The sequence below is a fragment of the Vipera ursinii genome (genome assembly GCF_947247035.1).
Source record: "Vipera ursinii genome assembly, chromosome: 2".
NCBI lineage: Eukaryota > Metazoa > Chordata > Lepidosauria > Squamata > Viperidae > Vipera > Vipera ursinii.
In genome coordinates, this window is record NC_139513.1 from 190,896,942 (window position 1) to 191,014,277 (window position 117,336).

The window sequence follows — 117,336 nt, forward strand, 5'->3', positions numbered from 1 at the left end:
TATGTAACATTAGTATTGCTTGTAGTCATTTTATATGAGCTAGAGGGCGATAGAGTTAATAGTTTATTGTTTTTAGCATATGGATGTTTATGATTGTTCTTTGTTTTTATACCTTGTACTTAGCTCTGGGAAGTGGGTGGGGGGAGGGGGAATGGGGGGGAGGGATAGGGAGGGTTAGGTAGGGGTGGGGGGAGGGGGGATTGTTAAAGATAAAATGTACTGTAAAACTTTTCAATAAAAAAATAGCTCAGGTTTGGTGTGGGTCGGAATGAATAAAGTATTATTTTTTTCTCGATTGGGCAAGAGATAATAATTTGAGAGCCAAGTGAAGGACCCCTTTGTGTTGAATCACCCACCTCCCCAGCTCACGCCCGGTTAATTTATTTATTTATTTTATTTTAATTCCATTTATATCCTGCCCTTCTCCGAAGACTCAGGGCGGCTTACAAGCTTAGCAGTAGCCTTCATTCTATGTATATGCCTGCTTATTAGGGCTTTCACACACACCCCAAGCGGCATTATTACAAAGTCAGCTTAATTGCCCCCAACAATCTGGGTCCTCATTTTACCTACCTCGGAAGGATGGAAGGCTGAGTCAACCTTGAGCCTGGTGGGATGTGAACCTGCACTAATTGCAGGCAGCTGGTGTTACTTAAGGAGGCATTAGATGCAAGCGGGCCGCCAGAAAAGTAACGCGCGTCCGGGCGGGAGTACTAGCGAGCAGCACAGAGAGAGGCTCTTTCTTCTCCTCCCTCCGGACACACGCACTTGTCGCCCTGACCACCTCTGGCCAGCGGAGGGAATCGGCGCCCGCTAGGTCGTACTTCCCAACCCTCCCACCGCCAGGAGACAATCGCGCCGCGAGGCCCCCGACTCGGTCCCCCTGGATCAGTCGCGCTACGGCCTTTCCCTTCGGACCTCCGGCACGGCCAACCAACTCCGAGGGAAGCGGCTCTCCGGCGGCAAGCAAACCCTTCCGCTATCTCTTGCTCCTTGGCTCCGCCCTGCCGCAGCAGGCCCAGAGGAGGGACAAAGGAAGCGGCCCGCCGTCAGCCTTTCCTCCCGCGCGCTCTTTCACCGCTGCGGAGGTATTCCGAGGAGCTGGCCGGCTTCTCGAGTCTCACGCCTGGCTCCCAACTTCCAGGGTCTGGGACAGGGGTAGGCAACCTCGGCTCTTTTATGACTCATGGACTTCAACTCCCAGAATTCCTGAGCCAGCTTGGCTGGCTCAGGAATTCTGGGAGTTGAAGTCCATGAGTCATAAAAGAGCCGAGGTTGCCTACCCCTGGTCTGGGAGAATCATAGAATCAAAGGGCTGGAAGGTACCTTGGAGGTCTTTCTAGCCCAACCCGCTGCCAAGGCAGGAGATTGATTGCATCCTGTATAAATGGCTGTCTAAAGTTTTCTTGTGAAGACTCTTCGATCGTATTAGTCAGCCTGTGGCTCCTTAGCCAGCGGCTTCGAAGCCTGTTTCAGCTGTAGTGGTGGTCGGACGTGCCGAGGGCGGCCTGGATTGGGTTGCAACTGAGAAATGGAGGCGCTTCTCCTCCTTCTAGCCCCGTCTTTTTCTCCCAACAATCCGCCTGTCGTTCTCAGAAGCTTTGAGCGCTCAGTTTAATTCCCTACCCATTCAAATCCTGGCAAGCCGGTTATGGTTTCTCTTACTTGAATATGGACTTTCATCTCTTTATTAAAATTACTTTTTTAAAAGCATTATTTGTTTTACAGAATTTTCGTAGAGGAAAACGCTCCTGCGAACCCGAGGGAAGCTTATTGAGCTCGAAATTTAAAGCCCGCACCGCAAATAAACCTCATCTTAGCTATCGAAAATGCGTATTTTCCACTTTTTTTTTAAAAAAAAAATAATCACCCGATATTATAAAAATAATGTTTTAAAGTTTATTCAGAAGAGAGGAGTTTTATGTATGAGCGATTTATTCATAGTTTACAGTGCAGTTCGTTCTTTCCTGACTTGGAAATAAAACCCGTTGTGTTCTGTTGCTCATTTCGAAGTTTTATATGATTATATTCTTTATAAGATTATAGTCTTTCTTTGTAATACAAAGAATGTATGTATGACCGTAATGCAAACTACTGGATCCTTCTATGCAAACAAACTCTTTGAATTAACTGTTGCCAGATGAAAAGTGATTTGAAAAAAGTAAAAAACTGACTAAACATGCATTTTGTGGCTTGTAAAACAAAATGCATGCACAGAATAAGATTAGCAGCATGTTCAGTTTTATAACATTACATTTTGTATAGTTCACATAGGCAGTATAGGAAGTAAATACCATCTTACTAACGTGTGTTTACTTAAAAATTCCCATCCATATTTTGTAGTAAAGTGGAAAAAAGATCACAAAAATAGTGTTTTTTCTGGTGCTTTTCCATTTTTTTAAAGGCATTGTGGGGGTGAGAAACAGTAGAATTTTTTTTCTGAGGGTCTTTTCTTTCAGATTATTCAAGCCTGAATAAACTAAGGCTGCCTCATATGAAATAACGATTCTTCTGTGATAAGAGCACAATAGTAACTAGTTCAGGGATTATCAAAAAGCAGCAGGAGAAACACATCAAAGGAACTTTGAGAGTTTCTTCATTCTTTTTTTTTTCTTGAGGAATCTAGGTTTAGTAGAAAAATAAACTGAGGATTCCTTCACTAATTAAATGAAGTCCATCTCCTACATTTCCTGTGCCCTCTCTTCTGCCAAATAAGGCCATATCAAACACATTCTTGTAAAACCAGTTTAATGTACATTTTCAAAAAATCCTTACACACAGAATGCCAACTTAGAAACAGCCCAAGGTTTTCCAGATAACAAAGCTGACTCTTACATCTTTTACTAATTCACAAGAAAAATAGGGACTTTGGGGAAGAGAAATAGGCAGGCTAATCAGCTAGCTTTCATTATGATTTCTACCTCTGAAGGTAGCAATTTTAAATTTACTTGTGGAGAGAGGCAACTCAAGTGAACTCAAAGCTTCCCAAACTTTTTCCTTTATTGCCCCAAAGCACTTACCGTGTTTCTCTGAAAATAAGACCCGGTCTTATTTTAATTTTATTTTGCCTCCAAAAGAGGCACCAGATCTTACTTTGGGTGTGGGGGAATTCTTCTCCACTCACCTCCAGCACCAACAACCCTGCCCAATCGGCCCACTTCTGTGGCTGAGGGAGCAGCTTCATTCTGCAGCTGAGAATGGAACTCCGGCCTGCATTTTGCTCTCAGAGGCCTTTCTGGAAAGCCTCTGCAGCCGATAACCAAGCTGGGTTCTTGGCTACAGAGGCCTTGCAGAACCAAGCTATGGATTGAACCCATAGCTCAGTTCTCAGCTGCGGTGGCCTGGAAAGGCCTCTGACTGCAAAATGCAGGCCCGGGGAAGCTGCAGAAGAAGTGAGCTGACGAGGAAAGGACTGGCTGCAAGGTAGGTGGGTGTGGTGCATGTTGGGCAGCTCCACATTCCCACCCCAGCTTGATTTTTTATGTGTGCGCCTCGCCCCAAAACTAGTGTTTATTTTCAGGGTAGGCCTTTTGGGAAAACATGGTATCAAAAAGTCTTATCACACATTGAAGACTAGTTTTAAGTCCCTTCCTTCAGCACCCTACTGCTAAATGGTCATAAATCAAGGTCTACCTATATTATAAAATCAATGTCATTTCAACAAAGTAACACTGGTAATTTCATCATTTTTCATCTTAATAGGAATACTTTGGGAGATTTTCAAATATATTTTAGTACATGTGGCATTTAAATGTCAACTTAAATGTCTCTTGTAGTGGGTAGTGTTTTGTTGTTACTTAAAAGAAAAAACACTTCTATATAATTTGGGATAATTTACCCAGGTTGGGTATGCACACAGAGGATCACACAAGGTACCAAATAGCAGAACTGATCAACAATATTTCCACTGCTGCTTTATATTTGTCTAAAGAATGAGCCAGGCTTCCTGGTGTGTAGCTTGTTGCCAAATGTCCAATGCACAATATTAAAAAAATATTCACACCGGAGAAAAGGAAAGGTTTTTTAAAACTGGTGTGTTGTTCTGTGTCTGAGTATGAAAAATAACTGGGCAAGATATTCAGAGAGTATTTATATTGAGTACATATTTGGAGTCTGCAGTATTTATAAAAATGTGGGGGACTTGGTTGTCTTAAAAGGATTGTTTCCAATACATAACTTGTAAACATGTAGAAATTGCTCATCTGCAGATATTAAAATAAGAGTCATGCTTTTGTTAAACACCGATCCTCTCAGAAGATAAGTCAAATTTAAAAAAGAAAAATTCCAGCTACATTCTTTTTCTGTTACTGTAAATATTTTTTAAAAACCATTTTAAAAGGAAAGACTGAAGGATTTGACTTCAGTCAAATGATGACAAAAATGGTTACCAGCTTGCACGTCTATTCATCCTTACCTGGGAATATGCTCGACTGAACTGACTTAATGCTTTTAGTCTTTCAGAAAACAGAATCTTTAATATTCTACATTAAAATGCTCAATTTAAAAGTATTAAATTCATTGTGATCTGGGGGTTCTACTGAAAAATAAAGGGTGTCCATCAATTCTCATAAAGATAGCAATCCTAAACGCAGTACTCTTGTTTTCAAGCAAAACTATATTAGGATTGGCTTCTAATTTTTTATTCTCATTAGCACATTCAACAGTTGGGGAATTGCAGCTGTGAAAACCCACCAGAGACCCAAGGCCACAATGAATATATTTTCCAAAGTGTTCAAGTCACACATTCAGCTGCCAGTCATTAATAATTTCATCCAGGGAAAAAAAGCAGAGGCTCTATATCACAGGTGTCAAACTCACCGTGTCACAACTTTTTTCGCATTGCTGGAGCTGGGTGGGTGTGGCCTCCGCATGATGCAACTGGCCCATGGGCTGTCAGTTTGACACCCCTGTCCTATATGAACAAGCAGTGAATTAGACTATATATTCTGGCTACATTCTAGGGTAGGTCAACTTTTTTTAAAAAAAAATCAGACTTTTATGGGCTTGGCGTAGGGTCTCGTTTCTGTTAACATGTTTTTTCTTTCTGAAAACAGAAATTTTAACAGTTTAACAATTTAGCAGTAGCCTATCTTCAGAGAAATTAGACTGCACCAAATATATGAATACACTGTAAATTATTTAAAGTATATTATTCTCATTTTATATATGGCCTCAAATCCAACTGTTGCTAATAATTTTATATTTTCATCTTATTGAATGGCAAATACAACCAATGTATTAATTAATTTCTTCACTTCTCCTAATTTCTTAAAATGAGTGAGAAATGAGTCCACCAAAGCCAGCGTCAATGCAGCAGTAGCCATGAACAATACAAAGTCTTATTTACTAAAAAAAAAACATGGAATCTCAATTGGGCAGAGTACTCTGAATGAGACCAGATCAGGGCTGAATACAGAGAAACAATTACGGCTGGTGACCTGAACTCTGTATTTCTCTTAGTGCATGTGAATCAGCCTTTTTCACAACTGAATCACATATCTGGCTCATATTTATGATCACCAAAATTCCTTTTATACGCTCTATTGCCTCTCCAGGTTTCCTCCATCCTATACTTGTGCCTTATATTTTTCCTACTCTAATGTAGAACTTTGTATTTCTCATTAAATTCCATGTTGTTCATTTAGTTCGTGTTCTAACACCTTGTTGAATTTTTTTTCATTCAAAATATTATCAACCATACCCAGCTTTCTGCCACCTGCAAACTGAGTAAAGTAGCCCATCAATTTCCTCATCAAAATGTTGAACTGTGGAGGCCCAGCACAGAGCTTGTTGGCATCCTACTTAATAATACCTCTAAGCTGAAATGGAGCCAATAATCACTCCTCAGTGCAATCATTCAGCCAACTATGAATACATGTAATTCTTGTATCAAATAGCATTACATTTACTTTGAAACAGAATATAAAACTTGTGGCAGTTTATTATGCTTCACATATACAGTATGTGAAGAAATATACCTAAGTGGGTTAATAACTAATTACATTAAAGGGAAAAAAGTATAAATGAGGTTGAATTATTCAACCTTTCTCCATGGTATGTATATTTATTCTGGGATATTTGCAGACATACATATGATCTCTCTCCTCCACGTTTTTTCATATTCTTCCGAACACAGCAAAAGAGGAACAAGAATATGATAGTATTTCTCCATAATTCTGAATAGAAAAACCCCAACAGATGGAAATAGAATAACCAGAGCAAAGCTCATCTTCCTAGCAATTATAGAAAATAGTAAGTTAATTTTAATATTTTTTCCACAATGGAATGAAAGTATTTTTAATAATTAAATACCAATTAAATTTGTTTTAATAATTCTCAGAGATAATTTTATCCCATTTCTGATTTTCAGAACATAGCCATAAAGTTATAAGTAAATTGAAGGGCTATTAACAACAGTCTTAATCACTTTGAACTTTCCTGTTTATGAATAATTGAATTATTCACCTCTACTATTAATCTCCAACTCTCAAAAAGATTTTTATTTAGCACAGAAGTCATCTTCTAATAAATATATATTATGACAGATGTTGGAATGCTGCTGAAAAATAGCAATTTTCTCTTGCAGTCAACCCACATTCTGCTTATACAGTATTCCATTATATCATAAGCTCCATTTTCCTTCCCCATTGTCTGCTTTGTTCATGGAGTGGGGAAACACATGCCAAAATTAAACATAAGCATAAACAAATATAGGGTCTACCTGGTGAACTCCCTAGGCACCAGCTCCCACCCTAGAGTTGCCCACTTCTTTATTACTGCTTCTACCCATTCACTTGCACTCTTTTTAGACCGAATTGCTCTCAGGTCAAGAGGGCAGCAGAATGGGAAAAGTAACAAGGGGCTGCAGCAGAGCCCCTTGTTCCGGAAGTTGACAAGGGGATTCCCTGGATAACTATGGGCCTTGGAAAGTGGGCAACAATGCCAATCTTGAGTACATGTACACGTCTTTTTGACTTTGCTAAAAAGCATGGTGAGGTCCATATGACATTGACAACTTGGAGAACTTTGGATTTTGGATGTTGTGGATGAATGCTTAGCTGCAGTTTTCAGTTTGGGTCTTTTCCCCCCTCCTTGCACAGTGTTTGCAACTGAACACAGTGATTAATTAACTAAGCAAAAAGACAACTTGAAGTGTTCAAATTATCTTTCCAAGATTCCTTTCTGACAATGACTTAATAATAGTATATATATTTATATCTTGAAATCAGGTCAACAAAGCTGATTGCACAAAGGATGGGTATATCAGATTCCTAAAATTAACAAAGGTAGGGAAAGCATGCAGACCGTGGCTTCTAGAATTCTTTCCAATCCAGAAACTCTGCCTCACTGGGAAGGGAAAGAGGGGTCTTAGAATGGAGGAGATAACTACATTTCAAACAACTAGCTAACTACCTCTTCAAAAATAAGGGTTTTTTTTTTCTTTTTCTTTCACAGCCCAACGAGATTTGCACACTTTTGATCAATATTTCTATTCTCCCCCAAACACCAAATTTGCTTCCAAGAGTTATCCTGTTGAGGGAAGCCCAAGACTCTTCGCAGAATTTCTGTCACGCATTTGTTTGGGTTGGAAAGAATAATCCAGTGCAACATGTTTGTTCCTTATAGTTAAGGAACAATTTATCTCCAAGGATGCAGGTTGAACTAGGAATTTGTGACCTTTCCTGCCAATGAAGGCAGACTGAGAACAATAATCCATTTTTTGGTTTCCTGTCTTTTCATTTCTTTTAAAAAAAAGAGCTTTTTCTGCTTTTTGCACCCATTGTGGTTATTATTTCTGGTTATCAGGAGCCATAATATCTTGTAGTTTTGTTTATTAATTTCTAAGTCTTTTTAGACTTAAAAGACTTCAGAAGAAAGTATAAAAACTTAACACAGAATGTAGAAATGTAATACATTTAAAATTATTCTCCTGCAGTAGTCCAGAAATAACACTCACTTTTTAATTGCAAATTTTATAATCACTGCATTCTTGCACATTAATAACCAGCAAGGGAAGGAAAAAAGAAGTAACATGAAAACTGGTACAATAAATGCACAGTGGTCTGTAAAAACAATTTTGTAAATAAAGCAAGGGAAAGATTAACTGACCATCAAAATAATATTGGGTCTATTAATGATGCTATTATGCAACGAGAGTTAAGATGTCTGTGTAATAATTCCTAAGACAATATTGCACTGCTTACAAGATATAGTTCTATCAAAAGTGAAAAAAGAAATAGTTTGTATTTAAAGGGGAAAAATTAATATGTAATATTTCAAACACAATGATTGTTTGATCCATTATTTCCAAACACAGAATGTAGCTGGAACATTTTCATTTAATTTAATTAAGTCAAATTTCATTCTATGAGAGTTGAGAACTTTTAGTCACCGATGGTATATTTTTCAGCAGATAAATATTTTTGATATGTATAAATTTGTCACAGATTTCACTAAAAATACTATAGTCTTATGTGGATAAATATAAGTAACATCAGTTTCCATCTTACAATTCAATTCAAGACTCAACAGTACTAAAATTTATTTCAAATTCTATAAACCTGTAATACTGTCTCAAACCGCACATGTCCTTGGTCTAAAAACTTATTTTAAAATACTGATTTTGAGAAAAGAAAGAGGAGAAAAGAGCCTGGATATGAACATGTGAAAAATGATTATGAAGAACATTAAAATGTATGCCAGAACCCAGGACAGGTGAATTTCGGTGCCCTCGTATCTGGAATTCAACTTGGATATGTTCATTGCAATTGGCCCACAAAGATTCCAATAATGTTTTAAATTTATCCCTGCAACTAGATGGGCCAGAACATGTAGAATATGGATTTCATAGTGGAATGCAACACAATTTGGGCTGGGCAGATTCTCAGACTCACCTGCACCACACTTGCAGTAAGCACTGCATCAATCTTCTCACTGGAACTGCAATATGCAACATGCATTAAATTATCTTTCGTAGTAATTGAATTGTTATATCCTTAAAGATATGGTAAAGTGCCAATAGGAAAACTTGGTCAACAAAGGCTATTCCAACCAGCCTTTTAAATTTTAGTATTTTTAAAAAGGAATCATACCACCACCGACAATAATAATAAAGATGTGTTATCTGTATTCATCAAGAATTTTGATTCCAATATACATAAATAATATTCACATATTTTATATATCCTGCCCAAAAAAATTATGGCCAAGTGTTTTTCTTTAACAGAAGTGAGGAGCTCGCTGAAAGATCCATTTTTAAGTTTTGAAAAAGCTATTTTATCCCAAAATGTTGTCTGTGATATCTAGTAGTGACAAAAATGTATTGCAAAATAAATTTTACTTTCAAATTCCACTTGATCTGTTCTCTGTTGTCTTGTTTCCAGATACTTGAAGATCAAAAGACCAGATTTCAGATTTTCAGACAGATAGGTGTGAAGGTTGAAAAGATCCTCTGCCGACTCCAGCTTTTACAAAAGATCCCTAAAGAAGCACCATTATACCCAGGTAAGTCTTAATCAAAGGAATTAAAATTGGTAAAGACTGTCTCTTTACAGGATTACTCTACACTTTTTGAATATTGTACAAATAAAGAGTGAGATCCTTGTGAAACTCCAGGATTCATAGACAAATGTTAGTTATTGCAACTTAGTTGAAAGAAATCGTGGCCAAATGATAAATATCATTGGGCAATTTTGTCATGATGGTGTTTAAAACAACTCTGCACTGAATGAAGATATCCTAAAGTGACAGACTGAAAGAAGTTGCTGATCCTTTCCCTAACCCATTTACTCATGAACAACAAGAACAAATGGCTGATCCACAGTATTATTGATAATAAAAAGAGGCAAGGGTCTCAGAGGCACTGGGAATGGTTGCCAGTCTGAACAGACTGATGAAGATGTTTAGATATTTCAAAAGAGCAGTCAAAGAACTTGAAATCTGGGTGCTATTAGTGCAGTTTTGTCGCCTTGCATTGTTTTGCTCATGCCACCAAGTGGGGGGGGGGGGGGAGAAAAGCAAATGACAAACTATCAGGAATCCACATTATTTGGGCAGGACAATGTTTACTACAATGGTCAATCTCAATAGTTGCAGCTTGTTCCTGTGGCTGGGATATTAACCCAGCCTTTGAATCCTTCAAACATCATGCGCCACCTTCTTTGTTGCAAATATACAAGGTCTTTTTCTGCCATATACTGCACAAATTATTTTGGTCATATAAAATGGAATTTTTGAATTATCTACATGCTTAAGAGTGCAGTACTTCTCTCGTCATTCTGAAGGTCTTATTTAAACACACATAAATCTTCTCTCAAGCCTGAAATCTGAAGTGGTCCATGTAAACAAAACACAGCTCATGTAGATTGTTCTGTCCTTTTCCTGGAATAGTTTTTATCGATATGCATTATTTCCTGAAAGTGTCGTATTGGCTAGATGTAAAACTGGCAAGGGGTGAGCTTCTGTGTTAAAAACCCAGTGATCCAAAGGTAAGAGATCATCATTGGAGAAGAGCAGATATAAATACCTACAAAGAAAGAGAAACAAGATCTGTCACTATACATAATAGACAAAAGATACCACTGAGACTACATCGAACACTCCATGACTAGAAGTCTGCTTGTGCAACAGGGCTATTTTCTGTTTGCCTTCACTATCTCCTCCCATCAGCCATCTGAGAAGAGAGGAGACATGTGTACAAGAGGGCAAATCAAGAAAATTCTGTTGTTGGCATCAGTACAGAGATTCCACTGTTGACTATTCAAATACATTAACTACAGAGTATAAAATAATGCATATCATCTGATTAGATACAGGTATTATACAAGGGCAATTCGGAAATAAACCTCCATTTGGTTATCAATGACAAGACACTCGCAGATACAGAACTTTTATTATACACGTTAGAAAACTACATTACTTTTCGACATAATCACCATTCAAATTGAGGCACTTGTCATAACGTCTTACAAGGTTTGAAATTCCTTAGTAGTAGTCGCTCGGTGCCAAATCTGAGTGTGTGTGTGTGTGTGTGTGTGTGTGTTTGTGATCAAAAACATCCCTATGGAACTGCTTCAAAAGTTCCTGGGTGCGCCTAGCAGTGTGCGGGCGAGCATTATCGTGAACCAACACCACACTGGAAGTTAGCATGCCCTGACGCTTGTTATGGATGGCTTGTCATGAGTTTTCATAATGTTTCACAGTAGACTTCTGAATTGATGGTCAAACCAACGCTCCATGAACTTCACTAGCTGTACTCCTTTGGCATCTTCACATTTGGCAGGATTTTCTATGGCATCACTTCCAGTGTGATGTTGGTTCAGGATAATGAAATACAATAATATAATAAAAATACAATCCAGTATTTTTCCATGATCCTTTTTCTCCATATTTTTTCCATTTCCCCTTCATTACACCATTATAATTTTTGGTACTGTTAATGTATACAGAGTCAGATATAAGCATCTTTATCATATTTTACTAATATCATACAAATAATATCAACTCATAAATCAATATCAACTCATTAATCAATATCCTGTTTTTTGTGCTTCTTGTTAGTTTAATTTCTCATCAGTATTTGAAATATCTTTATCATTTATGATTTTCTCAATATTAATTACATTTATATATAGCTGAAAGTTTTATTCAAATCAATCCTCCTATCTTCATATTTCCCATATCAAAAAAGAGGAAAAAACTGCTATCTTAATTCTAAATCATATATTTCATTATAACAGTCTAATTACATCTAAAAGTCTTCAATTCTTTTAATCTTATTCAAAGAACTATTTAAACATATAATGCTCCCTCTAAAAGGTCAAATCTTTTGTTTTTTAAATCTAGCTCTTGTTTTCTTTCTTTGCCAAGTCACTTTCCAAGCCAGGGAAATTAGATTGCCCAGGAATTTTCTTTCTATTTTTGTAAAAATTGCTTGGCAATTTAGGTAGGGTTTTTTTTGAAGGGGGGGGGGAATTCTGCCCATTAATATTCCTTAAAGAACTCCCAGTTCCTTTCTCCCTCCATTTCTCTTTTCATTTCCTGTTTCCCAAGTTGTGACATTTCCCTTAACAGCTCAATATTCTTTTTAAAAATCTTTTTCCTTGCCGTCAGATATATTTTGCAGACCTAAGGAGTAAAAGATCTTTTGCAATTTCATTGTTATAGCTAAGTCTTGCAGTATTTTGTTGTATATAGTCATTTATATTTCCATTTTTTTCTCTCTTGCATCTCTAAATCCATTTCCTCTGTTTTCCGATTTCTGGATTATTTGTTCATACTTTGTAGTCGTTATCTGGGAGCTTTCTAGTTGTAGATTTAATTTGGAGATTTGCTCATTTATATTGTTTATATTGTTTTTAGTCTAATTATAATTTCTTCTTATGTCCTCTTTGCATTCAACAATTGTTTGGTGAATTAGTTGTAGCATAGAATATATTTCTTTCTGAAAGGTGTTTGTTTTTTCTTGAGGCATCATTACTGAAGATTAGTTTTCTGGTCTTTATATGTATCTTTTATAATCCAATAGATTCCAAAGTATAGGTTCAGTTCTGAAAACAATATTTTATAGTAATCCCTTGTCTCAAGTATCCCAAAAATTGTCAATCAGGCAAGGTTGTAATCCACAATGTTTGAAGTGTTCAAAGTGTTCAACCTCTCTGAAAACAGCTTAAAAGTCTCTCTCAGCCAGTCATAGTCCAAAGTCATTTTTTTCTTTCTCTTCCACTAGCTCCTGAATTTAAAAGTTCAAGCTCAGTCGATATTTATAATCCAAGAAGGTCAGGATGATAAGTATGGCAAAATATTTTCCTTTATTACCAGCTGTTCTCCCAAGGTAGGAATCACCAAGCAAAGCAAATATAGTGCTACACACAAATCCACCAATAGATGTCATTCAAAATCCATTTTCCACTCTTAAAACAAATGATTGATTTCTCATATTTTGCCTCAATGGTGTTTTTTTCAAAGATAAAAACTTAACAGTTATCTCAGTTCTCAAATTTGTCAAAACTGTAGCTTCCACTTCAATACTGTATGTTTCTGTCCCTCATAAAATTAAAATGCCGCTTCCATTTACATTCAGAGGTTTTTAGCTTCTCAGGAGCCTTTCCCAGGAAATTCAATTGTAAAATAGCAAAGAAAAGATCAATGTTCTCACCCAGTTCTAAATATGCTGTTTACGATGTATTAAGTAGTGCTTTTTTTCTTTGTTGGTTGTCAGCAACTAATGGCCAGCCACAGGAATGTAGCCAGTCTTTCCCCTGCCAGTTTGGAGGGCTTTCCTTGGACCGAACAGAAAAACTGCCATCTCTGTGGCACCCCTCCTCTTCATCGCCTCTTCAGGGCAATTTTTGGCCCTTTTTAGGGCCTCCAGGGAGGTGAAATCAGATGCGGAAGGCAGAGCTCTGCTTTCCTGTGTCCCATTCCGCCGTGATACAAACCAGACTTGGTTTTCTAATGTGTGTAATAAAAGTTCTGTATCTGCGAGTGTCTGTTATTGATAACCAGAGGTTTATTTCCGAATTGCCTTCATAATTAAAACACATTCACTTCCCCTTTGAATAGGATGCATAACTACTCATGCACCAATTCCTACTAATGAAGATTTAAAGCATTTGTAATAGTACACTAAGTTCTAAACAATCATGACCCACACTACCAAAAAGGATCTTCAGTTATAATGAACATCTACAATCTGTCACTGAGATCCCATTCTTGTGTCAAATTTCGTAAACTCTGTTGGTGGAGCCAAGCTTTTTCTTCAATTCTCTCATTCTGCAACATACTAAAATCCAAATAATGTGTCAAGAATTCCTAAATTCTTCACACTTGTATAATTTCAACTTCACCTCCTTCTGGCACAACTGAATATCTGTGTTTTCACTATATTCATCCAGGCAATTTCAATGTGTGATATTATAAGATACAGCCGATACATTTGATACCATCTCATTCTCACCCTAAAAGAGCTGATGGCATTCTCATAGAAATTACACAGGATAAAGGGCATCCTTGTGTAACTGTTGCAGAATATATTATATTCCTTTTATTTGGGAGAGAGAAAAAATAAAAGATAAAAAGAAGACTGTAGTTATGTGCACTGGCAGCCTGGTGGGATAAAATCTCCAAGGGTGGTAATATCCAACAGTTTAATGCAACCATTTTCCTAGCAGGTGATTATTATGTATTTTATAAATATAAAAATCTGTTTCTATAATATTTATATTAATATATAAGTGCTGGATGTTTCTTCTAAGAACCTCAATCTCCAAGGTTGCTGAAACAAATATCAAAGAGAAAAATCTACTTACTTTAGAGTTTCAGCAAGAAAGAAGCTTTGTTGTACATCATCATATGTAGGAGCTGAGGAGTAGACATCCTTGACCCCAGAAAATCCACCACTCACTCGGCAGTACTTATCAATGGCCTTAAGTAGAACAAACAGAATGAATACTTTATTAGCCAGCAATTCAAAATTGGATGTAGTATTATTGCCAAAATGTCCATAGGTATTCCTTGACTGTTTAATGAAGTTCAAAGTTACAATGGCCTTGGAAAGGGTGACTTACAACCCATCCTTGAAGTTATGGCCATTGCACCCCCACAACCAGCTTGCATTTACAATGGTTGAAATATGATCCCAGCTAAAAGTAGTCAGTTGGGAAAGCCAGCTTTGCTTAACAATCTTGTGATTCACTCAACAACCATGCAATTCACTTAATGTTGGTGGTAAACAGTGCTTTTTTTGTCATAGAACGAACCAGAACAGAGCTCCGACACCTTTTTTTGACAGATTTACAAGTTTTAAAAGTAACTTTTTATGTTTGGTCCATGTGGACTTGAATCGCCCTGTCGAGCGTAGCAGGTTGGCAGCAAAATCATTAAAAAGGTGCATGCGGGCTGCTTGTGTGTCGAGTCCGATGCATGCGTACTTCATCCACACTCGTTGTGATGGCACTGCTCGGCTTGTGGTACTGCTCGGCTTGTGATTGGTTGTGTTGGTTGTGCACTGTTTACTGTGGGCGGTGACCATTATGTTTTGTTACACAACTGACATGTATGGGTGTGTGTATAGGGACTGATTACGTGCAAAAGGTAAATAATTTCTTTATTTTAAAAAAAATTGGTGAATTGAAAATCTTTTAATTTTTAGTGTAAAAATGTGACCCCAAATTTAAAAATGAAAAAAAAAATACTAATTATTGCTAAGAACTGAATATATAATATTTGAAAAAAAAGATTAACAAGATGTGAGTTCTGGCACCTTTTTCTTACAAAAAAAGCACTGGTGGTAAAAATGATCATAAAATTGGATTCAGTCACATGATAACTTGTTTAACTATTGTATCGCTTAAGCAACCAAAATTCATAAGTTGAGGACTACCTGTGTCTCTAAAGCAATAGCATCCTGGAACACAAGTATCAAATTTTGTACAGGGCTGTTTTTTTTATTTTTAAGCAATATGGAAACAATGCATTGTCTACCCTAAGAAATGAAAAAAAATGTTGCTCTTAGAATTATTTTATCAGCATTTCAATTATGTTTGCATTTGATTGCTTCCACAGTACTGTTGAAAGATTTGTTATGTGAAGTATGTCTAAAAGGGGAATGATAGTGCTCTGTCTACTTTATGCCACTATTTGAGATAAAAATAAAAAAGATTCATTATATAGCAAACCTCACGAGCCAACAGCAAAACTGCCAATAACATTTAGCAATGAATCTCTCTGACTGGTTAGGGAAAACTGGAAGCTTGATTTATAGGTTACATGCAAATCAGCTTGACTTTGGGGATTTGGCCCATATCAAAATTCCTACTTTATGGTGCCTCAGGAAAGCTGAGAAACACATAAGTGGTAATTCTCTACCTAATCTTAAATTTTAATTTCAACTGAATGGCATGACTGTATGTATTGTGTTAATGACAACAATAAAGGAAAAATTAACAATCTCTGACTACATAGAAATAAATCTCTTAAAGTATTACAACTGTGCCTTAAATTTCTGCAATTAATTGTGTGAAAAATAACTATAAAGTAGTCTTGTAATTTCTCTACAAAAAGCATTCAAAAACAATAACAAAAAATGGCTTTTTTCCAGAATGCAGATACTTGTTGCATCAACTGTCCTTCTCCCTTGTTCTTGCTCAGCAAGAATATAAGTATCCAAAAGTAAGATATGAGAAAAAATATTAAGAGCAGCATAGCTTAAGAATAAATGGAAACAGAATGACCCATAGCTGGAAAGATGAAATAGATAACTATTCCTTTATAAAATGAGATCAGCAAAATTAATATTTCTATTTTGCTATATTTGTATGTTTGATTCTTTATATTGCTCAACTAATAACTCTAGAAAGAAATTAAATAAAATAGTTTTGACAATTTGTCCAGCAACAGAATAACTCTCTGAAAGCAGAATAGAACTGAGATTAAATTTGTTATGTAGGGAGAATCATGAAGATTATAAAAATCTGAACATGGCCAAATCCAGCTATGTGCTATAGAGGGGGAAAAAATCCCCCAACCATGCCCATGGAAGATAAATAATTCCCTGGAATGTTGACTACTGTTCCATTCTCAGTCTCCTCCCTCTTTTTTCTTTGGTGTGGTCCAGAGCAGAGCTATTGTAAAAGAGGTTGGAATTGGAAAAAAAAATCCAGGTGTTTCGATTCCCACCATGGACAAATGGCTACAAAAGCTGATGGAATAACAGAGATGGCTAAACTGACTGTTTTGATAAAAGAAAAGAATATAAGTACTTTTATTTCTATTTGGAGACCGCTTCTGGGTTTTGTGCTTGAGGTGGAAAAATGATTTTGGATTTTGCTGATTAGATTGATTTGTTGATATAGAAATGGCTAGTTCATACTATTATAGAAATGTAAAAAGTTGAGATTCGATGATAATGCCTTATTCTACTGTAACAGAGGGAGTTGGAAGTCAACACTTTCCCCCCCACCTTTTCCACACTTCTCCTTTTCCCCTTCCCCTTGTTCCTTACTATTTGCTTTTGTATTTTACTATTTTATGTTAAAAGTGAATTAAAAAAAGAAAAAGAAAAAAATCCAGGTGTTGTGCCCTGCACGCTTCTTTTCTTAATTATTTCATATTTTTCAAAATTTCTTGAAGCATTTCCTTTCTAAAGATTCAAAACAGCCCTTTTATAAACAGAGATGCTTCTTCAATAATAAGGAGAGGTCCATGGCAACTTGAAGACATGTGGATTTCAACTCTCAGAATTTCCCAGCCACCATGCTCTGCACACAGGTCATCTCAATATTCCTTTCTACAGAAAGTTGCAAAATACACGCAAACCCTTTTTCTACAAAGCAGCCTCTATTTGGCACACTACTTCTTATTGTGAGGGAAATTTGATCCTGGCTGTCCTTCTTGGAACAGCCTTGAAGGAGACTCTTTTCTTGTGGTGCAGCTGCCAAACTATATATCCTGAACAAGCCTCCATGAAAAAAAAATATAATTTTTAATTAGATTTTCATTTCAATGCTCATTTTACAACTGAAGGCATTATTGTAAGGCAAACTTTAAATCCTTTCTTAAAATATCTAAATGTAAGATGAAAACATTCTGTAGGCAATATTAGAAACTGGAAATTAGAAGTCTTTTCCCCGTATTCTGTCATCAGAATTTATTAAGCCATTTTTCCTTAGGTCTCCACAAGCAAAGAAGGAACAATCTAGGAAAAAAACTGTCTAATATGAACAATATGAAGGTTGGCAGGTAAACTCTGTGAGGTTTTTTTTTAAAGAAGTCTAGTTAATAATTACCTGTGCTGCCTCCCAGCCCCACTGTCTGTACTTAGGATCATGTGTGAATCGCCACATATACCAGTATGTCTCAATCACCTCCGGTCTTAATATATAGTATTTTTCATTTTGCCGCACTGCTACTGCTTCTACACCTCCATCAAATTTGAAAGCTTCAGGCCCGAGTTTTAAAGCTGCAAAAGAAAATAAAGAAAATTAATCCAGCATTCTATTATATAACTTCTAAGTTCAACAATGCTACTCTAAAAGAAACATTAACATATGTTTTTAATGATCCCAGAAATAGTTGTGACGGTTCTTATGAATCTGGTTGGGTCTGTGAAAACTTGATAAAAATCTAAATTCATTTCCGAATTTTGAGTGTATGCATGGTTGTAGTATATTTAAGAAGTATTTAACTTATAAGATTCATACCTTAAGGAACAACAAGTGAATAGAGAACTCGCTGCTATTTTATATTCATATATTGCCTGTTTTCTGGCCCCAACGTTGAAAAAAAATGGCACTGTGTATAAAAAAGTGACTATGTCTATAGAACTCCTATGGAGGAATGAGGAACACATTGCTTATTCCCAAAATATATCAGTTTCACTATATGGCTCCTTTCAATCTTTGAAATTTGGGCCTACTGAGTGGAGCCCTAACTATCCCCTTCTTCTCTCCTAAAAAAGCAAAAATCTTACCTTACTTGTCTGGGTTGGAGAGGCCAACCTCACTTTTCTCACCTTCTCTACACAGAATTTAACTGCTAAAGGAGATACTGCAACTTCTCCTATTTGAAATTTTGGGAAGTACAGGTTCCACTGGCTCTCTTTAGTAGCATATTTTCCTGGCAATTATCAGGATTCAACTCTCACAAAGAGGTGTCACAGTATCAAAGCTAGAAATGATCTTTTCATCTTTGAAAGAGCTGGGGGGTGGGAGTGGGAATGAGGGCAAGGGGCAGAGAGCCAACTAGATCCTTACTGTCATATTGTTGGGGCCATGTTTACTATCTCATCCTAAAGTCAAGCTTTTGCTCCTGGTGAGGTTGTGGATATAACAGCACATCCTAGGGGGCCTGTTTTTTAATGATAGTTACTGACACAGACAAGATAGTCACAGTGAACCTGTTGGAAGAAAATACCCATGTGCCACCTTGGTCACCCCTCCCTCCCCAATCATTCCACAGGCAAAACCACCTCAATTAATACAGCTACACACCTTACGAGCAAAGCCCACTATTAGTATAAATATCACTACTCTCAGCATTCTGATTTCCTATCTTACCTTTTGATTACCCTACTGCACATTATACTGTCAAAATAAACTCTGCCTCTGCTCCATGCAACTTGCCCTGTGTGTTCTTTAACATGACCCAGTATGGATTTGAACCCAGAACTTTCTTCAAAGAAAATTTTCCCATTCCTTTTGAACTATAGGCTTTTCTGCCTACCCAAGTAACTTTTATAGGAAACAGAACACCTATACAAAATAATAATGTAACTGTCGTGCTTTTTTGATACAAGATGTAAGACACAACTTACAACTTTTTTTTACTGTTACCTAAATTGACAAATTCATTCTATTTTCAGATGGAGCAGAAAAGTTCTATTAAGTCTTTCATGGATAATTAAAGTTCATCTACCTATATTTATGTAAGATTTTTGTGCAAATAAATTTGTTAAATGTATATCAAACTATTTTTTTGAAAAATATTGTATGTAACCCAATGCAAATAAAAATATTGTCAGCAAATTTATCTTATTTTATCTTACCTTCAGAAAATCTATCATGCAACACACACACACCCCCCAAAAAGGGGTGTGTGTGATGGTGTCTCTAGTGTTTAAAGAGATTGCTTGGCCACAGAGTATGAGTTTGCTACTAAGTTATGTAAAATGTTATTTCATTGCAAAGCCTGTATGTTAAGACTATTGCAGTAAGCATATAGATCAGGGCTTTTCAACCAGTGGTACGGGTACCACCTGTGGTACATTGGCACCTGGCAGGTGGTACGCGACCATCCTAGAAAAGTGGTAGCGGGGGAGGGGAATGAGCTGAACCGGTGGCAGCACTGCACAAGCCTGAGCAAGAGATGGCTGGAGTTGCAGGTCTGCCAGGGCTCAGCGAAAGCGCCAGGATCATCATTTCTTTGGGGCTGTCAGGGCTCAGTGGAAGTACCAGGACCAGTGCCAGGCTCCAGCTGGAGCTTGGTGCTGATCCTGGCGGATTTGAGCCCAGAAGAAGCACCAATCAGCTGGAATGTTGCAGCATCTCCAGGGTCTTGTGATTTACATTCAGATGCTTGGCAACTGATTCATATTTATGATGGTCACAGTGTCCCAGGGTCATGTGAAGTGACCCAACAGAGGGGGAAAATAAAAACCAAGCACACCCCACCCCACCCCTGCTGCCAATCCTCAATAGAAATGCTCGCAACAATGAAAACCTTGGATAGGAGGAAGAGCGCCGCCGGGTGGGCAGGTGTCTTGGGGGGCACTTTTTTCAGTGCCATTGTAACTTTGAACAGTCACTAAGTGAACTGTTGTAAGTCAAGGACTACCTATACTTCATCACTTTTTTCCTTTTTTTTTTTTTTTGGTCATCAAGCTTTTGACACCTTGCTAGGCAACTGGTAGTACTCGGATGTTGCCATATCCTAAAAGTGGTACAATGGGTGAAAAGGTTGAAAAGCCCTGATATAGATTACTAAGATTTACACTCTGCTTTTCTGAAGCTGTGGGAAACTGGCAGAAGAGGAATTCAGTAAATGCAAGAAGAGGCAGTGTGACCCAAGGAAATGATCTGAAACTAACAGGAAGAAATTTCCTACTATTCTGACTTCTCCTATTACAGGAAATTATTGCTGGCTATTCTCACAGCATCAGTTAAGCTTTCTCACAGTTAGTTGAAAGGAGAAATGGTGCATGTTTTATGAGGGGTTGTGGGAGATGACAGTATATTCAATACATCCAGCAGCATGTTCCTTGTTTAAACAAAAATACCTGATTGAGGAGCTAAAACCTCCACTTCAAAGAACTGCTTCAATTGTACCTTATTGCAACTGCAAAGGCAAGTCTCAAGAAAACACATTCAAAACCTAAGATAGGCAAGGATACTTACTTGTTCTGTCATAGGATTCATGGCATGTATGTGCAATTTCTGCTCCAAGTTGTAGGTAATGTCCAGCCTTCTCATCTCGGGAACCATCAGCTCCAAGGGCAAACATTCCCCCAGCAAAGCATGTGAGATGGCCCATCTTTCTCTCAAGGTGCCCATTTTTCCATTCCCCAATAAAAGTTAGGCCCCCATTAGACTTTCTGACAAGATGCTTCTCTATGGCCTGCAGTGGAAATACACGTTTAATTACCATGACAGGTCAAAACATCTTTTCATTCTCTTGTTAATATTCCTCCTCCGAGACACCAGATCTCATGAAGTTACAGAACAGGGCAAGAACTATATAGTTACTCTATTTCCCCTCTCTCCATTGAAAGAGAAATGGGAAAAGAAAGAGAAACTAATACACTTTCACAGCAGAATTAAGCACTGAGTTCCTTTTATACTTTCTACATGGATGACCACTACTTAGGAAGTGTTACCCTCATTCCTCCACTCCTCACTATGCTTCTTCTATTAATGACATTTTTTGAAGCAAGTGTGTGGGCCCTGTATGTTTAAGGTCAATTGGAACAATTTGGAAACAATTTTTCTTCATGTCAGTTAGTAACTAAGACATGGCAACAAACTGAACAATTCAACTTAGATCGGGCAGTTCATACCTTGGCCTAATTTTCCTATTTCTCTGAATATCTGTTTTACTAAAGACAGTCTTTTGGATTCTCATGCAATTAAAATGAATTGTTGAGCAGTTATGGAGCTTAAAGTTAGAACTTCAGTTGCATTATAGCACTTTATTATGCTCTAGCACAGGAGTAGGCAACCTTGGCTCTTTTATGACTCGTGGACTTCAACTCCTAGAATTCCTGAGCTAGCCATGCTGAGGGGAAAGGGAGAGGTTTCCAAGCTGAGCCATGCTGGCTCAGGAATTCTGGGTGTTGAAGTCCACGAGTCATAAAAGAGCCAAGGTTGCCTATCCCTGCTCTAGCATTATAGCATGGCCAGATAAAAATATGAAGTTGTTTCCATTTTTTCCTCAAATTTCTGCAAAGGCATGTGTTTTTGCAACAATTTAGTAAGACATTGTTAATAACTGCACAAATTACTATCAAACTGTCCTTTCTTCCTTGGCTATGACAAAACATTCCATAAAATATATTAGTTCCCTGAGCAAGTGAGAAGGGAAAGAAAACAAGAGTTTTGTGATTTACACAAATAAACAAACTCAAAAAGTACCTCCCCTTGACTTCATTAACTGAAAAGGTCAAGGGTAGACATCAATTGGGGGGGGGGAGGTGTTTGCTGTTTGTTGGAAGGTAAGAACCTCCATGACATCTCTGCTAGCCAAGCCAGACATCAATCTCAACCATTCCTGATCCACCAGCAACCTCAAAATAAAGATACAAAGCAGCCACTTAAAATTTTCCAGCAGTACTGACACTTGGGCTGCAATTGATTAAGCATGTCCCTTCAGAAAATCCTAGGCAAAACACTCATGAAACAAAATCCCCTCAAGATAAGAGAAATCTTTTATCACAATATTACTCCTCAGGCACTAGACTCCTCATCCAAAACTCCCAATGCCAAACCCCTCATAAAATTCCACACTTAAGAAAAGATTTATACATATAAAATGTACACATAGGAGAAAAACTTTCCTCTCTAGAGCACGAACATCTCATTTTGCACATCTAATGCACAAAGTCATTATTACTATAAATATTACTACTGTGTTCTGATCTTTCGGCCACCTTCATCAGCTGAATTGTGCATTTACTTTGCTATCAAATAAACTCTACCTCCACTTCAAGCAGGCATCCTGTGCTCATTTACCTGGCCATGGAACAGAGCATATTTTCTTCTAACACGTTCATCTCAGCAACATGGTAATCATCTAAATAATTCTTTTAATTTGGATGGGGAACTGTCATTTCTTCATTTTCTCCCTAAAGATTAGGGATATGGGTGCAAATGTAGACCAACTGCCTTCTTGGAAGATAAAGGAGGTACAAACCCAATGTTCTCAATTATGGAAGATACGGAATTCTCAGAATGGATTCATATATGAGGGCCGTAAATAGAACTAAAAAGTTTCTCAGAAGGTAAAAGAAAATCAGAGAGCAAGCAATTTTTATAGGCAATCTTTCCTTTGCCTGAGCCTCCCCCCATCAAACCCAGAGCAGAGAGACTGGAGAGGAAGAGATTTCAAGAAAGTTTGGTCTTCTACACATCAAAAGCAATGAAATCACAATAGCTGTGGGAAAAGATCAGGCAAAAGAGAGACTGGGCCCAGAGTTATTCTTTGTATTCTCAAGCATTATATGTGACGGATATGTACACATGCAATGAGTTCTAGGAATTTTAGCATGAGTCCAGTAAGAATGTTCAGGTAAAACTACAAAGAAGGGAAAGCAATGACGCTTTTATTGTTGGAGTAAATTAAAGACTGTGAGGCCAGGCAGAAATCTAGAGAACTTTCAGGAACAAGAGCTACAGTAATGATGGAAATCTTCCATTACCTGGACATCTGTTGGATGGATAGCCAAGATTTATTTATTTATTTATTTAATTATATTTATATACCGCCCTATTCCCTGAGGACTCAGGGCGGTTTACAGGGAATTAAAAATCCAAAATACAAAAATTAAGAACCAAATTAAAAAAAATTAAATTAACCCTGTAGTCAGTTAAAAAAGAACCCCAAATTAAAATTTCCTCCTCAGTCTGGGCCCGAGAGCTCGAAGAGCCAGGTCTTCAGGCCCCGGCGGAATGATCGGAGGTCGGGGGCAGTCCTCAGCTCCACCGGCAGCTGGTTCCAGAGGGCAGGCGCTCCCACCGAGAAGGCCCTATCCCTGGGTGTCACCCGCCGGCAATCTCTCACCGGCGGAACCCTGAGCAGACCCTCCCTGTGGGAGCGCACTGGGCGAAGGGCGTTTGATGCCGGCAGCAGGTGTTCCCTCAAATAACCCGGACCCAGGCCATGTAGGGCTTTATAGGTGATAACCAGCACCTTGAATTTCACCCGGAGGGCAACCGGAAGCCAATGCAGCTCGCGGAGTAGAGGTGTTACATGGGAGTATCGGGAAACCCCCATTACAACTCGCGCGGCCGCATTCTGCACCAGTTGAAGCCTCCGAGTGGTCTTCAAGGGCAGCCCCATGTAGAGAGCGTTACAGTAGTCCAAACGGGAGGTCACAAGCGCATGAGTGACTGTGCGTAGGGCGTCTCGGTCCAAATAGGGACGCAACTGGCGCACCAGGCGAACCTGTGCAAAAGCCCCCCTGGTCACGGCTCCTATATGATCTTCAAAATTGAGCCGTGAATCCAGGAGGACGCCCAAGTTGCGAGCCCTATCAACGGGGGGCAACACCTCACCCCCCATCGTTAGAGGTGGAATAACATGGTTAACCCGAGACGCCAATATGCACAGCCACTCAGTCTTGGCGGGATTGAGACGAAGCCTGTTTCTCCCCATCCAGACCTGAACCGCCTCCAGGCACCGGGACATCACGGAGAGGGCATCACTGGGTTGGTTCGGGGTGGAAAGAAAAAGTTGGGTATCATCAGCGTACTGGTGATACCCCACCCCAAAACCACGAATGATCTCACCCAGCGGCTTCATGTAGATGTTGAACAGGAGAGGCGAGAGAACCGACCCCTGAGGAACTCCACAAACGAGAGACCTCGGGGCGGATCTCTGCCCTCCTGTCAACACCGACTGCGAGCGGCCCCGGAGGTAGGAGAACCACCGTAAAACGGTGCCTCCCACTCCCAACCCCCTGAGACGTCGCAGCAGGATACCATGGTCGATGGTATCAAAAGCCGCTGAGAGATCTAATAGGACCAGGACAGAGGAGCAGCCCCTGTCCCTAGCCCTCCAGAGATCATTCACCAGTGCGACCAATGCCGTCTCCGTGCTGTGTCCGGGCCTGAAGCCCGATTGGTACGGGTCCAGATAAGATAGTAAGGTCCCAAACATTCCTCAGTGATCTTACTGCCTGCCTGTTTTATAATGCAGAAGATGAAAGAAAAAAGCCCAAAAGAATGGCTCTCCAGAGCTGATCTTAACAGAGAAGAGTGAGCTGGTTGAATAGTTAAATGTAGTGAGAACCATGGGAAGAAATAATCACATTATATTGGAGTTCAAGATACTGCAAAAAGGTTTTTGACTAAGAGTTAAAACTGATAAGTAGGGAAAACAATGATCAAGGAGGTATATCAGCTAAAGCTCTCACACCCTCTATCAATAAAGAAAAACAAATTTGCTCAGTGATATACACAAACCATGCTCCGATTTTAATATCTTGCTTTCAGAAAGAAAAATTATTTTTAGAGGATAAATAATGTTGTTACTTTAAGAATATATTACAAAAAAGAAAAAAATAAATATGAGTGTAAGGATGATAGAAACAACTATATGGGAGTCAACTAAACCTTATATAAGTCCAGACTGTGGGGTTGTTAACTTAACTGGGTTTTAGATTTACTCTTGGGGCTTGAATTTAATTTAATTGTTTTATTTATTTTTAATTTTTTGTATTCATGGTTTTAACTGCCCTGTAAACCGCCCTGAGTCCTACAGGAATAGGGCGGTATACAAATCCAATAAAATAAATAAAAAAATAGTAGATTAAAATCACAATTAAAAAACCAAACCAGATCAATAAGCATTGGAAGTAATAAATAAATTGAAACAACATTTAGATTTATTGGAAACAGAAGAACTGCAAAAGAAGACAAAGTGTATAAAACAAAATTATTTTGAAAATGAAAGTACACCAGAGAAGTATATCAAATTAGGAAAGAGAAATAAAAAAGGGTGATAACAGCAATAAACATAATAAACTATTAGATATAAGGTCAGAAATAACAGAAGAACTTGCAAATTTTAAGAACAAAAGTAATTTAGAAGTATATATACTGAAAACTCAGATCTTAAAACTTTACTTAAAAATGAGAAATTTTAAGCAAATTACTAACAATTCAAGATATGAAAAAACAATAAAAAATTAAAATTAATAAAGCTCTGTGTGATAAAAAGCAAAAAAACTAGCAGAACCACTGCTAATATTTACTGCAAACAGTAAATATTAAATTTAAATAAATAAACCTTCCTTGAGAGGATGCAATCAACACATATTTTAAAGGAAATACAGTAAACTATGACTAGAAATAAAACACAATATTAACAGGTGAAAAAGTTTTAAACTTTCCTATGTTATCAATTAAAAATGAATATATTACTTAGGGTACACTTATTAAAATGGCAGCAATTCAAACCTCAGATTTAAAAAAATTGCAGGATTGGCAATTAATATATTTGTATTAATTATTTAAAAACCAACAGTAAAATTCAAAATTATCCAAGCCATAAAAGAAACGTGAATTAGCATTTTCCAATCTCAAATTACATTATAGAGCAAGCTATCCATCACAGCCAGCCAGAATGGGGCAATATTTCCAATAACACAATAAGTAGTACAGAAAAAGTAGGTTTAGCCAAGGAAGAGGCTTCACAGATACTTGTGGTATAAGGGAACAAAAGAAGACAAGAATCTGAAGTTATAAGAGAAAGTCTGTTAAAAATTTTGAATTCCCAAAAAGCCTAACAATTTCATCCCAAACGTCATCAAAATCAAATGATTTCTATTTCAAAGATAGTTACAGCAAGAAAGATCTGGTTATGTATGCCAATATGATATATCTGGACACAAAAAACAAACTAAAGACAAAATAATTTTTAATGAAAGAAGAAATCTACCACAGTTAATGCATTTGCAAATAACTGGAAAAATAAAAAGTAAAAATTGGTACAAAATGTTCTACAGATGGTTTTTAACTAATTAACAATTGCCAAAATGAATACATCATATAATAATTAAAATTGGGAATACTACAACAAGCAAGGATTTTTTTTATCATATGTGGTTTTTACATAAAAAAAATAATCAAAAAGTACTGGAGAGAACTATACCAAACTACCAAAATATGCCAAAAATTCAGAAAATAAATCATGAGTTAAAATCACAAATATTCTCATTAGATATAAATCTAAAGAAATTTTTGCATCATGATTTATTAATATTCATAGTAACAATGGCAAGAATCAATCTAGCACAACACTGAAAAAGAGAAAGCTTGCTGTCAATACAACTTTGGAAGGCTAAAATCGAAGCATATGCAGCAATGGAAAAAGTACTGATATAAATTCACAGCTGAAATGTAACCAAATTCAATCAGGAATGCTTGAATAGCAAGACAAGCTAAGACACTTAGATTATGGATTTTGAAGAAAACCCATGTATCAAGAAAAGTTAAAAACTTGAGGAAGTCACAAAAATAATTAAAATGATCCAAACAGAAATGAGTAATAATGTCTAAAGTATAAAAATATCTAAGTTGCAATTAGTGGCTGGCTGGCTGGGGGAAAGAGGGGTTACCAGAATGTCTGTTTATAATTTTTGTTTTTCTAATTTTCTAACTTTTCTCAAAACTCTTTAAATGTGTGTGTGTATAAATATCTATATCTATCTATCTATATCTATCTATATCTATCTATCTATCTATCTATCTATCTATCTATCTATCTATCTATCTATCTATCTATCTATCTATCTATTCTTATTTTCTTTGCATGTTTCATTTAACAAATAAGACCTAAAACAATTAAAATGTCAGTATATTTTAGATTTGAACATGAATTTGGGCAAACTCTCGCAAACAGCGGAGGACAGGGGAGCCTTAAATGCTATGGTCCATTAAGTTGCGAAGTCAGACACGACTTTGTAACTGAACAACAAAAAGTATTTTAGATGACATCTCTTTCAACAAGAAATAATATTCTAGAAATGATCTTATTTCAACAGGAAATATTTTAGAAATGACCTTATCGCATATATGTTGTTGAAGATGCAGTAAAATTAATGTTTAAATTAAATATATTGCTTCATCTCAGTAAGAAGCAAAATATGTGTCAACTCAAATTTAAGATTTAATATTTTTAGATGTTTTCATCAATTATATGGGAATTGGCTTCTGGACAAAGAAAATGGAGTTAGGTTAGTAACACAGTTGTTAAATGAATCTGGCTTCCCAATTGATTTTGCTTGTCCTACGGGAAAAGGGTGGTATATAAATCTAATAAAATCTAAATCTAAAATCTAAATGGTCACAAATGGTGATCACATGAACCTGGGACACTGTAACCGTCATAAATCTGAGTCAGTTGCCAAGTGTCTGAATTTTGATCACATGACCATGAGGATGCTGCAACATTCATAAGTGGGAAAAATGGTCATAAGTCACTTTTTCAATGCCGTTGTAACTTTGAACAGTCACTAAATGAGCTGTTGTAAGTTGAGGACTACCAATATTCAGTTATTTGCAGAAATGATTAATATAGGATAGGCAACCATTAATGATTTTAATGATTCATGGCCTCAATTTATTGATAAATGGGCAGGTGCATGCATGTAAAGTTGCACTTGCATGAGTGGAATGTGCTTGCTTGCAAAGCTCCATTCACATGAATGGAGCTTCATGCACGAGTGCTCTCCAACTCATGCAAGTACGCTTTGCGCTGGAGCACAAATGCCCTCTTCTCAAGTGCCCTCTGCTCGCATGAGCGGAGCTTCGTACACAACTGCAAGCATCCTTCACTCATGCAGGAAGCTCCATTCGCGCAAGTGGAGGGAGTGTGCACACGCTACTCACACAAATGGAGCTGTGTATGCGTGCATACACCTGCTACTTATATGCCTCCCCCAGCGCCAGGTCACCATGCTGGAAAGATTGGGTACCACTGGTTTAGACTTCAGGCAGTCCTCAACTCACAACTGTTCATTTAGTGACCATTTGAAGTTACAGTGGCACTGAAAAAGTTGCAGCATCCTCATGGTCCTGTGATCAAAATTCAGGTGTTTGCTGTACCCCAAAAATAAGCCAGGGGGTGGGTGGGCGTGGCTAGCACAAGTGGCAGCGAGCGAAGGTCATAAAAAGGGGCAAAAGTCACTTAACAACTGTCTCAGTTTACAACAGAAATTCGAGTTCAGTTGTGGTTGTAAGTTGAGTGTTTATTTATATTTAGTTCTTCTGCTCATGATGTATTCAATCCCCAAACAACATTTTCAAGTAAGAGAACCAGATGAGCTAAGTTAAGGATACATTTTTGTTTTCATTCTGATTCTTGAAAAAATACAATCAGTAATTGCTTGAGGAAAAGGGGGAATCAATGCACTATAATCACCTCAATAGCATCATCATACATTTTCCTTGCTTCTGTGTCCATCTTATCTGACATCAACCAAGCTTTCAACAAGTATTCATAAAAACTGTCTCCCAAACCACCCATGGATGTGTGATCTGCAAGAGAAAGAGACAGGGAGCATATAAAATATAAAACTGTGAGTATGAAAGATTACTGAGATTTGCAATTACAAAATCCACACGCCTGGATTAAAAACGCTAATGTTTTAGAAATATTTTCACACTTCATCTAGCAATATAAGAAATGATGCTCTCCTTATGTTATAACTAGACAAACTGTGATACCTGGGCTATTGTTTCAGAGATATTTCCTTACCAGGTTTGTTAATGTCTCCAACAATGGCAGAGCTTCTAATATACTTTAAAAGTTCTTAAAAATTCAGGAAGCTATATTTGCTTTGAAATAGCCCATGTTGAACTGTACAGCACAATCAAACATCACAATAAATGCCTTGTATTTTGTCATAAAAATGCTTTATGGTATTTTTTTGTCATAAAATGTTTTATAAAATTTGCCAAATTTCAATTCCATAGGAATCATGGGCCCTAGAGATTTTGGATGCATTCAGTAAGTTAGCCCATTTGAGGTACCCGTATATACTTGAGTATAAGCCGACTCGATTATAAGCCGAGACCCCTAATTTTACCCCCAAAAATTGGAAAAAGTTGGTGACTCGAGTATAAGCCGAGGCTGGGAAATGCAGCAGCTCACGGTAAATTTCAAAAATAAAAATACAGGTAGATAACAATAAAATTGCTTTAATTGAGGCATGTGGAAAAGAGGGTCAACAAAAACAATATATTATCAGTATATTCAACAAAAACAATATATTATCAGTATATTCAACAAAAACAATATATAATATTAAAGTATTAACAATAACTTTAAATGTACAAAAACCTTAACTCAATAAGCAACCAAGCTAAAACACAAGCATCAAAATCCTTCAAAACTGGATTCCTCCTCCTCATCTGTATCTGCAAACAGAGCTGCAGCTGTAGCTGGTGTGAGGTTATCATCATACACATTGTCACAGAGTTCGCTGTCATCACTATCACAGTTGTCCTCCTCATGCAAAGCAGTGTCTTCACTGCCATCCATAGCATTACTTATGCCACATTTCCTGAAGGCGTGCTTCACCATGTCCTCTGGAATCTCTTCCCATGCATCACGAACCCACTTTGCTATCAGTTCTATGTCAGGCTTCATCATATTTCCACCTTTTGTTAGTCGGGCTTGACCAGATGACATCCATTCGCACCACATCTTTCGCACACGGTCTTTGAAAGGTTTATTTAAACACACATCTAAGGGCTGTAATACAGATGTAAGCCCACCTGGAATAACGGCTAAAGTAACTTGAGAAGACTTTGCCAATGTTTTTATGTCATCAGATGTGTGGGCTCTGAACATATCCCAAACTAGCAATGATGGTTTTTTCTTTAAGGCTGCTCCTGGTCGTCCATTCCAAACTTCTTCCAGCCACTTTTTTGTTCCATCTTCATCCATCCAGCCTTTAACATGTGGGCGCACTGTAATTCGTGGTGGGAATTTGACCTTTTTAGGCAAGGTCTTTCTTTTAAAAATAATGACAGGCCGCAGCTTAGTTCCATTAGCCAAACATGACAGAACAACTGTAAAATGGTTTTTCTCATTACCTGTGGTTCTGAGTAAAACAGTTTTGTCTCCCAAACTTGCCACGGTTCTGTTGCTTGGAAGATTAAAGGTCATAGGTGTTTCATCCATATTCCCAATATCTCCCAGGTCATAGTTATGGATCTTTCTTTGTTTTATGATGAATGAATGGAATGACATCACTTTTTCATCAAGGTCTTTTGGCAACTTCTGTGAAATCTTTGTTCTTTGCCGCAAACATAGGCCATACCTATTCATGAAGCCACTACACCATCCTGCTGACGCAACAAAATTTTCAATGCCTGGTACTTTTAATTTGTCATCTTTAGCCATTTGAAGGGCACGTAAGCGAATTCCCATGCGTGTTACGCAGTAACCATTTTGACGACACTCCATAACCCATTCATGCAATTCAGTCTCTAGAGCCACATATGGAGTTGTTAAACCACGTCGAGCTTTTTTTGCCTTTGGAATCTTTTCCAACTCAGCTTTCATTTTCCGCCACTCCCTCACTTGTTTTTCATCAACACCAAATTCCCTACTTGCAATACTGTTATTGCTTTTTTCTGCTCTTGACACAACCTTTAGTTTGAAAGCAGCTTCGTATGACCTGCGTCTTTGTTTTGGTGCAGGAGTACTAGAAGTACTGGGCTCCATTGGTGCAGGAGTACTAGAAGTACTGGGCTCCATTGGTGCAGGAGTACTAGAAGTACTGGGTTCCATTTCTAACAGGAATGGGGAGGTCTGCTAGGAAGGCGGCAGTCAAGCGTTGTTTCCCTCCTCGTGGGTGTGTGTGTGTGTGGGGGTGGCAGTCAAGCGTTGTTTCCCTCCTCAGTCAAGCTTGTTTCCCTCCTCGTGCGTGTGTGTATGTGGGGGGAGGGGCTTGTTTCCCTCCTCAGTCAAGCTTGTTTCCCTCCTCCTGCGTGTGTGTGTGGGGGGGGGGAGGGGCTTGTTTCCCTCCTCAGTCAAGCTTGTTTCCCTCCTCGTGCATGTGTGTGTGTAGGGGGGGAGGGGCTTGTTTCCCTCCTCAGTCAAGCTTGTTTCCCTCCGTCTCTGTGTGTGTGTGTGTGTGTGTGGCAGTAAAGCCTTGTTTCCACGTGGGCCCCGGCGACTCCGCTCCCTCCCCTCCCCTCCGGGCCGGGCTTCTCTCCGCCCGTCCGCCCGCTGGCTGGCTGGGCTGCTGCGCCACCGCTGGTCCCGGGCGAGGCAGCGGGCAAGCGAGAGATGGGGGGAGAAGCGCCGGCCGGTGAGTTGGGGGCGGAACGGGCGAGGCAGCGGGCAAGCGAGAGATGGGGGGGAAGCGCCGGCGGGTGAGTTGGGGGCGGAACGGGCGAGGCAGCGGGCAAGCGAGAGATGGGGGGAGAAGCGCCGGCGGGTGAGTTGGGGGCGGAACGGGCGAGGCAGCGGGCAAGCGAGAGATGGGGGGAGAAGCGCCGGCGGGTGAGTTGGGGGCGGAACGGGCGAGGCAGCGGGCAAGCGAGAGATGGGGGGAGAAGCGCCGGCCGGTGAGTTGGGGGCGGAACGGGCGAGGCAGCGGGCAAGCGAGAGATGGGGGGAGAAGCGCCGGCGGGTGAGTTGGGGGCGGAACGGGCGAGGCAGCGGGCAAGCGAGAGATGGGGGGAGAAGCGCCGGCGGGTGAGTTGGGGGCGGAACGGGCGAGGCAGCGGGCAAGCGAGAGATGGGGGGAGAAGCGCCGGCGGGTGAGTTGGGGGCGGAACGGGCGAGGCAGCGGGCAAGCGAGAGATGGGGAGAGAAGCGCCGGCCAGTGAGTTGGGGGCGGAACGGGCGAGGCAGCGGGCAAGCGAGAGATGGGGGGGGAAGCGCCGGCGGGTGAGTTGGGGGCGGAACGGGCGAGGCAGCGGGCAAGCGAGAGATGGGGGAGAAGCGCCGGCGGGTGAGTTGGGGGCGGAACGGGCGAGGCAGCGGGCAAGCGAGAGATTGGGGGAGAAGCGCCGGCGGGTGAGTTGGGGGCGGAACGGGCGAGGCAGCGGGCAAGCGAGAGATGGGGGGAGAAGCGCCGGCCGGTGAGTTGGGGGCGGAACGGGCGAGGCAGCGGGCAAGCGAGAGATGGGGGGAGAAGCGCCGGCGGGTGAGTTGGGGGCGGAACGGGCGAGGCAGCGGGCAAGCGAGAGATGGGGGGAGAAGCGCCGGCCGGTGAGTTGGGGGCGGAACGGGCGAGGCAGCGGGCAAGCGAGAGATGGGGGGAGAAGCGCCGGCCGGTGAGTTGGGGGCGGAACGGGCGAGGCAGCGGGCAAGCGAGAGATGGGGGGAGAAGCGCCGGCGGGTGAGTTGGGGGCGGAACGGGCGAGGCAGCGGGCAAGCGAGAGATGGGGGGGAAGCGCCGGCGGGTGAGTTGGGGGCGGAACGGGCGAGGCAGCGGGCAAGCGAGAGATGGGGGGAGAAGCGCCGGCGGGTGAGTTGGGGGCGGAACGGGCGAGGCAGCGGGCAAGCGAGAGATGGGGGGAGAAGCGCCGGCGGGTGAGTTGGGGGCGGAATGGGCGAGGCAGCGGGCAAGCGAGAGATGGGGGGAGAAGCGCCGGCGGGTGAGTTGGGGGCGGAACGGGCGAGGCAGCGGGCAAGCGAGAGATGGGGGGAGAAGCGCCGGCGGGTGAGTTGGGGGCGGAACGGGCGAGGCAGCGGGCAAGCGAGAGATGGGGGGAGAAGCGCCGGCGGGTGAGTTGGGGGCGGAACGGGCGAGGCAGCGGGCAAGCGAGAGATGGGGGGAGAAGCGCCGGCCGGTGAGTTGGGGGCGGAACGGGCGAGGCAGCGGGCAAGCGAGAGATGGGGGGAGAAGCGCCGGCCGGTGAGTTGGGGGCGGAACGGGCGAGGCAGCGGGCAAGCGAGAGATGGGGGGGAAGCGCCGGCGGGTGAGTTGGGGGCGGAACGGGCGAGGCAGCGGGCAAGCGAGAGATGGGGGGAGAAGCGCCGGCGGGTGAGTTGGGGGCGGAACGGGCGAGGCAGCGGGCAAGCGAGAGATGGGGGGAGAAGCGCCGGCGGGTGAGTTGGGGGCGGAACGGGCGAGGCAGCGGGCAAGCGAGAGATGGGGGAGAAGCGCCGGCGGGTGAGTTGGGGGCGGAACGGGCGAGGCAGCGGGCAAGCAAGAGATGGGGGAGAAGCGCCGGCGGGTGAGTTGGGGGCGGAACGGGCGAGGCAGCAGGCAAGCGAGAGATGGGGGGAGAAGCGCCGGCGGGTGAGTTGGGGGCGGAACGGGCGAGGCAGCGGGCAAGCGAGAGATGGGGGGGGAAGCGCCGGCGGCGGTGAGTTGGGGGCGCAACGGGCGAGGCAGCGGGTGAGCGAGAGATGGGGGGGAAAGCAGCGGCGGCGGTGAGTTCGCGCCCTCCCGCCCTGCCTGCCCCCTGGCCGGTGCCTTCGCCCCGCAAGCCCCCCCGACTTGCCCGGAGGAAGCGGCGGCGGCGCGGTGCTGCGGGCCGGGAGGGGGGCGCGGCGGGGGCTGCCCCTCCTGCCGAGGAGCCGAGCCCGGCGGCGTGTGTGTGTGTGTGTGTGTGAGACCCGCAGGAATGGCTAGTTGCGTTTCTCTGTGTGTCAAGCCCCGTGGGCTCGACACACAGGAAGGGGGGGAATGTCGGAATGCCGCTTCCCTACCAGCCATTCCCGTGGGTCTGACACACACACGCACGCACGAGGGGGAGAAACAACGCTGGACTGCCGCCAGCTCTGCAAGGCTCTGCCGCTCCCTTCTCTCAGCAGCCTGTTCCGAACGAAGGGACAGTTCTTTTTTTTTTGTTGACTGGAGTATAAGCCGAAGTGGAGTTTTTCAGCCCAAAAAGTGGGCTGAAAAATTCGGCTTATACTCAAGTATATACGGTACTTTGGTTCAAAATGTTTTATCCAATGATGCATATTTTGCCCAGTTAAAGTTATAGACATAAGGGTTTTAGTAATAGATTTACCTGGAATCTATTTTCATAAATGTTATAGTAATTCTCAGGTTTTCAATAATTTGATCAGAAACTACATAGTCAGGACTCTGTAACTGGATAAAATTCAACTTACATAGAGAATAACTTTTTATAAGCCACCATTCTGAGCAAAATCTTAAGTCAAATCATCAAATAGTTGATCTGAGTTAAAGGTGCTTTAGTTGGAGCTAACCAAGCACTCTGAGCTAGAGCAACAGGCCCAAAGTCACTCAGGAAGTTTCCGTGGACTTGAATGTAAGTTTTTTCTAATTGTATTCCAACACTTTAATCATTACCCCATGCTGGTTGTCAGTTGAAAATTGTAAAATTACAACACTACATTAGTAAAAAGATGTGCTCCACTGGTATCTGAATGGTGCAACAAAAATGAAATAAAACATTTCATTAAAACAATTTAGAGAGCATCAAATAATGGAAAATAAGTTTACTGCAAATTGAATAATGTTTGAAATACTGTTTTCCTCAATTATCAATATAGGACAATGGTATTTATTTTTCAAAGAGCGTATTTTTGATCCCAAATCCTTAAAATGTATGTCATAGAAGAAAATGTGTGTGTGTTTGCATATAAAATCTGGTCTAACAGGCACATATATTTCATCCCCACAGCATTATTGTACAGTATTTCCACAAGTATTTTGTTTCTACCATCGTTTCCTATAACAATTATGAAAAGTATTGATTTGCTTGATGAGTCTTGTTAGAACAATACAATTATAAAATTGAGATGAAAGTGATCTCATGGTCATTTAGTACAATTCCCCTAAACCAGGGGTGTCAAACTGCTGGCCTACAGGCCAGATACATCAGGCCAAAACTGCACCCACCCCATTGCCGACAATGCAAAAAAAGTTGTGATACATCACAACACGTCACGTGATATTGGAAGTTTGACACCCCTGCTCTAAACTGTCCCCAACAGGTGATGATTCAAAGTCCATTTGAAAACATCCAGTGGGAACTCCACTTTCTAGAGATACTACCGTACTTGACTCTATAGTTCTTACTGGCAAGAAATTCCTCTGGATACTCGGCCTATTTTTTAATATCAATTTATCTCTTCTTATTCCCCTTAGTTAGATGATCCAGCTAACTACTACCTATTTATTAAATCAGATCTGCAAAATATATGCTAATCAGGAGAAACTAATTGACTGGCTTGAATCTGAAGACCTTGTGATGGACGAAAAGGCTGGGTTTAGAACAAGACAATAAAATTAGACCATGCTTTGGTGCTGTAATGTCTAATAGAAAAAGATAGGCATAACAACACTTTAGCAACTAGCTAAACTCTAATGATTAAAACAGCAGTAATCCCTTTTCAGGATCACTTGGCTTTTGCAGAATAACTTCTGCCACAGCTACACAATCCTAAAAACCATAATTTGAACAAGATTGCTCACTCTTTTTTGGAGGCAAATTATGATTACAAGCATCCACAGGATGTTCAGTTCAGGAATCCATCTCAAATCATAATTATCATAGCAATGAAGTAAGAAACTAGAGCTTTGAAAATGTTGACCTTTGAGCCTACATCCATAAAGATTATTCAGTAACTAATCATGACGTTGAGTTTTGGAAGAAGTTTCAAGTGAATTCATTGACAAATACATACGTACATTCATACAAGAAACAAATTCAATTTGCAATTTATATGAATGAAATACTTACGCTGCCCCCAGCGCCCAGTTCTTGGATTCAAGTAGTTTGGATAAAGTCCATTAGGGCGGTCCATTTTCTGAAGCAGTTTACGAATATGCATAACCTTAATGAGGAAAAAAAAGGTAACCACAGTTTCCTCTCAACATTCCTCTGATTTTTTTAAAATCAGATTTCTTTTATAAATTACCTCCTTATTGTATTTTAAAGAATTAGGAATGTTAGTTGAACTAATAACCTGTTTAAATAATTACATTTAAAAATATTGAGAAAAGAGGTAAGTAGACGTTTTACATCCACGTAAACACAGATACACATACATTTTTCCAATTTATCTCTATCTTCACAAGTCTCGAACTGTATAAATATATCAGAAAGAGGCACAAAACCTACCTTTTCATAGTAGACAGGGTTGCCAGTCAAATAGCTGAGGTGTACAAATTCCATGTGGAGCGTACCGAATTCTGAGAGAATGCTGCTGCCAGCAGAAGCCCAGCCCCAATTGCGACCTACACCACTAATCAGAAAACGATAGGAAAAGGCTAAGAAAATGTATTTACAAGAAACAAAAAAGCAAGGAAAGAAAACTAACACTTAACAAATAAAAATAAAATTGTAGTACACCTTAGGTTTGTGTGGTTAACATAGAGTAAGCACAATTTGGAGCAGTCAAATAAACCCAAAGCATCACATTATGTACCGTATTTTTCGGACCATAAGACGCACCTGACCATAAGACGCACCCAGTTTTTAGAGCAGGAAAAGAAGAATTTGGATTCTACTTTTACACCCTGGGAGCAGCTTGCCTTTCAGACCTCCGATATATAAAATAAGGGGAAACGTGCTACAAAGGCGCGTCTCGTGGAGTCTTTCCCAAGTGATGCCTGCGCTCCACCACTGCAGAAAAAGAAGCGCTGCGTTTCTCACCAGTGCAGGCAGCCCGGGTCCTGTGAGAGGACGAGTGGGAACGAAGCAGTCCTTGGGTCTGTGCTGCGGAAAAGCCACAAGCGCCAGTGTCGCCTGGGCTCCTGCCTGGCTCACTTGCTTGGGGAAAAGAGGCTGCTTGCTAAATGAGCTGGGCAGCAGCCCAGGATCAGTGTTTCTGAGTGGGATTTCTCAGCTGATCCTGGGCTCAGTTAGCAAGCAGCCTCTTTTCCGCAAGCAAGTGAGCCGGGCAGGAGCCCAGGATCAGCTGAGTCGCACTTAGAAATCCCATTCAGAAATGCTGATCCCGGGCTCCTGCCTGCTGAGACTCCGGATTTGAGCCGCGGACCAGAGAACACCACTAATCAGGTGGGAGGCTGGGAGTCCAGATCCGATGCTGCCAGCCAGCTGGAAGTCCCGGCGGGCGGCCCTGCTGCCGCCGAACAGCCGGGAGCATCGGCAACCTTCTCTCGTGGCTGCCAGTCACCTGAGAGTGCTGGTGCTTTTGAGCAGGAGCAGCTGTCAAGCCCCTGGCTCCCAGCTGACTGGCAGCCCCCAGAGAAGGTTGTCGACGCTCCTGGTTGTTCGGCGGTGTCGGGGCCACCCGCCGGGACTTCCAGCTGGCTGGCGGTGTCGGATCTGGAATCCAAGCCTCCCACCTGATCAGCGGTGTTCTCCTCTTTTCCGTGGATAAAATCTGGTGTCTCAGCCTCCCAGCCGATCGGCGGAGCAACGAGCGGCTGGCAGGGCAGGTAGCCGGGTTGCTGCACAGATCTCCTCCCTCGGTTGATTGTCGAGCCCGGGGCTTTATAGCCACTCCTGCTCGAAAGGCAGGGTTCAGAGGCCAGTGAGGCACTTGCGCGGGGCTCTCCCAGGGCTGGCAGGCGATGGGGGAGGAGCAGAATCTGGGGTACCACACCTTCGGATCATAAGACGCACCCTCATTTTTTCCCCCACACTTTTTTTTTTGGGGGGGGGGGAAAGTGCGTCTTATAGTCCGAAAAATATGGTAAATTCTTTAAACTGCTTAGCTAATCTTCAACAACACAAGGAAAAAATAATCAGAAGTTTTACATTATTCTTCACTGTGCCCACATTCATACCTTTTCAAATTCACCATTGCCCAAGGAATTCCTGTGGGTGTATTGAAGGCAGGGATGAGCTTTCCTGCTAGTTGCACTGCTTTTATCTTGAATAGCTGAAACAGATGGAGAAAGGCAGCTGAACCATGGTTTGCTGTTTAACCTAAACATGTCTACTCAAAAGGAAGCCATGTTCAATGTGGAACACTCTAAGTGTTCCTGAAACACATCTACATAACTATTCTTCCACAGCATTTTCCTTTCCACCACTATGCCAGTAGGAAGGAATAGATTTCAGTGATCTATACATTTTAAAAATAATTTTATTAAACTTAACAAAATGTAAAACAAAGTAAAAATAAAAATAGTAGGAAAGTGAGGTAAGTGGAGAAGTTAGAGAGAGAAATGTGGGGTGAAGGGGAAAAAGGAAGGCAGAAGCATTCACTTCCGGCTCTTTTTAGTGCAGTAAAATAAAAATAACATTACAGGTTTAATATTTTACGTTTGCATACTTAATATATATCAGTGATCTCTACATCTTGTCTGGATTTATTTGACTTAATTATCTATTTAATGGATGGCAAAGGTCTTCTAGATAATTTTCTCAGTTGTTGTTGTTGTTAGTTGCAAAGTCGTGTCCGACCCATCGTGACCCAATGGACAACGTTCCTCCAGGCCTTCCTGTCCTCTACCATCTTCTGGAGTCCATTTAAGCTCAGTACATAAATATATATATTGAACAATAATGGCATTAATATAAACTGGAGAAAAAAATCCTAGGAGGTTCTCTACTTTCTCCATGTAAATCCTGTACAATTCTTCATACAATTGAAGGCTACAGGAGTTAAGATGCTGTTAAAATAATTGCGTAACATAATTAATGCAAAACCGGAACTAGCCTAGTATCATATTTGGATGAACAAGTATTCCTCTTGTGGCACAAAAGACAAAAGGGTTTGGGGGGGGGGGTTGGTTGGTTTTCCTTTTTGTCCAATGAGGGATATACTGTACACTTTCCACTTATCTGCGGCCTAAAAAAAGAGGAGCTCACCTTTAAAAGGAAGCCAAGATCCAGCTAAAAAATAACCAGAAAGATCAATACAATGTTGAAGCATTGAAAAAGGAAAAGGAACCAGTTTTGAAGTCTTCCTGGTGAGTACAATATATGCCATTAAAGCTCGAGAATAGATCTCTGGTTCTTAGATAATTATTAAAAGTGGGGTGTTCATAAATTCTAGGTGATCATTCAAACGGAATGAAGTGAATGCTGAATCAGTTAATGAAAAGCTCAGAGGAGATTATAAAATATTGGTGCTAGTAGTACCTTCTTCATATAAGTGCATAACCTCGTAACACCATTTTTCTTTTTTTGTAAAAAAAAACAACAAAAAGAAAAAAAACCAAAAAGTATTTGGAAATCATTAAAAGGACCTCTAATGTAATAACCAGATTCCTGTAAGTTCCCAAGTGCAGAAATTGACAGTCTGCTGCATTTTAGTCCCCAAACCACATTTTTTAGAGATCATCAAAATTTCATTGGTAAAATCTGATTGAAAACTACCCAAAAGGTATAGAATGATTCTTAATTTTCAAAAATGAAATGAATATGAATAGTTGTGTGTATAAGTGGAAAGTTTACCCCAAACAACACTGAATGTTCTATATTACCCCCTCCAATTTTACTATGATGTAATTATCCTCTGTTCTGCAAGCATTTTTTGATACAGCCATTGTCGTCTCTAAAAGATTATTTGCCTTAATCAGTCTTCCAGAAACTCAAAAGCTCATTCTTTTAACAAAGCTCATTCTCAGCTTTTTTTTATCAAATTAATTTGTGCTCAGTCAATTGTATATTTTTTTTTAAAAAATGTTTGAGGTTGCTCTTTACTCCTACCTTCCTCTTTCTTAAAAATCTTAAAGTTTATAAAGAGGCAAAGGCTGCCGTGTACTTCTACTTGGAAGCTGTTTTCAGAGTTATTTTAAGCTAAAGTCCAATATAAAATGTATTACATAATAAAAATAAACTGATATTTGCAACTTCAAAATAAAAAGAATTATTAATAAACATTGACTGTGATTAATTTTTCATCTCAGCAGTTCTTCTCATATTAGGAATAAAATGAATAATTAGGATTTATATATGGCTATATCATATCAGTACTGATTCTCTGTATATACCTGAATCTGATCCACTTTCTCCAACCAAAAACATGTAACTCAAATTTTAAGTAAAAAAAAATTAAATTCTTCAAACCATCATAATAGATAAGCTAGTTCATAACTATTTTCCCTAGTACTAAATCCAAAGTGAAAGATCAATAAATTCATTAGGGAACCCAAAGGACTTTCCTTTAACTATGGAAAATAAATAAAATTTAAGATTTTCACAGTATACTATTTTTTGAGACCACATCAAGTGTTGTTGTTTTTTCATTTAGACATAAATTGAGGCTCAGCCTTCACTAGTTCTGGTTACCTACCAAACAGCCTGTGAAATGGGAAGAAAACAAGCATTTACTTCCTTAAAAAATTAAGAACAACCCTCAAACTTTTACAGAAATGAACAGTGGCTCCCTTACCTCTTGTCCTGAGAGGTAATAAGCTGCAAGCAAGCCACCAATGAAACGAATGTTGACTTCAAAGACAGATACCTCTGAGTTCTTGAAACAGATAAGAAGATAGATTCTTTAGGTAGAAACTAAATAGTAATACACTGCATTTACATTTCATGTGCATCCTTACAGCAAATAAACAGAGGATTTCTGCTTCTACCTTGGACAAATTGCAATTACTCTTTATAGCAGTTCTTTGGGATAGTAAGCCACTGTTGCTACTAGTAACCGAAAATTAATTATCTTGAGTTTGGATGTAATGCTAAATTGGGATTAATTAAAACTGGATGTGAAAACTTTTAATACAACTTTTAAATGGTTCAAATATAAAGACTGGGGATTAAGAAAACTCTTATGTGATTTCTGTTTTTTAAAAAAATATGATTTCTGAAAAACATGAGCATAGCTGAAACAAAACCAGTACAAGCTAACTAAATTTACATTTTAATACTTGATGTAACTAAAACAATGATACTTAATTATGCAAAATATCACTGGACATTTCAAAAGCAGTCTCATAAAAACGAGCGCAAAAGAAAAAAGTACTAGCACAACTCAAATAAGTGCTTGCAAATCAACAGGAACACCAATTCGCTCTTTAAAAAATTGCAATAAAAAGTGTGCTTGAAGTTTTACAAAGCTTTCATGTCCATTATCACAAATCATTTTTAAACATTGGTAGAATAAAATTTTAAGTTTCTCCAAACAATAATGTTGTGAGATACATTTTCTTACCACACTAAAATCAAGATGATTCTCAATCCATTCCTGTCCTTCTCTGAATTCATCATGAAGACCCATTATATAGAGGGTATCCAAAGCATCTACTATGCTTGCTCCCAGTTGGGAATTGCCTACAATCAAAATCCAGTATTTCCATGATAAATATATCATTTATAGATATCATTTCCAGAGCCATTACCCACTTATCAATTGAAACAATACTTCATAAACATTTAATGCCCTTATTTAGAAATCAAATAAAAGATTAGAATAAGAATACAGAAATAATTAAAACAGCACTTTTATGAAAATAAACATTCACCAATATTTACAATATAGGGCTGGTCTCGAGGTTACCAATTCTGGATTACAAAAGTCTGGATGTTTACCTCAGAGGAAAGAGTCGTTTCTGATAATTATCTGCTGCAACCAGTTGAGTCCAGATTCTTTTTAGGCCAGATATGGTCTGATATTATCAAATAATTACCTAAGGTATTCCTCACTTAACAACCATTCACTCAGCAATGATTCAATGTTGCCACAGCATTGAACAAATGGAATTTACAACATTATTTATTTGTATCCCGAATCAAGGGATTACAGGGTCATAAAAAGAAGAAAAATATTTGTATCCTGCTTTTATTACTTTTACAAATAATACAAGGTAGTGAACATATCCAACACCACCTTTCTCCTATTTTTCCCACAACAACCCTGTGAAGTGAGTTTGGCTGAGAATGTATGACTGACCCAAGGTCATCCAACTGGCTTTCATGGCTACGGTGGCACTTGAATTCATGATCTCCTGCTTTCTAGCCTGGTGCCTTAGCCATTAGACCAAACTAGCTCTCAAACTTGTCCTTGTAGTTACAACCATTACATGATCAAAATTTGGGTGTTTGGCAATCTGCCTGCAAAGTGTGCTTCAACTCCCCCCACTCATCTATCTTGCCCCCATCTCTTTGTCCTTTACTCCACTGCCCTGCCACCCTGCCATCTAAAATACCTAGAGCCTTGCCCCCGAGCTGACCTTAGCCATCTTCTTCCTTCTGCTACCGAGAGGCAAACTGGGCCTGGTCCTCTGTATGGCACTTGCTAGCTGCATGAGCCTGTGAACGGTCAAGCCGTGTGTGCATCAACAGTATAAGGAAGAAGATGGCAAAGCTCAACTGGGACAGCAAAGTGAGAGGTAGGCAAAAAGGCAGAGATAGGGGAGTATAAGTGGAGGCAGGCAAGGTGAGAAAAATGTGAGATGCTTGTCTAATGATGGCACAGTCCTGGCCTAATGAGTGCAACTGGGACTAATGGAACTGCCATTGCTAAGCAATGCAATTATATGAAGTTCCACCTAGCAATCGCTTGACTTAATGATAACCTAATCCCAGTTAGGTTCATTAAGTGAAGACTACCTGCACCTTCCATGGTTTCTATAGCATTTCCTGATAGAAAAGTTAAGGAGTATGACAGATTGCTGATCAGAAAAGCTTGAGCAGTCTTCAAATTCAAATTGTTTAAAAAATTATTATGGCCAAAAGCTACCAAAATGAATAGTGACACGGAAAACTACCTGCTTATGCCCCATAGCCTGTTAGTTAGTTAATTGATTGATTAATAAATAAATAAATATGTATGTATGTATTTGTTTGCCTTCAAATTAAGTGTCGACTCCTGGTGACTGTCTGGATTAGTCCCAGGAGATTTCCTAGAAAGGTTTGTTGAAACTGTTTTGCTGTTGCCTTCTTCCCTGAGCTGAGAAACAGAAGGAATGGCCCAAGGCACTCAGCTGGTTTTGTATCTAAGACTAGAACTCAGTCTCCAGTTCCTAATTTGATGCCTCAATGACTACACCAAACTGCCTCTACTGTTATTCCTCCAGTACTTTCTGTACAGGATCTTAGTTCACATTCAATATGTGTAGAACTGTTTCTATTACAGGCTGAAAATGCAACTGTCAATTGTAGTTTAGTGTCATTTGAGCAATGTCGTTGACAGAGGGATTTAAATCAAAGGACTCAGTTATGAGCATAGTGGTTTGTATAAAGATAAAAATGGTTATGTGTAAGCCATGAAGAATTTTTAGAATATCAAAAATAAACATCTGTTTCAATTGCTTATCAGCTGAAACAATTCTCAAATCTTTGTGGAACCAAAAGCTTTCTTTAGGCCAGATTAACTGAAAACAATTTGAAGAAGTAACAGGAAGTAATATTAACTACATACATAATCAACATTCTAAAAGATTGCGGGACCACCTGCTGCCAATGTCAACCTCCCATCGCCCGGTTCGCTCCCACAGAGTCGGCCTCCTCAGGGTGCCGTCAGCCAGGCAATGCCGGCTGGTGACCCCCAGGGGGAGAGCCTTCTCTGTGGGCGCGCTGACCCTCTGGAATGAACTGACTCCGGAGCTGCGCACGGCCCCTGACCTTCGATCCTTCCGCCGTGACCTGAACACGTGGTTGTTCCAACAAGCGGGCCTGGTCTGATCATGGTTTTTAAATTTGGTTTTTATTGGCTTAAATTGTCCTTTATTTCTTTATTTATTGTTTAATTCTTTTTTAATCTTTGTATTCTATGTTTTTTAATTTTTAATTGTTGTGAGCCGCCCTGAGTCCTTAGGGAGAAGGACGGCATATAAATTTAATAAATAACAACAACAATAATAATAACAACAACAACAACAACAATAATAATAGAGAATGTGAAACCTGGAGATAGAATTTGAAAGTTATATAGAACTCATAGAAAGAAATACCATAACTCTCAGGCCTATTCAGGATTTGCTCCAACCCAGCACTGGAATATAATTCTGAGAATTTACCAAATTTGAACCTGGACCTCAGGCTGTTAAAACAACAACAACCCTACTGAAAATATTTCCTTATTTAACTTGAATTGAATTGAATATTAAGATATTCAAAATTTAAATATGTCTTTTTTATTTACAATCACTGCTGTTTTTTCTATTCATCTTCCTAAACCCTTTAGTTATTCCTTTGTTTTTTCTATTTTTTTGCTTATTATGTATTCTATTTTCTAGAAAATTATTGTTTGGGGCTTTTCACTGTTTCATTTAAGGAATTAGTCCATGCCATTTTGATTTCTCATTTGATGGAATATGGGTACAGTACATATTTTTCATTCCAATATTAAGTAATGCAATTTCTTTAATGTTGCCCTTTTGAACTACAGTTTGTCATATTTTTCCAGTCTATTTTGATAAATGCATTATCAACACTGGCCACCATCCTGTGAAGCTCATAAGACAGGCTTCAAAAGAATTCTGATTATTCATGAACAAGCTGTTTGCTAACATGTTGCCAGTTCTTCCCCAAGCTGCAAGCATTGCAAAGTAAAAAACATTTCACTATTTACTAGTCATGGAGAAAATTCCTTGTGAAACTCATCGATCTTATTATCTACTGCATGTCTTTGAAGACATGAAGGATATGCACTCTAATATAATCCTTCATGCTTCTTTAAACAACATTGAGACATCATACAAGAAATATTTGACATCACATTTGATAGCCTTTGAGGACACTCATTACACTGAAATATTCACCTTACAGTTGCTTCACAAAGATAACCGAATTAAGCAGCAGCCAAATCCCACTGCCACTTTGTAATTCTGCTTCTATATTTCATATGTAATAATCTCATTGAGCTTGTCTTTACAAAAGGCAGGGACAAATATCTATGAAAAAGGATGAAGACTGCAATGCAGCAGACAAAATGGGATAACTGTATCCATGGTAAGAAAAGTGGGCTTATTATGTAACAAACAAGGTTGGGGGTTATAGCCATGGTGAGAAGATAAATGTTACCAGGAAAGAGCTTATCATGTAGCAAGCTTAGGGACCTGGGCTTTCTACTGAAGACCAATAAGAGCCCAACCTCTTCTAAAAGAGGAGAACAACGCCCAGTTACTGTGTGTACCAAAGATGAAGATAAATGATAGAACATCAAAGAGAATGATGCTGCTCTTCATCAGACTGTTCCTTATTTTGATTCCATCTGTGCTAGCTCAGAACCCTGGAGTCTTCCACATCAGGCCAGAAAAAGGAGGTGATTACTGTTTCCTTTTCCCTTCTCAATGGATAAAATCATATCAGGGAGACAACAAGAAACACTGGTTTGACCCTGAGTCATTTACTCAGAACTTCACCTATTCAGCCATGTGTTGCTTGCCTTCGTTCTTTGGGGAAGACGACAATGATGGTGGTGGATTTAGTACAAGAATTGCATCTATCAGACAGGGAAACTGCAATCTCTTTCAGAATGCAAGAGTCCGTCAGATTAATAGCACGGAGGGGCTTCTGTTTCTTGGTGGAGACGCTCCATATCCAATGAAAAGCTTGAGATCTGGACACAATTGGGGCCACTGTGAAGAGATTACTCTCCCGGGATTTATGCTCAGTGATGTGGATATTCTTTATTTAGTATTCAAAAATCTGATTAGAAATTTGTTATACAAAACTGGGATCATCTACTTGATGGCAATGGGCATAGTCGCCATAGGAAGCTACTGGGCAGGAAGCACGGAGAAGAAAAAACAAGACAATATAAAAAATCAGGGCCAAACACAAGATTTTGATGAGATAACAATTGATACCAATATCTGCTTCACATGTACCTGTATGGTAATGGGCACCTTCATGCTTCTTTTTCTCTACTGCTTCTATGATTATATGATGCATGCAATGAATGGCATTTTCTGTATCTATGCATCTTTTAGCCTATACTGGTGTTTGACTCCATTTGTGAACAAACTCCCGTTTGGAGAACATTTAGTCCGTTTTCCGTATTTCCATAAAGATCTAGAAATCAGAGCACTGCTTCTAGCAATGATGTGTTTGTCTGTCAATGCAACCTGGATTATTTTCCGAAATGAAAACTGGTGGAGCTGGGTTTTGCAAGATGTTTTAGGAATTTCAATTGGCATTTACCTTCTGAGAACAGTTCACATGCCTACCTTAAAGAACTGCAGCTTGTTTCTGTTCACTCATTTGTTTTATGATATATTTTGCCTGTTAGTCACACCTTTTCTAACCAAAACAGGTAGAGACATTACAGATATGACGATTTTTGGGTCATCTAACTCAGAAGAGATCCCTTTTCTGTTGAAAGTACCAATATTATCATCAACATCCTTTCTGGATAATGCTTCATTTACTGCTATAGGCCTTGGGGATGTTGTACTTCCTGGTTTCTTGGTAGCCTATTGCCACAGATTTGATGTTCAAGTTGAGTCTCCAGGGATCTATTTCCTAGCTTCTATTCTGGCATACAGCTATGGTCTTTTGGTGACTTTTGTGGTAGCAACATTCCTACAGGCAAGTCAGTCAACTCTTCTATATTTAGTGCCTTGTATACTTATCACTACACTGACTGTTGCTGCTTTTCGCAAAGAAATAGTACTGTTTTGGACAGGTATAGGCTCTGAAAATGAGATTATTCAATCTTCTTCACAAAAAATCAACAAACATTCAATTACACTGAAAAAGTCAGAGGAACAGCTCCATGGACTAAAAGAGGAAAAAGATATTATTACCGTCACATTCGACCTAGAAGAGCTTAATTGTGACAATATATTCACAAAGCAATTATTAGAGCAAAAGAAACACACAGAGAAGATGTACTGCACATTAAGCCATGCATCACTTCTCAATCAACATCTGGAGTACCAAGAGCTGATTGGAGATGCCGAGCAGCAATGTCTGATTGGAAAAAACAATCTCCCACCTATACAAATTTGCAACAATCTGGATGATTCAGATTGATCAAATGCAAGTCCATTAAACTTCCTTTGGGGCAGAAATAATTACATTGTCATTTTTATTGTGAAAATCAGTAATTCTGAATCACTACACATCTACTGAAGCCACTACCAGTATCACTAACATGACCAAGAAACAGAGCCTGAGAGAAATCCATGGCTAAAGGGCCCAGCTACACAGATACCTGGGATAACAACAAGGTTGACTGTTATTATTTGGAGTTATCAGGAACAAAAACAATGTTTGATTCCCCCCCCCCCCGAAGCAACAATTATACTTGGCTTCTGAGTGACATGCCAGGGCCAAACTCCAAGACAAAATGTAAACTGCATTTAACTTATGTTTGAATTTAAAACTGATTGTAGCTAATATTATCCAGTCATATATTTAATAATTTTTGTCTTGTCTCTGGAAGTCAAGATTGCATGTGCATCTAAGCTTTCAATCAGATACTACTGTAAAATCTGTTCTCTATTCATGATGTGGTGATCGCTATACTCTGCATGAGTAGAAACTACACAAAGAGGTGCAAGTTGTATCTTATCTTCAGCTAAAAGATTCCTATTAAGGCTATTTCCACATATAATACTATGGTCAAGTTTTACTCCATCTGTAAATACAGGCAGCAGAGTACCTGTCAGTTTGACACTGAAACATGCTAAGTTACTGTTAATATTAACAGAGGGAAAAGGACACAAAAAATTTGTTAAATTTAGTTACTTAAAGACTGTCACAGTCATCTGACAAGATTTAATTATAGCTTTTAAACCTTCCTGTATTTGAACTGCAGTGTAAATCAGTACACTACTAGTTATTTTACGGAAGAATACATTTTGTAGAATTAAATGGAATTTAAGAATATCTCAATGAAAAATAAAACAGAAACACTTTTGTACCATACATAAGCTAGAATAGAGATTGAGGAATCACCATTCTGCACGCTGGTTGTAACATGCAGTGCCTCTGTACCTAGAACTACCTTTCTAGTGGTTTTTTTTTTAAAAACATTTTCAACATAATGAAGATCCCTTATCTTAATCTCAAATATACTGCATATTTGGACCTGCTTGTAAATATATACAGTACTCTTTCTCTTTATTCTAAATTTAATTCTGTCAATAATTTGTAGAACACTAGGTATTTTTAATGAAAACTGAAAACCAAAAATGTTATCGAAGAATTTATGTTGCTCAACCCACATTGCTGCAGAAATACTTACAAAACTTTACACAGCGCTAACTAACTGTTACAACATGTCATACTATTGACATCTGTTTATAAATGGAGAACTTGGTTCTCCCTTCTCTTGACAACTTTGGTGACACTTTATAATAATTCAGACTTCAACCCAAATAGTTGTTTAATCCTATTATCCTTTTGGCATAGCCTAGCTTTTTATATTTATATATTTATTAAACTTTTTGGTGCCACAAGTTAAAATTCCTGTCTTTACACCAGCTGTCTGAGAAAATAATTTTTTATTTTTCCTTCAGCATCCCAATTATTAATCAGTTTGACAGCTTGTTCTGCTATTTATTCAAATATTTATAAATTATCTCTTCACCCAAAACAGCTGAAAGCAATGAACAAACTCATAACACAATTTAAAATTAAACAGAACAAATAAACTTTAAAGCAACCAGGGCAAAGTCATTTAAAATCCGTCAAAATCAAAATTTACAAAAACGTATGTAAAATAGATTTTACTGCCAATGTAAAAAATACCAAAGATGAGTTAAAACTTATTACTTTAGAAAGGGGATTCCAAAGGCAAGATGCTAGCTTAAATAAAATTTTGCTTATATCTCCATCAATGTAACCTTTTAGCATTCAATCCTTCTAAAGCAGATTTTAAGAAATAACAAGGTTAATGACAAGTTTCACACATCTTGACCTTTAACCAGTTAGCTTGTTTAAACACATATAAACTGGGCCTAAAAGCAAACTCAAAGCCATTTTTTAAAATTCAAGGGTAATTCACAAAGCTGTAAAATTCACAAAACTTGCCTGCATCAAAACCCAATCTAACTATTGCATTTAGTACTAGCAACACTTTTCAAATATTCTCCAAGAGGGCTCTACACTAAGTTGCAATTATCTAGATTGATGGCTGAGGATAAGTAATAATGTGCAGATTCTAACCAAGGCTCATCTTTTCATCTCAGCCACCAAAGTGCTAAAATATCCACAATGGTTCTTGCAAGATTTTTTTCTTCACCTGAATGGAAACCTGATCTAAACATTTGGGTCAAATCCTGAAAATTAAGACATCGCTGACTACAGAGAGCTGTCTGATGATTCTACTAGCTATGCCAAGATAAATAGTTCACAGAAATTAAGTTACAAAGTGTACCTTTCCCTGCAAATATCACTGAGTCAACTTGCTGGCGATAACTTTTCTGCTCTTTCTATTACTCTGGTAAGCAAGATAGCTCTGGAAACTCTCCTTTTTCAAGCATTTTGTGATAAATTGTAGGGAAAAAGTGTTATTGTTTTAAAAATGGTTCCACCTCACCCAACCTTCCAGACTTTTCTAGAAGGACCCATCATCCATATGAGAGGTCACACAAAGCCCATATAATGAGTAAATCAAAAACAAGGCAAACTATCTTTTTGGAGATGTATTTCCAACTATTAGCATCAGGTTGCAACTTTTGTTCTGCTATCACTTAAACTTAGAAAGAAATATTTAACTTCTCAGTTGTACCTCTGCTTTTATCTTGGGTCAACCTTCTTATATCTAAAATTTATTTTAATGACTTCAACAAGTTATATAGATGTCATAAAAACTCTCTCTTAGAACTGCTACTTAAGATGTTCTTAGGGCTTCTGATTAATTTTATATTCAACAACTCTTCTTGAATATTCTAAAATAACACTTTAGCTAAATTTGCATTATTGCATACCCAATTCATGAGGAATTAGTTAAGCTGTAGACAGTTTAAAAGTAGATTTACTTCTGCTCTGTAACTCATCTTGTGTTAAGGTCCTCATCCTCATGCTACCATTTGCTTTAGTCTGTGACTATAAATAGAATTTGATTAATTAAAGTCACATCCACACACTTATATAAATGATTATAGAAATTCACTAATTGAGGGGTCCTTGGTGCACTCTGAGTTTGCTTTCTTGCAGACGTTTCATTACCCTACCAGTAACTAGGTAACATCATCAGTACTAGTGCTAGAAAATCACTAATTTTCTGCTGTACTAATATAAATTTTATAATAAAAGGACATCTTAATATCTTTTGCAGGTAGTCCTTGACTTACAACCACAACTGAACCAACATTTCTGTTGCTAAGTGAGACATTTGTTAAGTGAATTGTGCCCATTCTATCCTATCTTGTCACAGTGGTTAAGTGAATCAGTGCAGCTGTTAAATTACTGATCCAGTTGTTAAGCAAATCTGGCTTTCTCATTGACTATGCTTTGTCAGAAGGTTACATCTTTCTCTTCCTATATTCCCCACAACAACCCTGTGAGGTGAATTGGGCTGAGAGTGACTGGCCTAAGATCACCCAGCTGGCTTTCATGGCTAAGGTGGAACTTGAACTCATGGTCTCCCGCTTTCTAGCCTGGCCCCTTAACTACTAGGCCAAACCGGTTCTTAATGTTATTTCTATTCCGTTTTGTCCCTTCTGCTGGTCCATCACATAGTAAAATACATTATTGATGATACACTAATATTAAGAAGAAAATGTAATGTAGAATTTTCAATATAAATAACCTACCAAATATGTTTGTGGAATGTCCTTTCCTAGCAATAGGTTTCAGTTCATTATGCCCCCATCCATACTGCCGATAATTATCCCAGGCATGTTTCATCATCTACAAAAAAATAAAAAAATAAAATACAAATGTTAGCATGTAGCATGTCGCTATTACGTGTCAATGTTTTAACAAAAAGCATTTTTACACATCCATCTTATATGCACCCATCTTCTATTAATCCTTGAAATCCACTGATTCCTTTCACTTTATATTTTTCTCATTGTTGGCTATGTTTATGTCTGTTTCTTATCTTCGCATGGTATCTAGAGTTGCTTTGGTGATTGTGGTGGCTAATAAATTAATTCAATGAACTAAACCCAAAACACAGCTTAAAAATCTGAAAACAGGAAATGGTAATGTATTTCAAATTTTAATAGTTTAGATCTAATCCAGGTTTTCTGCCTGGAAGGACTCCTAGCTAATAAATGCAGATGCTCCCTACTGAACAGGAACATGGCAATAGTCAACACTATCAATATATTCATAATGATTATAATGTACAGGTGAAACTCAAAAAATTAGAATATCGTGCAAAAGTTCATTTATTTCAATAATGCAACTTAAAAGGGGAAACTAATATATGAGATACTCATTACATGCAAAGCAAGATAGTTCAAGCCGTGATTTGTCATAATTGTGACGATTATGGCGTACAGCTCATGAAAACCCCAAATCCACAATCTCAGAAAATTAGAATATTGTGAAAAGGTGCAATATTCTAGGCTCAAAGTGTCCCACTCTAATCAGCTAATTAAGCCATAACACCTGCAAAGGGTTCCTGAGCCTTTAAATGGTCTCTGTCTGGTTCAGTAGGAATCACAATCATGGGGAAGACTGCTGACCTGACAGTTGTGCAGGAAACCATCATTGACACCTTCCATAAGGAGGAAAAGCCTCAAAAGGTAATTGCAAAAGAAGTTGGACGTTCCCAAAGTGCTGTATCAAAGCACATTAATAGAAAGTTATGTGGAAGGGAAAAGTGTGGAAGAAAAAGGTGCATAAGCAGCAGGGATGACCGCAGCCTGGAGAGGATTGTCAGGAAAAGGCCATTCCAAAGTGTTGGGGACTTTCACAAGGAGTAGACTGAAGCTGGAGTCAGTGCATCAAGAGCCACCACACACAGACGGATCCTGGACATGGGCTTCAAATGTCGTATTCCTCTTGTCAAACCACTCCTGAACAACAAACAACGTCAGAAGCGTCTTACCTGGGCTAAAGAAAAATAGACCTGGTCTGTTGCTCAGTGGTCCAAAGTCCTCTTTTCTGATGAGAGCAACTTTTGCATCTCATTTGGAAACCAAGGACCCAGAGTCTGGAGGAAGAATGGAGAGGCACACACTGCAAGATGCTTGAAGTCCAGTGTGAAGTTTCCACAGTCTGTGTTGATTTGGGGAGCCATGTCATCTGCTGGTGTTGGTCCACCGTGCTTCATTAAGTCCAGGGTCAACGCAGCTGTCTACCAGGAGATGTTGGAGCACTTCATGCTTCCTTCCGCAGACGAGCTTTATGGGGATGTTGACTTCATTTTCCAGCAGGATGTGGCACCTGCCCACACTGCCAAAAGCACTAAAACCTGGTTCAATGACCGTGGGATTACTGTGCTTGATTGGCCAGCAAACTCGCCTGACCTGAACCCCATAGAGAATCTATGGGGCATTGCCAAGAGAAAGATGAGAGACATGAGACCGAACAATGCAGAAGAGCTGAAGGCCGCTACTGAAACATCCTGGTCTTCCATAACACCTCAGCAGTGCCACAGGCTGATAGCTTCCATGCCACGCTGCACTGAGGCAGTAATTGCTGCAAAAGGCAGTAATTGCTCCAAACCAAGTACTGAGTACATATGCACGCTTATACTTTTCAGAGGTCCAATATTGTTCTATGTATTGATTTCATGTAATATTCTAATTTTCTGAGATTGTGGATTTGGGGTTTTCATGAGCTGTACGCCATAATCATCACAATTATGACAAATCACGGCTTGAACTATCTTGCTTTGCATGTAATGAGTCTATCTCACATATTAGTTTCCCCTTTTAAGTTGCATTACTGAAATAAATGAACTTTTGCACGATATTCTATTTTTTTGAGTTTCACCTATATATGTATAACACACATACATGTGTGTGTGTGTGTGTGTGTATACATAGGTATTATTCATAATGTCATCCATATTCACAAAGCTGTATGAGTTGTTTTGTCTCTTGGTTGCATGGCATCATTCCAGAAGTGGTCACAAATTTTTTCAGTGGCCAAATTGTCTTCTAGTATTGCTCCCACTTTTGGAATTGCACTATGTGGCTGCAGGACAAACCATTCCATTTTGGTGACTTAACATGGTTTGCACAGTGCTGCAGAACTTTCTGCAGCACTGTGTAACCTTATGAAGCCAGCAAAATGGAGTGGTTTGTCTTGTGCTCACCATTTTATTCCTGCCCACAAGTAGGTGGGGGAAAAACAGTGGCCATTTCCAGGGCACCACCATGTGGCCTAAGGACGTGTGGTCTGGCCTTTCTTCTACAACATTCAGTCCAGAGATCGTCACAGTGTGGAATGCGTGATGGGTGTGGAGATCAAGGCCAAGAACTGTGAGGTCCTGGTGGGGCGGGATGGGGGGGGAGAGGCAGTGTGAGAAAGAGGCGGGGGAGGGGGGGTTGTAAGGGCGAATAACTATAGGGCTGTTGCAGCAACCATAACTTTGAAACGGGGTAGTATGTACAGGGGGGGGGGCTTGAACTGCCATTAAGTGACCAGTTGTATCTTGAGGACTATCTGTATTCACAATCTCCTCCCTACATTTCTTCAGAATATTCTTCTGAATATTGTACACTTCAAAGTGCACAATGACTGGGCAATATTCTCTCTGATGATTGTAAGAAACTTTGGCATCTATCTTATGAAAGCATATCTTAAGTACAGGTATGATTGATTACATTTAACCTATATAACAGAAGATAATCTATACAAACTGCAGCCAAAAAATGCTGTCAATAAACTGCAGAGAACCTGTTCAGGCAGTCACCAGGAAGTAAGACTAACTTGAAACTACTGCACCACAAATGCCCTACACAAACATTATATTTATTTCAAATCATTGACATTCTGAGTTGCATGTTCACTGCTGAGTCATGTATTAAGTAGGAGGCTATATAAATTAATTAAATAAATAAATTGCAAAACTGGTAGCATTTAGATAGCAAAAATTCCAAAAGCCCTAGCATTTAGCCTCACTTACAGTAAGGTCTCCAAGAGCTTTATAGAAATGCTTCTCACATCAATAAAGATAAGGAGGTAACAACCATTGGCATAACTCATTACCTCTTTAATTTTATCCCTTTTTTCTTGTATATCTGGATCCACTGGATCTCCACTGTTTATTCCTACAAGATTTGGCACAGGGACTGGTGGCAGAGGATTGCTACTTTTTCTTTTCAAATTTTTTACAATGTTGTTTTTCTCAGTCTGAATTTCTGCTTGGATCTCATCTCTTGACTTCTTCAGTTTCTCTTTCGCTTCCTCTAGTGCTTTTTCATGATCTGCACGAATTTTATTTCTCAAACGTTCTTCTTCTTCCCTAAATATAAAAACAATAATAACGCTACTTTTTAAAAATAATTCAAATTTTGTTTTCGTTTTTTTGAAAAATGTTGTGAACAAAACATTATTAAATTCAGAATTTAGTCTTTTATTTAATCCAAGAATCTACTAAATATCCCAAGCATAAATGAAGAGAAGTTGCCAGGTAACTATTAATCTATTGGTATTAGAGGATTTAAAGAAATTACATCAAAAAAATATATGAAAAATTTGCCAGTAAAATTTTTTTTATTTAAAATCTTTTTTAATATAATCCAAGAATTTCATTTCATTTTCATAACTAGCAATAGATTGTGTAAACTACCCTATATGGTGGCATACATCACATTAGATAAAAACACTTGAAAGAACTTCCAATCTTGTGTTTGGTGCCTATGATCTGTTATACATAGGAAGGCAAAGTAAAAATATGAGTCTGATGTAAGATCTGATTCCCCTGTTAACATCATTGTTCTGTTGTTTTTGCTCTTTGTCAGTAATCAGTTCAGTTGGGCAGTTTATCTGTATACAAATACAGGTCTGCTACCTACTACCTGAGTAAGTACAGTTCCATTGTGCGGTACGTACTGTAGCTTATTAATGCATTTGAGTGGTTTGAGCAGTGAGCTGTATAGGTGACAACCAGTGGCGTTCTGTGCTTCTATTTTCGTAGTCTCTCTTTTACTAGGATCTCCCTAGCAAACAGTTGGCTTTGCCGATTTGTTTACAAATCTCATTTTGTACAGTTTAATCTCCTGACACTTGGCTTAATTTCAGCTATCAAACAGGATAGAACGAATTCAGTTGTAATGTACAGTCTGACTACACATGATATATTTGCTAATGTGTTCTGAATGAAATCTATAGGTATGTAGGTATTAATGATGACTGTTAGATTTTCTGTATCATGTGCTTATGTGTGCATTGTGTATGTTTACCGTGGCATCAAGAAAATAGACTTGTAGATAGGTTAAGGTTGAAATTGATGGTAAGATGCAAGTTGTTGATGTAATTATGGAATTTGAAGAGATACTGAATTAAACTAAATACTTTATTTGGCCAAGTGTGATTAGACACACGTGTACATGCAAAGCAAATCAACAACAGCAACAACAATAATAATAATAAAATCTCAAAAACTTATTATCTACAATGTCATGATCAAGTTTCCAAAATCATACATTGAAATCTTTGCCAGAAGCTTGGGTTCGAATGCAGAAAAAATACTGGGAACATCAAATTGACAAAGTTCTTGAAAATGAACAGGTCAAGGTGGGACTTTCGAATCCAAACAAAGAGACATCTGGCCCAAAACATGCCTGACATCAGTATTGTGAAAAAGAATAAAGTCTGGTTCACTGATTTTGCAATACCAGGTGATGCATGAATTGAAGAAAAACAGCTAGAAAAAATAACAAAATACTGCAATCGATTATGGTGTAAGAAATCGAGCCCTTGGAGCAATACCCAAAGGGTTACCTAGATACATGGAAAATTTGAACTTATCAGACCTGAATATTCTGACTTTGCAAAAAAACACCTTACTCAGAACTGCGTATATACTCAGACACTACCTTAACAACTCTTAGGTCCTTGGTTAGGGCTTAAACTGTTAAGTTTTTACCAGTCCCAGACTGTGAATTGAATTGAAGATTAAATCTTAATTATTATTTTTAATAATAATAATCAGGGCTTTTTTTCTCATAGAACGCTCAAAACGGAGTTCCGGCACCTTTTTTGGATTGAACCTTGTAGAGTAGGCAAGGCGGGTTGTATGACATGTGTGAGTTCCATCACCTTTTCTTTTACAAAAAAAGCACTGATGATAATAATAATAATAATTTATTGAATTGAAAAGAAAGAACTGGAAAAGATAACAAAATACAGAGACCTACAAATAGCAACAGAATGACTGTGGCAAAAGCAAGCAAGGGTAGTACCAATAATAACAGGTGCCTTGGGTGCAATCCCAAAACAATTGGAGCACCACTTGAACACCATTGGTATTGACAAATTCACCATCAGTCAATTGCAGAAGGCGGCTTTACTCAGAACACCTGTGACATCTGTAACATCATCAAACATCCGTATCTGCCTTTCCCAAGTCCTTGATAAGGACTCAATAAGTAGACAAAAATGCCACTCAGTCTGAAGATCTGACTATGTGATGATCAATAATAATGCAATAATAATAGTAATAATAATAATACTACCAATAAAAGGGGAAGTAAAGAAGATAATGAGAAGGATAAATAATACTATAGCCACACTACTTGCCCCTGTGTTTGTTTCAGCATAGAATGCTTTAAAGTACTGTCCCGAGGGAAGGAGTTGAAACAGTTTATGTCCAGGATTTGAAAGGTCTACAGATATCTTCTCAGCTCTCCTTCTGACCTGCACAATATACAGGTCTTTTATGGAAGGCAGGTAGTTGCAGTTGTTATTTCTGCAGTTTTAATTATCCATTGGAATCTGTACCTGTCCTGTACCAGTTATGAAAGTACAAATAACAGACTCAATAATTCCTCTGTAAAATTGTATCAACATGGATGTCATCAATGAACCTCAAATAAAGGAAGAGTTTCAACTAAAAAAAATATGAGAAAATGTTCAAAATCACCAATGAAAATGTTTGCATATTATGAAGTCACGCATAAGCCATTCCCATGACTGCACCACAGATTTGCAAGTATATGCAAACTAATGGTGAATTAGTTATGGATAAATACAAAGTCATATAGTCTGGTAGCAAGGTATGCAGTGTTGATACAGAGTGATTATGTTCATGTTGGCTTGATGTACATGTTGTGGGGGACACTGGTACATTTTTTCCATGTATTATCAAATTTCATGGATCCTGTACTTAAGACTTGTGAACTCAAACTCTTGTATGTTAAGACTTGTGGACTTAACTTTAAGACTTGTGGACTCCAACTCCCAGAATTCCTCAGCCAGCCATGCTGGCTGAGGAATTCTGGGGTTTGAAGTCCACGTCTTAAAAGTTGCCAGGGTTGGATACCCCTGCCCTATACCACCAGCACTCCCAGCTGCATACAAAACATCACAGACTTCCTAAGAATACTGAACTCTATTGGCAGTCTCCCTAACACCACAATTTCAGTCATCATGGATGTTGAGGCACTATATGCTAACATGTCCTATTTTAAACAAAATGGATCCTGAACTCCTTCATGATGTCTTTAATATAAATTTTCAACCTTGGGATTGAGAAATATTTTATTCTTTATTTTGACTGTGAAGTCTTGTCCATTGGGTGTGTAAGGAGATATCAGTACACTAATTGTGCCATATACAACAGGATATGGTGTTTAGCATCTATTATTTAGAAAATGATTTTAGCAACTGAATATAAAATGTGTAGTTTATTATGAAATAGTCTTTTAACTATCAGATTATATGAACTGTTTTATCCCCAAACTGTCAGACATGCCTGAGTCCGGTCCCTTAGGAAAGAAAGACCCTCGACTCCAAAAAAGGAGGGGGAGACACACAGGAAAATACAGAGTTAATTAGCTGGTCATTAAGGCTTATCTGGGTATTGTTCATGAAACTTTTTTAGCAGTTTGGATGCTTTAATGTATTTGTAATCCACCCATTCAATTTCAGAGGGAGGGAAGTCCTTCCACGCCACTAAATATTGGGTTTTTCCTCAATACATGCTATAGTCCAATATGTCCTTAACCTCAAAATGTTGCTCCCTTTCAATCATGGGAGATGGCTGTGATTTTGAGCGAAGGGAAAGGAAGACATGATCTCTGGTTTTAGGAAGCTGCAGTGGAATAACAGATGCACAAATCTAAGTTTTTGATCATTTGAGTTCAACAGTCACTGGTTTCATAATCCTTCTTATGGGGAAAGGGCCAACATACTTTGGACCCAGTTTCTTGGAAGGTTGTCCAGATTGTAAGTACTTGGTAGATAAATAGACTTTATCCCCAACTTTAAAGTCTTTTGGTTTTGCAGCCTTTTGTCTGCTTGTTTTTTATATGCTTCCCTTGCCTCCTCCAGTGTTTTCCTTACTACTGGCCAGGTATTTTGTAATTGGGTTATCCACTCCTTTAAAGAGGCAGTCAATGGGATGGCCTGGGGCAAATCAGGGATAGACACAAAATCCTGCCCTGTAACCCACTTTAAAGGGTGAAACCAGTGCTATTGTGCACTGAGTTGTTGTAGGCAATCTCAGTGAAAGGATGCCTGCCCATTGTCCTGTTGATAATAAATGTAACTCTTGAAGTACTGCTCCAGGATCCCATTTGTATGTTCAGAGCCTTCATTCGTTTCCAGATGATGTAAGGAGGTAAGTGGTCCTCAAAGGTTTTAAGAATTCTTGCCAAAACTGCGAAGTGAACTGGACTCCACGATCTGAGATTATTCTGTCTAGGGCTCCGTGCAGTCTATAGACATACTATATGAACAACTTGGCTAAGGTGCAAGTGGATGGGATTTTTTTGACAAGGCACAAAAGTACTTGTTCAGAAAATAAATTTGTTATCATTCAAATCACGCTATTTCCTGAACTCTCAGGCAGCTCCACTATGAAGTTCTTTGAAGTCTTTCCATGTGGCTTTAGGTTCAGCCACTGGTTGAAGAGCCCTGGTGTCTTTCCTTGCTGCCTTTTGGTAGAGGCACAGGTAGAGCAGCTAGCTATGTAGTGACAGCCACCAAAATTGGCACTTAACCAAGTGCAGGAGTTTGACAAAACCAAATGTCCCGCAACTTCTGAGTCATTGCTTTTCTGAGAAACCAACTTTCAGGGATGTACAATTTGGCTCCTACCCAAACTAAACCATATTGCATCATGCATTCATCTTTATGGGCTTGGAACTACTTATCCTCCTCCAGTGCTGCTTTCAGGGCATCCCGTAAGTCCTTGGCTACCTGGGTTTTAATTTAGCTTGCACTCTGATGGTGACTGGAGCTGCCAGTTGCCAGGAAGGGATAACCAGTCTAATTATCTCTGGTTTTGAACTGTTATATTGCAGTAGTCTGGATAGGACATCTGCTAGGAAGTTCTTTCCCCCAGAAGATATCACAGCATGAAATTGAATCAGTTAAAGTATTGAGCCCAACGGACTTGCTTGGGTGACAATCTTGGGAGAGGGGGTGTCTTTAGAGCTTCTAAAGTCTTATGGTGAGTCCATACCACAAAAAGGATTGTTCCCCCCCCTTTTCAAGAAATGTCTCCAAGATGCCCAGCGCACTGCATATGCTTCCTTTTCCCAACCGTCCACCTACATTCAGTTTCAGTAAGCTTTTTGGAAGTACAGGCACATGTATGCAAGACCCCGCTTGTTTTTCTGCAAGAGCACTGCCCCCACCGTGACATCACTAGCATTTGCTTGAATCACAAAGGGGGCATTGTGATCTGGGTGTTTCAGTACTGGTTCTGCTTCTCAAATGCTACTAGGCATTCCATTGTCCATTTCAGCAGCTGGCTACGTTTTGGGCTTCCCCTCACCCTTCTGTCTTTAGTAGTGGTGATGGGTATGGTTATCTGGGCAAACGATGGGATGAATTGGTGGTAAAAGTTGACAAGCCCCAGGAAGCTCTGTAGTTGCTTCTGGGTGCGGAGAGGAGTCCACTCCAGTACTGCCCGCACTTTCTCGAGGTCCATTTCTATTCCTTCGTGGGTGATGCAGTACCCTAAATAGTCAATTTTACTTTGGTGGAATTCACATTTGGAGTTTGGCATACAACTGGGCTGCTGTAAGTCATTTTGAGCACAACCTTGACTAATTTTATATGTTCTGGCATTGTCTCAATATAGATTAAAATGTCAAACAAATAGACTAAACTCCTTTGTATAGGTGCTTATGTAGGACTTCATTTATCAGCTGCATAAATAAAGTGGGGGCAACCTGCAATCTGAAGGGGAGTACTCAGAATTGGAAAAACCTTAAGGGGTAAAACGCCATTTTCCACTTGTCGCCTTCCTTGATTCTAACCCACATGTCCAGTTTAGGAAAAATCCTCCCTTTGCCAAGCACATTAGCATATTTTCCACTTGTCACCTTCCTTGATTCTAACCCACATGTCCAGTTTAGGAAAAATCCTCCCCTTGGCCAAGCACATTAGCATATCCTTCATCAGAGGCAACAAATAGGCGTTTTTAATGCAAACAATGTTTAGCCCACAATAGTCCACACACAGACAATGACCCATCCTTCTTTTCCCTGAACAGGACTGGAGCAGCCATCCTTGGTCTGGCAGTTGTATGAAGCTGCACTTCAGGTTTTATCTATGAACACTCACAGTCCCCCTAAATCTCTAGAGGTCATTGAGTGTAGTTTACGTTTGGGCAACTTATTCCCCAGCAGTATCTCTATGGAGCAGCCAGTTGGCCTGTGGGGTGGAAACACGTCTGAGCCCTTTTCACTAAAAACATCCCATAGGTCCCAATATTCTTTAGGGATCTGAGGATCGCCTTTGGGGTGCTCCATTGCAGCTCCTATCTTCCTTCTCAGTTTTGCCCACAGCAGCTTAGGGATAGGGACCTCAAGATTCTTTTCCAGTTCCCTTTTGAGACTGGCCCACTGAATCTTCCACTTCAGCAGCCATGCCAAACATAGCAAGAGGGGTCTCTCCATGCTGGGTGCTACAATAAAGTCTATATATGTGCCCCTATCCTCATTTCTATAGGCTCAGCGATGAGCACTGGTGGCCTCTGCCCGCTACCGAGCCATCCAGCTGGAAAAAAAGCCATGGGCATTTTAAGTTGCTTGAGTCTTAAACCTAATTTCTCAATTAGGGCAGGGTTGACCAGGCATCTGGTGCAACCCGAATCCAGGAGAGCCACTAGGTTCCCCTTCCACTTTGAGGATGGAACCACCAGTTCTATGGGTATGGTTACTGTGATGACTGGGCAAGGCATCATTATCATCTGGGACAAACAGAATTCTCTTTTGGAGAATGGGGGTAAACTCATTGACTTTCACTCTCAGAATCTCTGAAGAGGCTTTGCCAGATTCTTGGTGGGTCCCGGGGGTGTCTTCTGGGCAGGGTGTGTAGCTCAGCATTCAGCAGCTCAGTGCCCTTCCTTCCTGCACTCAAATCAGCCAATAGAGTGCGAGCTCTGTGCGGTGGCTTCAGGGCTTCTTTTTTCCCCGGGAGTGATTTTTGCTACTCATAGCTGGGATGATGTCAGGAACAGGCCAGGTCAATTTCCACCTCCTCCGCTAGGATGTACCAGCCATGAAAGGTGTGTGTGGGGGGGAGAAACCTACCTGGAAATGCAGGTGTGGTTGATGTCATCATTCAGCTTATCCTGGAAACATCTGGTTAGGATGTCTTACAGCCACCAGGCCAGGTCACAAAATTCTTGGGTGTATTCAGCTACGCTCTGTCACCCCTGACTTATGGTCTTGATCCGGTCTCTTGTGGTTGGCTAGGGGTTCTTCAAATCACTTCCAGAATGCTGCCATGAAACAATCAAAAGCTTCACAGCTCCTAGGCATTGTCATTATGGAGAGTGACATCCACTCCACTCTGGTCCCCTCCAATGCCATGGCCACACATCATACTTTGGTCAGTTTGATCGCTATCTCCAGACAATACTCTTGCATGTAGGTCCAGATTTGAACCTGGAAGAACACCAGTCATTTGGGATCTCTGTTGAACTTCACACCAAAGGTCGGTGTCTTGCGACCCCTCTGCCTTGCTGGCACGTCTCCATCTGGCAGTACGGGCTGGACCGCTGGGCCTGTGGGTGGTTGTGGAGCTGGGATGGCTGCTGATACTGTGGGAACAGATGCCCCTGTGGCCACGGTGGTAGGTGCAGCTGTATCATTTCCCACAGGGGCTGGTGCCAGTTGGGTGGCGGCTATGCTCCTTGAACTAGGTCTTCACCCACTTTGAGGTTGCTGAAAGCCCCCCGCAGAAACCTTATGGCTTGTTTCAGCATCCAGTCCTGTCAATCCAGTTCCTCTGTGGTCATTTCTTCCTGCAGCTCCACTCGCGGCTTCGTCCTGTGACTGCCGAGGCTCCCATGGGTGAAAAACACCACCATGGGCTTTTCTTCAAATTCTTCTTTCTCCCTGCTCTGAGACCACCAGGATTTCAGTTGGTCGTTACAGGCTTCCACCTCTCCCAGGCATTTGTCCAATCCTGCGGGGGGTTTCAATGATGTTTCCACCCAGGCTTCGATCTCCTCCTGGTCACTTCCTTGAGCTGACATTCTGTGCATGGTTCCCACAGTAGAGGTGTTTCTCCAGGTTGACCATGACTGCAATTCTAGCCTAATGTCAGGCCTGTCCCAGTTTGGACCCTTAGGAAAGAAAGACCTACGACTCCATTAGGGTGAAGTGATACCTTCTTTTATTAAAGAATACTGGCTACAATAAAGTCAGGCTAGAACTGAATTTCCCGCATGAAAATGTTACAAGCTTTCCCTTCATCCCAGCCGTCCCTCCATGACCACTTCATCTGCAGCCAATGAAGAGCCGCATAGGTGTTTTGAGAAATGCTGAGATATTTGAGGTAGTCCACATTCCAATCTCAGGTTGCGTGCCCTTGAGCGCTGGCACAAACTAGTTGTATGCTTCCCTGGTCTTTGTCAGTTGTCATTCCCCCTTGCATTTCCCCATCACATCCCCATATATTTTTATTGCCCATTTGTTTTCCCCAGGCCCCCTCCTCCCTAGCCTTTGATGGCAGGATGCCAGCGAGGTGCCAAGCCAAAGATTTAGTGACTTCTCTTTCAAGATGGCTGGGAGATATAATGACTATACAAAACAGAAATATTTCAAATGTATTGACATTAAATCTCACTCTAAACACTTGAGAAACAAAACTTTGTATTTTTGGGAACATAACATTTTTAATGAAATTAAAAGACGCTTGCTCCTAGGGAGGAAAGCCATGGCAAATCTAGACAGCACACTAAAAAGCAGAGACATCACCCTGTCAACAAAAGTGCGTATAGTCAAGGCTATGGTCTTCCCAGTTGCAATGTATGGATGTGAAAGTTGGACCATAAGAAAGGCTGAGCGCCAAAGAATTGAGAATGAGGTGGCCCTCCCAGGGGGAGGGCCTTCTCTGTGGGGGCTCCGGCTTTATGGAATCAATTGCCGGTGGAGCTCCGGATGGCACCAGACCTTCGAACTTTCCGTCGGGGCCTGAAGACCCATCTGTTCGAATTAGCTGGTCTGGCCTGATGGGGGATTATGGGCTTTTAATTGTTTTTAATCTGTACTTCTGTTTTTAATTGGGCATGGATTTAATTCTTTTTAATTTTTGTATAGTGTTTTTTATGTATGCCCTGTGAACCGCCCTGAGTCCCACCAAGGAGAAGGGCGGTATATAAATCAAATAAACTAAACTAAACTAAACTAAATGGAGTCACTGAAGCAGTATGTGTGAGCTTAAAGGGACTCCAGAAGATGGTAGAAGAGGAGAAGGCCTGGAGGAACGTTGTCCATAGGGTCGGACACGACTTCGCAGCTAACAACAACAAACATTTTTAATATCAGAATGTGAGAGCTTTTTGTTCCAACTCTTCTGTGGGCTGCAGTGAAATACAGGGGAAAAACAGGGGAAAAACCCATTGACAATGAAAATGAAATTAGGCTTGGAGTTAAGGTTAGGGTTACAGTTACGGTTAGATCATATTGGAGTCTCTGCTGAAAAATGGTGTTATAATTAGATTCTTGGGGGTTCTCAAAGGAAGAAAAATGTGACAGCTTTTGTTTGGACTCTTCAATGAGCCACAATGAAATACACTTAAATTTTAATATTATTAAGAAATACAATTTTTAACAAATATAAAATGGCTTCCTAATCAGAAAGCAGTTTTTTATAAAGATATATTTTTGTATTTGATCAGCTTCAGTTTTTTATCTTGAAGTAATATTAAACTTATTTTTTGCAACTTTTTCACCAGTACAAAGCAATGGCCTTTGTCAACATTTTTCTGAAAAATATCAATACTATATACTCCTGTATCCAGGGTTACAGCTATATTTTAGTGTTCCTCATTATAAGATGAAATTTTTTTCACTGCAAAATCCCAATGTTTATTTATGTATTCAGTGTATCATTGCAATCTACACTGACCTCTGGCAGGTAACTTCAATAAAAGTAGTATATAGAGTGGGACAAAAAAAGTATTTAGTCAGCCACCAATTGTGCAAGTTCTCCCACTTAAAAAGATGAGAGAGGCCTGTAATTTTCATCATAGGTATACCTCAACTATGAGAGACAAAATGGGGGGAAAGAATCCAGGAAATCACATTGTAGGATTTCTAACAAATTTATTTGCAAATTATGGTGGAAAATAAATATTTGGTCAATAACAAAAGTTCATCTCAATACTTTGTTATATACCGTATCCTTTGTTGGCAATAACAGAGGTCAAACGTTTTCTGTAAGTCTTCACAAGGTTTGCACACACTGTTGCTGATATTTTGGCCCATTCCTCCATACAGATCTCTAGAGCAGTGATGTTTTGGGGCTGTCGCTGGGCAACACGGACTTTCAACTCCCTCCAAAGGTTTTCTATGGGGTTGAGATCTGGAGACTGGCTAGGCCCCTCCAGCACCTTGAAATACTTCTTACGAAGCCACTCCTTTGTTGCCCGGGTGGTGTGTTTGGGATCATTGTCATGCTGAAAGACCCAGCCACATTTCATCTTCAATGCCCTTGCTGATGGAAGGAGGTTTTCACTCAAAATCTCATGATACATGGCCCCATTCATTCTTTCCTTTAAACGGATCAGTCGTCCTGGTCCCTTTGCAGAAAAACAGCCCCAAAGCATGATGTTTCCACCCCCATGCTTCACAGTAGGTATGGTGTTCTTTGGATGCAACTCAGCATTCTTTCTCCTCCAAGCACGAGGAGTTGGGTTTTTACCAAAAAGTTCTACTTTGGTTTCATCTGACCATATGACATTCTCCCAATCCTGTTCTGGATCATCCAAATGCTCTCTAGCAAACTTTAGATGGGCCCGGACATGTACTGGCTTAAGCAGGGGGACACGTCTGGCACTGCAGGATTTGAGTCCCTGGCGGCGTAGTGTGTTACTGATGGTAGCCTTTGTTACTTTGGTCCCAGATCTCTGCAGGTCATTGACTAGGTCCCCCCGTGTGGTTCTGGGATTTTTGCTCACTGTTCTTGTGATCATTTTGACCCCACGGGGTGAGATCTTGCGTGGAGCTCTAGAACGAGGGAGATTATCAGTGGTCTTGTATGTCTTCCATTTTCTAATAATTGCTCCCAGTTGATTTCTTCACACCAAGCTGCTTGCCTATTACAAATTCAGTCTTCCCAGCATGGTGCAGGTCTACAATTTTGTTTCTGGTGTCCTTTGACAGCTCTTTGGTCTTGGCGATAGTGGAGTTTGGAGTGTGACTGTTTGAGGTTGTGGTGTCTTTTATACTGATAACAAGTTCAACCAGGTGCCATTCATACAGGTAATGAGTGGAGGACAGCCACTTAAAGAAGAAGTTACAGGTCTGTGAGAGCCAGAAATCTTGCTTGTTTGTAGGTGACCAAATACTTATTTTACCGAGGAATGTACGAATTAATTCATTAGAAATCCTACAATGTGATTTCCTGGATTCTTTCCCCCCATTTTGTCTCTCATAGTTGAGGTATACCTATGATGAAAATTACAGGCCTCTCTCATCTTTTTAAGTGGGAATTGCACAATTGGTGGCTGACTAAATACTTTTTTGTCCCACTGTAAAACCCATTCAATAATGGTAATGTCAGACAGGGGCAATTCTTTGTCATACAAATACTGTTCAGGGATGCTCAATTTCACCTCACTTTTACTAATCTGACTTCAATTAAGTGACTTTTAATTAAATAAATAGAAATTAGCTGGAAACTAGTCCCTATAAAACCCTGTTTTTTAACTGTCTCAGAATTGCAAGACTAGCAGTAACGTGTCTTATTGGAGAGCATGTACTAGATAGGTTAATTCTATATAAAGGCAGCAAAATATCTGTAAGTCGAGCTTATATGTTAAACCCAGCATTTTGAGCTACTCTTGAAATTTATTGATAACCAACAAAGTATGTGCAACACAGGGGTCATATTTCTACATCAACTTGCACTAACAAGTTGCAATATTTTGTACCAACCATAATTTCTAAGTGGTCTTCAAAGGAAGGCCCATGAAGCATGCACTGTAGTATTACAGCAATTAGATAATAATTGCTGAAAGTTGCCAAACCTTTCTGTTCCAAATAGAGCTGCAACTTGCCACAGCCTCTACCTGGCAACCAGCAGTAGTTATGTGTCCGGGAGAATCTTCAAGTTATGGATCAGTTCCTTTCAAGGACACGTAATTCCATTCAGAGTTACAACCAGAGCCACAGGGAAGCTTTCTGAAAGCAGCTCCATTTTGCTGTTTTGTCCCATCTAGGCACCAACATCTTCCAAATATGAAATCAACACCTGTCTAACAACTCCAGCTCAGTTTGGGGCAAAGATGTAAATCTAAATATCACTGATGTACTGATAAAGCATCAATCCAAAATTGATGATCTCCCCCAATGGTTTAATGGAGATATTAAAGAGAAAGGAGAGAAACATACCGTATTTTTCGGACCATAAGACGCACCGGACCATAAGACGCACCCAGTTTTTAGAGCAGGAAAACAAGAAAAAAAATTCTTTCTCCTTCTCTCTCTCTCCCTCTCTCTTTCTCTCCCTCCCTCTCCCATTGTCCCTTCCTTCCTTCCTTCCTTCCTTCCTTCCTTCCTTCCTTCCTTCCTTCCTTCCTTCCTTCCTTCCTCCCTGCATTAGAGCAGTACCCGCGGAGGCAGCCCTGCAGCCCGGCTTTCTCTTGCAGAAAGCAAGCTGAAACAGAGTGAGGGAGATTGCCAGAAATGCGAATCGGCCGATCTCGCGCTCCTGCAAACTCCCTCGCTCAGTTTCAGCTTCCCTTGCTACAAGAGAAAGCAAGCTGAAACGAGGCAGATTGCAGCAGCGCGAGATCAGCCGATTCGCATTCCTGGCAATCTCCTCACTCCGTTTCAGCCTGCTTTCTCTTGTAGCAAGGGAAGCTGAAACCGAGCGAGGGAGAGTACAGGAGCGTGAGATCGGCGTTTCTCAGCACGTGCCGATTCGTGCTCCACTTGCAGAGGTTGGGGCTGGCCATACGGATCACCTTCGGACCATAAGACGCACCCTCGTTTCCCCCCCCACATTTGGGGAAAAAAAGTGCATCTTATGGTCCGAAAAATACGGTACATCTCCCTCTTCCAGAAAACACCACCAGGTCAACCTCTTTTCTTCCAGTCTATTCAGATGTTAACTGCATTGTGCTTCTGATTTTCTATCCTCACCAATTAGCCAAATAATACACCACCGCTGATAGTAATAAATGCAGTTGAGGGATCTAAAAAGGATATACTTCCCTGCCTATTTGAGTCGCATCAAAGATCATCTAACACAGAGGTCCCCAACCTTTGGGGCACCAGGGACCGGTTCTGTGGAGAGAGGTTTTTCCGCAGACCGGAGTGTGTGTGCTTTTGTGTACTGCCTGCATCTTGCAGATGGGGCTTCACTTGTTTGTGCGGACCAGTTGCTGGCATGCCATGGCCCGGTACTGGTCCATGGACCAGTCATAAACATGATTTCAAAATGAAAGGGATCTAAATAATCTGCTTTCTTTTTAGCCCTTTGTAACTGGCAATTACTATTTTCAACAACCTTCCCTGAGAAAGAAGATGGGACACGACACAAATGTCCACTTTGAGGAGGGGAATATACCACCATTATCTTCAAGACACGGACATCATCCCTTTCCTCTAAGAAGCACATTACCTCACTGACCAAGCACATCACATTTATTCCAGCCACCCAAAGGAGACAGGAAAGTAAAAGATTTAACCCATGACTGAGGTCAGTGAGCTTTTTATTCACTTGACTGAAGTTTGCAGGCCAGAAGGAATCCTAAATAATACAGCAAGGTGTTGCCCAGGCATTGCTTCAAATATGGGAAGGATCAAGATTCAAACATAGGTAGTTACTATCGGAAAAGTAACCAGGAAATATTGTGTAAACTGTTAGGCATATGGTGTTAGCCTACAATGTTGGGTTGAAAATATATTAACCATGATGTTGTTATGTCTTTAAGAAGTTAATTGGCCAATGGATGTATAAGTGTTCTCATGGCCATAAGAGGGAGCTAGTAACGTAGCTTTTCTCTCTCTCTCTGAATTCACTGCTCTCTACTATTACTGTTTTTGCTCTGCTGTTGGTTTACTACTGTTGTAAACCTGAACTGTGTATTGACCTCTGGACCGGTAAGAAGACTTTGTAGTTTGGATTACTCCTTGGACTGTTGCTATTGTTTATGACCTGGACTGTTTATTTTTGACTGTGCATTTTTGTTCTTACACCACCTCAAAAGTAAACTATTTTTTGCTTTTACAACTCAGTGTACTCTTGTGGTTTCTGTGTGACTCTTGCTGCTCTCAGTACCCTTCCTTGTCTGTGCAACTCTTTGGTAGCACAAGGAGACCTCTGCACAACAAATTCCTTAACATAAACATTCAGATCAGCAGAACAGATAACAGAACAGAGTTCAAAGGGACCTTGAAGGTCTTCTAATCCAACCTTTGCTCAAGCAGGAGACCTTATACCATTCCAGACAAGTGGCTGTCCAGTCTTTTCTTAAAAGCCTCCAGTGATGGAACACCCACAACTTCTAAAGGCCTCCATTGGTTTATTTTTCTCATTGTCAGAAAATTTCTCCTTAGTTCTAGGTTGTTTATCTCCTTGATTAATTTCTATCCATTGTTTCTTGTTTTGTGTTCTGTCTTGGAAAATAGATTAACCTCTTCTTTATGGCAGTCCCTCAAATATTGGAGCACTGCTATCATGTCACCCATACTCCTTCTTTTCACTAAACTAGACAAACCCAATTCCTGCAACTGTTCAAGTTTTAGCCTCCAGCCTCTAATCATCTTTGTTGCTCTTTTCTGCACTTTTTCCAGAGTCTCTACATCTCTACAAGATCTTACTAAGGCTTTATAAAGCAGTACTAATACTTCATGTGATCTGAGCACTGCCCTTTGACATAGGAGACTGGGTTTTAAATCCCAGCTGGTACCCACCTAACCTGAAGGGGCAAAGACCACCTTATGCTTCATCTGCTTACCTCAGACATGAGAGTGACATGAACTAAAAGAGTCGTGCTGGCTTAGACATCACTTGGATTAAAACAGGATATGTGCTAGAAGTTGGGGAAGCAGGACAATTCAACAATAAGTGGCTACTGGACAGGAAGCCTGGAATTGATTGAATGCTACTATAAAGGCAGAGGTAATGAGAGGTGAAACTTATGAGGGAGCTGTGGACAAACAGAAGACCTGCATCCACATAGTGAAGAGGAAGCTGCTATTACACTTGAGATAGATCAACTAGACATTACATCTTGGACTCTGAAGAAAAACTGGATATGCAGCCAACATCTGAAGCTGGAACATCATTGCCACCCCCTCCATTTACAAAGCACAGCAACTGCTATGAGACATAAAATCATAAATAAACTAGCTACCCTCTTGAGACCAATTACCAAAGTTTAGTGGAGACACACCATCAGACAGTAAACTAGAAAATGCTAATAGAGCCCTCACAACAATCCCTATTACAGCTCAAACCAATGAACTGGTGGTATACAATACAGCCACTATAATCCCAGAGATGTTTGCTACATGATCAGAACAGCAGTACATACCCCAAATGGAAAATGAGTTGGAGGCTAAGATCAAAGCTATTCAGAGAGAAGTTAATCAGCTGGTGGAATTACAGAAGGGTATAGAGATTAAAGATGAGACTTGGCTATTAAAAAATACAAGGGCCTGACTATCTGAAGCTCGCAGACATATCAAACTCGCAATGTCATGTGACGTTGTGTGACATCGCGTTACGTCTCGGAACTTTTTCCCCATTGCCGGCAATGGGGTGGGCGCAGTTTCCAAGTGACGCATCTGGCCCGTGGGCCGGCAGTTTGCACCCCTGCCCTAGAGACTGCTAAACAAAGGCTTACCACACTACCTAAGGAAATACATTAGAGAAGCCTTGTTCTCCAAAGAGCCACCAAGATATACTCCCAACTGCAGTGTAACAACACAATAACAACAGAATCACCAACATCAGAAAATTGAACAGTATTGAAAGAATATATGGGTGAAAGAAAAAACATATAACACCAATACAAAGTGACTGTAGAATCTAAGAATAGACCATACTACTTTCTCAGAACAGGAACCAATCGTCATCATACAGTAGTAGCAGACGTCTAACAGTGGATCAAGAACATAAAGAGCTGGATAGCACCTGATCTGGAGATGATCCATATATACTGGCTAAGAAATTCACAACATTACATGAATGCCTAGTAGCACAGATGAACCAGCTGTTAACAGCAGGCTCCCACCCAGACTGGCTATAACGAGGAAGGACAATGCTGATCATGAAAGGCAAGGGAGCAGATTAGCCAATTACCAGCCAATAACTTTCCTTCTAACAAATATGAAAAGTCCTATCAGGAATCATAGCCATCAAGCTAGAGGTCACCTGTGCTTCTTTACATGTAACCAGTACATGAGCACAGCTCAGAAAGATATTGGAAACAATACCAGAAGCTCAAAATGCCAGTTGCTCATAGACAGAGCAGTTGCTCCAAACTAAGTCTAGGCAGACTAATGTGAGCATAGCCTAGACCAGGGGTAGGCAACCTTGACTCTTTTATGACTCATGGACTTCAACTCCCAGAATTCCTGAGTCAGCTGACTCAGGAATTCTGGGAGTTGAAGTCTATGAGTCATAAAAGAGCCAAGGTTGCCTACCCCTGGCCTACACTAACTAAAGGAAAGCCTACAATTCATGGATCTGTGAAAGTCTAGCACTATACAGTCAACAGAGCACTAAAGAACTTTATCGACTACTCATTGGGACTGTGGAAGATAACACTCGAAATCAACTCAAGACAATTCACAAAAGTGACCATTATGTGTGGCATATACCAAGGTGATGTATTGTCCTTGCTACTGTTCTGCATAGGCATGACTCTCTCTGTCAGATAATCACGAGGACTGGATACAGATACAAGTTCAAGAATGTAACTACCATCAACTACCTCCTCTACATGAATGGCATCAAGCTGTATGCTAAGAGTGAATGAATCATCACATGACATTGCGAGTTTGACACCCGATCTAGAAATACTGTAAGTTGAGGATGTGTTTTATTTTATTTCTACAATCTAATTCAAGGCTATTTTTATAAGGTATCTTTGGTGCTATCAATCACTATAAAGTATAGTAGGGCTGCATTCATTTAAAATATGATGTAGAAGTGCTTCAAAATTTAAATGAGCACAAGCTCTCTGCTATTCATTAAAATATGATTCCACTTTTAGTACATTTACTGCCCTAAATGTAACCTCTGTAATAACAAAATTCTCAGGGCATTCAGATTAATTACTTATTTTCCAAAAGAAATACATCCTTCCCTCAATGTTGCAAAATTTTATCTAATACTTTGTAAAATTTGGCAAAGATTAATCAGCTGATGCCAAAGTATGTATTATCTTATTGTTCTATCATTTATTCCGTGTGTTTTTCTGTTTTTATGTTAGTTTGTCAATGACTATAATATCTATCTACATCAAAACACTGTGAACCCACTTTTTTTAGGCTTCCAAATAAACTTGAAAGGGTATAAGTACGTTAAGTAATTCAGTCATTGCAGATAATGCTATTTTTAAAACAGTATTGCCTTTTTTTTCATATTCTGACAGAAGCCAGAAAAAAAAAATAATCTCCTTTAATGAATAGCAGAATGGTGCTTGCATTTGCATGGGATTTCTCAATAGTTTTCAAAGTGTGCATAGCTTTAGTACAGAATATACTGCTCTTTACATTACTTCATGTAATTTCTTGTAAAATAATACAAACCTCTAGAACTTAGGTACGTCAGTTTAATATTACGAATAAGAAAGAATGTTTTCTGCAAGCCAAATATTGCCTTTATCTTCAGAGGGCAATCATATTAAGCATGGAAGTATACAATCTTCATTAACTAAAAATGCAGGTTTGTACTCATCTATCTTCAGTGGGTGGCACATGCGATCATTATAACTTACTCATTCATCAGAAAGTACTGTAACTACTGAAGTTCTAAAGGAATCAGCTTAGACATAATGTATCTTAAGTTTATTAAGTTGAAATATACCGGTACATCTTGTGCCAGTACTCTGGACTCAAGAGAACCTTTTGCAACTTTCTTAGGTTCAGCAATCAAAGATATTTTGAATTTATTAACCATAATCTCATAATATATCTGAACATGGTTATCAGATTCAAGAAAAAACAGGACGAGAAAACAACATCACATTTTCAGGTTTCAACAAATCAGACTGCAAAGGTAATTAAAGCAACAGATTTGTTCTGCTCTGGCAAGTAAAAAAAACATATTGCCTAAGCCCAGAGAGGCTTTTAAATTTTAATACAATACTCCCTATCTTATCTATGCCATTAACTGGAGCATCCTTAAAATTAAAAGTGGAGAAAAGAGCTTGATATTGGTTCAACTTAACTAGACAAAAGTGAGTTTCATATATTCCAAACGACCAGCTTAAACGTGAAGGTAAAAGGTGTAGTGAGAAATCTTATATGTGCTAGATAAGTCTCCTTTTCAGCTGAAGAAGTTCCTATTTCAGATAAGTTTTAACTTTTTTATAAGATTACATTTGATTTTAATTAAAACTAAATATTGTGTCTGAGAAAGTCAGCAGTAAACCACAAAGAACCCAAAGTTATAGCATACCATGACATCATCTAACTCGCCATTACATATTTGCATTCCATGCAATCCCAGTATATAAATTATGGTATGAGTAATGACATGACATCTTTGTAATATTTGATTTATAACTCACTTTTCACTTAGGAGCTCAAGGAGGAATACATGAGGCAACCTCCTCCATAAGAAACAACTGTGAAATATGTTGGCGTCCTGCTGCCTTTTGTATGTCTATCTACAATTCAAATGATCCCAGAGCCTTTTTTAAAATATTCGTTATACATTTGTACTCAGACTAAGCAGAAAATTACACTGGGATTTCTCAAATCACTTATAAGAAGTTATCATTTAATTTAATTCAATTCACTGCAGTCACAGACCAGCCAGAAGTTACCATTCTTAGGATCCTAACAATAGAAGAGAATATTTGTAGCCTAGGTTTGAACTGTGGGGTCCACCAAGGACCCTATAGTTTATCCTGGCTGCCTGTAAAAAATTACTTAAAATTTCAGTGTAGTTTTCCAGATACATTGAGGAAAATTTTCATAATCCAGATTGAAAAATGATTTTATGAAAGCTCACAAAATATTACAAAATGGCTATTTAAAATACATTTAATAACATTTCAGAGAAAAATTAAAATAATTATTAAATTATACAGTTAACCTTTTATGGATACAGCAGAGAAAATGTGAAAATTAATATTCAGAATTCACCTCCAATTTTATTTTTGTAAGCTTATTTTGTCTAAATCATAAATTATACAGTTTTAGAGAAAAGGCTACTGATTACTGTCAAACCCCCCCCCCCCCGCAAAAAAATAGCACTCGGTGTTCAGGAAAAAAGTTTTAAAAGACTCTGCAGTGCAAAAAGAATGCCCACCTCTTCTTTAAAAAATATAGCTAACATAAGCCAATATCTGGCAACCAATTCCAATCAATACTATCCCCCTGGAAGGTAATCAGAGACATACACAAAAAAGAGTAAATAAAAAGCATGAGAACTGAATTGTGCATACAAAGTATTTGTTTGAATATTAGACTGAAATCAGCAAAAGCTGATTTGACAACCTTGGCAAAGATCAAGGAATTGGTCAATAAACTAGTGCCCTGGAAACATTCTAGATAAAGGAGGGATGGGAGATTGCCCACATGTGCTCCAAACAGCTGGAGACTGTAGGATAGTGGTTTTCCATGAATTTCAGCACTCGGAGACAATAGGATTAGCCATCTTGCTCACAATCATCACAGAGACTTAAAAGCGGCAAACCTCATTTTCTAATCACTTTTGAAAATCACCATGAACTACCTGTAAACCATTAGTCACCTTTGGAACTATTATTTTAAAATAGAAATGAGTCTGTCTTCAGTGTTTAATGAAATAAATTTTTAATCATAAGCTTAAGAATTTAAAGAATCTGAAATAAACAACAAAAAGCTACATAAGATTTTGATCTTAAAAAATATAAATGGAATAAGGGTCCAGAATTTGGAAGTAATTTTGAAATTAATTATAAAATGCAAACAACTTGTCATGGGAAATAGATCCTGTTTTGGTTTTTTACAAGAAACATAATTTCATGATTTCAAAAAGTGGGCATTACAGGGGACAAAGATTTTAGATTTAGATAAAGCCTGCAAAATGGAACAAAACATTTTGACAATAAAAACACTGAAGGAGTCTTTTGAAGAACAGAATCTGAACATAGTAACTACCGATACAGTATCAACAATGTCAGTAACAAAGTTTGTTTCTATGGACAGATTATATCTATATCAGCTAGTATATCTGACAAGGTAGAGATTGTACCAAAAGTGGATTTACACCTGGCAGGCCAAGAGACTGACTTAGAAAAGGATGTTTCACTAGATCTACAAAAGGAACCAAATGGCTACAGTTTTAAAATTCAAAAGGGCAACACAAATGACAACCCAAGAGTGTGACCTTATGTAATGGCATATAGGAAAGCCTTGGAAAAAATGCTGCCTAACGGAACAATCAAAAAGGAGAAGGCATAGCTCACAACTGCATGATGGGCAGAGAAAGAGAGTGGGAAAGAATCCTCTCAGAATGTAAATGAGACAGCAGGATATTTGTACTTGCAAATTTGCAAGCTTCTGTTAAAGTTTGTACATTAATGTATTAGAATAAAATATTATTAGCTCATTTGGTTGTGTTTCCTATCTGGTCTGCCTGGGAAGGCTGACACCTGGATTTGTTTTATAGATAAGAAACTAGATATGAGATGAAGAAGTAAATCTTTATAACTTTAGGGAACAAAAGATACTAAATTTGTTTATACTTGTTGTGGTGAAGGTTGGAAGTAACTTCTTTATATTTTTCTTAATCATATTCTTAAATTCTTACTTTTCTCTTACTTTTTCCCTTGCATTTTTTATTTCTATTCTCTTCATTTATTTTATATTAGATTTTACTTTTATAATCAAAATTCTTAAATATACAAACACACATACTTCCACATTTTTTGTTAAATGAAATGAACCAGGAAAGGATTGTAGACAAGAAAACTCTATGAACGCGAGATAACATTTTTTCCAACATTTTTTCCTACAAGCATAACTATTAGATAAAAAAATAGCATGCTTATAGATTAAAGTCTTTAGAAACTAGGGCTGCATCCAATTGTTGTCCCTCCAGATGTGACAGTGGAATTGGGAGAAAGGATTTGATGGTCATTTACATTTCCAAATTATTTCTATTCCTACATTTCCAAACTATTCCTCATGTTTTCAGAGCAGAATAGACAGAGAAAGGCAGAGAAAGAGAATTACTGCCCATCATCTCTCTTGCTGAGAGACAGCCTCAACCAGTTCTTTTAGCATTAAGGTTCCAATAAAGTCAATGTAATGTTATTGTAAAAGTGTTGGACTTGGACCAGATTCAAATTCATCCTCAGCTTTGGAAGCTCACTTTGGGCCAATCATTTTCTGTCAGCTCAAATTCCTCCATAAGGGGCTTGTTGTTAGAAAAACTGAGGCAGGAATGGTATATATGCCTCCTTGAGTTCTTGGACAAGAGGAAGAAGCAACTACAAACAACAATATATTCATTTTGGGAGAGTTCAGGTGCTTTACACATAACACAATACATAATAATACTCATTAAAGTTAGATTTATAAAGTCAGTCTCCAATGTAAAGTCATCGGTCTCTAATGTTGAATAAAACTGAGTGTGATCCTTTTCAAATTTTGTTATAATTTGTATTAAATAACTGAACTACATAAATTCAGTAATATCCCAATTAGGTCTGGTAGCTTGCATTTTTCTCTTGAAATAAGCTGAATTGTTTTAATCACTATTTCATACATTTTTAAAAAGAGAAACTGATATGTTTATAAACAAAGTTCAGAGTTTATTATCTCACTGATAATATTGCTTGTTGGTTTTTGTCAGTCTTTCATCCTATTGCATTTAAAAACTTCCTAATTCCATTTGCTAAGATTATGTTACAAGCCTGCTTATAACTGGTTTTGAATTTATATGAAAGGCAGGATAAATATTTGCGTACTTCCACCACATCCATTGATTTCTTTTAATTATTATTATTTTAGAACTGACTCATCTTTGTTCAAAAACCTGACTACATTCCAGATATAACAAAATTTCGCTAATACTATATCACCACATCTCAAATTAGCGAAGACAAGAGGGCACTGTACCACTATCCAAAGCTTTTATGGAATCGGCTCCCCCCTGAGCTTTGGATGGCCCAAGATCTCCAGTCCTTTCGCCACGGCCTCAAAACACTCCTTTTCCACCTGGCTGACCTGGACTGACAGGCATTTTAATTATGTTTACAATTTTTAATTTATTTTTAATTTTTAATTTTAATTTATTGCACAGATGACTTTAATTTTAATTTTATCTTAATTCCTGTACTTATTATATGTTATTGTTGTTAGCCGCCCTGAGTCCTTCGGGAGATAGGGCAGGATATAAGTCCCATTAATAAAATAAATAAATAAATAAATATTCCTGGACTCTTAGACATGTTCCAGAAAAGAGGCATTTGTCTTCTCTTTTGTGGATTTTTCCTGTATTGCAGTCCTTGAATGGTAGCGTTGAGCGTGTAGAATGCCACATTTTGTGACTTACCTTGAAAAGAGTTGCTGCTACAGTAGAGAAAATGGGATAAAACTGCGATATTTCAAAGATCAAGTCTACGACAATAAACAGAGGGATGCTTCTTCTGGACAACCCTAGGCAACCTTCCGGCCAAGAGAGAGAAACCCATCAGCCTACCGTCATTCTTCAGGAAAACACTGCATTTTTAACACATACGGGCATTGTATTTCCCAGAAACATCTATCTCATCTCACACAAACTGAAGGCGACGGGAGTTACCTGTGTCTGTGCTGGTCGCGGCCCTGCCCGTGGAACAAGAAGCCACCCGCGTTTTTCCCACCGTCGCCGGTATCCACGTGAGGAATCAAGACGTCTTCCAAGCCCAAGTCGAACCGCTTGTGTTTCGAGGAGTCCGGCAAAAAGAAGAAGGCCCCGAAACACAAGGTGATGAAGGCACTGAGAATAAGCAGCAGGATGAACTTCTCCGACAGTCTCAAGGTAGCCCTGTGATGAGGGAAGGAGGAGGACGACGGACCCAAGTTGCGAGGCGGGATCCGGCGCCCAGAAAGAGGCAGCAGAGCCGGGGTTGTCATCGCGCCGGGAAGGCGGGAAGGGAGGGGAGGAGGGGGCGGCGGCGGCGGCGGCAGGGAAGATGACAGCGCTGGCCTCACCCCCGGGAACGGCTACCCGTCCTCACCACGGTAGCCCGGCCCCGCGCGGGGAAGCCGGCATCACAGCGGCTTCCGCCAGGCCGGCATCACCCCCAAATCCCAGAGGCCCGGGATCGATCCGGCCCGGCCGCGCTCCTCCGGAGCCAGCAGAGGCGGCGCGGGAGGCAGCGGGTGAAGACACCGGCTGGGCAACGGACTTCAGACAGGCCCGGAGGTGGCGGTGGGAAGGGAAGAGACTCATTCAATCAGCGCACCGCACGCCCGCTCCGGGAACCGCTTCGGTCTCATTCCCTTCTAACCCAGCAGGACGCGGGCCCCGGGGAGGGGGAGGGAGGAAGCCAGGAAGCGCGGCGGGGACTAGCGGGACGGAATTCGGCACTGGCGCCGGAGCCTCCTCCTCCTCCTCCTCCCTCCGGCCGGGCAGCGGCGAGAGACACGCTCTTCCAGCCCGCGGCTAAATCCTCGGCCGGGCGACGGCCCGCTCTGGCATCCTGCGCGCGCGAGAGAGAGAGCCAAACCCGCCTTTGCGGCTGCGCGCGACCGGAAAACGGAAGATGCTGTCTCGCTCACGCCCACGTTTGTGGAGTTACGGTGTAGAACTCGGCGGAGGGTTCTCTCGCTCTCGCGCGCCCTCCTTAGGCGAGAAGGAGAGCTGCCGTCGTTAGCGGCGGAGGGCGACCTAGCCCAGGGGTAGGCAACCTCGGCTCTTTTTTTTTTATTAAAAAGTTTTAACATACAATTTTTTCTTTAAACCCCCCCCCCTCCCCCTCCCTTCTCCCTCCCCCCCTACCACTCCCCCGACTTCCCAGAGCTAAATACAAGGTATATATAAAAAAAAAAAACAATCATAAACAACCATATACTAACAACCATAAACTCTAAAATCCATCACTCTCTAGCTTATATAGGATACATATATAATATTATATAGGATACATATATATATATATATATATATATATATATATATATATATATATATATATATATATATATATATATATATATATATATATATATATAAAATATATATAAAAAAACAAACAAAAAAATAGAAAAAGAAGAAAAGAAAGAAGACTTATTCAAATGCTACATGAAACTTCTTAACCCTATACTTGTTCTGGATAAACTCAATCCATTTTCTCCAACCTCGGCTCTTTTATGACTCATGGACTCCAACTCCCAGAATTCCTGAGGCAGCTACGCTGCCTCAGGAATTCTGGGAGTTGAAGTCCATGAGTCATAAAAGAGCCAAGGTTGCCTACCGCTGACCTAGCCCGAAGCTCGCGGCAGGACCCCCCGCAACGCTTTGAAATGTGCTTTCATTTCACCCTACAGTGCAAAAGTCTCGGCTTGTTTCGAGACTGAAGCGTGAGGAGTTTGTTCCTAAATTTGCACAGACCACGTCTACCGTTTCCAGCGTTTCAAGTCCATAGTTCGAAATTGCCTCCTGCGTAGCCATTTCTCCGTTACAGCTGCTCCGTAAAACTTTTTTTTTTCCTTTCGTTTTTTCCCCCCCTATTTTTGTTTCTTTTCCTCCTGGAAGAAGAGAATGAGACTTTATAAGCGAAAGCAGTAGATCAGCGCTTTTCAAACCTGGGTAAATTACTGAAAATTGAGTTAAGTGTTTTTTTTCCTGCCTTTGGGTAAGAATACACGAACCATCATTCAGTTAATCATAACAGAAATATTTCAATACGGTTAGGACTTTCTGATAAAAGGGTTCTGGATAATGATTTTTCTTCATTTAGGAAGCACTGCTAGAGATAAACCCAGGTGTTGTGTAGCCTGTTCTTTGCAGGCAATAAGCGAGAGGAAAGATTGCAAACAAGAACGTGCTTTACTGGACACACAAACACACACACCATTGAGCAACCTTTAAGCAGCATTTAAACAGACACATGAATCAGTACAGGCATGTGAAAATTCTGTGGGCAGCTGCTGCATTCTGGATTAAGGCTGTAAAATGTTTATGGCTATTTGAGGTGTGTTTTGGAGGAAGCAGTTTTTGCTGAAAATCCAAACCAGTTTCAGCTCACCTTTCTCAGCTTGGAATCAAGCCCACAATATCAGCACTTAAGGGTGTTGTAGAATTATTTAGCCCTCAAATTATGGAAAATTAAAATAATGGTTGATATTGATGTCCCAATTTGCAGTAATGGCTATTTTTTTTTATTTTGGAATTAAAAATTAAAAAGATCTAATCAGGAAAAAAACCTGAGTGAACTCTTTATTGGCTATTCTTGGCTATTTTGTTGCAGGAAGCATATCCAACTGCCAGTAAAGAAACATGCACATTCTCTGTACATTGTTAAAAATGCAATTTTCATATCAACTTGAGAGGCTTTTAAAAATAGGCTGTCCATTATAAACTCAGATGTGTACTAAAATTATAAGGTTTACCTTCCCCCATCTTATTTCTATGTTCCAGAGTGATTCAAAATCAGGATTACAAAATAGACAATACGGTATTTATCTTAGTTTCATTCAAACTTCAAGACAGAAATAAGACCTTTCCATTAAAAATAATTGAATGTCTAAGGCAGACATGTCAAACACAAGGCCTGGGGGCCGGATGTGGCCCGCAAAGTGGTTTCATGTGGCCCGCGAAGCCATCCTGGAAACAGTGAGGGAACGGCTCCCACTGCCTTGGACCTGGCCCAGAGACCCTCCTTCTGCCAGAGACCCTCAGATTTGTCCCACTCCTGCCCAGGCCCCCATAGGCACCCTTGATGCGAACGATGTAAAGCTGGCCATGCCCACCCAATAGGCCATACGCACTCTAGCCATGCCCACCCAGTAGGCCACGCCCACCCTGGCCATACCCACCCGGCCCCTTGAGGGCAACCGCAATGCTGATGCGGCCCTCAATGAAATTGAGTTTGACACTCTAAGGAGTTCCCAGTTCCTAATCTCCACTTGTGCCAAATAAGCACTTTTAATGTGGAACTAAGTTTATACCTCAAAGTGAGCTTTAGACCTTATTGCATCTTGCTTTAGAGAAATGCTCTTGAAGATCCACAACAATCTTTCCTATCAATTTGTACAATGAAACCAAATGACAATTATAAATATGGATAAATGTCCCACAAATTGTTTTGGGCCTCTCTGATTCAAAGATCTTTGGTAAACCAGATATTTTGAGAAACATTGTACCACTTGATCTAACACTTCATTGAATTCAAGGCACTGTCGCATGAATAGAGATCTTACTGATAATAGCTAGTATATGTAAAAATATTTATTTATGTGGACATAAGAGGTAACTTTTGGGTTGCTTTTCATAACAGAATTCTTTCCCCTAGAAAATGCAAGGAATTTGGGGTTCTAAAACTTCCTTGAATAATTTTTTTTCTAATGCTGGGTGAATGAGTTGTAATTATCCAGGCCTTACTCAACAATGCACAAATCCTTATTCCATTTAACAGAAATTGGCATGAGGCAATATGTTTCATAATACTGAAATGTAATGGTACAATGTACAAGGACATGTAGAGCATTCTGTAATGTATAATGTTACAAGAAAGTGGAACAACTTGCCTCCAGAAGTTGTGAGTGCTCCATCACTAGAGGTTTTTAAGAAGAGATTGGACAAACATTTGTCTGAAATGGTTTAGGGTCTTCTACTTGAACAGGGGGTTGGACTAGAAGACCTCCAAGGTCCCTTCCAGCTCTGTTATTCTACCATGATATTGAGATGTCTCCTCCCAAGAAATATGCTTCTAAAGATATGAATGTATGAGCTGTGTCAGTTCATGGCTTAATTCAAGAGGCTTATCCCAAAATCACCGCATATATGGCAAAAGATTTTGGCTTGAAGTTGGTTCCTTTTTAATAAATGTTCTCTAGCACGTTGCTATTATAAATTATCAAGTATTGGAAGAAGGAGCAAAAAGAATTGGAATCTTGAAGAAAGCAGTTCCTAGTCATGGGAATACATAATATCAGTAGCTCCAAATTTATTCTAAGAGTGCTTATTAAAATAATTGAAACTCTGGTGATAAATAGGAATTAAGAATTAAACCAGGCTTTTCCAAGACATATGATTAGGCAACAGATTTTCTCCCTTCACCCACCCTACCTGTAACACACAGGAAAACAAAAGATGGTGAAGACAGAAGTTCTTACTTTTTTTCATTTGGATGTCTTTGTAGGCTTTTTTGAGCACTTTAAATTCACTTTAAATTGTGTGCAATTTAATAAATTCCAGTGATTTAGCATATAGCTGAAAACGTGACTTGAACTGACAGTGTGAGAACTTCAACATTTGAGTTTTGCTATTGTAATTTTATAGAAGTATATTTTCTGATAGAAATTCAAATTAGTATCAAACCCTCTTGTTCAAGACGAATGGAATACTTTTGGAGGGAAGATATAGATCACGCTCTAAAAATTTAAATCTTGCAGGTTTTATCTCATTTGTTGTAAGAACTATTGAAAATATATCTGGACTCTAGAAGATAATACATGGATTTTTAGGAATATAGAAACCATCTTTACACTAAATAAATTACACAGGAGTTGATTACCTAATCTACTTGTGACACAGAAGAGAGGTTGGTTTGTTTTAACCAATAAACCAGGTTTACTTGTCCAACTCTTGGCAACTTTACAGGCAAGTGTTTTCCATGCTACCCTGTCAAGCACAGCTTCTTTTAATTGTTGCATGTTCAACTTTGTATCAGGTTTGATGTTATCAGAAGACAGGTAGGAAAAGGTAAAAACTGCCTTTAGATGAGCTTGACTCCTAGTGATCACATAGAGATATCCCTGGAGTGATCTTGGTAACAGTATATAAATAATTTGCCATTGTTCTCTTCTGGATTATTTTCCAGTCTAAGTCTCTTATTTCTCATACGGGTTCTAACTAGGTCTCACTCACCTTGCTTAATTTTTCATGCTCAGTCACATAGGTGCCACACAGGTAGCTAACATCATACAAGAAAAAAGATTCAAAATGATCTTCAAAGTTGGTACACTGGGCCAAAACTAACATAATTAGATATAAATATATTTTTTATAAAATAAAGATAATTGTTAAAATATTTAATCAAAATATTTAGGTATTGAATCATAGAGAGAAGTGATGAGAACTATTCTGAGAACATTTGCAGTTATCAATAACAAGCTACAGTAATGCCATTTTACGTTGCACTAGTAAAGGCATAGTGTTCCACACAGATGAAGTAAATGGTCCCCCCCCCATTTTCTCTTTTAATTGAGCTGTATTTGAGATATTGTGTCAAGGTCTGGACAGTACAATTTAAGAAGGATGCTGAAAACTGGAACAGATCCAGAGATGAGTGACCAGAATATCAAGGAGGAACAGATTGCGTGGAACAGTTCAAGGAATGCAGCTTTGCTTAACCTAGAGAAGATTAGGGAGAGAATGTGATGCCGGATTCTTTTGCTTTAAAGAGCAGGAACATATAGGCAGCATAAGGCAAATGCTGAGTAAATATTAGGAAAATGTTATAAAAATATAAATTGTTTAGTGATGACAAATGTTTAATCAGGATTATGACATCTTTGCAGTTCCTGCATTGAGGAAGAAATTGGATTAGTTCCCTGCATAGCCCTTTATTCATTCAGAGAAAGAATTTGGTGAGTCAGTTCTCAGACTTAAGAATACAGAAGGCTTCCAACGCCACGTACTCAGTTCTGCACTGCTTCCTCTATGCTACCACAATACTTGCCAGGTCTAAGAAGCATGGCAGCTCCACCTACCATTGTCTAGGCTCACTTCTGATCTCCTTTCACTAATAGGATATGGTTGACTAGCACAGAACCAATAGGGTATTCCAGTAAGGTTTCCAGTTTGTAATGCTGTAAAAAAAATAAAATACAAATTAATTAGGCAGGCAAAAAGTAATGTTGACCTTGAGTTGAATTCAGTGCAGACCTTACATGGATGCAGTGTAATCATTTTGTTTTCTTGGCAACCACATGGAGGCAATTTGCCATTGTCTTCTGCTGTTAGCTGGATATATAAGTGCCAAATATTAGCTATGCTGGCTTTGCAGTCAGCCAGCAGTAAACTTCAGCATATCTTCTTATATTCCTATTCTTTTTTCTCTTCACCAGCAGTCAGTTGGACAATATAATTCTGTCAGCCCTTAAAATTATTGTACTTGTCTCAGATGTCAGTTTCTGTTAGACCTCAGTTGTTGACGTTACATTGAAACTGAACTACATTGAGCATATTTGATGCATAGGATAACAAGACTGCATTAACCTCAGAAAAACTGAACAATTAACCTTAGTTTTTAAAAATCAAGAGCAACTTTTCAATCAATCAGAATAGAGCAGGAAGGAACCTTGGAGGAGATCCTACACCCTTTCAGACAGGTGGCTGTCCAGTCTTTTCTTAAAAACTTCCAGTGTTGGAGCATTCACCACTTCTGGAGGCAGGTTGTTCCACTGGATAATTGTCTTCACTGTTAGGAAGTTTCTCCTTAGTTCTAGGTTGCTTCTCTCCTTGGTTAGTTTCCATCCATTGTTTCTTGTCTTGCCTTCTGGTGCTCTGGAAAATAAGTTGACCCCCCTCTTCTTTGTGGCAGCCCCTCAAATACTAGAATACTGCTATCATGCCCCTCCTAGTTCTTCTTTTCTCTAGTCTGTTCATACCCAATTCCTGCAACCATTCTTCATATGTTTTGGTCTCCAGGCCCTTAATCATCTTAGTTGCTCTTCTTTGCACTTTTTCCCAAAGTCTCAACATCTTTTATGTAATGTGGTGACCAAAACTGGATGCAGTATTCCAGGTGTGATTTTATTAAGAATTTATAAAGCGGCACTAATACTTCACATGATTTTGATTTTATGCCTCTGTTTATACAGCCAAGGATTGTATTAGCTTTTTTGGCTGCTGCCACACACTGCTGGCTCATGTTTAAGTGATCGTCTGCTAGGACTCCCAGGTCCCTCTCATAGTTACTGCTTTTGAGGCAGATTTTGCCTAATCTGTATTTGTACCTTTGGTTTTTACTGCCTAGGTGCAAAAATTTGCTTTTTTCCAAATTAAATTTCATGTAGTTAGATAGGGCTCATTGTTCAAGTCTGCCAAGATCTTTTTGGATCTTGAGCTTGTCTTCTGGGGTGTTGGCTTTTCCTGCCAGATTTGTGTCATCTGCAAATTGATGAGTTCCCCTTCTATTCCCTCATCTAAGTCATTTATGAAGATACTGAAGAATACTGGGCCTACTCATACTCTTTTGGTACCCCACTACTTACTCCCTTCCATGTAGATGTAGTATCATTAAGGACTACTCGTTAAGTACGGTTTGTCAGCCAGTTACAAATCCATCTGGTGGTGATGTTGTCTATCCCACCTTTTTCTAGCTTACTAGCAGCAGGTTGCGGTCTACTTGGTCAAATGCCTTGCTGAAGTCTAAATATACTATGTCCACAGCATTTTGCTGGTCTAATTTAGCCACTTTGTCAAAGAATGAAATAAGATTGGTTTGTACTGGCTACTAGTTTGAAAAATCAACATTGAGAAGGTAAGCTGATATTTCCTTTCTAAATTACTAAAGCTTGCCCCCCCCCACAAAAAAGATCAATTTTAACCCCCCCAAAATGTAATCATTGCAATAATATGCTTAAAGTATCTAGAAGTTGCAAATTAAGAAATCAGCTGTTGCCTCTCCTGCTGTTATGTTCACATTTTGATTATATAAATACTATATAAGAACCCTGGAAAAATCATCAGAACATGCTCAGTTTCAATTACCATGAATAAAGAATCATAAGTGGAGGTCAAAAATAAATGTGCCTGCTATCTTTACCACTACATTTTTATACTCTTATTTCTTCCTCAAGCAAAGCTTCTAGGGCAGCCCATTGGGTTCTTCTTTCAGTTTATCCTCACAATATCTTTGAAAGGCTGAGAGAAAATGAGTGGCCCAGTGTCATCCTGTGAACTTCCTCACTGAATACATTTCAGCTCACTTAGAAACATGTTTACTCAGAAAATAAGTCCTCTTTTAATTAATAAAGTGTGCTCACTTATACGTTTGGGATTCTGGCCTTAATTTTATGATAGAATGTAAATGAAATGACCGTGGATGGTGAATGTTCCAAAATGAAATAAAGCATTCTGGATAAGGGGGGGTGGGTTAATAAATCATAGCTGTAGAAGACTTCTAAAAGTCAGCAGAGGGAGATGTTGACTTGATAGTAGGAGCACTGTTAACACCCATGGCTTGAAGTGTTCTTGTTTATTCTTTTGTCTCCTTTCCCCCCATCTTGCTTATCTTCACATCAGCCCTCAGTCGAATAAGAAGCTGAGGTAAAGTGAATGGCCCAAGGTCATTCATTGAGCTTTATAGCTGAGCAAATTTAAATCTAACCTACCCATTACACAACAGCCCTGATTCTTTTTGAATACAGAATGAATCATTTGTCCTCGTGGACATGGCTATTGCTGGCAAAAAAAAAAAAGATACCCACATTGGAGCTGATCGTATTAATGCTTAGCATAGGAAGGAATTAAATTTACTGACATTAAATCATTGGAGAGTATTAGTTATTTCTATGGCACTTTATTGTCAACTGCTGAAAAAAAGGGCATGATTTTCACTATAATACTGCATGCATGTTAACAATACTTTGAAATTTATATCTACTTTAAGATGTAGATGCCCTGGGTTTTTTAATGCAGCATCCTGAAAGTAATGAATGTTGAATTTGCCAGCTTACTTCTATTTGTCAGTTTCAGTCTTACACACACACCCTCCCCAAAGCAAGAGTCCTATCCTCAAGTACCCTTAGCCATACAATAATGTGCCCATATTTTAAGACAAGCATTGTTGAGAGTTTGGAAGAAGTATAGATATAAGTTAAATTACAAGATACCTTTATGGGCAATACCGAAACATGCAATAGAAAACATAAATGTTGGGTTTAAACATGATGTGACTACGTACAAGGAAATTTTAAGCTTGGAGAGGAACGTATGGTGTTTGAAGCCGTACAATTTTTTTATGAGAAGAGAAGATTGTTCAAACCTGGTTTCAATATGGTCAATTACGGGCCAGGTGGAAAGAAGATCAGAAAACTGGCTTTTCAATGACTGATGAAAATTTGGTAAAGCAAATTAGAAATCAGGGTCCAGCACATATCAAACGGATATATCTTGCATTGATAGAAATTGACTCAGAAACAGAACTTGTTAAAGACTGCATGATAAAGTGGGCTCAGAATATTCAAGAAGTTATCACAATGGACACTTGGGAAAGGATCTGGGTGAGGAACGTAAAATTTACGCAAGCTCAAAATTTAAGAGAAAACTTTTACAAAATGTTTTATAGGTGGCATTTAGATCCTAAAAAGCTTGCAAGTATGTATCCGAATTATCAACCTAAATGTTGGAGATGTGGTGGCGAAGACGCAACGTATTTTCATATATGGTGGACCTGTAAAAAGGTTAAAGCTTTTTGGATTAAAATCTGGTGGAATATGCAGAAGATATTCAAGCGAAGGATAAAGTTCTGTCCGCAATTGTTTTTATTGGGCATAATTACGGATACTACTGTTGTGGACACTAAGTTGATGTTGAACTTAATTACGGCAGCAAGACTTTTAGTAGGTCAATATTGGAAGAAGGAGGAACTGCCGACTATAGAAGAATGGACTTTAAAAGTTTCTGACCTGGCGGAAATAGCAAAGATTTCAGCTTATTTGAAAGACCATTCGCAACAACGTTATATTATGGAGTGGAAAAAGTGGATTGATTACATCCAGAACAAATATGGGACTAAAAAGTTTCATTTAGCATTTGTATAAGTTTTGATGTGATATTAGTATTGCTTGTAGTCATTTTATATGAGCTAGAGTGCGATAGACTTTATAGTTATTGTTGTTAACATATGGTTGATTATGATTGTTTTTACTTTTATACCTTGTATTTAGCTCTGGGAAGTCGGGGAGGGGGGAGGGGGGAAGGGGAGGGGGGAGGGTTAGGAAGGGTTGGGTGGGGGGAGAGGGGGAGGGATTGTTAAAGATAAAATGTATTGAAAAACTTTTCAATAAAAAATAATAATGTGCCCTAATAAATCCTTTTAAACATCTCTGCCACCATCTTCCACCAACAGCCAAGATACATTAAAGTTGTCTCCAGCTGTTCCAGTTTTGAATTAGTATTTTTCTTCTTTGAACTAAAATTGGTCATGGTTACGATCTAGTACAATATGGTTGCTGACACACACAGATTGGGATCTGTCCAGTTCCTATTTAAGCTGATGCAGAAATGTCCCTCCCCTACAGTTTCAGGGCACTACCCTTCCTGATCATCCAGATTTGGATTGCAGAAGAAAACAGTCATCTAGTTTCCACAAAGATATCTGTCCTGATAATGTCTAGCCACCAGTGCCTTCCAAAACACTTCTAAATTTGGACTTAGTGCTCCTTTGAAAGAGCACTATACCTACATTTTTTTAAAAAAAGAGTGAAAGCACTAGTTCATTCTGCATGAAATTCAGCTTAAACTGGGAATTGGATGCTCCCAGTTGTGGAATTACAGGCTTTCTGCTGCTTCTACCAACAAAATGGTTGCATGGCCATGTTTTTACTGTTTTTATTGCTGAGGCAGGAGGATTGTTTCACTTACTCTATTCAGTCTATGTTTAGGTAAAGGTAAAGGTTCCCCTGCACATGTGTGCTAGTCGTTTCCGACTCTAGGGGCCGGTGCTCATCTCCGTTTCAAAGCCGAAGAGCCAGCGCTTGTCCGAGGACGTCTCTGTGGTCATGTGGCTGGCATGACTAGACGCCAAAGGTGCACGGAACGCTGTTACCTTCCCACTGTAGTGGTCCCTATTTTTCTACTTGCATTTTTACGTGCTTTCGAACTGCTAGGTTGGCAGAAGCTGGGACGAGTAACAGACGCTCACTCTGTTACGTGGCACTCGGGATTCGACCTGCCAAACTGCCAACCTTCTGATCGACAAGCTCAGTGTCCTAACCCACTGAGCCACCTCGTCCCTCAGTCTATGTTTACCCAAAGTCTATTTCTAGGTGCTACCAACCAGAACCTGGTCTCTGCCAGCACTGACAATCCTGGGCAGCACTGTCTGGAGATGGGAGTTTGCTAATTAGTGATTCCTTCTTCCTGTTTAATTCAGTCCCCTACTCCAGTCCCCTATTCCAAGTCCACTAGGACTTGTTGGTTGGGCAACAAAGTTGGCTTAATGTGCCGGACAAAGCACTTCCCTGTGGGCCTAACCTCATAATACCAGACATTAGGAAAGGCTGTGGGAAGGGGGTCTCCAGCTGGTAGGCAACACTTAATGGAAGGGGAAATGAAGCTGGGAAACCCTCCAATCCATTTTCTTGCCATCTCCCACATTAAAATAATAAGAATAGGACAAGACTCCAGTTTTGTCATTGTGACAGGACTCAGCAACTGAAGCAAATTTTATAGCAATATAGTTTTCTGCCAGCTCAAGGACGTATGGATAACACTTTAATGTAGGTTTTTGGCTGCAGGTTTGTTATGCAGCTAGTCAGTTTCAATTCTCAGAACTACAGGAGTTCACTGGTTGCATAATTGTGTCAAAGTCTGCCTCTATCCACCCTACAGCAATTTATATCCCAGGGTCTTCTTTATGTTGTATTCTTTTAACTTGGGAGGTGTCCAGATAGGATGTGAGAGAAGGGCAGAAAAACTAGCTTAGGAAAGACAACCAGAAGTATTGAAGTGGACTTACCCCATTCCTTCAGCAGGAATGCATTTCCTACAGCTTGGTGATGTGCTGAAATGGGACAGGATCTTGCCTAGAGGGGAACACCAATCATTTTACCATAACAGAGGGCATGTTTACAAACCAGGACCATATCACTTGGCAGGTAATGATTCAGAACAGATGTCACAGAGGCAGGAAATATTATGCCAATATTGTTTTGCGCTAGATCAAAGATGGGGGATAATATTTTAATTCAGTAGTGGAGAAAGGCCTGTTGACCTTAGTGTGGCATTTGATTCTATTAACAGAGACATTCTGTGGAATAAATTTGCAGTTCTAGACATAGGACCCAGACTCCTATGCTTGATTAAGGTCCTCTAAAAGTCCTTACAAGAATAAATAGCACCCCAACACATACCATGCCTACTACGAGTAATGTTAGACAAGGATGCTGTTTAATATCTAGGCCCATGACATCCCAGGATTTCTCTGCTGTCCACATGCCAAAGTTACTTAATAAATTTATCAACACTCTGTCAAAGATTCCGTCCATGAACGGCAGAAAAAACCACAGCAGGAACGGAAGACAACCCACAAAGGAAATGTGTTTATTCTCTTGCACAAACAATCCGAAGCGGGAACAAAGTCAGCATTGGGTGCTCTCCGCATCCAACGCCATTTAAAGCCACCCGGCACAAAACACCACGCCCCCTCAACAAACCGGCATCCACCCAACTCCCCATATATGTGCTACCCCTCCCCTCCAGGGCCTTTTGGCTTCCGCCCTTCTCCCGTGCCCCATATGCTCGTCCCTGGCAGGTATGTAGCCCCGGAAACCCCCACACCAGACCCCCAGGCCCCATGACCTCTGGTCCCCTCCCACCCGGGACTGTTGTTCTCATGGCCCCCAGGACACCTCCGCCCGTTGGAGCTGCCCCAGCTCCCCAACCAGGCAATCCCAAACCCCAGCAGTCAGAACGGCAGTCCTTTTATCAGGCACGGTTCCCGTCCGTCGCACGACGAGGGAAGCCCGGAACAGCAGCTGCGTGTTGGCTTCCCTCCCGGCAAGGCCTCCCCGTGCTGGCACGGACGGCAGAAACAGCCGGGAGCTGGCCCCATCGCGTGTAGGTTTCTCCCGCGCAGGTGCGGCATGCGGAGCCGGTCAGGGTCCTGTTTTGGTGCCTGCAGGCGACCAGAGGCAGTCTGACGCCAACACGGCCAGGAGTCCACAGGTGTTCCGGGCGGGCTGGATGGAGCGACTGCGGCTGGGCTGAGGGGTCCTGGAGCCTCCCCCCTGCTGAATGTTGGGCCTGCGGGGCTCGACACACTCTGCTTCCTAAGGTCATATTGTTCTATGGATTTTCACTTCCCTATTTCATCTCGTCATCCCCCAAACCAAATACATTTTCAGCGGAGGGCCCTGGATATTAGTGATCAAGCTGATATAGAGACACCTGCTAACATCAAATCCTTAATATGGCTGGCCCAGAATATTTTTCAACTAGAAAAATATCTAACAGGGCTAAATGACAGCCCTAACCAGATTTAAGCTCATGGATTCTATAGCAAAACAATGGTGATTTCACCTTATCCAGACAGGACAAGGAGAGGGAAAAAGAGAGAGAGAAAGAGCAAGGTGTGTGTGTGTGAAATAGATGACATCTCTCATATCCTCTTTGACTCCCAACTATATTCTTCAGCCACAGCCCAGCATTTAAGGTCATCCATTGAGAGGACAGCTCACTGAAGACAGCCCACTGGGGCACGATTAATAGGCTATCTTGCCTCCTCCAAGGTCAGGGCTTTTTTTCTCATAGAACGCTCAGAACGGAGTTCCGGCACCTTTTTTGGATGGAACCTTGTAGAGTAGGCAAGGTGGGTTGTATGACATGTGTGAGTTCCTGCACCTTTTTCTTTTACAAAAAAAGCACTGTCCAAGGTACAAACATATGGGCAGTAAGAACAACTGCCAAGTCTATAGTTAAAGCCATCCAACTGAAAGAACAGATTGGGGTCAACTGCAAGGCGATGACCATATATGATTATTTCACTGAATAGTTTTATATATCACCATAATCGGTATTATTTTACTCTATTTTATTTGATATGATTGACTAATCAATAAATAAATGAAACTGAACAGTAGTGGGCAGGCCCTATAGTCAATAACAATACCATAAGGAAGGTCAATGAATATGGCCTTTATACTATGTTCCATAGGAAATCTCTTTCCAAGAATATACTGTACTTGCCAATTTATTTATTTATTAGTTTATTTATTTCCCCAATATGGTGCTGGAGGAACATTCAGGTTAGTAAGAGTATACTTGCCAGAATTGGAGCTTCCTGACAATGAGCAGTTTGAAAAACAAAATGAAACTTTATTTCTATAGATTATGTCTTTAAAAAATTAGGTTTACAATAGAATGTATCTTCAAGAAAAACAAAGTTATGAAAGAAGAAAAGGAACCTTTTTATCCAGATGGAATATAATTTCTGTCATAAGGCATCTGTCACATTCTGTTGTATCTTGAACTTGTTAATTTCCTTCCAAAATGTTTGCTTAAAAAGATCAGCTAATGCACATTTAACTCTTTAATGTAAGATATTTTTCAACACCATATCTCACCACCTACTTATAATTATCAAGAGTTCAGGTGCTCTGACTCTCAGGGCACATATTCTTGGTCCATGTATGTTACTACGGGTCATTGCCTCAATGCTTCAACTCAAAAAACCTTTCTATTATAAAAACAACAGCGCAATTACAGGAAACGGTTAAGAAAAGAAGGGCAAAAACAATGAGTGGGAAAATTCCAACATTCAAGAAACTCTTGGGATATTTCATCCAATTCCTTTTACTGATTTAAATGAAAAGTAGTGAACTGTAGTCAAAATGGAGCTTGTTTCACATTTGAGATCCAGGTCAGTTGCTCTCAATGTCTCCAAAAATGTAAGTGGTTGCAGTGCCATGGTGTTGGCTCTACAGAAAACCACATTAAACTGATTTGTATGTTGAAGAAGGAAAGGTGAACAGCAGATCATTCCTGTGATCACTCCTCTTTCATGCATGACCAGACAAGCCCAAGACTTCTCATGCAATCTATACATATAAGGATAAGCTGGCTCCCCTCCCCAGGAGGAATGGATCCAGAGACAGGCCTTCTCAATTGCTGTCCCAACTCTATGCTGGACACTAAAATCTCTTTGCCCCCTCCCACTCATTCCACTAAGTAACAAAAGGCTGGCTCTTTATGAGATCTTTTGGAGATTGAGAGTTACAACATTCGGTAGGGTTACCAAGACAATGAACATTTGCAAATTATTCAAGACAAGCCCCCTTCTCTTTGCACTGAAAAAGGCATAAGAAAACAGGCAAGAGATTTGTCACCATAGATTGCCGATACAGGTAGTCCTCAATTTACAACAGTTCATTTAGTGACCATTCAAAGTTACAACAGCACTGAAAAAAGTTACTTATGACTGCTTTCACAGTTACCTTTGAAGCATCCCCCATGATCATGTGATCAAAATTCAGACACTTAGCAACTGGTTCATACTTATGACCATTGCTATGTCCCAAGGTCAACTGATCACCTTTTGCAACCTTCTGACAAGCACAGTCAATGGGGAAGCCAGATTCACTTAACAACCAGGTTACTAATTTATCAACTGCAGTGACTCACTTAACAACTATGGTAAGGAAGGTTGTAAAATGGAGCAAAACTCACTTAACAAATATCTTACTTAACAACAGAAATTGGGGGGGCTGAATTGTGGTCGTACGTCAAGGACTACCTGTATACAGCCTTCTCATTTGAAAGCACAGTACTTACTGAAATTCTTGTATTACTGTATAACCATAAAGTTCAGTATATATTACGGTAGATTCTTGCTCCTGAGATAACTATTTCCTGCTTAAATTGCAACAGGAGAAATCTGACATGTGTTTTTCCCATTTTTTTTCTATTATTATCCTTTTGTAAATTTAATTTGGATGTTAGCAGCCTGGATTTTCTGATGCCACCCAAAGCTGAGCTGTAGGTTGGAAAGATTCTGAATTAATTGACAATGTACTGTGATTTCACCTGAGGTATATAATAGTGTAAAAGGGGGGGATCCCATTACCCACATGTTAGTAAAAATCAATTTCTCAAATTATGCATATATTTTTAAAAAAACCTTTTAAGTCCCAATATCCTTCTTAAAGGGTAATTGATAAAAAAAGAATGGTTGAAAATTTTATTTATTTATTTATTTATTTTATTACATTTATATACCGCCCTTTCCCGGAGGACTCAGGGCGGTTTCCAGGGTAATTAAAAACCAAAGATACAAAAGTTAAAAACCAAGTTTAAAAAAGATTAAATTTATCCCTGTATAAATAAAACCCCATTAATGCACATTTCTTGTGCATTAAATTTTCTGCTAATTTACATAATAAAAGCTAGTTGGAGAGCTATCCAAGATTAAATCTAAGCCTTTAATTTAATCTTAAATTTAACATTCCCATGGAACATTAGAGAACATTAACTTTCAGCGTTAATAAAATTGATGCAACGTGTTTGGGTCAGTCTCCCCAGAATTTGGGCACACTCCTGCCTTAATTCCCGACTTGCATCTAGCAACCTAGAAACATATAGTAGCTTCAAGACCTGCATTGAACTTGTTTGCTTGCTTGCTTTGAAATTCCGAAATGGCGCCCACCGCTTCTGGCTACGCAGTCCAAGGGACCACTTTCCACCTCTTCATCTAATGAATATGCAGGACCGGCTGTGCCCTCCTCACTCAGGGCCCCGGAGCGAGCGAGTTACTCCGCGACCCCCCCCGCCCGCCCCAGGGTGGAGCAAGAAACTTTTTGCAACCTTGGGACGGGACTGCGGCTGCCCCCTCCCGTTCCCTGCCCGAACCAGGGATCCCCGCGGCCCTTTCTCCTTCTGCAGCGCTCTACCCGAGAGGGTGGCTGAAGAAAGTCGTCTTCGCGAGGGGAACGCGGGCTGGCCATGGAGGAGGCTAAGCTCTCAGGCGGCTCCCAGACAGGTGTGCTGAGGCTGGGCGCTCCGCGCGGGGCTCTGCCGGTGGGCCGGCCCTGTCTCTCTCCTCTGCTGGATGCCTAGACGGCGCGGACACCGCAGATCCATTTTCCCCGGCAGCAGCCTGGAGCTGGACGCGCGGGTCGTGGCCGCGACAGGCCGGCGCTGCGTTCTTTCCTTTGGGGTAAGAGCGGCTGGCGTTTGGGGGGGTGATCACCTCCTACGAGCATAACTGCGCTCGGTGGGGCTGGGTTTCTAAGCTTCTAAGACGGGAAAGTAGATGGAAGAGCCACTTGCGAGACGAGAGCTGGCTTGCTTAAAAAGGTCGTGGTGAATAGGTCTGGCCTCCGCGCACGCCTTGGCTTTTGAGGAGCATTTAATTGGGGGGGGGGATCTTGGACGGTGGTCCACAAGGCATTTGCAGTTGCGATCCAACACGCCTCCATTTCCTTAGGAGTGAGGTCCATCGCCTGTGGTGCAAAATCAGCCGATGGACTCTTGCCGGCTCTTATACATTGGGCAACAGCCACATCTAGGGTTAATCCCATTCATGTTCAGTGGGTTTTGATTCTAGGTAGGTTTGCATACTAAGAAAGCTGCCCCAGGGTGATAGCTACCAATGGGCAGTCAGGAAATGGCCTTCATTTTCTGCAATTCTTACTGGACGTTTTTGGAACACTGCAAATCTTGTGCCCATGCACACTCGCCCATGCATTAATGGGTCCCTACATCCAAGAAGGAAGGATAAGTGGCAAGCATCTAATTCTTCAGATTAGTTACTGGTGGAATAAAAGTTAAATCGGGATAACAGAAGAAAACAAGCTATTTTAGTAATAGATTATTCACTATCAAGATGCACAAAGGTATTATCTTCTTTGAATTGGCCTTAAAAGTTTGGTTCCAGGGCCTGATGCAGCACCTTCCCTAACAATAGCATCTTAGGTAGGAATAAGGGCAGCATACGGATTGGGAATCACAGTTACATCAGAACTGCACAATGTAAGTTTGAAAAACTTTCCTTTGTGGTGATAATCCACTTCAAGTTATATTGAAATGTTAAAAGGGGATCTACTTGAGATCTCACCCAGAGTCAAACATATTCACTGTAGGAAAAGCCCTACTTTAGCAAATAAGTCCATGTTTTCATGCTAGTTCTATGCACAATAGCTCAAGAAAAAGTTTTGTATTTTATGAGTTTCACAGCCCATATCTGCAAATCTAGGATTGCAACTCCTTTGCACTGTGTTCATGCAGACTACAGAAGCAGAAGTCTGAACTTATTCATATGGAAATTAATGCCATGAACAACAAAGAAATTTACTCTTGTACATACAAAGTTTCTCAAAATTCATCTTGCAGCTGAAAAAATGAGATTTCCTAAAAGAAAGGAATGCTGATAAAACAGTCTCTCGTTTAAAAATGTTTTACTAACATTGTAATGCGGTATGAAACATTTAAAATTAGTTTTGCTGCTTTTGCTAGATTTTCTAGTGTCTTTGAATATTTATTTATGATTTTCAGGTTTGTACCTGTTGTGCCTCTCTTAGCTTTGACCTGTGTGTGTCAATTCAGGGTGTGTAAATGAGATAGATTAATAAATCATTGCCGTTTTTGCTAAAAGCTATATTCTAAAGAAAGCAAGTTTTCAATACATAGAGCAAAAGGGGAAATCAAGGCTACCCACTTCAATTAGATCTTCTAAACTACCATTTAAGAACGAAGAAACAAAATTCAGCTCCCAGAAATAACTGTCTCTTACACACATACTGTATACACATCACTTGTTCTTTAATTGTAGATCTTGGCACATTCGGCTTTTCTGAGCACAAACGTTGCTGCTGACTACAGATGGGCAACAGATCTGACTGGTCTGCTGGCCTGTATAGCCTGTTTTATTTATTTAATAATAAAAATGGTCAAAGTTGATTATACAGAAGTGCCTACTCCAATTTTTCTCCCGAACAGGTCTGCAAGGGAGTTTGGGCTGAGAAAGAATGACTGGCTAAAAGTCAGTGCACTTCCATGACTGAGAGTAAGGTTAAGGTTTAAACCTTAATCTCCCTAATCTAATACCTCCCCTTTATCCCTTCCATTGGACATAAGAGTCCAAAGAAGACTTGGGGTGGGGGGCAAACTGATGAAACCATATCACAATATTGCAGTGTAACTCTTCTCCTTACAATCTTGCCTGTGATGTTATGATTCTAGTATCAAAGCGCACAGTTTGTGTTAGTCATGATGATTTTTTGTCATGTTGCCCTAATATAATTAGGAATGGATCCTTCAGCCACTGCACCCTGCTGACTGGCTGCATTGCCTGTATATGTGAGTGAATGAGAGTGATGAAAGATTAATTAGGGGATTTTCCCCCCTCAAGATTTCTTTTTTTTTCCTCCAACAAAATCACTCATTGCTTTGAATTCTAGAAATTACTTCATGGGGTAACATCAGCATCAAATACCAAATATATCAAGTGATGTTCACTCTTTACCTGAGAAAGAACATTACTACCATGGATTTTTTTTTCGGTGGAGTCACTGTGAGGCAACTCTGCTTCTTTGGTACATCTATTATGATATCATACAAGCATGATAAGGGGTGGAGCTTGCCTCATAACACTGGCTTCATCATGCGGATTAAACCATTGGATCCTAGAGAAGGCTATGCTGTGATAACAGATTCTGGCAGAGAAGTTGGTGTTCTTATTCACTCAATTAAATATACTTAAATAAGTGATTCAATAAAAAATATTGTAAATTAGTGACTCTTCTGGGTTTAGTTGCAGTGCTAGAGTGAATACATACATTTATCTCAAACAAAAGATTTCAAATATTTTAGATCTTCTATATCTTAACATTTTTATTTTTATAGCTTTTTAATTCACCTTTTATTGTATGGAATTTTCCTAGAATTTTTTTTTACTCCCCCGCCCCCCCAAGCTCTATAGTTCCTTTTGTGGAACTGTGTTTAAATTTGGTCATTGAACTCATTAAAAATTTATATTGCGTATTATGTTGGGAAAAGTAACTAAAAGTCACTATATGTAAGGATATTGTGTTCATTTATTACTTTCTAAGGAACCCCCCAAGGAACTGCAAAAGATTTATAATAGTCATCTGAACAGCAATTTGTTCAGCTGAAAGAATTCAGGGTTTTCTAAAAGTCAATCAGCTTGGAACAATCAGATCAGCTCTTTTACTAACTTGTTTGTTCCATTATTATTGCATCTAACGAGAGGTGCATTCCAACTACAGCTCAGAGAATAGGTTGAGGTTTTGAAAAAGCTCTAGATCTGAAAGAATGTACTATTAAATGTACTATTAAATATTTTGATTGAGATTACTGGCGCTGATGTCCAAAACATTAGAACTGCATTAAGTTATCTACATTAACAGGAATTAAAGCCAAGCCAAATGATCTAAGCATCATAAATGTCCCAGTAGTGAAAAACAATAATGCATTCTTAAGTATTTAAAGATACTATAATTATTAGCTGCAGATCCACTCTAATGGCAGAAAGTGAAGAGGAACTAAAGAGCCTCTTGTTGCGGGTGAAGAAGGAGAGTGCAAAAGTTGGCTTGAAACTTAACATTAAGAAAACCAAGATCATGGCATCTGGCCCTCTCAATTCCCGGCAAATAGATGGGGAAGAAATGGAGGTAGTGACAGATTTTATTTTCCTGGGCTCCAAGATCACTGCAGATGGGGACTGTAGCCAAGAAATTAAAAGATGCTTGATCCTGGGGAGGAAAGCCATGGCAAATCTAGACAGCACACTAAAAAGCAGAGTCATCACCCTGTCAACAAAAGTGCGTATAGTCAAGGCTATGGTCTTCCCAGTTGCAATGTATGGCAGTGAAAGCTGAACCATAAGAAAGGCTGAGCGCCAAAGAATTGAAGCCTTTGAACTATGGTGCTGGAGAAGACTCCTGCGAGTCCCTTGGACTGCAAGGTGATCAAACCGGTCAGTCCTAGAGGAGATCAACCCTGACTGCTCTTTAGAAGGCCAGATCCTGAAGCTAAAACTCAAATACTTTGGCCACCTAATGAGAAGGACGGACTCACTGGAGAAGAGCCTAATGCTGGGAAAGATTGAGGGCAAGAGAAGAAGGGGACGACAGAGAATGAGGTGGCTGGATGGAGTCACTGAAGCAGTAGGCGTGAGCTTAAATGGACTCCAGAAGATGGTAGAGGACAGGAAGGCCTGGAGGAACATTGTCCATAGGGTCGCGATGGGTCGGACACGACTTCGCAACTAACAACAACAACAATTATTAGCTCCTTCTTGCAGCTTTCTATATTTATTAGATTTTTATCTCATGATAGCAGTGTTCCAGTATCTGAGGGGCTACCCCAGGGCAGAGGGGGCCAGGTTGTTCACCAAAGCACCAGAGGGAAGGACAAGAAACAATGGTTGGAAACTGATCAAAGAGAGAAGCAACCTGGAACTAAGGAGAAACTTCCTGACAGTGAGGACAATCAACCAGTGGAACAGTTTACCCCCAGAAATTGTGGGCGCTCCATCACTGGAGATTCACCTGTCTGAGATGGTATAGGTTCTCCTGCTTGAGCAGGGGGGTGAACTAGAAGACCTCCAAGGTCCCTTCCAGCTCTAAGGTTTCTTTTCCACACTCTGAGAGTCATAAGAAATTTGAACATTACTACACAGTCTTACTGTATTAGGATGAAGATATGCTGAAGATCCATCATTTGGACTGAAGTCTCTTTATAATTAATTGAATACACTGCTCAGGTGGCAAATGTGAATTGTACATCAGACTGATTTACACTCAGCCTTGTGTGTAACAATACTGATATAAATACTGATAGTATGCAATATAGTCTTGCAGTGCTGTAGTAATACTATTGCAAATACTAAAGATTCAATGCCTGCCAATCCCAACTTTTCTATTAGCAAAACTTGATTTAAAGCCCTTCATTACAAGACATTGCAAGGCTGCTGCCTTGCTCTTTCCAAGGGACTGCAATTCCATTTTGAGCAGGTGGATCACCACTTAACAGGCAGATGAACCATCAGAACTTCTATTCTTATCTTTCCATTTATTGGTCCTCATTCATACCAATCATAGTTTACCCTACCTGCATAGAATGGGAACTACTTACATTCACTCCAAGCAGTTGCTTTCTGGGACAAGATGATTACAGCTGTTGTCCCTGAACACTGCGATGTTTTTCCTCTTAGTAGTAGACTGCCAGTGCTGCAAAAAGGCACTATGTCACTGAAGAAGCATGGGGGTACAGATACATTTGCAGCTAGTTATTTCCATGGAAATAACTTATGGAAGTGGTAGTGCTCCACCAGAAGTACTTACGACATTTGGAAATGATGAGCAAAGTATCTCTACTCTCCCTAGAGTTAAAAACAAATGTAAAATCTGAGTTGTCCATTCTTAATGTGGCTCACAAACAAAAGGTTCTGTAAAACTCTGGAGATATCTGGAGGGAATGTGGCAGCTAGAATTGATGAGAATAAAAACCAAGGAAGGATTCTTACAAGAGTTTGCTAGCCCATCTCTGGGAGCAGATGGAGATACCACATGTTTAAGGACCCTAATATGTCCAAATCAGGCAGGTCAGAGCTTCCATGAATGGATTGTTAGGGGACCCTTATGTTCATGGTTTCCAAGTTTTGAGAGACAAAAGTATTGAGGAGGGGTGACAGTATGCTAGGTAGGAAACAAAAGCCATGAATTCTGGCTGGTTCATGTCTGAGATGTGAAAATTGGTCATCTTTTTCTGGGGAGGGGTGTCTCTCCACTTGGCCTCTGATTGAACTAATAGGCAGTATACAGGCCCTTGGCAATGCCTGCCCACAACACAGCAGGGATTAAACACAATGTAGGGCACTGCCCCATGCCATTCAGGAGATCAAGTGCCCCTATGCTTGGTCTACTCTATCCCTTACCAGCTCATGAACCAGCAATTTACCAAATTTAGGTAACACCCTTAATAAAGGGACAGATCTTGGACTACTGACTAGACATTTGTCATAGATTCAAAACACGTATGACTCTTATGCAGAGAGTAGTAGGTAAATACAATTGTGAATTTTAGGAGAAACAATGGAATAGAGAGGAGAATGGTGGAAGGGGCCTTAAAGTGAAAAGTTCTGATTGTCTGAAAGGGGAGGCTAAAATACAGTACTGTACTATCCTTATCCAATCAGTTATTTTAAACATTAAAATGGCTATACTTTAACAGTTGTAGCACTGGTGACTTTGTCTATTCATTATATGAGCATGGAATACCATTGTGTTTATTTGAATAGCATAATATCAAGGCACCATGAAGGAGTTCCCAGATTTTTATACTTTACAAGTACACTTAAATCTGGTGTAGAGATTCCCCCTCCCTAATTATTTAAACAAGCAGGCAATGAAAGAGATAATGTACACAATAGCTTTTCATGGACATGACCATGATGAGATTATATCAAATTTCATTTCATTTCAAGGAGATTCTTGCTATTATAAGGACTTTGAGAATTCAGAAATGTCTTTTATTAGAGGTTTCATATCCTCGTCATGGGAAATCATTATTCCCACTAGAAACCATTCTCTGCTTGCCTCGGTGGTGGGAACCACTGGGTCTATAGTCAGTGTACCTGTGCACTGACACAGGGAAGTTCTTAATATGTAACCCCAAGTTGCTGAAATGCAAGTAGGTTGAATGTTTGGACTCAATAAATCTTTGTGCCACAAACAATAGCAGGACTGATTAAACTCTTATATTTTTAATGCATATTTATTCTTTTTTTAAAAAAAAGAAACCCTCCAAATGTAGCATTCCAGCATATATGAACTATATAGATGCAACATAAAGCAGTTTTAAATCTCAAAGGCTAAGGTGTTCATGAATGAATATCTATGCCATGACCCACATTCTGTTTAAAAGATTAACATGGGCCCCTCCATAGAAGGGACAATGTCACATTGAAATAGACTTAGCACCTATTAGGTCTAAAAGTTGCTATTATTTTCCAGCACTTTGGACACATTATGGAAAGATTTGGCTCTCTTGAGAACTCTGTAATTCTTGGAAAGTTGGAAGGAAACAGAAGAGGCAACCACCAGTAAGGTGGATGGCCTTAAGTATAGCAGTGATGGGTGCACTATTGGAAGGACAGGCTGATCAGATCAGCCTAATGAAAATTTATCTACCTGGTGGTTAAGGGTAGATGCTAACAGAGTCAATCATTTTTTCTTTAAAGTTTAATGTTCTTCATGTCCCTGCCAATGTTATTACATGGTCACAAATACATTAATAGTTGTAACCCACATTGTAGTTGGAGGATTTGGAGATGTTGTTGTAGTTAGCTGCGAAGTCGTGTCCAACTCATTGCGACCCTATGGACAACGTTCCTCCAGGCCTTCCTGTCCTCTACCATCTTCTGGAGTCCATTTAAGCTCATGTCTACTGCTTCAGTGACTCCATCCAGCCACCTCATTCTCTGTCGTCCCCTTCTTCTATTGCCCTCAATCTTTCCCAGCATTAGGCTCTTCTCCAGTGAGTCCGTCCTTCTCATTAGGTGGCCAAAGTATTTGAGTTTTAGCTTCAGGATCTGGCCTTCTAAAGAGCAGTCAGCATTGATCTCCTCTAGGACTGACCGGTTTGATTGCCTTGCAGTCCAAGGGACTCGCAGGAGTCTTCTCCAGCACCTAGTTCAAAGGCCTCAATTCTTTGGCACTCAGCCTTTTTTATGGTCCAGCTTTCACTGCCATACATTGCAACTGGGAAGACCATAGCCTTGAATATACGCACTTTTGTTGACAGGGTGATGTCTCTGCTTTTTAGTGTGCTGTCTAGATTTGCCATTGCTTTCCTCCCCAGGAGCAAGCATCTTTTAATTTCTTGGCTACAGTCCCCATCTGCAGTGATCTTAGAGCCCAGGAAAATAAAATCTGTCACTACCTCCATTTCTTCCCCATCTATTTGCCGGGAATTGAGAGGGCCAGATGCCATGATCTTGGTTTTCTTAATGTTAGGTTTCAAGCCAAGTTTTGCACTTTCCTTCTTCACCCACAACAAGAGGCTCTTTAGTTCTTCTTCACTTTCTGCCATTAGAGTGGTATCATCTGCATAACTTAGGTTGCTGATATTTCTTCCGGCAATCTTAATTCCAACTTTTGATTCCTCTAACCCTGCCTTTCTCATGATGTGCTCTGCATATAAGTTAAATAGGCAGGGTGACAGTATACAGCCTTGCCGGACTCCTTTCCCAATTTTGAACCAATCAGTGGTTCCGTGTCCAGTTCTCACTGTTGCTTCTTGGCCCACATATAGGTTTCTCAAGAGACAAATAAGATGGTCTGGTATGCCCATCTCTTTAAGAACTTGCCACAGTTTGTTACACAATCAAAGGCTTTAGCATAGTCAATGAAGCAGAAGTAGATGTTTTTCTGGAACTCTCTAGCTTTCTCCATGATCCAGCGTATGTTGGCAATTTGATCTCTAGTTCCTCTGCCTCTTCAAAATCCTGCCTGTACTTCTGGTAGTTCTCGATCCACATACTGCTGGAGTCTAGCTTGTAGGATTTTAAGCATAACTTTACTAGCATGAGAAATGAGTGCAATGGTGCGATAGTTTGAACATTCTTTGGCACTGCCTTTCTTTGGAATTGGAATGTAAACTGATCTTTTCCAATCCTGTGGCCACTGTTGAGTTTTCCAAATTTGCTGGCAAATTGAGTGTAGCACTTTTACTGCATCGTCTTTTAAGATTTTGAATAGCTTAGCTGGAATACTGTCACCTCCGCTAGCTTTGTTGTTGCTCAGCTTTTCTAAGGCCCACTTCACTTCACATTCTAGGATGTCTGGCTCGAGGTCAGTGACTACCTCATTGTGAATATCAGGGACATTAAGCTCATTCTTGTATAGTTCTTCTGTGTAATTTTGCCACCTCTTCTTAATCTCTTCTGCCTGCAGTGAAAACATCACTGCTTATATGCCCAGATCTCTCTCTTTCCATAGCCCTCTAGTAATAGATTTTCATCTACTTTAATGAGGCTGGATCTCTTCTTGATCAACAGTATATTTTTTAGACAGTCACTGTGGCCTTAAATGCCAATGGTACAGAATGTACTGTCTTCATGGATAGCTTGCCCCACTAATTCATTAAATACAGGTGAAACTCGAAAAATTAGAATATTGTGCAAAAGTTCATTTATTTCAGTAATGCAACTTAAAAGGGGAAACTAATATATGAGATAGACTCATTACATGCAAAGCAAGATAGTTCAAGCCGTGATTTGTCATAATTGTGATGATTATGGCGTACAGCTCATGAAAACCCCAAATCCACAATCTCAGAAAATTAGAATATTGTGAAAAGAATATTCTAGGCTCAAAGTGTCCCACTCTAATCAGCTAATTAAGCCATAACACCTGCAAAGGGTTCCTGAGCCTTTAAATGGTCTCTCAGTCTGGTTCAGTAGGAATCACAATCATGGGGAAGACTGCTGACCTGACAGTTGTGCAGGAAACCATCATTGACACCTTCCATAAGGAGGAAAAGCCTCAAAAGGTAATTGCAAAAGAAGTTGGACGTTCCCAAAGTGCTGTATCAAAGCACATTAATAGAAAGTTATGTGGAAGGGGAAAGTGTGGAAGAAAAAGGTGCACAAGCAGCAGGGATGACCGCAGCCTGGAGAGGATTGTCAGGAAAAGGCCATTCCAAAGTGTTCGGGACTTTCACAAGGAGTGGACTGAGGCTGGAGTCAGTGCATCAAGAGTCACCACACACAGACGGATCCTGGACATGGGCTTCAAATGTCGTATTCCTCTTGTCAAGCCGCTCCTGAACAACAAACAACGTCAGAAGCGTCTTACCTGGGCTAAAGAAAAACAGACCTGGTCTGTTGCTCAGTGGTCCAAAGTCCTCTTTTCTGATGAGAGCAACATTTGCATCTCATTTGGAAACCAAGGACCCAGAGTCTGGAGGAAGAATGGAGAGGCACACACTGCAAAATGCTTGAAGTCCAGTGTGAAGTTTCCACAGTGTGTGTTGATTTGGGGAGCCATGTCATCTGCTGGTGTTGGTCCACCGTGCTTCATTAAGTCCAGGGTCAACGCAGCTGTCTACCAGGAGATTTTGGAGCACTTCATGCTTCCTTCCGCAGACGAGCTTTATGGGGATGCTGACTTCATTTTCCAGCAGGACTTGGCACCTGCCCACACTGCCAAAAGCACCAAAACCTGGTTCAATGACCGTGGTATTACTGTGCTTGATTGGCCAGCAAACTTGCCTGACCTGAACCCCATAGAGAATCTATGGGGCATTGCCAAGAGAAAGATGAGAGACATGAGACCGAACAATGCAGAAGAGCTGAAGGCCGCTATTGAAGCATCCTGGTCTTCCATAACACCTCAGCAGTGCCACAGGCTGATAGCTTCCATGCCACGCCGCATTGAGGCAGTAATTGCTGCAAAAGGGGCCCCAACCAAGTACTGAGTACATATGCACGCTTATACTTTTCAGAGGTCCGATATTGTTCTATGTACACTCCTTGTTTTATTGATTGCATGTAATATTCTAATTTTCTGAGATTGTGGATTTGGGGTTTTCATGAGCTGTACGCCATAATTATGTCACAATTATGACAAATCACGGCTTGAACTATCTTGCTTTGCATGTAATGAGTCTATCTCATATATTAGTTTCCCCTTTTAAGTTGCATTATTGAAATAAATGAACTTTTGCACAATATTCTAATTTTTTGAGTTTCACCTGTATATAAGCATGCTTTTTTTCTATTTAAGCTCTTTTTGGCTTAAATCTGAATCCTAATTATGCCTTTATGTGCTTGGTTAAAAGGCTGTTGAACATGACAAATTCTTGTCCATTTGCTTTGTTACCAGGAATATCACACACACGCATATGTTCCCATAATTGTTTTTTGTCCATTTAAAAACAATTGGGATACAATGTGCTCTGTTTCCACTAATTTCTTGCTTATTTGTAAGCATCAAGAAGGAAGCAGGAAATTGGTCAGGGAATCCATATCAATTTATGTATAATGACATCTTGGCAGTTTCTTCTAGCCCTGAGATACACAGATCATCAGAACAAAGATGATTCTCTAAGCCAATTTTGGGAGAGGGGAGCAAAAACATTTTTTTTGTGTGATCACAATTTAATCCTATATTGGAAGGGCTTAGATGGAGCATCCTTCTTCATTAGCCAGTTTAGCAATTGGCTTCTTCTAGTTATTGATGCTGTTAAAGAGTTTTGGGAGAATATGTCTCAAAACCCCAACAAACCTGCATGTGAAAGTGCATTTTTTAATTACTGGAAGCAGCATGATTAGATTTAAGCATAATGTTGTGTAGAGGCTAGAGCAGGGGTGTCACACTCAATTTCATTGAGGGCCGCATCAGCACTGCGTTTGCCCTCAGGGGGCCGGGTGGGTATGGCCATGGTGGGCATGGCCTACTGGGTGGGCGTGGCTAGAGTGCATATGGCCTACAGGGTGGGCGTGGCCAGCTCTACATCGTTCGCATCAAGGGTGCCTATGGGGGCCTGGGCAGGAGTGGGACAGATCTGAGGGTCTCTGGCAGGTGGAGGGTCTCTGGGCCAGGGCCAAGGCAGTGGGGGCCGTTCCCTCACTGTTTCCAGGATGGCTTCGCAGGCCGCATGAAACCACTTCGCGGGCCGGATCCGGCCCCCGGGCCTTGTGTTTGACATGTCTGGGCTAGAGTGCTGAACATTGAAGAAGATCAGATTTGAATTCCAGTAAAGCTGATGGGGTGAACTACTTCAGAAAATTCTTGTGTGTGGAATCCATATGCATTGCCCTGAGTTCCACGGTGCATCTGGTGTGTAAATGTTATAAGTAAGCATTAAAAGAAAAATCTTCATCAGGGTCCAGTCCAAGCCGGGAATAATAAAAATGGAGACTGCTTTAGAAAGAAGGTTGTACTTTATTGAAGAGGAGAGCCAGACAGAAAGATGGCTCTGGAAAAACTGACCACATGTAATAGTGAGTGGGTTTTTATACCTTCTTGGGCTTTTGTTTGGAGTTGTTCCTGTTGCATGAACTTTGACCTGAGTCTGAATGTGCCTTTCTGGTATTCTGATGGTAGTGGGTTAAAGCTATTATGTCCCAAAGGTCATATCCTGCTTCCCTGGGGGCTGTGGCTGACGACTGTTGGATGTTTTTGGTGTGAAGGATTGTTGATTCTAGGGTCTTTCTTTCTAATCCAAGGTTTCAATATTTCTGACAAGATTATCACATCTGCATTTCTGCAGATCTGGTTTCTGTTTGGGTCAGAGAGACCTGGGGTGGGGGTTGGTTTCTGCCTTTAAAATCCATTGGGGAAATATATTCTGCCTTTTTAATATTTCCCCAAATATTTCTTTCTCTGGGTTCACATAAGTAATGCTGTTTTATTGTAAGCAAAACGATACTCAAACTCTCTGTGACCCTCTCCCACCAAATAATAAGGTTATATCCAGAGACTTAAAACTCTCTGGACATGTCTGTTGCTCACATTTAAACTTTCTGTGTCAGAGAATGAGTAGGTAGACACAATAGCTGAAATGCTGGATAAATAAGCCAAATAAAGTCATACTGAAATTTATCCTCCCATTTCCAAACTTTGTTCCTCAAGTATCTTTAAACTCATATCCTTCTCTCTAACCTTCTGGGGCCTGCCTTGTTGTTCCTGTTTCCAGATCTGTAAAAGCCCAGTATTAGGCATAGCCTCATGGTTGGATTTAATCTGGGCATGGGAAGGTAGAAGGGCTACAGACTTCCCCAGAGAAGACTGTCTAGCAAGAGACAGCACACATACAACACTGGTAGCCTTGTAGCTAAAATATGTAGTCTTCTGCACTTTCCTGCACCTCAGCATGAGAACATAGCTACCTTTCTTTTCTTTAAAAGAAAAAAATAGAAAATGAGATTTTGTTCCTGTCAGGCTCAAAATGATACAGATGAATATTTGGGGCCTGGTGCTAGCCTGATAGAATATTCATCAAAAGGATGTTTTTACTACTGTCATTCCCTCCTGCTATGAAAAAACAGATCCTGCAGCTGAGTGGCTTGCATGTCCTCTGGGATATCAGACCTCATAACTGATATTTTGACAAAGATGGATTCATACCTTATGCAAATTTATGGGCAATTTGCCAAACAAGCTATAGCAGCCAATTTCACCCATCACACTACGTCATGAATCAGGTTTATAAGTCATAATGGCTGGATTCCAGTACCATGGTGAGCTAAAATAAAAAACAACATTACGTGTATAGTTGACTATGGTGTGTGATCCCTTTTAACACAAGCTTCATTTCTTAGACGCCAGAAGGCCTACCTTACAATTACCGTTATTGGAAGCTATGGCACTAATTCACATGTAACTGAAGTCATGTTCCCTCTCCTTTAGTGCAGTTGTGAGGCTTTCGTTTCCTTATTATCTATGCCTTATAATGTCATTCAGATCTATCCAATTCAGAATGGTTTGTCCAAACAAGTCAACTTTGTATCATGGTTTAGACTGGATTAATTTAGAAAGCAGAATGGTACTAGTCTCCTTGTGGCTGTACCAGACAAAAGGACGTAGGTGCAAACAGTCGTTTTTTTGTTGTCATGAGTTCTGAACTGGAACTGGCAAGGGATCTCTGTCACCAATCCTCAGACTATAATTGCTAGAAAACGTGTCACCCTAATGCTTATTCCATTAGAAGAAGTAATGAGAAAAAGGGATAATGCACTCGCAAAGACAGGAAAGGCAAACTCTTACTCTCCATTAGTGGCTTTCTAGTGTTGATATTTCCAATTCCAACTATCTTTATTTTTTCTTAATTGAATACTTTAGAAGAACAGTAGTTCATTTTCACATTTGTTTGTGGCAGGGATAGTACAAATTCTTTCTTCTTAGACAGATAAGGTTTAGAATTCTCCCTGAATTATTCATCTGGGAATTGTAACTTTAGAAGCTTCCTGTAATTTTCCCCCAGGAGGTCCAAACTGAAATACCTCATTTTATTCCCCACAAGGAATTATCCTTAACTGATGATATTGATAGCGATGATAATGCCATAACCCATTGTATCACAAACTGTCCTGTGTATGTAAGGCTTAAGAATGGGAATGGGAAAATCTGTTCACGTATCTGAGAACAGTTAAAGTTTGTGACTGCCAAATTTCTCTGGTCTTTAAATAAATTTGCCAGCACATGATCATGGCTATATTATAAATAGCCATTCTTTTCTTTTGCAAGAGTGTTAAATGAGATTCTGTACATATAATTATAGCATTCAGCAAACCACAAACCCCAAGGAAGTTTCTCTGTATTGTATGGAACAATTTCTTGAATATTAAAACTCTGTTCCCTATGAAAAACTTGTTCAATGTGGTAACATGATGTGACTTGTAAGTGGGCATATCATTGACAAGTAATACTAAATTGCCAGGGAAGTATGATATCTGCATTGTCTCCTGGTAAATGAATGTATATTATTGCAAACCAAACTACAATTCTTAATGAAAATTCCAGAATTGTCAGAAAGGAAATGAATATTTTGGGAAGCATTTGTCTTTATATCGGTTCTAAAACTTTGGTGACTGACAACAGTAAGTACTATTATACATAATTTACACAAAAATATATAGGTAATAGTGTTTTGCAAATTATGTCGACCCAAAGAATTAGAGCAGACATGTCAAACACAAGGCCCGGGGGCCGGATGCGGCCCGCGAAGTGGTTTCATGTGGCCCGCAAAGCCATCCTGGAAACAGTGAGGGAACAGTCTCCACTGCCTTGGCCCTGGCCCAGAGACCCTCCTCCTGCCAGAGACCCTCAGATCTGTCCCACTCCTGCCCAGGCCCCCATAGGCACCCTTGAGGTGAACGATGTAGAGCTGGCCACGCCCACCCAGTAGGCCATACGCACTCTAGCCATGCCCACCCAGTAGGCCACGCCCACCCTGGCCACACCCACCCGGCCCCCTGAGGGCAACTGCAATGCTGATGCGGCCCTCAATGAAATTGAGTTTGACACTCCTGAATTAGAGTATATTGGCCGTAATTTTCTACAGAATTTGATATTAACAAGTATATTATCTCTATAGAGTTTCCTCTAATACATTAAAACTTTATTATAGAACTATAAGAACTATAACCTATTGATATTGAAAACAATAACAACTCTTGTAACTGGTTCAAAATCCCAACTATGGTAAGTGTCTTATGAACTATCTTAGCCTAAATTATTGTGTCTAGTTCAGTATTGCCTTTGGTTCTTCAAGGGTTTCAGAAAGGATTTTCTTAGTTCTATCTGGACAAAGTCTTATTTGGGATGAGCTAAAGTTCATGGTGACTTCATGGATAAGTCTATGTCAGGGGTAGGCTCTTTTATGACTTGTGGACTTCAACTCCCAGAATTCCTGAGTCAGCATGGCTGGTTCAAGAATTCTGGGTATTGAAGTCCACAAGTCATAAAAGAGCCAAGGTTGCCTACCCCTGCTCTATCTGCTCTATGTCATTTTCATGGTGCAAGTATGGGTGTGATTTGCCATTACCTTCTTCCAAGCTTCTTTTTCAATACCCCAATCTAATCTTCATGTACCAGGTCTGAGTCTGAGACCTGCATCCAAAGTAGAAGTTCCATCACGAAGCATCAAAGGATCTTCAAATCTTACAGACCAGAAATAATTGTGGCAGATTGCCAAAGTCTGACCACTAGATTACACCCCTCAAAGAGGCACAGGGTATTTCCAGCTAAGAATTTTATTGCATCTCGTATGCTTTTTAAAAATGCTTTATAAATAAGAAGGTAATCAACAAAATATGTTACGACAGATTGTATTTAAATGGCCGCTAAGGGAAACAGCTTTTACATTATACATATGTATATGCACACGCAAGATGAGAATGCATTAGTATTCCTTCTGCCCACTTGTTTTTTTCACACCCTTTTGAGTTACTTTTCATATCCATAGCGGATTCCTGCGTGGATGTCTAGGTGATAGATTTACTGTGTGTTACTTCCTGCTTTGTTTGCCACATACCTCCCACTCAGTCTGTTTTTCTCAACAGATGAGCCAGAGGAAGCTTGTGTAGGGATATTTTATTTATTGGTCATATCCAATACTGACATATCATTTTCCATTTTAATATTAAAGAAGCATTAGATTGAAGAGCTTAGAACATGCTATGTTCTTTATGGTGCAAAGAGGTTGTAAGCAGGGACCAACTAATTTAACACATTGATACTTTTTAATCAGAGTGACAGAGTTGGAAGGGACCTTGGAAGCCTGTCCCCTACTCAAGCAGGAGACCCCATACCATTTCAGACAAATGGCTTTCCAATCTCTTCTTAAACTAGACATACCGAATTCCTACAACTCTTCTTCATATGTTTTAGCCTTAACCTTAACCTTAATCCATTCATACTGCTTAACTGTACAGTAGGTAGTTGTCTGAATATTATCAGGATAGTAAGAAGAAGCATTTGAATATTTCACTCTGTTCTCTATGTGTCCTCTAGCATAAGAGGGACCCACTGTGATTGTCATGATATGCAGTATGCAAACCCTCTTCTAATTGATCCAACATCACTTCTATGCAAATTTCACATACCTGGGATGCCATTTTATTTAGAACTCTTGCCTTCCCTAGGGAAAAATTGAGATGACATCCCAAAATATGGAGAGGAGCCCAGCAATTCTGCCATCCATGGTGTCCACAATAACACAAATCACACTTGACCTGCCATGAGGCTGCAAACTGATGATGCCCACAAATTAACGAAGCATGGAAGAAGTCAGTCCTTGTGAAGAATGAGAGAAAAACCATTTAGTTATCAGCTTTTCACAGTAAAGTACATATAGCCCAACTCACATGGTTTAATCTAACCTAACCATCCAACCTATCATCAGGTATTAGGAAATGAAGAGGAAGAGGCAGTTTGCTTGCTTATGGGGAAACTTGTGGAATAAATGCACACTGATTTCTCCCCTTCCCCATTCCCTAACTTGCAAAGTCCAAGTCTTGGGAGGGGACCAATACTGAAAAGAAGGACTCAGTGAGGAAAATGGAAGAGCAAAAATAGGGGACAAGGATGACTGTGCTCTTAGAGAAGGTAGCCACCTGAGGCAGGATTTGCTGGAAGACACTGGCAAGATGTTAGGGAACATATAGGAGTGGGGGAGACACAATCCAACCTTCTTGCATAAGCACACACACACAAACACACAATAGCCTTCTGTTCCTGGCTGTGGGAAGACTGCTGTTCCATTGCCACCATTCCTCCAGTCAGTTTATGTACTTGGAACAAGAGGGGTGCTATCTTATTGTTGACTTCAAGCAGCAAAATGACTTGCACTAACAACAGATGGAAAACATATAAAGTAGATTCAAGCCTTGACACAATTACATCAAAATGGACCCTTTCTAGCAATTGTCAGTATCGGAGGCAAAAGCAGGGATATGCTCTGTGCTTCAGGGTCACAAAGCAGATCTGACTCACTTTGGAAGCTGAGGCAGCAGAAGAGCCTCCCTATTTTGATGTGTTTCAGTAAGGAAAGGAAAAAAATGCAATTCCTTAAGAAATAAGGTGCAAATGATAGGGAAAATACGACCTAACCATGGAGAAGGAAATAAAAGGAACTATAAATCTTTATTTCTAACCACAAAGTTATTTGGAGGAAAATAGGAAAAAAGTGGAAAGATTTTGAAGCATTGATCAATAAAAACAACTACTGTAAATTATCTAACAACAATAACAACTGATTGGAAATCTTGCTTTCTTCACACCTGTTAATGTTTCACCCTCTTCCTTCTTGTGATGTCATTGCTTTATTAGTAGCACAGTTACCATAGAATCCATTGGTGTGGGCAAATTCTCCAAAATCTTAAAACATTTTTAGCCCTTTTGTTTGCATCACTGAGACAATGGCACCTTAGCTGTATTTGGTGTTAATTTCCAATTCAGTTTTAAAGTTTTCTTAAGAGAAATAAATCTTGGAGGAAATGATAATTGTTATAAATATGTAGCTCTTTTTCCCAGGCCAATGAGTGTCTGGACTTTTATGCTTGTAACCTTTGATGCTTCAGCTTTGATGTTATAAATATGAAAACAAAATTTGAAACATCTAAAATGCGAAGAGCAGAATGGCTGGAGGATACTTAAGAAGTGGGAACCTTACTACAAATTAATATTTAATCATAAGTTTCTTTTTGTGACTCTAATTATTCACTTTCAGTGAATTTGATCTATGTTTCATTTAGCCTTTGAGACCTAATAAGCTTTCTTCTTTGCTGACAGAGCAACCTTAGGCTTGTTATCTGAAAATCAACCTGGGCTGGTTCTGCTTCACTTCAGCATCTCCCACAGGACAACTGTTAGCATTTGAACTCATCTGGGTCTTTGAATACAAACACAGGTGCAACTTTCTCATAATGCTGACATAAAGGGAAAAACTTGGTTAAGTAAAACTGAGTCGAGACAACATATGGAACAGATATGGGCAGGAACCTTTAAAAAAACTTACATTAGAATTATAAAAAAATACCAGCTGGCTTGTTGTGATATTTATTGACATCTTCACTAGATTGAGAATTTTGTACATCTATATTCTACACTGTCAGATCTGGATATACATTTCAACTATCTCGTTCAGAAAATCCTTTGTTGATTTTTAAACTGCTTTAGCATTCTCCAGTTGTTATGCAAGAGACAAATGTTTTCTCATCTAGAATAGAATCTGGAATCCCAAAACTAGATGAAAGTTAAATTTGGGGCACAGCATAAAGAGATTCCCCAGTAACAATATGATCATCATCAATGTATGTGTGAAAGGCTTTTCCATATAGCAGTATTAAAGATGATTACCTGTCTAATATCATTTGGATTCAGGAGCTAAGCAGGGTTGCTCCTAATTAGCATTAGGAGTCTAAGGGCTGCAAAAAAGATGGGAAATTTTTTTAAAAAAAATCCCTGAGAAGGGAATGGCAAACTACTATTGTTCTGTTGTCAAGGAAACTATAAGGATGTGTCCATGAAGTTTTTAAGGGTCAGATTCAGTCTTGCTAAGAATTCTGAACAACAGCAATTTTATACCAGTAAGAATGCCATTATCTGTCCTTTCTTGCCCACCAAGTACTGAAATATAAATGTTTACAATTATAGTTGGAAATAAATAATTTATACAAGCTCAGACTAATGTGCTACCTCTGGCTTTTTCGTGAAACCCCCAGTTAGCTATTGTCATTCATACCTAAGTAATATTCAAATTGGCTGCTAGATTTTGACCAAAACACATTTTTGTTTCTGAGACCATCTCAGGTTGCTAGTTTTATCTCTTAAAGTCCTAACTGACTTAGTACCAGGTGTCAGCATGCTCACATTTAGAGAAGAGGAGCAATAAACAAATGCCTTGTTAACTTCTTGGTAAGTGGCTGTTGCAGAGAATCTCTGCTATCCATTCAGGATCTCCTTGGGACAGAGGGTACGATAGATTCTCCTCAATCATTTGAAGAGCCTCAACAGAGAGAGAAAACTCTGCTAGACACAGTTGTGTGCAGGGATGTTGTATTATTCTTCCAAATCAGAAGAATGCTGAAGAAGATTGCACTGCACCCTTTTTAGTCTGGCAGCCAAAGCCATAAGACTAAAAGCTGCCATCATACAAAGTTTTTAAGAGCATTTGGGTGGGAGACTGAGAGCTGTAAAAAAAGTGGTAATAAGTGCTTTAGAAATATAAATTAATTGAACCTTAACATCTATCTTACCCTGTCAAGATAGTTCAACTTCGTATAAAAAACTTAACAATTCCCATGCAATATCTCTTTAAAATATTTGTTCCTCCCCAAAGTTTGTATTATTGTCCAATTATGTTCTGCCTTTTTTCTTGTTCTTTTGTCAATATTAAGATCAAATGCAAACGAGAGACATTGTCTTTAATTACACTTTAATAGGTTTACAGTAATGGAGAAAAATGGAGAAAAAGGGTGGAAAGAGAAGTAACATTTTTTTCAAGATTAGAAAGAAACAAAAAGATAAAGCTGATCATAAGCTCTTGGCAAGATTCATTTACAATATTATACTTGTTAGCTTAAAGGTAGATCCCGTACAGTATTCAAAAGGTCTTTACACTATGTTTAGCATTTCACTTTATTTTTCTTTAAGAATAGTATCATTTTTCATGTTCTAGGTCAGGGGTGTCAAACTCAATTTCATTGAGGGCCGCATCAGCATTGCGGTTGCCCTTAGGGGGCCAGGTGGGTATGGCCTGGGTGGGCGTGGCCTACTGGGTGGGCATGACTAAAGTGTGTATGGCCTACTGGGTGGGCATGGCCAGCTCTACATCGTTCCAATCAAGGGTGCCTATGGGGGCCTGGGCAGGAGTGGGACAGATCTGAGGGTCTCTGGCAGAAGGAGGGTCTCTGGGCCAGGTCCAAGGCAGTGGGGGCTGTTCCCTCACTGTTTCCAGGACGGCTTCGCGGGCTGCATAAAACCACTTCACGGGCCGGATCTGGCCCCTGGGCCTTGTGTTTGACATGTCTGTTCTAGGTGTATGTAATAATGGCTCTTTCAAAAACTTGCTTTTAGTAGTACTCTGTTTCTGGAATATATTATTTTGATGCATTTGTAGAATGTAGGACATTATAGCAGGAAGAACTGGCCTTCTCTATTATAACATCCAATATCCCATTTTATTATGTTTCTTTAAGCAATCCTGTGAAGTAGGTCATTCTTAGAGCTGGAGACTGGCTAGAGGCGAAAGTAGTGTTTGTGTGGAACTAATGGCAAAATTCATTGCTTAGATTTCCCTGTGTAACATTTCTCCCTATCAAACAAAGTTATTTCCAGAATAGCTACAATTGATTCCAAGAAGTGAAAACAAAAAACGCTGAGTTGAATGAGAGTAATTAAACATTTCATGATAAGAATCACCCGTAAAACTTTGCAAAGATTCTGTGTGAGTTCTGCACCTTACATTTGTATTTGAGGTGATAACATTCATAACATTGCAGATAGCATCAGTCTTTGAAGAAACACTCTTAAGCGCATGCTTAAAACTAAAAAAAAAAAACAGCCCCTAAACTCTTCTCTTTCCAATGGCATAAATAAGCACCACGAAGCTAGTGTTTAATCACAGTCCTGCCCCTGCATTTTTCCAACCCAATTAGGCCAATAGCAGAATTAAATGAGGCATAGAGCCTCCAAAAGTCACACCGTTGTCCCGGAGATGGAACGTGTACTGTGGTGGACCTGGCAGGGAGCTGAGCTGCTGATGCTGCTTACTGGAGGGTGACTCCAGGTGTTTGTACATTCCAACCTGGGCAGAAAGATCACCTTCACAGAGATGTAGCAGAGTAGATATTTCCCTTCCTTTCAAGCTTGCTTGGTTTTTTTTTTTAAAAATATACTTACCAAAATCAGTCTTCAAATTATTCCCACAACACACCTAACTGGATCAGCAAGCTGTTGTGGGTGTACCGAAACAAAAATAAAGGTCAGTCGATTGAGTCGTCTAAGCCAGTGGGTTAAATTTAACCCCAAAGAGAGCCTGGTCATGCATGGGTTGAACTAATTCCACCCAGTCAAATAGGTTGGAGGAACAGCTAAACTTACGCAGTTGACCTCAGTCAGTCACTTTACATGAGTCTCCATGTAAAAGAACGGGAAGGAAAAAATGTGGCTGAAAAGCAGAGATCTCCATGTCTCAACTCAGTGCCAAGGCTTGAAAGCACAGAACCGAAATACAGGTCAACCACAATTGTCTAGCCATGACTATTCTACCTATATGACCAATGGAGAAAGGCTTGGTGATGTTGTGGCATATTGTGTTTCCTTTGGTGGGATGCCATGCACCTTTTAAAGAAAGTAAAGGAGATGGCAGTAATTTTTAAACTGCTGACTTCTGACCCAGGTAGGGTGATTGTGTGTTGACAGAACATGAGGTAAAGGGATTTCACTGGGACAGTGGCTGACTAGGTTACGTATGCCATGAAAAAATCAGACTACTGGGTTAATAGGACTGAAATTATTATCATCCTTTAGGGAGTATGCCAGGGAAATCACATATTACGTATTCATCATAACGACTTGTACAGGCTGTAATAAGGTTAGATTATTATAGCCCCATGTTGCATAGTTTTCTACATTTAGGCAGAAGACTTTCTTCATAGACCTACCTTGGAGTGTTATGGGGGACATATAGTATTATTGGGTCACCACAAGTCTCCCCCCCCGGTACA

General features: G+C 40.0%; 2 protein-coding genes across 2 annotated transcripts; one reads left to right on the top strand and one right to left on the bottom strand.

Annotated features, from left to right (window-relative positions):
• Positions 1 to 10,044: 10,044 nt before the first annotated feature.
• On the bottom strand, positions 10,045 to 78,932 carry MAN1A2 (mannosidase alpha class 1A member 2). The gene is made up of 13 exons (XM_083351875.1): positions 78,003 to 78,932; positions 54,600 to 54,855; positions 51,242 to 51,338; positions 41,743 to 41,861; positions 40,975 to 41,055; positions 38,417 to 38,511; positions 36,783 to 36,906; positions 36,402 to 36,495; positions 29,134 to 29,249; positions 20,892 to 21,111; positions 17,787 to 17,959; positions 14,310 to 14,425; positions 10,045 to 10,525 (listed from the first exon to the last, which is right to left on the bottom strand). Exons 1-13 carry the CDS (start codon positions 78,314 to 78,316, stop codon positions 10,393 to 10,395), a joined length of 1,938 nt encoding a protein of 645 aa, XP_083208001.1. The 5' UTR covers positions 78,317 to 78,932; the 3' UTR covers positions 10,045 to 10,392.
• LOC310633443 (signal peptide peptidase-like 2B) lies at positions 45,672 to 47,510 on the top strand (the record flags this gene model as incomplete). The annotated part of the gene is made up of 1 exon (XM_083351148.1): positions 45,672 to 47,510. The coding sequence occupies one exon, from the start codon at positions 45,672 to 45,674 to the stop codon at positions 47,508 to 47,510; it is 1,839 nt and encodes a 612-aa protein (XP_083207274.1).
• Positions 78,933 to 117,336: the final 38,404 nt, after the last annotated feature.

Excerpts from the sequence above, each read along its gene's own strand:
- MAN1A2 (XM_083351875.1), bottom strand. The coding sequence starts at position 78,316 with ATGACAACCCCGGCTCTGCTGCCTCTTTCTGGGCGCCGGATCCCGCCT. Across the intron at positions 36,907-38,416 it reads GCAATGGTGAATTTGAAAAG|TGGTGTAGGTCGCAATTGGG; the intron begins GTATGAATGTGG and ends TTTTCTGATTAG. Across the intron at positions 17,960-20,891 it reads TGAATCCTATGACAGAACAA|CTTTAAAACTCGGGCCTGAA; the intron begins GTAAGTATCCTT and ends TTTCTTTTGCAG.